Genomic DNA, 141,856 nt, shown 5'->3' with positions numbered 1-141,856 from the left:
TGTGGGCTGGGGGAGTCCAGCCCACTTGCAGCCCCCCAGCCCCCACCTCAGGCACCGCAGTGCACAGGGCTTCCATGTTCTGGACTCCCAGCTGCTTTGGATTCCCAGTGCCTTGGAAGCTCTGCTGTGGATCTCCAGCGCCGCAGAGCCCCGGTGCCACAGGGCCCCAGTGCTGTGGAGCCCCAGTGCAGACAGCTGCTTGGAAACACAGCGGGGTGTTGATTCCTTGGGTTTTGCCTGTCCCTAGCAGTTCCTGCTCCAGTTTCTGCTGGAGTAAAGGCCTCCCTGTGCTTGTGCTCTTTTTTTTTCTGAAAGCTGTGGTTTTAAAGCTAACCAGAAAAGTGTGACTAAGCCTTCACAACTGTATTAGCACTGCACAGGAAACCTGTGGTTAATGTATCTCAATTCTCTCCTCTCTCTTTTTCTTCTGGGTTTACACCATTATCAGTTATCATGCCATCTGCATATGGTACGTGCAGTTTTACATCACCTCTTTTGACAATATCACCCAGTATTGTCCCAGTAACATTTAACACGATGGTTCCTGGTATGGCTGCAGAGATTCAGGACCCTGAAGAGCATGTTAGCCAGTGCTAGCTGCAGCAATGTGTGTGGCTCTTAGGCAAGCTCAAAAACAGCCAAAAAAAAAAAAAAAAAAAAGGCAGCTTTTCAGCCTTTTCAGCCAAGTGTTTTATCAGGCTTGCAAACACCTGCAAATCAGTTGCACTGCAAAGCCTGTTGCCTAACAAAGACAAAGCTTTGTAATACGATACAATTAGACCTGAATAATTTAGGCACTGAAACAAATATTTTGAGACCTACACTGTTTGCTTGCCTGAATGAGAAATTACCCAGGCTTGGACGCATTACAAACCTACAGAGAAACACAACCAGACTCAAATGAGGAAATACTCAGTGTGGTAAAACTTTACCACCTAAATTCTCACAGTCCAACTGCACTGAACATGCACAGGGCTAAGGAGGGAAGGCAGGAGGTTCCCCATTTTCCTCTCCTATAGCAGAGGACATGACGGGGAAGGGATCAGCAGGATTGAGCGGGGTGGTCAAACTCACACAGCAGCATCCATGTTGTTTGTTCCATGAACCCTGGCTTTGCTGCTTGGAAAAGCGAGCTTTTCCAAAAGGAAATAGATACAAGTATCAATAATGTTGTTTCACAGTACCGTAAATGAGTCCTAATGTCCCAAATGTCACCCAGAGGTCATACTGGGAATGAGGTCTTGCTGTGGTCATTTGGACCAACAGGAGAACACAATATTGAATGGGTCATTGGCTTTTCTTCACTCTTTGAGGAATTCCAGTTGAGCTGCTGGGATGCAGTTTGTTTTCCTGAAGGCTGGATGGTGAATCCATTTTTGTATGATTTTCTGAACTACTAGTGAGCACAGGTTTTGGAGCACCTTCCTTCCCTAGCCAGATTTTTAGGGGATAGTACTGCTAAGTATTGCTATCTCCTCTCAAATTAGCAGTGAGCAGCAGTCTTTGTTTTTCAAGGACATGGATTTAACAGTGTGCTTTTCCATATTAACTCCCTTTTTTTCATATTCTGACTCTAAATTGTATGTCGAATGTTATTTGGTTCTATGAATTTACCATGTATTTGTTTCAACCTGGTCCATCAAAAGTCCAGAGAAGTCCATTGTGAGCAGCAGTGCCAGACCCCTCCAAACTTGTCCCTAAAGGATGAAGCTGCAGACTCTTCCTCTCCTCCTTCTCACTGCAAGCAGTAAGATCACTCGAGCAGCACACCTCAGCAAGAAGTAAGGACAAACTATTTACTCTTATGTCTAAATTCGAGGGTAAATTGTTTCTTTCAGTTGTGGTGTGAACTTTCTGTTGTTGGTCTGCCTTTTTGTTTCTTATCTTGGTGAAGTCACAGTCCTAGCAGGGGAAGGTGAGTAAGAGGGAAGCAAACACATAGTGTTTAACCGGAATCAATACAAGGGCAACGTGCTCCTTGGTTCAACTTGGCATGGGGGGTTTGCCTTCAGGAATCTGTAGGGCATGTCCATTAGCAGAATGAAGCTATAAGTCTGTCATCCCTAAAATGATAGGGTTGGAAAAGCCCTCTAAGACCATCTAATCCAACTGCCAAGGCCACCAATGACCATGTCCCCAAGTGCCACATCCACACAGCTTTTAAATCCCTCCAGGGATGGGGACTCCACCACTGCCCTGGACAGCTGTGCCAGGGCTGGACAACCCTTTCTGTGAAGAAATTTTCTCTAAAATCCAAACTAAACCTCTCCTGGCAGAACTTGAGGCCATTTCCTCATGTCTTATCACTTTTTAACTGGGACAAGATGAGACCCCCACCTCACGATTGTCTCCCTCTGCAAACCTCACTTCTCCGAGTGCCCACAGGAACACTGATACTATTCTCAAGAAGCATGTCACACTATTGACTTGCTGGGAGTTTTTCCTAAGAAAGACCCAAACAGGAATCTCAGTGCTTGACTCACAGATCACACCTCTCACAGCCTGTGTCACCAACATCTGCTCTCTCTTTCCAAACACGAGGTTCTACAAGAACGGAAACTCTCTCACTGCCTGTCAGGTACGTTAGTCCTCTTTGGGCTATTTACAGATTGCCAGAGGAGTTTCTTCCTTTTCTGTCTCTTTGTGGTGAATTAGGCAGTTTTACTTTTTTTGTTCATCTAAAATTTTAGAAACAAGTCCTTTTATGCCATTTTAGTTCACTCTGTTTACGCACCACCCCGTGCTTCCCAAGCTTTGTTGCAGTGAAGGCTACAATAGGCACCTGGTTACAAAATTACATGTATTTTTAATGGCTTCTCTATTTTTACTTTGCTTGGTGAAAATTGCTATTGTTTAATGCATCAGGTACTGACAGGAGCAACCTGCAGGAACACATGGCTTGTCCCAGGAATCGGACTGGAACTCTGTAAGAATTACTGCAGGAAAGGGTGAAAGTGAGATATTTATGATAATTTGAACACTGATCCTGGAAAGGATGTAATCAGCATTTCCCTCACTCCTCTCTGTAAGAAAATGCAGTGTTTTTGTTCTCTAGATCTTCAGAATTTTTTTTCTTGCCCATTTTTGAGACTTCTATTGCTTTTTTAGTAAATAAAATCTCCTTCTTCAGAGGTTCATTTTGTAAAAGTACTTCATTTTAACAGCTAATGCCCAGTTATAATTTTCCCCTCTTCATTGCATCTGCCCTGCGGATCACTCACTGGGCTGTTCCATAAAGAAGTGGGGATTCAGTTTTTACCTTTCTTGGTAGGAGGAGGTTACCCCCCTTAAGCCGCAGACATTTTAGTGTGTGTAGCTGGTAATAAAAGATTTCAGAAATTCCTGCCATGTCTGCCTCAGAGGTAATAAACCTCTAAAGGCAGGCAGCAGAAAGGAGCGTGGTGTCTGGTTTGAGTGAGAGGAATGACGGCAACTCGTATTTCTGCTGTTGATGTTTGTCAGTCTCTTAGTAAAAATGAAACTTAATTAAACTGAAACTTTGTAAAGATGAAACAAATATCTTTTGATACTCAGTTGGCTGAGAAATCTTTTGACAGAGCTCAGAGCTGCCTCTCCGTGCAAGAAGTCACAGCTATCTCCCTCCCGAGGAGAAATCACTCGGTGAACGAGGATGTAAGATCTTGCAAAGCGTATGTGACTGCATTAATTTGACAAAGGCGATGAGTGTGCATGGAAGCAGGCACCGAGACGCAGACATGCAGCCGCTAACATTCCCCGTGCATCCTCTCCCTCCTTCTCCTGAACCGCCTGGGGAGAAATGAGAAGCCGGCGCGGGCGGGCAGGTGCAGGGGCCGCTCCATCGGACACGGCGCTCCTCCGCCCCGCCCGGCCCCGCGCCGCCGCTGCTGCCCCCGCCGCTGCCCCGGCGCCGGGGGAGGCTTGGCGAGGTGCACAGCGTGCTTCGGCGGGGCGGGGGGGCTTGTTTGTTTGTTTCCTGCCCCATCCCATTTTTATGATCGCGAAGAGGAAGAAGCCTTCAGGTCAGCCGGAGAACTGCTCGTCCGGCGGCCGGCGGACAAGGGCTCCTTTGATCGGCGGCGGCGAGCGGCGGGCGCGGGCAGCGGGGAGCGCCCCGGGCTCTGATGACCCGGCGATGCGGGCGCCCCGCGGCCCCGCCGCTGCCCGCGGGCGCTGAGCCCCGCCGGCGGCCGCCCACCACAGCCCCGCCAGCCTGAGCCCGAGCCGAGCCCGAGCCGAGCCCGAGCCCGAGCCCGAGCCCGAGCCCGAGCCTGCGCCGCCTCCCCCCGGGACCCGCGGGCGCGGACCCGCCGGCTCGGGGCGCCCCCGCCGCCTCCGCCCGGCGCCGCCCGGGGATGTGCGAGGCGGCCCCGCGGCCGGACCCCTGCGAGCGCCAGCGGGTGAGTGCGGAACGGGGCTGCGGGAGCGGGGCGGGACGGACGGGCGGGCGGACGGGACCCCGCGCGGCTCCCTAAGCCGGGAGCTCCCAGCCGGGAGCGGTGCTCCCTAAGCCGGGACGCTGGGTCTGGGGCCAGCTCACCCTCGGGGGGCCGCGGGCCGGGTTCGGCCGGGGCAAGCACCCCGCGGGCAGCGCCCGGAGCCACCCTCGGCGGGCAGCGGCTGCGGCGGGAGCCGAGCGCCCTCCCCGCCCAGGGCGGCCCGGCCCGGCCCAAGGCGCCTCCCCGGGGGCCGGAGGCGCGCTCGGAGGGCGGCGGGGCTGTGCCGGGCGCCGGGGCTGTGCCGGGCTCCGTGCGGCGGAAGAGGTTCAGCCTCCGAAGGCTGCCCGGCGATGCCCCGTGGCACCGCCCGGCCGGCACGGGACAGGCTGCACGAGTTAGTGAAAAAATAGTAAAGTATTCCCGTGACGTGCTGCATTTTCTGTGAGGCGACGCTGGGAACCAAATAAGCACAAACCGATTTTAACAAACCCATCCCAAAACCAGAAGCCAATGCATTAATTAACTCCTTGTGCCATCTAGACCAGGATCCGTCGAAACATCTTCAGCTCTCTGTGGTGTCTAAGCTTCAGCAGGCAGAGCAGAGGGGATCACATAAGCACCAAGAGAAGCATAAGAAAACCACAATACCGAGGCTTGTATCTGCTGAAATTATTCCTACAGTTTCGCTGTGCTTGCAGTAGCACATAAAGCAGCTTTTACCTGGTGGTCGTTAATGCAGATGGGCTCAACTCTCTAAATAACTAGAAGTAAAAATTACTCAGATGCCTTTAGACACGAGGAGCGCTCCTGCAGGAACAGAAAGATTAGCTCGCTTGGAAAAACTTAGATGTCTGCAAAGAACGTATTTGCACATGAAAGGTACAGTGTTTCCTGCTGCTCTGTGGAGCTGTTTTCAGTGCTCAAAGTCACCACCAGAGTCAGGAGATAAGCATCATTGCTTCAATGAGGCTCCACGTACTCAGAGGATTCTGGAGACTCGGCAGTATTTAGCCCATATAAAGAACATTTTTTTGCTGCTTAAAATGACTGGAAGTGAGAAGGGGATAATGGTTAATTTGCTTTTTTATTACCTATGAAGTTTTAGCTCATAGTTAATGCAGGGCAGATTTCTCATTCCTTTGCACAGTTCAGTGGGATTTCAGTCCTGTGCCTGAGAAACCACTGGCTCATTTCACCAAAAATCCTGTTCTTCAGAGAAAAAAGCAGCTCATGAGGCACGTGAAAGTAGTTCTGATGGTCCTTGTAGGTACAGAAAGACAGAGGCTGGGCCGACCTCAGGATTCCAGCCTCCTGAGCCATGGAAGAGCTGCAATTCTGGCACAGCCAGTCACCTCCTGAATCTTGAAGTCCCGGGAGTAGCGACAGAAGGGCAGATGAGAAACACAAAAATAAAATGTCCTCTTGTTTATGTAGAGGAACAGTGTGAGAATGTTCAGTGAGCCACCGGGACAAGTGTTGGTAAACCCATGGAACACAAAATCTGTCTTTACTTACATCTGTAATACTGGGTTATTTGACATCTTCAGTTTATTGGTAAACATACACTTTAGTGACCTGTTTTTGCAGCAGAGGGTCCGCATTCTAGGGGAGGTGGACATCAGAGGGAGGAAGAGATTATTGGGAACTAAGGAATGTGAATTGGGCAGAAGAGGGAGGTCCAGTGGAAAAGCAAAGACTGGAGATGTGAGAGATTGCAGCAGTTTGAGGAGAGTTTGAGTTGGGATGAACACAAGTCAGCAATACAGCTAAGCCAGTTTAAAATAATGAAGTTCCGAGTCTTAGACTTAACTGGATGCAGAGCCTGAGAAGGGTCCCTCACTGACTTAAGGAAGGGTGACCTTTGTGTGAGGGGTCTGGTGAATGTAGTGTTCCCGTTATTTATCCCAGTGAAATTCTCATGGTCTTTCCCATTAAATGGAAAGGGTGTGCACTGCCTGTGGATGTATAGAGCCCCAGGAAATGCTGTGAGGGATTTTCATTGTGAAATACTGAGAAATACATTGCTGTGTGTGTAGGGACTGGAATCTCGGTTGGTGGAGGAAAGTCTGGCCCTGGATAAGTAGGAGCAGGTGAAGGGAGAGCACAGAGCTGCCACCAGCAGCACTGCAAAGGTGGCCCAGTTACCTCTGAAGAGCAACAGAGGGACAATCTCCAAACGTACTGCATGAGCTGCACGAGTGAGCGTGAGCTCGCTGCCACCGGCATTGCGTGACTCCTGTTTCCCAGTGCTCTAACCTCCAAAGACAGGCCTGCTCGCAGTTCTTTAAAAATTACTGTGAAGACTCCCTGTCTTCAGTGTGAATTTGACAGGCTCCCAGCAGAGCCTGATTTTTTTTTCTATTTTTAGAGCCAGCTGTAAAGCTGTAGTCAAGAACTGCTTACATAATATTTTAGAAGTGACAGCGAAGCACAATGGCATATTTTGACCTTTGGCATTAGATAAGTAATTGGCAGGTTAAGTTAATTTTTATTCAAGCAAAGAGACTTGCTTTTTACTGCTTGTGAACTCCTGTACCTCCACACAAGATTAAACCTCACGGGTACATTTTAAAAATAAGTTTTGGTTTGTTGGCCTTCCTTTTCTGTGTGGTGTGAAGGAAGCTCCTCCAAGTGAAGGAACTCCACTCTTCTGCTCTCCATCCATGACACAAAGTGCATGGTACGTGTGTGTGTGTGTGTGTATGTGCATGCCCAGGCCTGGCAGAGGGCAGGATTCTTCATTTCCTGACTGACAGCCCAGTAGTATTACAAATAATTGGAAAACTCACCTAGAAAACACCTTTGTTACAGTGCAATTGAGGAGCCGGTTTCAAGCTATGACTCAGGGTAAGTGCTCAGTGAATATTCCCTTTTCCATTCCAGACGCTGGGTTATGGGCAAGTCAGAAAGCCAGATGGATATAACTGAAATGAATACTCCAAAACCGAAGAAGAAACTGGGATGGAGTGGCCTGGAAATAGGGCTGGCTGTGGTCGTGGTGCTGCTGGCCATTGTGGCCATCACCATGATTGCCCTGTATGCCACATATGACGGTGAGTACACAGGGACTGACTGCATGCACAAATACACGGGAACAGGGAAGGGGTTTAGGATGTTGGCTGAAACGTGGAGCTGCATCCACACGTCTTGTTGCTGGAAAAACTCAGAAACTGCGTGTTTCCAACTGGGACTGGGTAAACCCATTTGTTCATGCAAAGTTGTGGTAAACACAAACCATCTGCTTGTTCTGACTTCGGAATACTTCTGTTTGTAATTAATGCTTCAGTAAGCAAAAATCCCAACAAATTACAACATTGCTGAAGAAAACCAAACTCCAGGTCTCCTTTGTGTTTTTTCTGTAGATGTATGAAAATCCTATTTTTTCAGGCTGTTGCAGTAAGGACTCTCAGAGAGTGTAGTCATCCTGAGAGGTTTTGTGCTTCAGCAGCCAGAGCAAAATAATTTCATTCAGGGGTAAATATCCTGATAATTTTTGGAAAAGATAATACAGAGAAGCTAAAATTTCCATCTAGGGTGAAACTAGAATGTTTCCTTATATTGGGAATTAAGTGCTTTGTTTGATTTTGAAGTACTTAATAGTTTTGTTTAAGCTTTTTACTGATGTGTAGTTCAATTATGGGATGGGAAAATGCCCCTGCGGGGAAAAAAAGAGTTTTATTTCCAAAGTCTCGAAAGGAAATATTTTCATGTTCCTGAATCCTGTATTTTGTTTAGAAGACTTCAAAATGAATGCCTCAGAATTTTCATATAATTCCGTGAAAGTCCTTTTGTCATTGTAAAGTATTGCTAAATTCAAACTGGCTTTGTAATTCTCTCCAGTCCTTGTGCTATTTTCCTCTAAATTGCTTCTTTGTTATAAAAATAGTATTTTGCCCACTTCCAATTGATAGGACATTTTCCTCTTATGACTACAAAAATTCCACATGATGAGTGACTAGCACTGAATGACCCTAAAGGGTTGAAGATGATGATATTTTGAGAGCCTGATCCTATAAATATTCCCTTACTGAGTGTAAGGTGTCTGTTCCTATTTATCTTAATGTACACTACAATTAAATTGACTGTCAATGAAAATATTTACAGTAGATTTTATTATATTGACATTGAGTAAAGAATTAAGAATATGATTGTATTCTCTTTTAGATGGGGTTTGCAAGACACCAGACTGTATCAAATCAGGTAAGAATGAAAATACATATGTTTTAAATTAATTTATGTGTTTTTAAACAAAATTATTACCATGGAATGCTCCCATCTAACTGCAGACAAGTATGGCACATAGAAGCATGTGCTCTGCTACCCCACGTGATTTTCTTAGCATACTTCTTCTACAAAAGTAAAATCTTGTGCTATGATATTGTCAATCTTGCAGTCATCCTCCATGTCCAAAAGATTCCGAATGTTATAGTCTGACAAGCTACTTCATCCTTCAGTAACAAGTGCATACGAATTCTTGTTTACATCCTGATCTGAACTCTACTGGAAAGCTGCTACAAAGCATCAGGGAAATGCTGAGTCCCACATTCTGTATCCACTCAGAGTAGGTGAAAGGGTTGTTATCCCTGCCTTCCCTTTCCCCTCACCTCTGGTCCTCTTGGCCTTTCTGTTTTCTCTTCCAGAGCAATTAATGCTGCTTCCCTTTTTTGCCTAATTTATTTCTAAATCATGGAATGATAGAATCACAGAAGGGTTTGGCCTGGAAAGGACCTTAAAGCTCATCTCATTTCAACCCCCTGCCATGGGCAGGGACACCGTCCACTATCCCAGGTTACTCCAAGCCCTGTCCAACCTGGCCTTGGACACTTCCAGGGATCCAGAGGCAGCCACAGCTGCTCTGGGCACCCTGTGCCAGGGCCTCCCCGCCCTCCCAGGAACAATTTCTTCCCAATACCCAGTCTAAAGCTACCCTGTTTTAGCTTAGAGACATTAAATATCCCTGTTTATAACACTTCCTCCACCTCAGTCCTAGGCTCAGGAGCAGCCTCTCTTGGCCCTCAGAAGAAAGGAGCATTTACCTGTCTGTGCCAACACAGGTTTCACAGGGGCTCTGTGCTGGCTCTTCTTTCTCCCTTTCTGCCCCTTTCCAGCCTCAGCTGACAGCTCTTCATGCCCTTACAGAGTCCTCTCCAATGCAGGAGGAGATCCCAACTCTGCCAAAGGAGGATCACCTGTTGTGTCTGAACGCCCCCACAACAGGACTCTTTTGGTTATGTTTTTCTGGGAAGCTTCTAAGATGGGACCCCAGCAATCCTTCTCTTGGTGTGACCTTGGGGCAGTTGTTCATTCCTCTTTTGCTTTCTCCAGCCCTGTAGGATAACTGAGTTCAGAAAGGCTGTGGCCCGGCCACAGAGGGTGCCAAGGCACCTAAAAGAGAAGCTCATGCCATGGCCCCTTTCCCAGCACCCCACTGTGACCTGAGCTTCCTGAGCAAACCCCATGCCTGTTGTTCAGCCTTGGTAGCCTCCCATGAGAAGCATCACAAACATCCCAACGGCTCTGGGTTGTCTTTTGTCACAAGGAACACATAACTCTTATGTAGGTTCTCTACATCATGACTGGCCCCTATGGAGCCTAAGAAAGTTCAGCCCTGGGAAGGGGGTGAGGAGTCACAAAGGATTTGACAGTCAACATGCAAGACAAATGTATGTGCTTGCAAGCAAAAGTGTATGGAATTTAAGTGTAGTTGTTAAAGAATCCCAGGTACACAGCATCCCATGGGAGGCTCCCAAAAGGTTCTGATTCGTAGACACCATTTAGACTTGCAGATATACCAGAAACAGTGCAGGAAAGTCAGTATATTGGTTTCCTTACTTCCATGGGACTACTGGTTTCAGGTCTCATTTTAGCAGCTTGGGTCGTTGCCGCACACCTCAGCCCTGCTGGGGTCACCCTGGGAAAGCCCCAGATCCCAGGAACTGCATACTGTCATCAGCATGGGCCAAACATAAGGTTTATTTCAGGTGGCCATCACTGTCTTTGCATTCCACTTCCAAGGTGTTCTTCTCCCACCATGAAAGCTCATGCTGTAGTTTGGAAAATGATCCAATTAGTTCTCTAGTGGATTGTTTTTAATCTCTGATGATGCTCATTTTCAGCTAAGTATACATTGCTAGAAGGAAGTTCAGACAGACTACGTGATGATGAATGAACTCCAAAAGGAAAAGCAGGAAAAGTTCGGAGAAATGAGGCATAATGTAGCAAGAAGTGCCTAAATTAATGAAACAGAAAAATTTTGCTCTTTTATGCTTCTGTTAAAAGCTTTAACAGCATTTAATCACTGGAAAGGGATAAAAGGAAGATGCTGACAGAATTGATTGTTCATTTGAGAGAAGAGCTGCAAATAAATGACCAGAAGAGAAAAAATATAGTAAAATAATGAATAAATAAAGAAGAAAAAATGTAATGAGAAGTCATTGGTTACCCAGGGTAAGATACCAGTAACTGCATGGCAATGTTATCCATGGATTTGTGAGACCCATTGCCGTGTAGCAAAGGAAGATACCATGCAATCTATACATTTGAGCATTTTTTGGATAAGCTGACACACTCTACTAACTTCCCTGAGCTCAGGCAGCATGGCTTGATGGAACAGGGGATTTTGATCTCTGTTTCTTACCTAGGTAAGCACATTGTGTTGCTCCTGAATCCTCCCCAGGTCACTGGTTGTTATGCCAGACTATATTAGTTTATTTGTAAGCTATTAAAGCAACAGCTGACAATCAGGAGTACTACAATAAGATTAATCATTACAAGTAATTGATATGAAGCTCTACATTCTTGTTGGCAGGTAGGAACTGAGTAAACAAGTGACAGTAGGAACAAAGCCAAACACTGGTTTGTCACAGCAACACTGAGCAGTAATGAAAAGTACACCATGTGTTACCTGTATTTGTATAGGTATCAATTCACCTGGATTAGAGATAAAATAACAAAATATTCATATCATAATCATATTTCCTTGATTTTAATCTATCTGTGGTATCAACCAAATAATGAATGGTTATCTTGGGGCTCAGGCGTGCAAATAACATTCTTGAGGAGAGTATTCTGCATGGTCATACTTAATGTATGTACTTCACATACAGGCCTAATGAAAGACCACAGTTCCCACAACTGAGCTCTTTCTGGTAGTATTTAAGCTTCAAGTTCTGATAAAATTTGGATAGCTAATACTGGCTGGCCTGGACCTTGGAGCAGGAAAGTTATGAGAGATGATTATTTCGATGTGACACGAGTAGGCGCAATTATCCAGGTGTTGACTCCAAGCAGAGCAACCCAACTGCACAGTTCAAGCCAGGTTTGATATTAGACTGTTAATGATTTCTCAGATTTAAGCAAGATGTGGATTTCTCCTGGGTGTTTTGTTGTGAGGTTTTCCCCGAAGTGACAAGACAGTGGATAAGGGCCATCTTTTCTTGGTGGGAGAAGATGTTTCTGTCCTACTGTTACTGTTTGGCAGGGCTGTGAATGAGCCAGCTGGGCTGTCCACTCCTGGCTAGGAAAGCCTGTGCTGCTGGACTGACACACGCCAAGGTCATCCAAGGGACAGTGATGCCCTTTAGATATTGCCCCAGCCTGGCAGAGAGATTCAGAGGGATACCCTTACAGCAGAAGATGTTAGAAACAATAACAACTTTCCTCTTTCACAGCAAATAGGTGGAGTTAGGACAGGAATAAACTGCAGCATTCAAAACACTCCTCTAAATTAAACAGTGCAAAAAAGACAGAAACCAGTACCAGAGCTTCCACAATCCCAGAACTCTTGGGGCTGCAGCGAGTGTCACACTTAGTAAAAACATGACTGAATATCCCAATCTCTGGCTGTTGGCATGATCCTGTATCCCTTTAATAGAAGTCACCCTGAAGCCATTGACTTCAGAAGGGAAACCACCAGGTATGAGGCTTTGTATCTATTTCCACAGCAGGTTTTATGCTGCTGAAGCAGTCTGAGGTTGAAAATGCACCTGTCCATGGCTTTTTCCATCTTGCAGGCACTGGAACATTGTAAAACCATCAGATGTTGGCCTAGGATGTAATACTCCTAAGGCAACTGAAAAATGGAGGCAGGCAAGTCAACACAAACACCACAGACTGTCTCTCCACTTCATTTCCACCAGCACTAGAGACATGGAAAATATTGAAAGTACTGGAAAAATAACTATAAATATTTGACTTGCCCATGTGGAGGAATGAACACTTGAAATCACAAGCCTCATAATTTACTAAAAATAATGTCAGGAAAATGGGAAGAATATTCAGTATCCTGGGAAATTCAGAGGTATCCCTAGGTCTTGCCTGACTCCTAAGATCTCTCCTTTCTGTGAGAGACTCTGTTCTGGCATACAGGTGGTAGAAGCAGTCTGAGTGGAAGAGGAGTAGGTATAGGAAAAAGCCCAGAGGGTTTATGGACAGCAGCTGGGAAACTGTCATCAGGGAATTGGATTTCACTGAGAATCCCTGGCACTATCAGTCAGTGACTCGCCAGTCTTGGACAAGCCACTTCCAGAGGGTCAAAGGGATAGCAAGAGTCAGTATCAGTTCTAGAGTAAAATGTGGAGCAGGTCTAAAAATGAGTGTGGCTTCCAGAAGGCATTAATGCAAAAAACTTTCTTGACAAGAACTGAAATGGTCCAAAAAGTCAGTATTTTATTGAAATAGACAGGATTCAGTTGAGTCTAAATCATACTTAATTACCAAAATCACATTACAGTGGATACTTAACTTCTGCTATATCTTGTGCTTTTAATGTCCCTTTTCACCACATTTCAGTACGAAGAAGGGTAAGTGAAGGGTAAATGAAACATCCTACATTTTATTTAGAACTGAGTGACCACTCACAGGGAGCAGGAACATCTGTCAGTTTACCACCAGTAAACAGCCAACTGGAAAGTATGGAAGTTGTGGTCAGCACATAGTAATTCCTTGTTCACCGATGAGAACTTGTTTGGTCTAGAACATTTAAGTAAGCTTGAGCCTATTCTAAACTAAATATATTTATAACTTCCCTCTTCAGAGGAAACAAGTGTATTGCTGTCTTTCTGTAAAGACTCTTTGTGCCATGTGTCCATGCAGCTGCCCGGATCCTGGAGAACATGGACCCCAGTGCCAGGCCCTGCGATGACTTTTACCAGTACGCCTGTGGGGGGTGGCTCAAGAGGAACGTCATCCCTGAGACCAGCTCCCGTTATAGCAACTTTGACATTTTGAGAGATGAACTAGAAGTTGTTTTAAAAGGTCAGTGGAGTTTGGGGACTAAATAAAGTTTCTTCTTTGCCTTACTTGTTATCCTAAGAAGTTGTGGTTTTCTAGCAAAGCTTAAAATACTACTAGATATTTCAGGTTTTTGTGTTTGGTTCAGGACAAATTTGCCCCAGACTGTTTGCTTGGAGAAGGCTCTGGGAGTTGTGCTGGACACTAGAGGAGAGCTGAGCAGACCTGCCCTTGCTGGTATCTGCAGATCAGACCAACTGCAGTCCCCACCCTAAACCTGCACCAGCAACAGCACCAGGCAGGGGAAGGAGAAGGAGAAGGAGAAGGAGAAGGAGAAGGAGGAGGAGGAATAAAGGAGGAGGAGGAGGAGAAGGGGAAGGAGGAGGTCTGTCTGTGTCCACATCAGCTGAAATGCTGGAAGCTGCTCTCTGGCAGCCTTATGTCCTGCATATCTGTGTTCCATCAGAAATCCCAAAGAGCAGGCAAGCCAATTTCCTACCTGTCACATCAAGAGGATCAAATTGGTCACAATCCCTTTTTTCAGGTGAAAATAACAGAGTCCAAGAAGTCAGTCTGTACTCATGTAACACTCTCCAACTCACTCTCTCCAGGCTAAATACCCTTTTTTTTACTTTGCCTATCTCCTGGTTTTGCAAGCTGTGTCTTCACAAAATAGCCTGGTTGCTTAAAACCTGTCCCTGAGAAGTCAGAGCATTTGTCTTTCACCAAGGGTGACCTACAGAGTATCTACTGACTCCTTTACATTCCACATACTAGCACAGACTGAAGCCATTGCAAGGCATTTCGCCTCCAGAGCTTCTCCCCTCAGCTTCTGAAAGGCAAAGCCTCCCTGGAGTTAGCAATGGACATGGAGCACTCCTGAGCCAGCCCTGCTCCTCAGAGCCCTGCCAGGACAGAGCAGGAATGACCATTATTCGCTGTATGTGTTTCAGATGTCCTCGACACCCCCAGCACTAATGACATCCCAGCAGTGCAGAAGGCAAAAACTCTGTACAGGTCCTGCCTAAATGAAAGTAAGTGTCCCCTGAGCCCATTGCATGCAGGATATCTAATAGCAACCACCTCAGTCAGCTACACTTGGATCCTATTCTGTGCATAATTTTTCAGATATCCTTTGTGAAAACTAAAATGTATCTATTTCATAGAGTCCAATAAGAATGTAATCAGTAAAATTGGTATTGTACCTCCTGCTTTACTACCTCGGGTATTTTAGGTAACTCTTCAGTTACTAATTTGCTGCAGATACATAAACTCAAATCCTTTCAGTTAAATGGGAGTTAACTTCTTTTTGTAGAAATTACCAGGAATGAGGTGAAAGCTACCCGGCACATCAGGCTCTGCCACTAGAACAAAGAGCAGTAAAACTGTTTGCAGTGCTTCCTAAATAGTATTTTTATAATTTCTGTAATACTATGAATACTTTTCAAAACTATTATTTCAAGCTATCTGCAGAGAGACAAAAAACCCCATAATACTTCTGTGTCATGCTCTCAAGGATCTGCATATGCTGTTTGTGACTGGAACATTTTTACATTAAATGTTAAAGCACAGTCATACATCAGAGCAAACTGCTGCTGTGGTGATGGGGGAAACAGTTCTCAGCTTCATTGTTCTGAACTCATTATAATATATAACATTTGTGCGGTTTAAAATGTCATGGTAACTCATTTTATTTTTTCCAAAAGCTGCCATTGATAGCAGAGGTGGAAGGCCTTTAATTAGTTTATTGCCAAGTGTGTCTGAGTGGCCTGTAGCAACAACTAACTGGGATGCTTCCTATGGTAAGATAACCTGTGCTTATTTCCTTTTAGTTAAAATATCTAAATTATTTAATTTATTGCTTACCAAAGATAGAGACTGACTATACCTTTCATTTGCTTAGGTACTGCTTGGACAGCTGAGACAGCTATTGCACAGCTCAACTCCAGATATGGAAAAAAGGTCCTTATTAATTTTTTTGTTGGCACAGATGATAAAAATTCCACAGCACATATCATTCACGTAAGTCTGCCTGGGTGCCATGGCCTTGTTGATCATAAAAGTGCAGCAAATAACTGGAAGCACAGACATAAATGTTAACAAGGAGAAACATCAGTGATCTGAATTTGACCCCAGTACTTTGTAGATGAATTTGTGAATTAATATAATTTTCAATTGAAATTCTGGGTTTCACAGCGCCCTGTCTGTTCTCCAAGCTGGCATCTTTGTTCTGTGCACTCATACACTGTTACCGTCAGTGAGATGGGAATGACAGAGACAGAAAGGTCATCTCTGAAACTTGAACATCCAGACAAGGCAGGAGAATGTCTGGTGACTGCTGAGATGCAGCAGTTAGAGGAGCAAAGGGCCAATCTCTCCTGTCAGTGGGTAGACAGATCCATGAGCACTTCACATGTAGGAATTTCAGAGATGCAGGAGCTGCCTGGCTTGTCTCTGAGCTGTTTTGTCATCTGTACTTCACCCATTTTCACACTGGCTACCAGTGGCTTGCAGTGTTCAGCAACAGGGAAAAAAAAGACTGAAAAGAAAAACAAAAAGTCTAAAGAGAATGAAAATAATTAAAGGTGGGCAACAGGATGAAAGAGGAACACCCCTGTAGCCAGCAGATAATTTGGCTAGTGAAGCATCAACACCTGTAGTTACTGAAAGAACAGTACAATGCTCTGCCATTTCCCCTTAAGCACTTCGCAGTTTTTATTTGTATTTACAGATTGATCAGCCTGGGCTGGGCCTGCCTTCTCGGGACTACTATGAGTGCACTGGCGCATACAAAGAGGTGAGGAGGAGCTGACACACCACTGATGACAGTTCTCGTGTTTTAGCCTGTATTTCCAATGCAGCTACTTGACTTCTTAAGACCTTTTGGAGGGAGATAAACATGAAACAATTTAGCTTTGTTATACAGCCTCTGCCAGGCTTCACAGCTGGATCAAGAGCTATTCCCTGACTGTCAGAGCTGTATTAAGACAGAATATAAGAGGTCATGATCAGCCCTGTTCTGTCACTGCAAAAAGGAGGCCACTTCTGAACTGTGATGGACTGGGAAATGTTGCAGATGAACTACTTCTACCAGTAATAGGCTTGGAAAGAAAACCAGAACCATTCAGAACCAAAGAGACACTTTGCTGCATGAAAGATCTGAAAAGATCACCCTCTCCTACATCAACTGCTGAGCACAAACACAGCAGCAAAAGGATGTGATGCCATAGAAATGGCTCAGATACCTGAAACCTCATATGGTCTCTTTTAATTCTTGTTTACTCATTACTTCTATGGGTCTCCTTAACCTGTTAGCACTGACACTGTATCCCTGTTGCTAATCTTGGATGTGCTTTAAGTCCTTGAGAGATGAAGTGTCTGTGCTGAAGTCATGGAGCTGAAACTGCTACTACAGTGACCTTTAATTAACCACATTCCTTCTGTGTAATTAAATGCAGAAGCAATGAGAAAGTGTACAGACCATTTGGGGTTTGTAGGTATTTTGCTGATGAGCCAACAGCTAATAGTGATTACACTTAATTACAGATCACATGCTCATTAAGACAATCATTGCCATCTGAACTATTCAGTTCCATGTGAGATGGCCTTTAGGAGCTGACTCACACAGCACAATCTGCTCCTTCCATGTGTTGTGTTGACTGCAGCACTGAGAGACAGTTCTTGTCCTCTGACCTACCTGGGTATCAGCTGTGCACTGCTGAAAAGTAGAGGAGGAAGTATTCTTGAAAAACAGCTCTATCCCTGGCAGGCAGGTTCCCAGTGTCCTTCCAAGCATGACTGCTCCAAGCGAGAGCTGTTCCCCTTCCATCCTCGCTCTCCGGCAGAGCCTGCTCTTGGCTCTGGTTCCTGCTTTTTTATTCCACTCCAGGAGCTGTGCACAGCGAACACCATCTCTGCCTCCTGCTTGTTCCAGGCCTCTGCCTCCATCAAGACTTCCCACCCCAAAGCTACAAGTGGAATCTGCCAATAAGATAATTTAAAATCTTTTTCTCTTGTAAGATACAGGATGGCTCTGCTCAGACAGGAGTAATTCCGATGTCTTAAGTTTCCACTGAAATTGCTGAGATAATTTATACAGTCCAGTTGAAATTAGCTGACTTATTTCTTTGCTACCTGACTTAAGAGCTGCACTTAGGACAAAAATAAAGTCACTGATTGGTACCTAAAAATCTCTGTTAACTTACTGGTTTGAGGTAATAGCTATATTGAATTTTATGATGGTTTTTACAGGGTTGGTATGCACTGTCTTTTGTGACTTGTAGCTGTCAGTGGCTTCATGGGCTTTTCTCTTTCTGAAATGATCTCTCTTGCTTGCAACTGGCACTGGGAGTTCAGCCCTTTGGGCTGCTGTGAGCCCTGTCCCTGTCACTGCTGAGCCCTGTCCCTGTCCCTTCTGGCAGCTCTGTGCAAGCTGCCCGGTCCCACGGTGCCACAGCCCCAGCTGGGCACAGCCTGGCCCTGCTGGTAGGGAGGGATGCCCAGGATAGGGAATGGCTGCACACATGGAGCATTCATTAAAGAGGTGCACTCCCTGCCTTAGGAGCTGAACGTACCAAAATCCTTCTATTAATAAAGATGATGACATGCACACCTTATTAATCCTAGATTTAATCACTGCTTTGGTAGATTACATTGCATAAACCAGATTTGTTACTTGATAGCTGATCCAGCACTATGTATATTTTTTATTTGCATTGAAAAGGAATATTGAAAAGAGCATTGCTGTTGATAGAAAAATGAGTGTGACTTACGAATGAGGAATTAGAACTACAAATAATAATGGAACTAGAAAAATACTGAGGTTCCATAAAATATAATGACACCTTAAGATATTTGACAGTGTGACATTTCAGAGAATTTGCTGCTGTATTTACATTCTTACCATTAGTGAACTCTTTAATGTTAAATTCATATATATTGTCTATAGTATACCTAACTTTGCATACAGCAACGTGAGTTCTAACTGTTCCAAGAAGCACTGGAGGAGGTTCACAGCTTCTAAGAGTGCTTTTCCCACAAAGCTAATTGCCTCATGTTATGCTCCTGGGAACACGGCTCTTTGGAAGCGGTATTTTTGGAAGCTGTAATTAAAGTGAGCTAGAAAAAACATGGGTGATGGTTTAAATATGGACATACAAATGTCTCATTCTAAATAATGAAAACAGTGCAGTCATTGGGAGTGTTTAGCTTTGAACAGTGCTCCAATCACTCAGTAGTGCTCCGCGAGGGAATGTTCAAAGTTAATTTCTAGTTGTGATCTAACAGTATTTCCGGTAAAATCGAACTGTTTCAATAAGGAATGAAGAACTGTAGTTCATAAAAATGAAGATGAAATCTTGAAGATAATCAAGGTATGCTCTACTTTGAAGAGTTTTGTCTTTAAACTGTTCCTATTTTTTCCTGCAGGCATGTTCTGCCTACATTGATTTCATGATTTCTGTAGCTAAACTAATCCTACAAGAAAGAAACATTTCTGTCAGTGAGAGTGAGATTTCTGAACAAATGGGAAGAGTTATGGACCTGGAGAAAGAGATTGCCAATGTAAGAAAAACATCTTTAAACTGTCCTTTAAATAACTGACTTTTTTCTTAATACCTAAGAGAGCTGACTGTAAACTGAGTTGTTAACTTCCTTGCTGATGCTATTTTGTGGGACCAGAAATGTATGGAGCCTGCTACACCTGAAGGAACAGACAGTAATACAGCTCTGTCCTGGGAGGAGCAAGGGAAAGTATTTGAGCCAACTGTTTTCCAAGCAACAAAATGTTTTGTCCTGATCTGTTCACAGAAGCCCTGCAAGAGCAGAGAGAGACAGACTTGGATTTTGTTTAATGTGGTTTAGAGTGTGAGTTTTGGGAGATGCTTTGGGGCCTCTCCTCCCTTTGTCCTGTTTCCCCGTGGGCTGTTTGGATCCCAGAGCAGCAGATTCCCAGCCCTTGGCCTGCTGTGAACACAAAGTCATGTTTGTGCTGCACAAGCTGCTCCACAATGCTGATTGTTCCAAGGGCATTTTTAACCAAACACTGTTCTCCCTTAAAAGAAAAGGACAAAGGAAAAATAATATAATGAGTTTGACTTTGGAGAAATAGTGGGAGTTTTAACATGCAAGGAGAAAACCAAAGGCATTCATGAGCAAACCATGGCTTATTATTATTAACCATTGCAGCAGGACCTGAAGGTGAGGATGACCATGAAACAGGCTGAATACACACTTTATAGCTTCAGCTATTTTTGAAGTTACGCTCATAGTAAGGTCACATACTTGGGAAAACCATTTGTATAAACTTAAACTATCTGATTTTGATTTTCTTCATTTTCCTGAGAAACACACCTCTGGGCTTGGATCAGAGATGGGCAATTACTATCGAAAAAGGAATTCACTGAAGAAAGGTTTTGAAGAGGAGTATGAAAGGAACCCCCACCTGCAATGTCCTTGCAGCAGTTGCTGCTGGTGGAGTCCAGCTGGTGCTGGGGAAGCTGCCACTGCCTGGGATTTTAACCTTTCATCCAAAACTCAGCATCAGCTTGAATGTGACTGAAGAGAGCTGGCACTGTGCTCTTCGGAATTTGTTAAAAAAAAACACAGAAAAAAACCACTGAATGCACAATAGAATAGGAAAGAGGAAGCGGAAGAGAAGGATAGAGATAAAAGGAGGCTTGGCATAACTGATTTTTCAAAGCACTTTAAAAGGGTAAAATCTGCTATTGTGGATGCAGATGTTTAACTCAGCAGTGCAAACTCCCAGTGCCCAGAGCAGCACAGAGCTGTGTGAGCTGTGGGTTGTGCCTCCCCAGCAGTACAGCAGGTCACAAAGAACAGATAGGGCAGCAGTGCATCCCGATCAGAACCAAAACTCCTGGGAACTGCCTCAATGTACTTAGTAATTTTCTCCTCATTAACTCTGACAGGCAACAACAAAACCTGAAGACAGAAATGATCCACTCCTGCTGTACAATAAAATGACCTTGGCACAACTCCAAAACAACTTCTCACTGGAAATCAATCATAAGGTGAGTGATCAATAACCTGGTATTTTAACCTCTAATTTATCACTGATGGGATTAAACAACGAAGCCTGAAATTTTTTTCTGTTAAAGAAATGACATATTTGCAATTGAACAGGATCCCTGATGTGCACAGTCTTACCTACTCTTCCGATGACACTGGACTGTAAGCACATTCTGTACCCACTGCTTCTCCTAACCTGAAGGCCCATCTTCCCATCTGCCTCAACATAAAGACATAGGAAAGCACAAAGAAAAAAAAAATATCCAGTGGAAGGTGACTCTGCTGATGGTAGGGGGCTGGAACTAGATGATCTTTAAGGTCCCTTCCAAACCAAACCATACTGTGATTCTGTGATCCTATTACTTATCCTCATGGATTCAGGGCCCAGGACAAAAGTCCATCCTGTAGCCACCAACTGGTTCAGGGATGTTGTAGTGGACTACTCAGCCCCACTGTTTATCCAGAGCTGCAGATTCAGAACGAAAGTCCTGTTTGTTCAACATTCCTTCTGTAAATATTGCTCCCAGTGCAAGCAGACAGGAGCCCAGGCTGTCAGGCCCATGGAACAGGACAATTCTCCACATCCCTCCCACTGCAGCTCCCCTGGGATGTGTCAGATCTGCTCTCACCCCGAGCCATGTGCTGTTTGTGCAGGGCAGCCTTTAATTCATGGCACCAGAGTCCAGCTGAAAACCAGCCCAAGCTTTGCTAACACAGCTCTGTCTTCTCAGGAGCATTATGTCATACTAGACATGGGTAGTTTTTATTCTCATGACTTTTATTGAGGTTTCTGAGGCCAGTGAGGTGCAATGAAACACTGTTATTCTTGGCACTTTTTCATAATCACTGCAATTTTATTGACTGTAATTCTCTGACAGTTCCCTCCTGCCTGGTTTAATTGGTTTCATAATTCATCATCTCCCACAGGTGTAGTTGGTTACCACTACAGTCATCCTGTCAGAAAACAACAACTCCTGTCATAGAATGGCATTGCCCTGGTTATTATTAGTTCCTGGGGGGGTGCTGCAGATCAGCACTAATTTAAATTTATTCCAAAATGCTCAAAAGACACTTGATGGGAGTTGATAGCATTGTAATGTCTAAGGATAGAACAGCAACTATTCCCAAGATTAGCCTGAAGTTTGCTGCTTCTCTCTCAGACCTGCAGTGACTGTTCCTGAAAGCTTATCTGCTCTCCTCAGCTACATCCATTTGTCTGATGGAAGACATTACCTCTTCCAACAAACCTTTCCAAAGATACAGGCTGGGAAAAATCACCAACACTTTTCAAAGTAATAGGCAGAACAAAACTTTAAAAATCAACAAAAAATTGTGTTAGTTTGAAATTAAAGCAATTTCTCTACCCTTACTGCCAAATATCCCCTCTGTTAACAACATTTTTAGAGCTGTAAATGATCTCAGACCAGTTATTATTACAATGGCCCCATCTATAAGTAGTGCAAATATTAGGGAAACTACAGGCAGGGCATTTGTGTCATGCAAACATATTTAAATTGTTTATGATTGAACCATTATAATAATGCATATTGATTTTCCAGGTGTTCAATTGGTCAGAATTCATAAATGCTATCATGTCAACTGTCCAAATAAATGTTGACAACACGGAACATGTCATTGTTTACGACCCTGACTACCTTATCAAGCTCAAGTCTATTCTTGTAAAATACTCTTCCAGGTAGGTGTGTTAAGTATTCCTGGTACTTGCATTTTCTTTCCAGAAAACTTAATAAGCCTCAAAACATTACCAGCTTATTATTGTTGTTTTGTTAAATAGAGACCTTCAAAATTACATGACCTGGCGATTTGTGATGGATCTTGTCAACAGCCTCAGCCGGGACTACAAGGACACAAGGAATGCTTTCCGTAAGGTGCAGAAATTCATCTCTCCATAAGTTCTAATGATGGCTTTTGTGAGCCACAAAAGATAGTTTTTTTATGTAGGTGTAGTATATAAATATTTAATGTATTTTGGATTTTGCACACAAAAGCCAGATGTGTTTGCTGAGCCTCTGCTGGAGTGTATCTATAATTTATGGGATTTATGCCTGATACTGAGTGGATTTGAAAGCACTGCTCTGGTACTTGGTCTCTTGTTTTTTCTGAATCTAAGTGAATCCCCATTTTGGTATCAGAACAGTCCCATTTATTTGCAAGGGATTACAGTTCTGACTGACTTGTTACAAACTCTTCATCATCCAAAGGAATTTATTCCAAGGCAAACTTTATGGCCCCAGTCTTGGTTTTCAGTCATTCGATCCTGCTGATAGCTTAGTGCTTTTACGGAAATGCTGAGCAATTTCAGCAATTGGACATGGAAGTTCTTTGTATTTCCACAGCAGAGCTTTTTCCTCTGTAAGAATTTTGCTAATGCTCCTCCCATTACAGAGTGAGTCCACCTAAGTGCCCTAACCAGGAGTATGAATGACCTAGGTGTATTGAAGGTCGAGGAGGCTCCTCTGAATCATACAGCTGCCACTCAGTCGCTGTGCCCACTTGCCCTGCTGTCTGTGTCCCACAGGCCCTTTATGGCACCACCTCCGAGACTGCTGTGTGGCGCCGCTGTGCCAACTACGTCAACGGGAATATGGAGAACGCCGTGGGCCGGCTCTACGTGGAGGAGGCCTTTGCTGGAGACAGCAAACACGTGGTAAAGCCTTCAGCCACTCAGCCTGAGTGCCACCAAAGTGGCCCTTTATCATCACCATGCACTTCTTGACACAGCTTTGATTGCACTTTTTATTACAGTGTAATCAAAGTGGGTTTGATTTGTAAGTTTTATTGAAGTGTTAATAACGGTTATTACAAAGGTTTAAAAATTCAAGTTTTTATTACAGTACAGTGTGAAATGTGAGGCTTGCACGTGCACAGCTGGAGGGAGAGAGGCACCTGCCTGCTCCCGCGGCTCTCTGAGCCAGGTCCATGGGTGGGCTGTGCATGAGCTAATCCTCACATCCCAGGAGCAGCACTCGCTGGCACCAGCAGTCACTGCTGTTCTTTGGGACTGATACTAATTCACATCCTGCTGCCACTGGGCAGGGGCAATTGGTTATTTCTGTTTGCCTTCAGCCACACAGAAAATTCCTGAAAATGGACCTGAAGTGAAGCCTTAGTTGACTGCGATCACCACTGGAATCCTGGTGTGAAACAACCCATTTTTGGGATTGGCATAAACACAGTGATTCCATCAGATGCACAGCGTCCAGTAGGGCGATGTCTGTCAGGTTTTGGTAACCTGAATGACAGAACAGCATTGCCTGCCATCTTACTCTCTGGGTTTGTAACATTCTGATGTCTTTTCCAGGTTGAAGAAATGATTGCAGATATACGTGATGTTTTTATAAAAACCTTAGATGAACTTCCCTGGATGGATGCAGAGACCAAAAAGAGAGCAGAACAAAAAGTAAGTTCTGTCTTAAATATTGGTAATGTGTAGTTCTATAAAAATCAGTATTTCAATTGTTTGTCCCAACAAAAATTAAGCAGTAACTTCTATCACTATATTATAATACAAACACAGTTATAGTTGTGTTTATAAGGCACAGCAGCTTAGGATTCCGTGGGAAGGGGCCTCTGGAGATAGGCACCCAAAATAGGAGGAACTTGTATACAAGATTAAGACCTTTCAGGCAAATCGGTGATTAAGGAGCTAGATAATTAATATCTACAGGAAAATAGTACTGAAAATGAGAAGGAGTGATTTCTGGTGATTTGACCAGCTATTAGAAGCAACAGGATAAAAACCATAAATTAGTGCTTTCAATGAATAAAAAATGTAAACAAAACCTATATATAATTAACATCCTGTGGTTTCTGCAGTAGCTTCCATATTGCCTTTCTTATATAATTTATGATTTAAAAACATGGCTGGATTTGCTTTGGATATCAAATTCCCTTGTCCCTAGGCAACAGCAATTAGAGAGAGGATTGGTTATCCCGATGAGATTGTGACAGATGACAACAAGCTCAACAGTGAGTACCAGGAGGTAAGTTTGCACAATAGGCAGGAGAATTAGAAAACGGTCTTCAGAGAAAAAAATGTGCATTTGCCTTCCTTACCACACCAAACATTGTGTACCTGCACAGAACAGCCCCGTGTGTGCCCCGCTGCAGGGGGAAGGGAGGAGGTGTGACCAGCCAGCCTGGTAGAGCTGAGCCAGCACCGATGTGCCAGGATCTGATGGCATTCCAAGGCCATGTATACATTCTAGAGGGATTATGTGAGGATAAGCACGGAGCCAGTGGTGTTCCGTGCAGCACTGCATGTGGCACAGACTGACCCAACACTGGGTGCAGTGGATGCCCAGGCACGGAGCTGACTCGTGTGTTTCGTCAGAGGTGGAACTGCTCCTTACCAAACTGGCAGCTACTGGTTTGCAACAGGAAGCTCCAGAGGTTAAGGTCAACACCAAAAATTGCTGAACTCCACTCAAAATACGTATAGAAAGAGAGAACGAAGAGCTCTGGAAAAAATACCCAGCTGCTAACATAGATCCAGCTACAATACCAACTCTGTGATGTAGCAGAGCTCTGCAAACCAAGGTCTAATTGTAGATCAAAAAATACTCTTAGAAATGTGTTGCTTAGCTCATCATGCTTAAGACTAGATTTTCCTGATCCATGTGTCTTTTATCCCAAATAAGTAACACCACCACTAACCCCTTTTCCCCCTTTCTTTTTAGTTGAACTATAAAGAAGAAGAATACTTTGAAAACATTATTCAAAATTTAGTATTTACCCAGAAGAAAAGGTTGAAAAAGCTTAGAGAAAAGGTGGACAAAGAGGAGTAAGTATTTATTAATATTTTGTCTAGTCTTTCATCCAGTTTGCACAGGAGAAGGTACCTTCCAATTTCAAATATTCTGTGATTCTCTTATACAGTTTCTAGGCTTATTCTTGCAATCATTAACTTTGCCATTAACAACTGAAATTCTAATGTTTATTCTTCTGCTGTTACCAGGTGGATAAGTGGAGCTGCAGTTGTCAATGCTTTTTACTCAGCAAGTAGGAATCAGATAGGTAAGGTTTACCAATTTACTGATGTGATTCAGATTTAATGTCCAAATTACCCATTTTATATATATGTATGTATGTATGTATGTATGTACTTTTAAAACCAGGAAGTGAGCGATCTTGATATTACAAATCTGAGTATAAAGATTCCTAATGTCAGCCTACCCAAAACCATCCATGGAAATAAAAAACCCCATCCGTTCTGGCTAAAGATTAGAACCAAATGGAGGCCCCAAGGTTTCTCACATTGTGAACCATCCCAGCTCCCTTCACAGTGCTTCAAGGCTCACAAGTGTCACGAAACATTTCACAACATTAATTATGCTTCTCGATATTTCTGTCACATCCATTCCGCAAATAGCATTTAAATTTTAGTTATCCAAATGTCACAGACTGCAGTGTCCTTTCTAGGCCATCAGTGAGGTATTGTGATCCACCTGTAACTCCTGAAAACAAATCTAAAAAAATGGAAAAACCTTGTCCTGCAGGGCTCTGCACAGAAATGAAACATTATTTCTTGATGTGAGCATTTAGCTCTTTACGGAACAGTTAACACAAAAACTTTCAGAAAGCTTTGTTTAAAATAGCTTTGTTCAGTAATTTGTAGGAAAGGAATCATGATGTGGAAGACTGAAACTGGTGACTGGCAGTTAATGTGAGTCATAAATTCTTACCTCATCCTTTAACTATGGCATGCACAGGATAATTAAAGCAGTCTGATCTTTAGAGTGATGTCTGAATTAGCTTAGAACTAGACTTTAAAAAAAACCCTCTAAAGAGCAGTTCTGTGCATGATGTGTAGGGAACTTGGAGCTGTTACTACCTTTAAGTGTGGTCTGACCTGCACTGCTCCATCAGCAGCTCAGACTGTAAGGAAGCCACTCAGCTTCCAAATCCAGCTGAGCTGCTGCTGCCCAGGCAGCCCCACTGTGTGTTCCCTCAGGTAGCAGCTGGCTCTGAGGCTGCACAGCCCCGAGTCCCCATCCCGCTGGCAGCGCTTCCACAGCCAACAGCTCCAGAGATAGCTCCTCTGCTGGGGCCCGGCACACACCGTGGCACTTACACTGCTGTTCCTATCGGTGCTTTCTGGTAACAGCATGGAACATTGGGATATTTCATTCCATAGCAAACTAGCACTGTACTGGGATTGCTGTGACAGCAGCTTGCACAGGCAGCGGAACTGGGTTATTTCTAACCTGTTTATTATTTTCTAGTTCTTGCATGGTTCTTTCTCCTCCTGAAAGAAAGCCCTAGAACCGAACTGGATTTATACTGAAATTCAAGAAGTATCATTCTTCTTTCTTTGGCTGTGTGAGAACTGTCACCCAATTCCTCCTGTCTGTTCAATTGCTGTAGAGTTACATCCACCTCCTTCCCAGGGAGAATTAATACTTTATATTACGGTGGCAGCAGGGGGAAAGGAAAAGGCCTTCACGAGATACTGAAGTGGAACTGAATATTTTATAGTGTTTTATTACTCTTAATTTATAAAAGATCATAACTGCAACATGGTTTCTTTTTAACTGAATTGTTTCTTAGAAGCCTAGAAAAATGAGTAGAGTAGTGGGTAAAAAGAACTGCTTTGTCCCAGTTCTTTTATTGCCAGCTTGGCCTATTTTTATTGATTCTAGTGGGAATTACTTGTATTTTCAGGGGAAGAATAAATTCCTGTCTCTGAGATTGATTTGTGATGGAATGATCAAATAATTTATTCTTCTTGGGGGACACCCTCCCACTTCTCACAATGTTGTGAGGTTTGTTTAATGATGAGACAGAAGTCTGTGAATGCTGAGTGATGTAAATTGGAACAAACTGCTTTTTTCGCAGAGCAACATAGTAACAAAGCAAATGCTGGTCATGGTTTTGGAAGTGTCTGAAGAGGGGAGTGATCCTGCTGCTCTGTTCCTTCTGCCCTGCAGCAGTCCCATGTGTCAGTCACTTAGTGCTGCTGGGAGATCAGGGGGAACAGCATGGTTTTGGCTGAAGCCCATAGAAGTGGTCTGGCCCCACTGCACATGCAGGATAACGAGGCAGGGTATTAACTGTGCTGTGGCTTTTTTTTCAGTCTTCCCTGCGGGCATTTTGCAGCCCCCTTTCTTCAGTGCATCCCAGCCCAAATCTCTGAATTATGGTGGCATAGGAATGGTCATCGGGCACGAGATCACACACGGCTTTGACGACAATGGTGAGGCACTGAGCTTCTAGTGACAAAGCACTCAATGCACAGGGTGTTTTACATGCTTTAGTGCTCAATCCTTCCAGGGAGCACATAAAAGGGAGATGAACTTCTGTATGTAAGATCAAGTCTGGATTTCTGAGGCATTACAGTATTGCTCTCCCAAAAGCACAATCCAAAGCCTTACTTGCTCCCTCCTCACTGCACCAAACCCTGTTTTCCTGTATAAATAATTCTGTTTAACGTACTGTTACAGGCAGGAATTTTAATGAGAATGGAGACCTTGTGGACTGGTGGACTGAAGAATCAGCACGGAATTTCAAGGAGCTGTCCCAGTGCATGGTGTACCAGTATGGGAACTTCTCGTGGGACCTGGCGGGTGGACAGAACGTAGGTCCTGTTTCTGTGGCTCCCCATGCTGGTTTGATGAGACAGCACTGCTTGCAGTGCTACATGAAAGGAACAAGAAGTTATTTCTCTCAATTCTACTGGCTGGTTTTTTACAGCCTGACAATGTATTCCGTCGCACAGGATAGGGAAAAGATAGAACTCCCAGCCCTGAGGTTTTCCCAAAACATGTGTTGAAGTGTTGGGACTCAGAGAGAGGCCAGTAAAAACAGAGAAGAAAATTTTACCATATTTTTCTGCCCTTTTATTCACACGTTAAATTTAAAGGATGATTCTAGATTTTGCAGCTTTGACTATCATAAATCAGTATGTTGGGCTAAAGGTTAAGAATATATTTTTTAAAAAATAAAATTAGAGATTTCCCATTACCGAAGCTTCATCATCTTCAGTGATATTTGACTGACTTAGGAATCTTCAGATTTTAAGGTAATTCTTGCCTTTAGAAAGTGGAAAATGCACAAAGCTTGGTGTAGGTCCCGGATGAGCTCTTTTTTCAGAAACCAATACTTTTCCTTTCTATTTTACAGCTGAGTGGAATCAACACACTAGGAGAAAACATTGCTGATAATGGGGGTGTGAGACAAGCATACAAGGTAAGAAGTATCCATTTTTCTGTTTTAGCTGAAGCTGTCAGAGATTAAGAAAATCAGTTTCAGAGCCTTGGAAGAAGAAACATGTTTCTGTGTTAGGGACAGGACTAGACCAACTGTGCCATCAAGACATGGATTAAAGCTCTTGGCCAGCTGAAGTATTTCTCTCATCCTGTTAATCATGTCAGGCTACATATTACCTGTTCCTAGGGTACTCTTCTTAAACTAACTTTTTTTTTTTTCCTTTGTGAATGAGGAATGTGTGGAATGGAAACATTCACTGGCTCACACTTGGACCATGACCTAACTGAAGTGCTGACACCAGCAGCTGTCTGCTGCTGGCTGTCTTTTTCACCAGCTTTTTTATGGCAGGAAGGAGGAGCAGAATGACTTTCTTCTGACCCATAAACATAAACAAAAACTTTGCTGTTCATCTTGTAAAGGTGTCTTGCGTCCTCTGTGCTGGTATCCCAAGACGTCAGAGACACTGGACTCCCTGCACTATGCCTTCCATGGGAGCTGGATGCTTTTTGGCTTTCCTTTCTTTCTCTTCCTGAAACAGCTGCTGGACTCCGTAGATTGGCCACCGTTGAGACTGACAGTCAGAGAGACACAGGTTCTTTTTGTGAACATGGTCTGGAAGAGAGTAGCGAGTCAGCTTCTCTATCAGCTCTTCTTGTTATTGACAAATCTGATGGCTGCAAGCCTCAACAACACGATCCTCCTTCTCCTTCCCTGAACATATTGTTCTGTGGCAAAATACTCAACACTTGACAATGGACTGCTGGCACTGCTCAACAAAGAGCCCCTGGGATGCATGGGCCAACTCACGCTTCTCCAAGTTCTCACGGGAAATGGATATGTTTGAGGGCAAAGACAATTGTTAATGAGAGTTTAAAGAATGATTTGGAAGCCTAAAAGAGGCATCAGGCTTATTAGATTAGACTGATCTTCAGTTACTGGAACATTTGTGCAAAGTACAAAGCCATGAAAGGGGACATGCTTTCTGAAAGGAATGGGAGTAGCCAAAAAAATTAGGTCAGAAATATTAAAAATTATTATGACATCATATAAATAGTAAAAAAGGTCCAAAAGGAATCTTGAGAGGTCAGTATTCCACCCCTCTCTCCATGCAGGTAGAATCAACCCCTTCTGTATCCTTCCAACCTCCCACAGGAGCATTCCCACTGCCTCCTCGTGGCACTCCCAGTGCCACCATGGCTCTGCTTCCAACAGTGCAAACACAACAATCTGCTCCTTTCTCTCCTGTGACCTTTCACATATTTGAAGACTTACATGCTTCAAGGCCCAGACTTGTCTCCTTTAGACTAAACAAACCCAATTCTTTCGATCTTTCCTCATAGGTCATGTTTGCTAGACCTCTGCTCATTCTTGCTGCTTTCTTCTGGACTCTCTCCAGTTGGTTCATGTCTTTCTTGAAGGGCAGTGCCCAAAACTGGACGGAGTGCTCCAGCTGAGGCCTGGCCAGTGCCAAGTGGAGTAGCAGGATTACTTCATGTATTTCATATAAGCCACTCCTGTTTACACATCCCAGTACAACACTTGCCTGTTTTGCAGTGCTGTGGCACTGTTGGCTCTCGTGCAGCTGTTATCCACTGAAACTTCCAGAGCCTTTTCCATGGACCTGCTATCTGCTTATTCCTCAGCTGCGCTTGGGCAGTACCTTGGCACTGACTTCAGGCAGAGCATTTCTCCAGCATCTGATGATACTGATGATGATACACTAACAGCACATCGTTTGACACGTCTCCATAAGAAACATGAAAGCAGCTGTTCTTACTATGGCAAGGTTTTAAAGTCTTCTGCAATTCACTTAAAAAAAAACAGACCCCCAAAAACCCACAGTGGAAAAAATCTCTTTTTCATAATGCAGCATTAGATAATTGACAGCACAGTACTAAGAAATGGCCCTGTGGTCTTCTGCTTCAAGGTGGCATATGTGGGATGGATGGCCAGGGAGACAACGATTAATTATGTCAAAGAATCCATGTTCCTCCTTGTCATCAATTCATTTTGACTGTCTGGGCTCAAAGTGATAATATTTCTATTCACTTCATTCTACAGGCTTATGAAAACTTTGTGAGAAAACATGGAAAAGAAAAACTTCTTCCTGGTCTCGACATGAACCACAAACAGCTGTTTTTTCTGAACTTCGCACAGGTATCCTTCTTGTCTGAGGGCTTTGAAAACCACTTGACATTACAGTTTAACAGCAAGTCAGAACAGGCTGACTCCCATGGGCCAACTAAGAGCTGGCAGAGCTGAGCAGTGTTCACTGCAAAGCAGTGAAAATAAAGTCTTGTTAGGTGATTTTTATCTTCCATAAAGAAATTAATTCAGCACTCATAAGCCTGGTAGGGTTTCTTGTGCCCAACTGCCTTTGTCTGAGGTCAGTGACATACTTTTTTTAACAAAATACACCTTTTCTTCTCTATGTTGTAATGTGGAATTTATTCTCATGAACTTTAGGTGTCTCATAGTTAAATGACAGCAGATCTCTTCCTGTACAATCTTAGGGCTAATGATGCTTTCCTTCATTACCTGTGCAGGTCTGGTGTGGAACATACAGACCAGAATACGCAGTGAACTCCATCAAGACAGACGTGCACAGCCCAGGCAAATTCAGGTCAGCACAGCCAACAATGTTCAGTGCAGTCCCAAAGTGTAACACCTCTGTAACACGGCTGTTTGTGGTGGAACTGAAAGGACGCTGCCCAAGGGCTGGGCTGCCCTTCCCAGGGGAGGTTTAACATACACACATTGAAAGGCAGAGCACACTGGAGCTGTTTAACAGGAGACAGATGGGCTGGGCTGTCCCTGTCCCTTCCAGCCCAGCACTGCCCTGTGCTGCACCAACAGGCAAAGCCCTTCCCAGGAAGCTCCACAGGCAGAGTAAGGATGTGGGACAGTTGTCTCATCCTTGAGAAGATCCAACTTAATTCAACAGGACACACACACCATCACCTGGCTGTCACTGTGCAACTGTTACAGCAGAGTCCCAGTGCCTGTGTCTGGAATCCAGGCCTCATTCACAAGTCCCCTGGCTCCCACAGTTGCTCCTGGTAAGGTTCTTTTACACCAACAGCACAGATGGAGTTTTGTCCTCCACTGAAGTTGCAGGTAAAATCAGTGAGAGATCACTGACCCTCACTCTTAACAAACCCGTGTGCTGTGGTACAACAGCAGATGTGTATTTTGTGTCTGGTGTGCTCAGCCAGCCTTCCCAAGATTAGCTGGGCTCAATTCAGTAGAGCCATGCAGGAAATGTGCCTGCTCGGAGTGGAAGGCCTTGGGCCAGACTTTTCTTTTCTTTTTATCTGAAGTCAGCGCAGCCTATTCATCAGCAGTGTAACAATGTGCTCTAATAAACCTGTTTGGTCCAATGCCACGAGATCAGTGGTAGTGCAGCCATCACAGCATCTGCTGGCTCTGGAAGGCTGAGTCATCTCCCAGCTCCATGTCCACAATAGCCAAGTTCTCTGCTGATACAATCCACTACAATTATTTCAATATCTTTCTTTCAACAGCCTTTCACCAAATCTTGTTTATCCCACACACTCAAATATTTAGTGAAAGCAGCGACTGTTCCTTGCCTGGTTTCATTGTGGGTGGGTTGTATTATCTGGGATCTCTCCCAGAGGCAGTTTGTGCACCAGATCCTACAATCATTCCTGTCTGGTCTCAGTGCTAATGAGGCTCCAGAGGCTCTTCAGAGCCTTGGTACATCTGATTTGGATGAGGCACAAGGCCTTTGAAGTACACTAGTTCAGCATCTCAGTGTAACAAGCTGTGTTTGTGTGTACCCTGGATAGATTACGTTGTGTTGTGCTGTCTGTACCTCGGTCGGACAGGCTATAAACTTTATATGCAATGATGCAAGTGTTCATGAGAAACCAGACAACATTCTTAGAATGAGAATTCTTAGAGTTCTCATTTACAGGATGAGGCCCCCTAAGAGCTCTAAAATAGAAAGCATGTCATGAGACATACTCACAAAATTAACACCTAATAACATACTGTACAAGGGTCACAAAGGCTCCCAACGTGCCTTTTTCAATTATTATTTGGGGAGTGGGATGAGCCTTTTCAACACCTGCTGCACTGACACTCCTTACAAGTAGGACAGGCAGCTCCTTAAAAAAATTGTTAATTGCAGAGCATCCCATTTTAGCAGTTCTAGTTCAATGGAACAGTGAAGTACAGCTAGATCACCAAAATGCATGACTTTTTTGATAACCCTTTTTCTGTGCCATCTCCTGTTCCACTGCTGGCTCCCAAGACCAGGAAGTCACTTTTGGCCTTGTACAACAATTGAAGTGTTGCAGGTGTCACTGCTGAACTTCACCTCAGCTTCTGTGGGCATATCCTGGTTCTAATGATCAGCATAATTCTCAGAATAACCATGAATTACTCAAAGAAAGAGTTCTTTAAAGAACTGGGCCACAATCAATGTCCCTCAGTATCTGTATTTGACACTGGAGGCTGTTTCCCTGCATAGGTATGTTCCTGAAGGAACAAGTGACTCTTAGCAGATCTACTCACACATGTTCACAATTACACATATAAAATCAGCCTTAGCTGGAATGGCCTCATACTCACTTCCCATGTTCAGTTCAAAGCCATTGTTTGTATGAATCTTTTTGCCAGGAAACTCATTCACTGGAAAATCTGTGCAGAACGCCCAGAGGAGCAGCATGATCTCAGTTAAAACTTGGTTGGTGTAAAAATGTAAATGAACATTCACTGACAAGTTACCACCACAGCCCGTGACCTCAGGGTCTTGTTTTCCCTTCACCAAGAAACTTGTCAGCAAAACGTAGCTGAAAAAATCCTTAGTGACAACTATTGACAAGCAAGAAATCTGTTCTAGGTGAAAGAACTGGCTTGTGAGAGCCAGCCATGAGGAGAAGACAGGTCTTGTATTTTTCGGGTTGCAGTAGGGGCAAGACAAACTGAAGAAGAAAACACAGCCAGCCCTTGAGGTGAAACGAAGCAACAGTCTGAGCTCAGCAACAGGGCGTTCCCCACACTACTGTGAGGTGACAAAAAACAAGTTTCAAAATACGGGTCATGTTGTATGTTTCAAACCAAGGCGAGCAGCAATGACAGCATGTTGCTTTGTTTTAAAGGGTCCTGGGATCACTGCAGAACTCCCCAGAGTTTTCAGAAGCCTTTTCATGCACCACGAGAGACAACATGGATCCTGCTAAGAAGTGCCGCGTTTGGTGATGGACTGCAAACCTCACATCTCAAGGACCTTTCCAGGAAAAGAGACCTTTCCAATTGATTTTGGAAAGGGGAGGAGGGAAGAAAACTGAGGGGAATATGCTAGAGAGATGACTGTAATTTTTGGTAAACATGCAAACCCCAAATCATCACCCATCACAGCACTGAAGAAGGACTAAGGCAGCGCTGAGCTGCTTCTCCTCCCCGGAAACTTGTAGGACTCAACTCACCTGGCAGTGCTCAGCAACACTTCACCTGTAGTTTTAATCCTGCCCCCACAGCCAGTGGCTTTTTAGATTCATTTTAAAATGGCAAAGCATAACACATGATCTCCCCCCGGTTGGTGAATGCAGATTTCTGATCGGGGGAGGAAGGAAATACTCAGTAACACACATTTTAGCCATCATGACATGATAGAGAGATGATGGTTTATCGCCCAGTGTCAGACTTTGTACCCTGTGCTGTTACGGGAAATCTGTTCTACCAAATGTTTTCATTTTTACTTGAAACCATTTATACAAGAGGAGTCCAAAGACATGCTGTACTTAAGTAACTTCTCACTAATTACTCCAGCGTGTATTACCTGAAGTCCCTATTTACAACAGTTTATTTACAGCTTTCCAGCCCAACTGAAATTGTAGGTAATTTATTAATTTCTGTACCTATAATCTGTAAGATTGTGATCAAAGACCCTTTCACAATTTTCTAAGCTTTTCCTTGCTTTCTCTAAAGTTGCTCTTTTTTAAAGTTTCTAGTAATGTATAAATCATAGTTTTTATATTTAAATCTTGAGCTACACTTTTGACTTGAAGTATTGTAACATATTTTATCAGTGGCTGCATAGAACTGGGAAATTGGGGTAAAGCATGGTATCAGGCAATAAGATAAAGCCTACAAAACTGAGTTCTCCAATGGAGGGCACCAACATTGGAGTTTTCAGGCTGACTCTGTCAGTGCTTAGGCTCTGATCCTGCACATAACTTGTACATGTTCTGATTAATGTCAGTCCTCTCATCAGGAAAGCTGCACAGCTGATTGCACGAGTCTGAAGGAGCTTTAGGTAAGAAGGTAAAAGGCTTTAAATCTGCAATGATAGGTATTAAACATCCTCATGCAGATTTCAAAGGAACTTACTGCTTTGTTTATCAAAGCAAAGACATTCCCAAACCAAGTACCAGATACCTCAGATGACTGCTACAATAGGTCTATTTAAAAACCTATGTCCTTTTAGCTTTCTGAGTTTGTCATCTGATCAAGACATTTTGATAATAAACTGAAATTATGAGCCAAATGCAGTGTGTGTTCTTCATAGGAATTATAAAAATACAAACCAAAAATTCTCTGCAAATGAATGTCTGCACTTGCCCCTGAGCCCCGCAGCTCAGGAAACACAGACCACAACAAAAAAATCCTTCACACAACTCCCAGGATTGGCTTTGCGCAGGAACGAGCCTCTCTCAGAGAGGGGAAACCCAGAGCTCCTCTGTTTTCACACAGAAACCAACACTTCCCCCAGCTTTGCACAGAACAAGGACAAAAAAAGCCCGCAGCGCTCTGAGGATACTGGAACGGGGCTGGAGACTGAGGGCGAGCCGCGCCAGGCGGACCCTGCGCAGGTGAGGGAGCGCCCTCCCCTGGGCTGTGCCCTGCGGCCCCGCCCGCCAGCGCCGCCCGGGGCTCCTACCTGAGCCGTGCCCGCCGCGGGCCCGGGCGATCCGGGGCTCCAGGTGCCGTGCCGTGCCGTGCCGTGCCGTGCCGTGCCGTGCCGTGCCGTGCCGGGCCGTGCCGGGCCGGGCCGGGCCGGGCCGGGCCGGGGCCGGGGCTCGCACCGGGGCAGCCGCGCTGGAGCGGGGCCGGGGCGGCTCTGAGGGGCTCCTGAGGGCCCCGGGCAGGTGAGGGAGCGCCCCCCGCGGCAGCGGCGCACGCACGGCCGGGAGTGAGGGGCGCTGGGGGCTGGCGGCCGGAGCCGCTCGGCCTCTGCCCCGGGCCGGGGCCGTCTGTGCGGCAGGAGAGGCACGGCCGGAGCCGCTCGGCCTCTGCCCCGGGCCGGGGCCGTCTGTGCGGCAGGAGAGGCACGGCCGGAGCCGCTCGGCCTCTGCCCCGGGCCGGGGCCGTCTGTGCGGCAGGAGAGGCACGGCCGGAGCCGCTCGGCCTCTGCCCCGGGCCGGGGCCGTCTGTGCGGCAGGAGAGGCACGGCCGGTGCGCAACGCGCCCTGCAGCCTCTGTCCTTGGCGTGGGACTGGGAATGTCCCACAATAAACCCTGCTTCACAGGCAGGTGTTATCCGCACGGCTCCACTCTGCACCATGGACAGGAATGCAGTCATGCTCTGTGTCCACCAACACCCTTAGATGGGATTACAAGCATTGAAAGAATATAAACATGAGCGTGGAAAAGTTTCCAGGATGCCACAGGCAGCATCCCAGGACAGGGGGACAGAGACTCCTCCCCACTCAATTTACTCCAAGAGCTGTTCAGGGGAAACAGGGAAAGCCAGGCAGAGGCCGTGAGGCAAGCCTGGCATTATACTGTAACAATATTGTAGTGGCCTGACATGGTGACAAACCTGAAGCTATCACCTCACTTTAATAGTGTAGCACCAGCATTTTGCAAGAAATCTAAATGTGCATGGTTTTTTTCCCCTCAATCACCAGCATCTCTGTGAGAGAAAAGAACCCAGCTCTGAAACACTCGTTTTATTTTTCAGGAATGAAAAGCCCCAAACCTTTTGCTGCCCCTTTTACCCCTGCATGTAAGGGGAGCTTCACAGCTGCACCACGAGCAGACACCCGAGTGGGTTGTCTGAAGGTGGTTACAAAAGGTCACTCTGCAGAGTGCTCAGTGATCTTCCAACAGCGTGGGGGATTTTCTTGGAATAATCCTCTCTTTATTACCCCATAAAACTGGCAGAAACTTCTCCTTTGTATACAGCAAGTCAGCTCGATGACATTGAAGCCAGCCTAGAAAGTTATTTTGGCTTCCTCTGCCAAATCAGATCTCAAAAGTCAGGTAAAGCTAAACCAGATTGTAGTGTTTATGTTTTAGCTCTGTAACATTTTAATTGGAAACATTCGATTTCCAGCATTGTTAGGCACCCAAAGACCTGTTTGGGCCAGCGGGATCTTTCAGAACTATTTCCCTCTGTGCCTGGTAAATGAACTGAGTTGTAAAAACATGGTCACTGTGGAGTCACTGCGGAGTCACTGCTGGCCCTGTGTCAGTCACAGCTGGATCAGTCTGGGTGGGCTCAGTCTTAGACACCGAGGAATTGGTCGTGAGGGGAGACCCTGAGGTGGAGCTCAGGGTGGGCTCCGAGCTCAGCCAGCCCCTCGCAGGGAGGGGGGTGTTCCCACCTGCGGGGACTCCCTGATGTGCTGCTCAGGTGCTCGGGGACACTGCAGCTGTGCAGGGATCGGCAATCTCCAGGACTTAGCCCCTCTCTTTCAAGGCATCAGATGAGACTGGATCCTCCCTCTGCCCTCAGTTCATTCACAGGTGAAGAAACCTGGTGTTAAGACAATTCCCAAACAGAATGCCACACTTCAGTGCTCCTGCTGACTGCTGGAGTGGCCCAGGAATGTTCATGGCTGCACTATGGTCAAATCTATTTGTGTTTCCATTCCTAAAGCTCAACAGACAGTGCCCACAGATGGAGACGGGATGTCGGACTGATGTGCCTTCCTCACATTCTCAAAATTATACAAATTGTGTGAGCAGGAGTCAAAAAAATAGCTTCCTTCTCTATTTAACCCCATCAGGGATCATTAAGATTTTTTCACATTCCCTTAAGCATACATCTTGCTGGGATCTTCCAGACATGCCTCTCTCAATCAATTCTCTGCTTTAACTGGGGGTTGAATTATTAATGATTTCATCTTCTGAGAACGGCAGTTCTTCAGTATAAAAATTTCATGCTCAAAAACCCAAAGCTGTCTGTGAAAATGCAGCAATCTGATGCTCAGCTGTGATTTAAATGGCAAAGTCACTGGAAGTTCACAAGGCTTATTACTGACTGGGGGAATATAATTATCTCCAATTACAATTAAAGAAAGCAAACCCCCCAGTACAAGACACTCAGGGCCCTCAGTGAGCCTGAGATTGCAGACACACTCAGCTGTACAACCCTCCCAGCCCCGAAGAAGCCTGAGGTTTTCTTTTCGAAGGACATACATGTTTCTGTTTCATAACAATAGATTCCAAGAGATTTTCCCCATAATAAGGCTAAAAATACTTGCCCAGGCCCCATGAGAAATTAACCCTTGCCTGTTTCTAGCAAGCTTGTAGTTCCTTAGCTGATAGCAGCTATTTTAAAAGTTTGCTGTTCAGCAAGCAGGCAGGTATCTGACCTACCACAAGATTCCAAAAACCACCCCCTCAACTGCAAATAATCTGAGAACAGGGAAATTGGTTTGGTGATTCTTCCTAATGCTGTGGATAAAAAGTGTGCACAGCCTTTACATTATTGATATTAAAAATAACTCATTTTATACTTCTTTTAGTCGTTAGAAATCTCAAATAAACTTCCGTGTTCTTCTAATCAACATCATTGTCAGTTCTTCTGACCTGTAAGACACAGAAAATTCAATTTTAAAGGGTGGCAGTGCCAAGCAGGGCAGGGGAGGCTGCTGTGTGCCACTGCCCTCACTTACTGCAGGGCTGCTGTGTGACTCTGCCATCCCTTCCTGCATCAGGAGAAGACAATGTAGACCATGAGGGCACAGCCCACGATCCAGCCGAGCGCCAGCAGCACGGGGACCACCAGGCGGGACAGCGGGGCCTGGGCTGGCACAGAAAAGAGGGTCACGTTACATTGACAGGGAACTTGCTAAATGAATCCCACCCAACCCAGGACTGTCACAGAGCAAAGGGACACCCGGCAGCTCAGGCCACACAGGCTGTTTCCAGCACGGAGTCACCGTGTCCTGGGGCCTTCCAGTGAGAATCCAAAGCCCAGAGGGGACAGGGAGGAGATGAGCACAGGGCTGCCCTTCAGCTCCACAGGAGAACATCCTCACTGGACTTACTGACAGCAGAGCCTGGATCCAAGCCCTGACACCTGCGGCACCTGCCAGGAGCTTCCCTGGGCTGGTGACAGTAAACCAAAAATAGTGATTATTTAACATTGCAGCCACTCCAGATCTGTGTGCCTGGGGCTGCAGTGAGGAGAGGCTGGATGGGCTCCCACATCCCAAAGGGAGGCTGGCAGCGGCTGCACACCAGGGATTCACAGCTCATCTCTCTGCCCACCATAGCCCTCTCCTATCCTGCCTCCACGGTGTTAGGGGGTAGCTCAGGTTGAGGTAATTACCCACTGCAAAGGTGTTCCCTCCTTTCCAGAAGGAAAATATCACAATGCAATGGGGATGTCCCAGGGTGGCTGAGCCACCACCCCTGTTCAGGCCACTCAGTGGAGCCCAGCGCAGGCCATGGTTCTCTATGGAGCACATGGGAAGCAGGACTGGCTTTACATAAATAAATCTCCATGCAACATCAGAATTTTAGAGACCCTTCTATCAGTTTCCAGCAAACAGCAGACTCTTGCCAGAAAGCAGAATAACAACCTTTGAGATCCTATTACTTACCAATATATTACAGCCTCTTACAGCACATCTTTACACAGTTAATGGTTTTTGAAGGGATTAATAAATTATGTAAAACAATTCACAACACCTTGCACAGTTTAGATCAAGCAGGCAGACTCGGAGGGAAGCTTAATAATTTAACGATTGCCACATTGTTCTTCTAAAGCTCAGCAAACCTGTCTGACCATGACACTGCACAGTGTGTCTGCCAGAGGGGGAGAGAGAGCACAGAGAGAGATCTGCATGTGCTGCCATGAAAACATTAAAAACATTAACAACCACACAGCAAACAAATCCTGCCCTGAAACTGGGTGTCCTCTTGCCCCAGGGGAGTCCCTCATGTGTTTCATTTAGAGACAGCTACTGCTTTGACACTGTGTACAGTGAAGCTGCTGGGGATCATTTCCCTGAACTTGCCATTTCTCCAAAGGTCTAATCACAAACACAGGGCTGGGCTCTGCTGGGCTGCACGGAGGGGCTTGTCAGAGCTCTGCTGATGCTGCTGAGGCTACTGACTATGGGGGCTTGTAATGGGAGCTCCAGTTTAAACCAGTATCAGGGTAATTTCTGGGGCTATCAATGAAAACTCAGATAAATAAACAGTGTTCAGCATCCTGTTGCACCTTAGCAAAACTCACTCTCCCTAGATACCAGAGTCAATGGTGAAAAAAAACAGGAGATAAGTCCTTAAAAACTTTGAACGTAGCTAAGAAGACATATTAAAAAGTTCCCTTTACAAGTGTTACCTGAGTAACTGTGCACACAGCACACACCACAGCTACAGCTATAAATTTAAGTGAAATAAATAAAAAATGACAACAGATATAAAATGCATTTTTATGAACTGCCTTTTCTCCTTAGAGAGAGTGAAGTGTGCTTACAATGGAAAGGTCATTATTAAAATTTCATTTTGCTCTGACACTTGAGCTTTGTGGGGTTAAAATCTAAATTATTCTGTGTTCACTTAGCACTACAGTTGGAGCTCAGCTACACACAATATAACCAAAATGCTGTCAAACATAACTCATTTCACACACTGTTCTATTGTATTAGCTAACTTGGAATGACAACTAGAGAAAATAAACAAAACTAGTAGGAGTCAAAAATACAGGAGGAACCCAAGCTGTTAATAGAATTAGCTTTTAAAGTGATTACACTTTCATACTGAAAAGTAAAATATATATCGTGTATCAGACAAGAATACAAGTAGCTGAGTATGTTCACACTGCATTGCTCAGCTCTATTAATTTCAGTATATTATCACATTCACGTCTAATTGTGCCTCTTACCTGGTTCTGCCATTCCCCCTCTGCTAGTTTAATGGCAGGTTAAGGTTTGCCTCTGCAGTTGCTCTGGGAGCCCTGGGATGCTTTAAATAGAGCAATATTTGGAATGTGCTGCAGCTGCCTGGCTCACTGGTGCCAGGGGTTGGCTATAAGCATTCAATTGTCTAAAAAGGCAGGAATTCAGGGGTTCAAGGTTACCTCTGCCTGTTCTTCCAACTGCACCTCTATTTCAGAGAAATCTGACTAAAGATGGGTCAGCTTATAAAAGAGGGAGGGAAACAAGGGTGAAAATTGCTTTATGGTCTCTTTATAGCCGTGGTAAGTTCAGACATTCCTCCTGACCACCCCTGTAATTCCAGTATCACAGGGATCTGGTGTGTTCTGAGTTCCCCAGTCTTCTCTCATCCCGCTCCAATGAAAAGTCCAGCCAAGCCCTGTTCAGGATCCCTGTGCAGGATTCCTGTAGTTGTTAATTCTCTGCTAAGCACCACCAGCTATCTCATACTTGCAGGAGAAGTAGAATCCAAAGGAAGGGCTGCTTTGCAGGGATCCCTCCACAGGGGCAGAGCAGGGGGGCAGGAACATGTCCAACATCACGGCTACAACACACCTGGGAGGGACAGCCCTTCCCCAGACACCACCTAAGGAAGGGGATTTCATTACTGCTTCTCCAAAATGGGAGCAATCTCACAATAAAACTCAGGGCTATGGAACACTTTATTATGCCATGCACAGTTCAGCCTATCATAACATTTTGAGACACGAGAATAAACTCTGAGCTTTACTTTCTTTGTCTGGCTTTGCTATAAAGCAAATCCTTTTGGGATAAGATCCAATATGTTGTAAAAAGAAATATGACTCTGTGTAAAATATTTATTGAAAAAAAAAAATCTCTGATACAGTAACTTTGTTGGCTGCACAGCTGCTCCTGTAAGAATCCTATCTGTTTCGGTTCTGCTAATTATATATATCCATCTGATCTCATGGAAATAATTTCCACCAGGAATCATGTATTCCTGACAAGACCATCTGACCTTCATGGATTGGGATCCTTCCAGGCCCAGTTGCCACAAGCAAGGGCAGCGAGTCATTGTTGCTCACACCAGTTTGGGTAACTGCTCCCCAGTCAGTGCTGTCCTGCACGTCCAAAGCTGGACTTAAAGGAGATAAAAGCTGTAACTGCAGCAAAGAATAGAGTAACAATATAGACATTATTTTAAACAACACATCTTCTGTTGGGAACTGAGGAATGAACTGCAGACATCAATTCCACAATAGAGCTCAGTCCAACAGCCAAAAAAGAGCAGAGGGACAGCTTCAAAATATAAAAACGAGGAGAGGACACAAGGCTTAAGAAAATACTCAGAATGATCCGTGGCAAAACGCATCTACTGCTTTGCTGATGAAGAACAACACACAAGAACAACAATTCCCTCATTTCTATTTGTGTTTCCAATTACGTGATCTTTTTTATGTTTTCCCTCTGTGTTTGTGCTGGGACACTGAGATACTCAACATCCAGAGTTACACTCACACGGGCAGTTGGGCTCAGAAATGAGATTCACTGAGGTGCTCAGACAGATTGGTCTCAGGGCAACCTTTGGGGCAGCCTCTGGGACTTCATTCGCATTAACTGCTTAAAGCTGGGAATCACTTCAAATGCTTGAAATGTCTACAGTGCTTTAAGGGAATTGGGGCCAAAATTAGGGAGGAACAGAGTAAGGCAGCAGGACTGCAAAGCTTTCTGTAAGAGAAGTGATTCTAAGGGGAAAAATCCTTTTAGTGCCTGGTGTTTGGGCAGGAACTGTCAGAACCTCACTGACCTCCCCCCACTTTGCAAGGCAAGTTGGCCATTTTTTATGTTAAAATATCCAATATGTTTAGAGCACATCCCAATCTTCATCACTGCACCAGTACCCAGAGATCAAATACTGGAATGTCACATTTCTGTCTTTGTTACTGTACTTGTAACCTCTGGGAATCTGCACCCACATGCAGGAGGCTGGCAAAGAAACGCTTTGTTTTACAAATTCTATATGATCCCTATAAATAACTGCAGCCTACACTGCTTTACAGGAGATTAGAAGGACAGACCAACTCATCTTCACAAAGGGAATGCTCCAAGTAATAAAGTCTTTATAGCTTTGTAATACTGGTATTAATTTTTAAATCACATTTCTTTCAATTGATCTTTTTCCTTTAAGAAAAAATCCTGATTTACTAGCGAATCAAAAGCCAAGTTTATATGCCTTGAATTATTTTATGACTTTACCATACTCTCTTGTGACCTGCAGACTAACATATGAGAATATCATATTATTGCATTCTCAAAATAGGTTTATGTGTGGAAAATTTGTCTAATGAAATGCATTTTATTAGTCACACCAATCTTAGCATTTGAAAGGTCCCTTACAAATTGCTAGACATTACTTCTACTCGTATTTACATCATGAAAATAAAGGCTGATTTATTTGATAACTATGCAACCAAAGACCTGAAAAAATCCATATATTAAGCTACTAAATAATTAATTCCACATGCTGCTTCCTGGGGTTCCAGGTCTGCACATCATTTCTCCTGGCAGAGAGAAGCATCACTCAGCTGAATGCTGAGATTCCCGCAAAGAACAGCCACAAATACGACGGGGAAAAGCACCACGGTGTAGAGCTCTCCATGAGCTGTGCCATTCCTGGATCAGTCCCCACTGGTGTCTCAGAATAGCATCGATAACGAGGTGGGCTTTGCCTTGTACGGCTCCATCCCTGGCAGCTGAGGGACAGCAAATTCCTCTGGAGCCGGCGCAGGGCACGGCCCCATCTCCCTGACACCGCATTCCCCGGCGGCAGCTCCCGGCACCGCTGGGGCCCCGCAGAGCCGGAGCTGGCTGCGAGGTGAGGAGCAGCACCACGAGCCCAGCGATGGCACAGCCCAGGGCACAGCCCGGCCATGGCAGCAGCTGGACACGGAGCCCAATGTCCGTAACCACAGATTGTCGGACCCAGAGCAGCTCTGCAGCCGTGTCCTTCCCCTGAGCTGAACTGGCACTGAGCCCCCCCAGGAACAGCTCAGCCTCCAAAGCTGCCCAGCTCAGGGTCAGCCACAGGACAGGTTTCAGATTCTTCATATAAAAACTTCACCCATTTCTTCCTGCCCTGTGATTATTATTCTGGAAGGGAACCCAGCCCATCGCACACCAGGGATTTACGATTTGAGAAATGGCAGCTTTCTGGAGGATGTGGGTTATGATTTATACATTACTGCAACCTGTTGCTGTGGCTTTTACTGTCTCCTTGGCATTTTCTTCAGAACTGAAAGGCATTTAATGTGTCACTTGGATTTGCACTGAATCCTAACTCCTTGACCAAGTTAGAACTCCAGGCTTACCATGCTGCATTTTCCATGTGATTTTTCTGCTGTGACAGAACAATGAAGTTAATAATTACTCCATTCTGTTTCTTTGGATGAGAAAAAATAACCTGCAGTGCACTCTGTGTGCAGCAAAGTTTAAGGAAAACTGCCTGGTGCAGGCACAGGGAGGTGTTTTTGGCCAGTCATCACCTCTTGCACTGCTCCATGGTGGTGGCACAAAGCTGGGAGGAGCCCAGGGCACCCCCAGGACACACACAGCCCCCAGACTGCCCTGCAGCAGTTGCAGCCAACTGATCACCACCCCTCACCTGCCACTCGAGGCTCAGCGGGCAGGGAAAGGTTCCTCCAGATGGGGCTGAGCCGGGGAGGCAGCAGAGAAGGAGGCAGGAGCACCCCAGCAAGGGCTTCACCAGTGTGCTCTGGCCGTACCTGGACACAGCAGGTGGGACACAGCGGTGGGAACAGCTGGAGACTGGATTACATTTTTGGCTGCTCCTTTGTTCTAACTTGTGAAAAACAAGAGACTGAACCGCTCAGCTGGGATGCGTGTCCCAGTTGTTGGTCCAGCCCTACATTTCCTGGTTGAAGACAACTGACCAGAGTGAAGATGCTGTGTTCACAACCAACCACTGGCCTGTGTGATTTCAGCTCATGTGCTGGGCAAAGTCAGACACGGGATGAAAACATCTTTATTTGATCTTAGTGTGTCCTCTGAAAGAACACTGGCTTGTACCAGCAAGGAACACTGTGGCAAAACACAAACTGGCTGAAGAAAAAAGGGTATGTTCATTATCATAAATTGTGAAAGACCTTCTAAAATGTTGTGTTTGTCTAAGATCTAGCTAATTTTTTTCTTGATCTGACCATTTCAGTTGACCATAAACACTGGATAAAATGGAGCAAGTTAATTTCAATGTCCTCTTTAGAGCAAAATGAAGGATTTCTTCAGAATCTTTTATTCTACAATTTTGTAGAATCTGGTAATGGTTAATGTTGGAAAAGACCTTTAAGATCACCAAGTCCAACCATCAGCCCAGCACCATCAAGGTGGTGCTACAGCTCAAGTGGGTACAAGCCAGCCCTAAAGTCACCTTCCCCAGCAGAGACACCTGCAGATATCCTGCTCTTACCTGGTCACTTGAGGACTCCCTGTTCTCAAAAACTTGGAAAAGCGAGGTTGGGACAAAATTCAAGAGCTGAAGCAAACTTCAGATAAATCCAAGCCATACCCTGGTGCAGGGACCCCCCAACGTGTCCCAGCAGTTCCTGTGAGTGACAGGCAGCTCCACACCCTCCGGACTCACGGCTGGGAATGCCAGCTGCACCCCTGGGATCCTGGTGCCAGACAGGCACTGTGACCTGGAGGGGCTGCCTCACTCCCACCCCTTTTGCAGACAACCAGCCAGGTCATCTTCTCCTGCCTTTTCCAGGTGATTCTGGCATCAGCTTCTCTGACTCCATACCTCTGTGGAGATGTTCCCTCCTTTTGCAGTCCATCTACCCGAGGGAGAAAATCAGAGGGATCCTTGTCCTTGCTTTTCCTATAGCTTATATATTCCTTTTTAAATGAACCCTCTGTGCTGGAAAAAATACACTTTTAAAATTACCATGGCAAATCACTTAATTCAAAAAAGCTTTGCAAGCCTTGAAGAGCCTTGAAGATATTACCAAGTTTTACCTGACCAGAAATAAAGTTCTCAAAAGCAATAAAAATGGACAATTTCATGCCCAAATTAAAAGAGAATCTTATTTATAAGAACAGAGCAGTTTTAGGAGGAAGATATGACTGAACCACTGAGTCCTTAGAGAAAAGGTGTGTGAAGAACAGCAGCTCCAAACTGGTGCTGCAGTTCCCTCTTGTGACAGTCAGAGCCAATTCCTGTTTGCAGAGAAGCCGGAGGTTCTGCTGCCTCAGTCAGCAGAGCCACTGCAGCTCTATGCACACAAAAAGGTGTGGGCTGGGGATTTTAAACAAACTAAACCTGCTGGTATTGAAACATTCCTCAGGAAAGACGTATTCACTGTTTGGAGGCTTTGGAAAAGGAGTTTCCACACCCTGGGGTGCCTTTGCCCCTGTTCACATTAATCCACAACAGTTACAGAAAATGAAGCACCTGAACCCCCTTCCTCAGCCTGAGGTCCCTCTGGCACTGGCCAAGGATGCTCCAACGTGACAGGCATGGGCACTCTGGCTGCTGTTCAGATCACCTGAGTGACCCAGAGCAATATTTACAGGCACAAACAGAGACTTTGCTGCTTGTTTGACATTAATTCTCATTTCTGTAGGTTCTTCACTGTATTTTGCTCCAAACTTAGCTCCCAGAATTGACTGGTTTTAGCTTTTGGAAACCAGTTCTTGGTTTGGGTTGGAAGGGATCTTAAAGCCCATCTTGTTCCACCCCCTGCCGTGGGTGGAGACCAGGGTGCTCCAAGCCCTGTCCAGCCCTTTAACACTCCAGGGAGTGTCACTGACTCCCAGATCACTGGCCCACAGGCCCAGGAGTGCACGCTGGCTCCTGGCACACTCTGGTTAGCTCAGGCCGTGCCCCCGGCATCACCCCGGGCACTTTGGCGCTCGGGGGCTTTGTCCCTGCCCGTTCTTTGTCCCTGCCCGGCTCAGATGGAATTGCTGGGGTCTCAGCAGGTCACACAGCTCCTCCAGGACCTGAGGAGTGGGAATCTCTCCTGGAACCTCTGCTGCTCCAGGCAGGGCTGACTGCCAGCAGATGGCAATCCCTGCCCGCAGTGCTGGGCAGCCAGGCCAGTGAATGTCTCAGGGTTTGGGGAAAAGTCTTCTGAACGATTAAAAAATGGAAAATAATTAAGCATTTCTAGAATTAATTACATTACATAATGTTTACAATGGAGAAATATCATTTTTTCTTGGATTTCTGGATGTAAACCCCTTCTGTTGGGATACAGATCCTACAGACAGAAAATAGTGAGGCAGCTCTCCCTTTTCCCTCAGCCACCTCAACGATACCTCACAGCCACAGACTCCAGGAAATAATGTAGAATAATCACCACACTGATGAGAGAAGATCAGCACTGGGAAGGGAGCTCCTTCTGCAAGAGCCCTGCCCTGGAAAACGTTTCCATGATCCACATTTCTGTTACTCCACCTCTCAACCCCCTTCCCTTGTTTTTAGGGAGCAAAGAGTAATGCCTGAACTCACCTGTCTTTCCTCAAAAATCAGCGTGTTTTGCAATGCACCTCAAATGACAAAGGAGGTCACAAGCGAAATTTCCCCAAATTGGTGTTATATTTTGAAGGCAAATGAGTTTATAAAATCCTCATTCAAAAGATAAAAGGCCAACAGTCCTTTTTCCAAGCCCTTCCCTCCACACAGAAATTCACCACTTTAATTACTCCACTTTTAAGTCTACAAAAAGGCAGAAATTCTTAGTTCAGTAAAAGGCTTTCCTCAGAGTCAGTTTATTCTTGGTTCATTTAAATTAATCTGAAATAATCTATCTTTAAACCTCATCAAGAGCATGTTATCTTTTGTAAGGGCTTAAGAGCTTTAAGATCATGCTGCCAGTAAAAGGACAGGCAAAAAAGCTTGAAGACTAGGGGAAAAAAGACAGTTTTGAAGATTTTTATAGGGGTATAATCTCCAAAAATAGTCTTTTGATAAGTTATTTTGAAGTCTGAATTTAAAGCAAAAATGGAGGAAAAGCACCCTCCTGGGGGTGTGATAATCTCTGCTGGATCATCTTATCAGCAGATAGCAAGAAATTCATGTTTGCTAAATGTGTGTCAGAATTTTTCATGGATTTTTACCTGGGCATCAGCCTTTGCTACTTCAGCAGGTGAACTGCCATCGAGTTTTCTAGGCTTCAAAAATCACTAAAAATATTGAAGTCAAAATATTGCACATGTTACATGTTACCATCATCATCAACCAGCAGCAATAGTCTAAAATATACAAAAACCCCAAAAGAAGCACAAAAATCACTTCCTTCTCCTCTCCAGAGAAACTGATGCTGCTGATAACTGACACAAATATATTCAGTGAATATTACTATTATCATTATCTGATACATTCCTTCATGCAAATTGAAGATTCTAAAACCCCAAGGCTTATTTTTGTATGAGCAGACGCATGGGAAAGAAATTGAAGCAACAGTTTAATTTCCAAACAGTTTGGGATTTTTCAGACATTCCCTAAGTGACTTTTTTCCCTCAGGAGTTATTTCTGAACAAGCAACATAAAGCTTAAATGCTGTCAAATGCCAAAGGATGTTCTCTTCTAAACAAATGCTAATTAAATTAGTAGCAAAGGTAATTACATTGACCTTAAATTCTGGATGTATTAAGCCACATTCAAATGGAGACAATTAATATTCAGTGTCATGTCTTTCTGTACTGATATATTAACATCTAATTCTTAATGGTGCACAGTTATTAAATTAAGGATCTATAATGTACTGACCATGTCCTTGATCTCTGTTTGTGCAGCTCCTTGAGCAGTTGACTGTGACACTCCCAGTGCCAGGTGCCCCCATCCCACAGGTGACACAGGACAGGCCTGCAGGTCAGTGCAGGATTTGGTGCCATGGCTCTGTCCTTCTAAAATAAGCTCAGGTGAGTTAAAATTGATCCCAGAGAATTTCATTTAAAACAGTGTCCTTCACACAGCTTAAAGGAACCTTTGGGTCATCCCTTCCAGGAGTTATGAACTGTCACAAGGATGCCACCCTTGCCCTTCCAACACCTCCATAGCAGCAGGACTTGGGAAAGGAACCTGGGAAAGAACATCAGGAGCTGGAGGGACAGGACAAGGGGGAATGGCTTCCCACTGCCAGAGGCAGGGTTAGATGCGATATTGGGAAGAAATTGTTTCCTGTTCTCCTTGGAGGAAGAACAAGGGCAGCACAAACCTCCATTCAGATTTAGTCAAATCACAACCTCCAACGCGCCACCACTCATGGCAATGACAGCATTAAAAAACCTACTGAAAATAGAGTAGAACAGTCTTAAAAGGCCATTCTTTGGCCTTTGTCCTGTGCCTGACAACTGTCCCTGGCAGCTAGAGGGGGGGTGGTTTGTGACAGCGGCTCCTCCCAAAGCAGCCCCGTCCCTCATGTGGAAACAATGCCCAGCCTCTTGGCGGGGCTGCATTTCGGGCTGAACCCTTCCCGTGTTCAGGGCACCCGGGGCTCCTGTGGGGACTGATGACTGACAATGTGTCGAGTTCCAGGTTTGTCGATGCACAGCCTATTTTTAGTTGATTTATTTTTAATTTGCCTTCTGTACTACCCTTACTGCTGCAAGATCCCTGGACTGCATTTCCCGTTGCAGTGCTCACCCCTGTCCCACTGCGCCTCACCCGCAGTCACTCCAGGAGCATGAAGTTATGCCTATATTATATATTATGTTACATTTTGGTGTACACGGGAGTCACTAAGATCACAGCTTTGGTCCCTCTGTGCTCTGCCCTGGGCTCTGACACTGGAATGATGACATAAAAAAACCTGCACAACTGAGATATTTCAAAGTATTATCCTCTAGCCTCCCCAAAGTAGTTAATATGCTTTAAAATGTCAATAAATGAATTTTCTCCTACTAAAATTAAAAGTTTTGGATGGTTCTCTCCCGATTGGTCAATAATACTGACAGAAGGAGCTATTTTTGGAGCTCTTCACTGACTTCAATGAACATTACAGGAGAGCCTGGGCCTTAAACCACAATTTCTACTCACTCTGACAAATCATTGATTTCCTCACTCTTCTGGCTGTGAGGAAGAGTTCTCCCCATCCATCCAGGTATATCCACCAATCTCCTCCCAACATTATCTCACCACAGCAATATTCACCCACAGCACAACATTCAGTGCCATTCCTAAAATGACAGCTCCCAGACACAGGGAAGCCTATGATCCCATCATTTAAACAGCCTCATCTTTAAATGCTGCACCTGGAAATGCATTTTTAAATTTAGCATGAGATAACGTTAACAAACTCACAGTATTGCACTTATCCCTTATTTAAATGGCTTAAGATATATCCCTTTCTCCTTGTATAAACCAATTCAAGTTATATAATGTATGTGGATTTACTTTGCCCCAGTTCCAGCTGGCAATATATTGCTAAGCCAAGGCTGTACAATTGCAATTTGGCAGAAAACAGGTCAGGATTTTATTACACATCAAAACTCTCAAACTGTTCTGAATGTTTCAAATTAAAAAGGCAAATAGAAAATAACCCTTGTGTCAGAGTGATCCTATTCCATTACCTTGCTCATAAATTTATATTGGGGATACATTTTATTAGTTCTTTTGCTGCTTTTCCACGTCTGTACGTGCAGTTTGTTGTGACAAATCCTGGGACAAAGCAAGGGTGGGAGTGCACGGATACAGGAGGAGGGGGCACCTGGCCACCCCTGCCCCACCCAGCCACGGGAAGGGCTCCAGCTCAGATCCTACAGGGAAAAGGCAGCTTCAGGTGAAGAAGGAGCAGGAAGACAAAGAATGATGTGGGAAAAACCTTACAGGCAGTGGGCTGAAGGTTTGGTGATCCTGGCAGGACACTGGGCTGTGACCCAGGCCACAGGAGGGACACTGGGCTGTGACCTAGGCAAACGTTTGGCTCCCCGAGCTCATCTCTGAGCAAAGATCTCCCTGCCAGCAACCCGAGGGCCATCGCTGCCCTTTCAGTGCCATGTCCTTGGAACCAAAGCATGTGGAATGTCAGACTGCTCCAGGGCAGCCCTTGCTAACCCAGCAGATCCATGAATTTCCAGCCTTGTCCTTCCCTGGCACATGAGGTCAGTGCTGCCTGTTGAGCCGTGGTCGTGGCTGCTTTGGGCAGATTCACTGTGCCTTGTGCCACCCCACTGCTCAGCCACTTCCTGGCCTGCCCTAATCCTCTCAACATTGTATTTTTAGCATAATTACAGCTGTTCACTAATTTGCTGCTAACAGATCATTCCAAGTTCATTGAAGGAGATACCAGAACTACAAAAAGCCTCTTTGAATCTCCACTGCCAATTTTAACAAATATTAAGGGGCCTCTAATAAGTCATGTTAGTACTGAAATCAAGCTGCATATTGGCTCTTTTGGGAAAAATATCTTCATAACAACATAGACCTGAAACTAATTATAGATCTTAAATGATGGGACTGTCTTCCACCAAACAAGACGTCCCAATATAAGCTCCTACTGTCTCTGAACTCTCCTTTCTCCACCCTTCTACCTGTGTGATATCAGTGTTGTGTGCCTCAATTTCATAAACAGCAGCTGCTCCAGGAAAACAAAACACAGATCATTTCCTTCCTTATTAAATCTCCTTCCCAGCTTGTCTTCTGGATTTTTAAACAGCCTATTACTGAATGATCCCTCTACACATTTTTATATCAATACATCCTGAGCCTGAGACTGCTCCCCTGCCACATCTGCACATTGATTTTTTTAAGGAGAAAAACAGGACCTTTTCCTTTCCTCGATCCATTGCAAAGCTGATCATCTAATCTTAAAGATTAATGCAAGCATATAAACCCTGGAATGCTGTCATTCCTGGCTCAGAGGCAGTGGGATGTGTTATGGGTGGCACCCCAGGGGTGGGTACACAGGGTTTTGGGAAGGAAGGGAGACAGGGCTGGGAGCAGACAGAGGCAGGCACACGAAGCAGCTGGAGGAGCAGCCCCTGGAGAGGGTCTGCAGGGGAAGGGCAGGATGGAGTGGTGAGCATGAACTGCTGGCCACTCACTTTGTCTCCTCTGGTTAACAGAGAGTGCTTTCCTCCAAGGACACAGTGATACCCTGATCCCATCACTCAGTGGTGTTTTTAGGGCAAGGGAGGTATTTTTTAGCCTGAAATGAGGCAGAGCTCCCCAGGGAGAAGAGGAAGTAGGCAGCACCTCTGTCTGTGCAGCTGCACAACCCACACCTGAGGCTGCCCACCCAGCCCACGCCCCGGGCAGCATCCCAACATAATTCCAGGTACTGCCATGGCTCCTTGGCTTCAGAGAAGAGCATTTACAACTCCCCCTGCCATTAAAATGCTTAGAAGAGTAAGGGTGGCTCAAGCCTGTCTAAACAGTTGTCATTTATTAACTTATGTTTTATGGCACCAGCTCTACTGCTGCAAGGAATTAGTCATTTATTTAGTTCTGACATTTCCTCTCCTGTCATTAAATTCAGTCTTCTGTATAATACAGAGAAAATAAAACAATTCCCCCATAGCTACTCAAACTTTATGTGTAACAATTCTCTGAACAAGATGATGATTGTGTGGGGCTGAAATCTCACAGAACTGCAGTGGGACTCAGGATCATTTCCAGATAACTTTAAAAATCCTATTAAAATTCATCTATATTTTTTATTTGTGTCTCCTGACATGTGACAACTCATTGCACACAAATCAATGAATTTTCATTGCCACAAATGCATTTCCCCAGCACATCCTTGCACACAGGGCTTGATCCCTGTTCCCTCCCTGCTGGGTATGGATTGCTGCCACACACAAGGAGCTGTCAACAATCTTGGTACACACAAGGCAGACTTGCATGTTCTTGGGGTTTTGTGACTCAGTAAAACACACTTTGCTGCAGAATCTGCCATTTCCTGCTGGCACAGGGAAAGGTGCTGGGCATTCCCAGTGTGAGGAGTGAGCCAGCTGCTGGACAAGTTAAGATAAGGACGAGGAGCAGGAATTCATGGGCTGTCCTTAAGGGATGGCTTTATTGCTGCTTCACAGAACTATTTGCTCCACATCCAGGAAACACTCTCTCCTCAGTTTGCTTCCCTCCATGGAGGGAAGCCAGGACTGCTGGAGGTTAGAGTGCCTGCTGGGAGCTGGGCAGGGCAGCTCAGCTCCCTCAGGGATGGGCCCTGGACACTGAAATCAGTGACTCCAGAGATCCCAGCTCTTGAGGGCACTCATCAGCCACAGACAGGACTGAAACTCAGCTCCTACTTTGAATTACAGAAATAAAACCCCAAACATTTTTCTCTGTTGCCATATCCCAAGATTAAACACACTGCAATTCAATAAAGCAAATGCTGAGGAAATAAATTCTCCTCTCTGAACACGAGTGTAAGGAACTAAGGATGACAACACAGTTGTTGATCATCTAACAAACTAAGGCAGAACCATGTGCACATTTAGCAAAATAATTAGCTCAAGATGCAGGAATGCTAAACAAAAGTCAGGCTTCACTGCATTGATCCATCAGAGCTCTTGCCTTCAAACTGGACCTGGCACAATGCAGTCCTGTCACAGTGGGAACAATTAATCATGGGAAGTGAGATGATAGAGACTTTTCTATCCCTATCCAACAGTTCACAGATTTAAATATATATGACTAGTGAGATATTTTCCATCATATTTTCCCATCTCCTCAGTTTCTGTCATTTCCAGGTACAGGTCCTCTTGCTTTTGTTTTATAGAGAAGGAAGAGATCTGCTGTACCTGCTGATTTTCTTGGCATATATCCTCCATGTTCAGAGCATATGGCAGAGGGGCTTTTGAGAGTCACCCTTTGTTTTCAAATGCAGATCCACTCAGGTTTATCCCACTGAATTGTAATTTGAAGTGTACTATTCTGCATATGGCACTCTGATTCTTTGTTCTAGTTTCCCGAAAGCAAAAGGATTTGACAAGGGGCCAAAAGAGGAAGAAGTGTGTGAGCGAGTTCCAGCTGCACCTCAAGAGCGCCTGCTTTGCTTTAGGAAGCTCCTGGTCTCCATGGTTACAGAGGAGTTGAAAAATAACGATCCAATGTTACCTGAAATGCTCCCATCCAGCATGAAAAATAACCCTGCTCAGGATGCCCCGTGCTGACAGCCCACTGGAGCACGACCCACATCCTGCACAGCCTGCCCCGGGGGCTGGCTCCAGCCCTCTGCACGGGGTGCTGCTGGACATTCCCTTTGCTCCTGCTGCACATTCCCTTTGCTCCTGCTGGACATTCCCCTTGCTCCTGCTGCACATTCCCCTTGCTCCTGCTGCACATTCCCCTTGCTCCTGCTGCACATTCCCTTTGCTCCTGCTGCACATTCCCCTTGCTCCTGCTGCACATTCCCTTTGCTCCTGCTGCACATTCCCTTTGCTCCTGCTGCACATTCCCTTTGCTCCTACTGCACATTCCCCTTGCTTCTGCTGCACATTCCCTTTGCTCCTGCTGCACATTCCCTTTGCTCCTGCTGCACATTCCCCTTGCTCCTGCTGCACATTCCCTTTGCTCCTGCTGCACATTCCCTTTGCTCCTGCTGCACATTCCCCTTGCTCCTGCTGCACATTCCCCTTGCTCCTGCTGCACATTCCCCTTGCTCCTGCTGCACATTCCCTTTGCTCCTGCTGGACATTCCCCTTGCTCCTGCTGCACATTCCCCTTGCTCCTGCTGCACATTCCCTTTGCTCCTGCTGGACATTCCCCTTGCTCCTGCTGCACATTCCCCTTGCTCCTGCTGCACATTCCCCTTGCTCCTGCTGCACATTCCCTTTGCTTCTGCTGCACATTCCCCTTGCTCCAGCTGCACATTCCCTTTGCTCCTGCTGCACATTCCCCTTGCTCCTGCTGCACATTCCCTTTGCTTCTGCTGCACATTCCCCTTGCTCCAGCTGCACATTCCCTTTGCTTCTGCTGCACATTCCCTTTGCTCCTGCTGCACATTCCCTTTGCTCCTGCTGCACATTCCCCTTGCTCCGGGCGCACCCAGCCAGGAGCTGCCCAGCACCCCAGGCCCAGCCCCAGGGGCCAACCCAGACAAGGCACTCCTCACCCAGGGGCAAAAAGTGCCATGAGCTGGGGCAGCAGTGGGAAAGCTCCAGTCACACCGTGTCAGAGCCAGCCCTGGAGGCTGAGAGCTGCTCCTTAGGCTGAGCACACAGAAGGGAAAGACACGCCTGGAGAGCAAAGCCACCCCGCAGCTCCTCCGATACAGATGGCATTTGTTTCATTTATAAAAGGGCAAAGAACAAAGTCTCTGATTCACATTAAAAAAATCCCAAAGAACCAAATTCCAAAACCCAGACCAAATCCCCAGACATTTCAGAGAGCCCAGTTCTCCCCACGCTGCTCTCCTGGCTGTCCTGGAGCAGCAGGAGCTGTGATGGAGCCAGGGAAGGGAGGGACACCCACGGTGGGAAGGGCTGACCCTGCACACCCGGTTTGACTCAAAGCCCATCTCTACTGCCACGTGTTCAAGCTTCTCTGGCTCCTCCTGCCCACACCCGGGCTGAGGATGAGCAAGGGACGAGTGTCCCCAGGGTGGAGGGGCACTGACCTCACGTGTGCCACCAAGGAGAGCTCAGTCATCTCTGGCTCCTAAAGATGCTGACTGCTTTAGCAGATGATTTCTGTTTTCCTACTATCCCTGCTGATCAACAAGTGTAATGAATCTTGACAACACAATAAATCCACCAGTGAGAAGTGACATTCACCAGTGAAAAGTGACATATGCCAGGGCTGCCATATGGAGAGGCCATGAGGGCAGCCCAGTGACAAAAAAAAACAAAACCATTTTTTGTCTACAGTGCAGAATAGCAAAAAAAAAAAAAAAAAAGGGGAGCCACACATGAGAGATGGAGGAGAAAAATTCCAAACAAATTCTGACCCCAGACAACATATGCCTTCAAGAAGTCTTACAAACCTGACACCCCTAAGCATCTCCAAAGAGGTTTATTAAATACACTGAAGTTTAACCTGTCCCCTGGAAACCAAAGGATCCATTTCAGTCTGGAGGAGCTGAGTGTTACTCAGACACTGACAGGCAAGTACAACTCCCAAAGAGCACGAGGCACCAGCGTGACACCTCAGCTGTGACAAATCTGTTCTGCAGACACTCAGGGTCCCTGCCAGCACTGGCAGCAGAGACACGACAGTGACAGAACCCGAGTGTGCAAGTCCAGAGCTGGATCCACCCTCAAGGTCTGAGTGATTAATTAAACTTTACAGGTGTCTGTCTAGCAGCTATTTAATTATTGTGCCCAGCTCCATACTGGTGTTTGTGTGGCTCAGGGGGCCAAGTTAAACCCAAGAGGTTTCTGTCCAATCCTTCCCCGCTGCCTCTGAGTCCCCCAGGCCCAGGTGTGCCCAGGTGTGCCCAGGTGTGCCAGGCCCAGCGCTCAGCAGAGAGGCTGCAGTTGCTGAATGGATACATGATCTGGAGAGGTTGCCAGCTTTTGCAAACAAAGCTTTGTGTGTAATTCTGGGTAGCTCAGGAGCTGCCTGGATAGAAAAGCCTTTGGCAGAAGGGTCAGATCCATGTCAGATGGGCAGCCCAGGGCTCCCTCAGCCCCTGAGCTTCCCCATCATACTCTGGATTGGTCTTGGCAAGGTCTCCAGCAATCTCTGTTCCTTTTTTCTTCTTTATTTCTTTAGGCTTAAGAAAAAGCTGCTGCCGATGCATTCAGCAAAGCCCTGTCAGCCAGTCTGCCTTCCTGTGGAATATTAGCAAACAAGCACTTATGGTAACACAGCCAAGTTTAACAAGATCTCCACTTATTATCCAGTCATTTTTGGTGGGAGAATATGGCACTGCTGTCAGATCCATCTGTTCAGTGCACAGCCCATGCATAGAAATCACCTCGTCTCACACATGGGGAAAGACTGGGGAGAAATCTGAAGGTAAGAGTGAAAGATGAATTAAAGATCTGTTAATAAATAGTGAGAACTCAATTAAGATAACTGACTGTCTGAGAGTAGCCAGGGTTTGTTCTGGTGTGGAGGGGGTGAAACTTCTGTTTCTCTGGCCCAACACAAATAGGATTTGTTGCAGCCTGCACAGATCAAATGCTATCCACAGCCTGGATCACCACAAAGTGATACAGACAGGAGGCACAAGAGCATTGTTGGGAAAAGCCATGGAAGGAAAGCCTCTAAGAAGGTATCAATTTAAACATTTTTTTTTTCAAAAAACAACAAATTAACCTGATCGCTTGCCACAAAAACCACTGCTGGTGTAGCTGGAGTTACTTCCTTGGAAGAGTGGAAATGGAATGAAGAAACTAACAAATGCTAGAGAAGCTTCAAGGGACAAATATATATCCCTAACAATATCCCATTAATGTTTATCCTTTTACATCTAAGAGGTTGAAGGAAAGGTGGTCAGCAAGAGAACAGCTGCTGGAATGATTCCCTCAACAAAAGAAGGAGGCTGCCATTGGATTCTGCTGGGGGTGAAAACTGTGAGCTCTGAGGGGTTGTGTTCCTGTCCCTCCTGCAGAGGAGATGCCTCAGGAAAAGTAACTGAGAAATCCAAACTGGATATCATATTCCAGTTCTCACCAATCAATCAATAACGGTTTGACTAACTCTGAAACCATTCCAATAAAAAATGAATATAAATCCATTCAGCAACTGCAGCCTCTGGACTGTTGAGCCTGGGAAGGCTTTGGTGGATCAGCACCCCAGGACTGCCATCACTCCCCACAATTCTTTCACTTGATAACAAATGAAAATATATGGGATGCGTATGACTAGCAACTCAGAATTTTGGTCTAATTTAGATTATTATATGCCTCAAACAAAATACATGGAGTTACTCCTTGTTCAAAGCTTCCCATCAGAGCAGCACTGGGACTTGCTGTGTGAATTCCTCCTGCTGAGCTTTCAGCATCTCCATTATGTGCAGCAGGAGGTGCTGCCAAAACCATCCCAGAGAGAGGAACCATTTCCTCCAGCTCTGGACTGAATCCCTCTGCACCATTCCCAGCACAGACCTACAGCAGAGCAGGGCCTGCTGGCCTGATGATGGATGAGCCTGAGTTACTGGCCAAAGAAACACCTCCTTTCAGTCAAAACAAGGGCTTTTCTGCAAGGAAATCAAAGGGACAAGTCCTGGACATGTGTGCATCAGCCCTTTTCCCTCACTCCTGTTGTCAGTCCAGCAGCACTCCTGCTGCAAGGCTGGCTCAGCTCTGTGCCTGGAGCAGGGGCCAGAGGAGCTCCTGAGGATTCATCTTTCCAATTAAAAACTATATTGATTGGTAAATCTTGGTTTCTCTCATGAAAGCACATATTGGCTTCAGGAAATGCTGAAAGATGAAATCCTCTGCAGTCTTCTCTCTCAGCTTGGATGGGGAAGGATGCCACTGCAACCAGGGCCTCATAGTTTCCAAACCAAACTTCCATCTCTGGTGCCTTCGAACAGCTTTAGATGGACCAAGTCTGGACAAGCAGGCAAGAAACAGACCCCACCCCAGCACACGCCTGGGGAAACTCCACCCACTGCACCAGTACACTGGATGCACACTGTCTAAAGCACCCAAATTTAGCACTCAGTTGTGTTCCCTCATCCTGTTGAACTCTGCACTGCAAGAGGATCCTCTCGGATACAGCTGAATTTTCATGTTACTGAAAAAATGTTACCAGCGCTGGAAATAAGAAAGTCAAATTAACATGACTTGCAGCACTCTGCAGCTCTCCATATTCTGTTCTCTGAGCAGTATTCATTTGCAGAACTCCACTGAATTTAAAAGTGTCACTTCAGACAAACACATCTTTAACTGAAATAAGATTTTGACTATAAATGTTTAAGATGTGAAACACTAAATTAAAGAATCTACTTTAAAGAGCTTGTAAGTTAAACAGTGCTTGAAAACTCATCACAAATCAATCATCTACTTCCAGACATCTGTTTCACTTAAAAATGTGCTTCCTTAAGTCTATTACTCCTTAAAATGGGATCACATAAGAACTGTCTGACTGCACTGGCGAGCTGAAGTCTCCCCCAGCTGTACTTTATTCCCCACCCAAGCCACGCCACTGGAACGGGGCTGGAGCGGGGCAGCAGCGCTCGGGGAGCTGCTGCCAGCCCGGGGCCCTGGAGCGCGTCTGACTCGGTGCCCCAGCGCAGCGCTGGTCCTGCCAGACACTGCCAATCCCACACAGGCTGCAGCAAGGTCTGATCCCAGCTCGGCCCTTCTCCAGGAATCGTCTGCTCCTCACGCCACCGCACAGAGCACTGCACCCAGCGACGTGGCTCCTCAAGGAAGGAGGTCACAGCCCTCCCTCACAGCTACAGGGCTGTCCCACACCCAAAGTTTTGGGCTGTCAGACACCAGAGTTCCCACCCCTGGTGTCACTTTGTACATGGCTGCACTCCCTCTGTACTGGGATTAGATCAGAGAACAGTGGAGTTTGGAAGAGACCTCACTGATTTGAATATAAAGGAACTATTTCTGTGTTGTTATGAAATACGACATGGAAGTTCACATTTTTTTTTAAATGCACCCACCAGGAAAAATGGGATTTATCTTTATTTGCAAGTGCCCAGCCAAGCAACCAGTGAAATTCAGACCATTCGGAACCTCAAACTCCCTTTTCACCATCCTTTCCTGTGTTTTCACTGCACACACACACACAGAACCAAAGCAGCAAATCCATGTGGCTCCACCTGCAGAGAGGCTGACGAGCTCCTCAGGCTGGAGCTGGACCCTCCAAACGCTGCTGGGACTGCAGCAGTGCCAGGCCAAAGGCAAGGCTCTGCTGCGGGGGGTTTTCACGTTAGAACCCCAGCTGTTCCTAAGGCAAGGACTAACAAAGCCCTGCAGCAGCTACAGCTGCCCTCCCTCCCCTCCACAGCCCCCCGTACACACAAACACAGCCACGTCCATCTGCCAGGCCAGCCCCGGGAGCAGAGACAAGGGAGGGCCAGGTAACTCAGCTGCACCTGGACTGCAAACACTCCTGCTTTGGTCCATACCTAGACTAAACTCACATGCAAAAGAAGATATTTCCACTTCCATGACTTTCTACACACACAGAATTCCACCTCAACTAGGCCAGCCAGGCACTGCACATTTTAATTTCTTTCTGTCTCAACCAACACAGGACTTCGAAAGATAATCTCTGGTAGAAATTCAATTTATTTCTCCCCCTGCACATCTAAAGCACATCTGTAATCAGTGTAATCACTGTGTCACTGCCTCGTGTCTGACTGAGGGTCCTGCACATGATTTTCCCTGTTGCAAACATGAACAGCATTAAAATCTTATCAAAACAAATCCAAATGAACATCAATCCAAGAACAAAACTGACCCAGCATGCTCCTGGGTGAAAATCTGGCTGTTCTTTCATGAAATGTTTTATTCTTACATAGCTTAATCTTATTTAAGATGCAAATGGGAAACTCAGGATGAAAGTCCTCCTACCAAAGCATCAGCACAGGGGCTCCCGTGCCAGGAGTGAGGAATGTGGAATGGCTCCCTAAAACCTGGAACATTCTGTACCACTGGTTAAAGCAGGGGCAGTTGATATTCCAGTAAACAGCCACATAAATGTAACTGGAGACTCTTTCTGGTTTTGAATTAGAAAATATGTAATTTCTCAAAAGTAATATTCCAAACCCATCTGTTCTCTGCAGATTCTCGAACAGCTTAATTTATGCCTTCTTTCATAAATTAGCAAAGCAATTTAAGCCTGCTAACCCAGGATGTGAGCCACTAGCCTTTCGTAGGCAAAAGTAATTGTTTATTTTGCATTGGTGCAGATTCTGCACTAAAAAAAGTCTTCACTAGATGGATTTTCAACAAGCTGCAGCCTCGTTCAGACAGTTTAATTAATTTTGGGAGAGGACTAAAATTGAATGGCCTTATAGATGTCTGAACTGCAGATTGCTGGTCTGTTCCACCCATATGTCTGAAACCCCTGGCTCTAAACAAGGCTGCTTGGAATCCACACACCAGATGTTCCCATGGTTTAAAGACTGAGTTCTGGAAGTGCTGAATTTCCTAACTCAGTGTCCCTTCAGTTTATGATCCAGGGCACAAAACGGGACAAGGAGGCATCTGCAGTTTTCCCAAAGTGTCCCATTCCCACTGAGTTTCAGAGTTGCTGCACAGAGCATGTCACCTCCAGGCTGGATTTTCTGGGACCCCAAATCGCTGCTGCAGCACCAATTCACAGTGACACAAACACTTCTGACCCAGAGTGCCCCATACCAGCTTGGGGCTGGTATCACCAGTACTCACCAGTAACACCACATCACCCAGGCACAGGAGGACCAGCAGTGTGGCTCAGGTATCCCAGGAAAGCTTCATGGCAGGAACATCCCCGCTGGAGCAGCTAGATTGGCAGCAGGTACATTTGTTTATATTGCTTCCACTCCATGAAAAAAAATGAAGCTTGTTCACTTAAACTAAAAACTGAAGAAACATGATATACTGATATATATGTAAATATATATATGTAAAGATTATAGAAATCTTGAATAGATATAAAATCCATTGGAATTGAGACTATAACCTGGTATAGAATGCAGTAAATCTCCCTTAAAATAATGGGTTTACAGCAAGTGACTTCACTGAAGAGTGACATCTGCCCATCTCCAGTTCACCTTAGCCTCCCAATTAGCACAGAGAAGACTACAAATTAATCAAATAAATGGTGCCTTTAGCTTTCTGTTCCATCTTTTGTCCTTGCCCTACATTTCTACTATTTGCAAGTTCCAGATTCAGAGCAATACGGAGAGTTCTAAGCAAAGGAGAAATTACTGTTTATACCAACTCTGATCTGAAAAAGAAACTGAAATTTTGAGGTTTCAACATCTTTATACACTTATAGACCAGTTCCTAATCCTGTGAAACCTTGAGCACTTATTTAACAGTAGGCCCAGAACAGCCCCCAAAGCTGTGAGGGTCTGACCCCTCCCTGTCCTGGCCCCAGGAGGAATCCTCACCTGCCTGTGCTGCAAGGACAGCACAGACTCAGCTCCTCTGCATCTCATCTTCTTCCTTGCAAGCTCTGAATGATCTCCATTTCTAGCAAATTGAGAGATGGTCAAATGATTATCTTGTAGACACCTGGTGCACTTGCTTTAATACAAAATACTAAATTTAATCCAAATGTATTACATGTGCAAAACGATATATGTGTTAAAACACGTGTTTAAGGACCAAATCCAATTCTAAATACAACCTATTGAAATGTAGGTTCTGCAGACTGAAACCTCCCTGTTTTACCATCACCTTTGCAAACAGACACAAGAATGGTCCTTCCTCAGTGCTCCATGTGCAGGCCCAAACTGCAGAGCCCTGGAGAGCAGCAATCAGTGGGAGTTGGCACAAGCACCCTCTGCCCTCTCACCTGTGCTACATCCCAACAAGGCTGGGAACTCCCTGGATCCTCTGACTCCAGTCCCTCCAGGCTCAGAGGCCCCAGCACTGAGAGCTGAGGAGGTTTGGCACAGCCCAGTGCTACACCACCAAAACCAAACTGGCGCAAACAAAACAGAATTTGAATCTCAGTGAGAGGAGGGGAAAACCGCACAAGCACCAAGTCCAGTGAGACAGTAAAAACCACTGAGGCTGATGTGCCTTTGGCTCCAGCTACTCTACAGAAACCCTGCCCTGCTCCATTAGCCAAATGTCACTGTCCCCATCCGGATTAACTTCTAAAATTAAGAGGAGAGTATAAGAGATTACGTGTTAAAACAGTGCTGCAATAATCTATCCTGACCTCCTGCAAGCATCACACAATTTTCCTAAATTAATTCCAATTAAAGCAAGTTTTTTCACCTCCTGCAATGGAGAGCTTCTCATTTGCTTCCTTACAAGGCACTTTTACTAGGCTTCAGCCACACCTCCCAAACTGCATCCTGGGTATGAGACAGAAATTCAGGTCCAAATCTTAAGGGATTAATCCAGTGTCTGGTTCTGTTCCTCCATGGAAAAATGCTCTTTGTTTAGAAAATCCACTGTTCTCTCCCAAGCGATAACACAGCAACTCTGTGTTAGAGCCTAAGTGGAACAGTCAGACTCAAATGTGGCTCCTGATCCACAAGGGAGACCAGAGCTCAGCTGCCATCTCCAGCCAAGAACCACCATGTGAAATGAAGGATCTTCCCTTCCTGCATCTCCTGCCAAGACAGGTGTGTGCAGTCACTAACTGCTGCTGGATTCAGCACCAATCTATCTGCTGAATAGACCTTTTTCAGAAAACATGTAACCAAGTGCTTAAAAATCTATTTTAATGATGTTTTCAAGAATAATAATACTCTGCATTACAAAAGAAAGAGGTAAAAGGTACGTCTTTGACATATCAGAAAAACTTACAGCAAAGGCAAAGAATATCTTCCAACCAAAATAAAGCTATGTTGTTCCCTACAGGGAAGCTTCAGGTGTCTGAGAATCCTTCACCCACTTCACTTTCAGCCTTCAAAGAAAATGGTAAACAGTCAAAACAGTCACTCTACCATGTCAGCTTTAAATATTCCACTGACTGTCGACAATTTAGCAATAAAATTACAAATATACAGAAAATGGATCTGCTGTATCAAAGCTACTCACACAACCAAAAGCAAAAATACATAACGAAATAAGCAGAAATTAAGTGTTTTCATTCATAAAAGCAGAATTACTCCCACATTCCACTCTGTCCCAAATCAGCATTCAACACAGTAACCAAAAAGGAAGACAACTGTTGTCATATTTTGTAGAGAGGGCAGAAGACAAATCTACACATGACTCACAATTTTGGACTAACCCTAATTCTACAAACCATTTGCTGTAGAATCACAGTTCATACATGAAAGCATGTAAAATTAATAATAACAATTCAGAACAAGTGATGCTAATGAAGGGTTGCTGCCTGTTGGGCAGAACAAGCCCCAGTCCAGCATTCCAGACACCACAGTGCTTTGGAGAATCCTCACAAAAGGCCAAAAGTGATCACCAAAAGTGTTTTTCCAAGCAGGAGGACAAGACACAAGGAAACCAGTATTGCCTTCAGTGCAATGTCAGGCTTTGGAGCACAGCATTACAGACACAGAATGCTACAAATGCACACACGGCCCCGCACTCCCTCAGGTCTGGCCCAAAGTAAGGCAGCCCTACGGCCGGAGGGTGGTTCCTACTTCCCTCAGCTCTGACAGGAAGGGGCACGTTAAATCTCCACTGATTCACGGGCATGAAACTGCATTTAGAAATAACTTAAACCCTCCCTACAGCTCCTCACTAGGCCGGTTCACTGCAGTGCAGCAGCCGGGAGCCCCGCCGCTGTACCTCGGCACAGCCTACAGCCTGAGCAAGAAGTAGACCTCGGGCTGCTCCTGGGCGCCGGGCGGCAGCCGCAGGCCGGGCCCGTGCCCGCAGAGCCCGTGCCCGCAGAGCCCGTCCCCACAGCCGCGCTGCAGGGCGGAGCAGGCGCCCTCCGGCGCTCCCCGGCGCTCGCCGGGGCAGCCGTGCAGGTAGCGGCCGATGCAGGAGCCGGTGGAGTGCCTGTTGGCGGCGTGCGGGGGCCCCGCGGCCTTGTTCCGCAGCACCACCCCGCCGACACCGCTGCCGTCGCAGGGCCTGGGCTTGCCCGCCGCCTCCTGCCGCTCCCGGGCGCGGCTGGCGATGTTCCGCACCCGGCTCTGGCTCCGGGACGACAGCTTCCTCACCAGGGCCCGGGAGCAGTCCTCGTCCATCTGCCTGGAGCACAGGGACTCCCGGCTGTCCTCCTGCTCCAGGGACAGCAGCTTCCGCAGCTGCTCCGTCAGCGCGTCCGTCGAGTGCGGCCTCACGCCCTGCGTGGCAGCCGCTTTCCTGTCCCTCAGGCCTGAGGAGATGAAGCTCCTGCTGATGTACTGATACTTACTCTCAAAGTTGCAGGAAATGTCCTCCGAGGTCAGGTCTCCCAGACTCTTGGACTTGCAGGGGCTGCTCTGCTGGATGGCCGGGTGTGGGGGGAACGGCAGAGCCCCCGGGAGCAGCGGGCAGGCTGAGCTGAGCTGGGGGGCACGCACTGCATCCTTGTGCTTCTCTGAGTGCTGCTGACACAAAAACCCAGCGTTCTCACACGAGGGGAAAGGGAGCTGGCTCCCGGCAGTCCTGAAGTTCTTGGAGCAGTGCCGGGCAGCAGCACAGAGCCCGGCAGTGGTGCTGCTCCCTGAGGTCCTGTCACCACCATGCCCAGGGTCCTGCTTCTGCCTCAGTCTCAGAGGAGAAGCCAGCTGGCTCATGTCCTCCCGTCTGTACTCACAGGCAGTGACCAGGAGGTCCTGGGAGTCCCCATCCACCTCTACGAGACTGCTGCTGTCCGAGTGCTCCCCAGTGACAGCGGGCCCCAGTGCCTCCTCAAAGATGAGGCCGCTGGAACCAAAAGAACTGGCACACTCAGGGGCTCCCCAGCTTGGTCCAGATTTTGTACCACAGTTCCTTTTGGGATTTGCGTTTAGCATAGAGAGGGATGAAGAACAAGGAGAGCCAGGCAAATTATTTTCTAGACTATTTAATCTTTCCTTGCACACTAATTCCCTGTGGCTGTTACATTCAGAAGCTGGAGATGCCTCGTGGATAATTGCGTACGTGGAATACTCTGCATCCTCCAGGCTGGAGAACATGGCTGTATCTGGAGTGGAGAATAAAGGGGATTTGCTGGATTTTGTGGGAGTGAAGTTGTGCCTACAGGGGCTGCTCAGGTCTGCAGCCAACACGTGTGGGAGTGCAGCCCCCCGCCTGTGGGTCTGGCTGCTGCTGCCATGGGGGCTGGAGACAGGGGGAAGGGGAGTTTGGTCATTTGTGCCATCAAACTGCCCAATGAGAGCGGACACAGCGCTGTCCAGCTCGCTCTCAGTCGAGAGAGAGACTTCATCAATGAGGTGAGAAATGTCACTGTCCTGCAGGGCCACTGTGGGGTGACAGTCAGGGTCCTCAGAGCACACAGCAGAAGAAGTATCAGTCAGGGAAAGAGGTGCTGCAGTGCTTTTCCTCATATTGTATTTGTGATCCTCCACCTCTGCTTTCTGAGAAAGAGAAGTCCCCATGAGAGCGATTTTCCCTTCCTTAGACCCTTTTGTGTCATCTTCCTTTTTACTGTCTGCACTGCTTTTGTGGTGTGATTTTTCTGTGGGAAGTTCAGAGTCAGAGTCCTGCATTAGTGGGACAGCTCCATCAGAAAGATTATTCTCCTGATAGTCCATGAGGTGATTTGCTTGAGCTACACCATTTGCAAAAAGCAAATGTTCAGGTTGCTCCTGTGGAGGTGGTACTAAAGAGTCAGCTGTAGAATCCCTCTGGTCATTCTCCTTCTTGAACTGAGATGCTAAATTTAAAGCATTTGCCTTTTGCTCCGAACATGGAAGAACCAGTTCTTTCAAGCTCGTTTCCTTCCCATTTGTATTGTCATCACTGTTGGCTAAATTAAATGAGGAACATATTAGTGGCATACAAGACTCTGCTCTGTCTATCAACAGCTATTTTGTCCTTAGACAGACAAATGGAGAACGCAAAATTAGGTACAGTTGTGACAGAACTTAATCATGGGGTTGTGCAGGTTTAGTACAAATTATCTGAGTGATATGAATAAATGGAAAAATACAACTGCAGGCACTTCATTGAAACTTCCTTGGAATGTCTATTACATCAAGCAGGTGATGTAATATTTGTTGTAAGTAATGTTAATGAGGTACCACATCATAGCTTGCACGTGGCATTACCTTCAGCTGTGTTCCTAGTCACATTTGTACTATAAAGAAGCGTGGCAATAAAGACAGAACAAAACAGCTCTGTTAAAACACACAACACTTGGAAACAAGATGCATGCTTCAAGCTGAGTCAAAAGCATCGAGTAGATGGACTCCAGACTGCTTTACACATGTGGTTACCGCAAAGTGTTACAATACAAGGATTTCATTTGCATCTTCTACCAGCAAGCAGCATTCACAAGGGCAAGGGTTTGAATTCCTCAAAATATACATACTGGATGTTTTCTCCACCAAATCCTCTTGTCTTTCTATGCCAGATCTGAGCTCTGTGACTCACTCCCTTGGAGATTTAATTAAACAGGGACTAAAGAAGTAAACTTGGCATACAGATACTGGTTTTAATGCTTGCTAGAAATCAGGTACTCTTGAAAGAAGCAAGGGGAGCCCCGACCATTCACTGGCAGCGACTGAACCCCTTGGTGGAGTAGGAACTGCTGCTAATGAACATGGCATTAAATGCCCATCTCCAAAATCTGGACAGTTCCCAGGCTTTCCAGTACTCCAAGAGAAGGGTGGAAGAGATGCACATTTCCTTGATTTGCAGATTTATTTTTTTCTATAAAGAATGGAGGAGAAAACAGACAGCACCCTGTCCCCCTGGCATAATTGCGCAGCAGCAGAGACATGTTCAGCCAGAGCATTTTAGGAAGAGAGATCTCTTTGGGACAGCATCTTCCATAGGGTATGAACCAAGCCTTACAGAGGCTCTAAGGGACAGGATCCACCCCTCTCACAGTTAAGAAGGGGCAGGATTCAACCCTGTGACAGCTTTTTAGATCGCCTCCCAGGGCCTGTGCTTTTGGCAAAGGGTTCCTTTGCTGGAAGTGTGTAAGCTTCCTTGTCTGTAGCACCCTTGGGAAGAAACACGCAGGAAACTGTCACAGCTGCTGTGATGAACGGCTGAGCTGTATCATCTTCACATCTAATTCATGTGCCTGGTTTGCAGAGTAGACACCTTTCCAGGTGTCACCTATGTAAGGAGCTGACCAAATATTAAAGAGATGTGATTTAGCCCACTGACTCTTCCTTGAGTTGAATAAAACTACTTGCACAGAGGCTGCAGCACTAATCCTTTTGAACACACTATTTCAACTTGCTACACCAAAAGTAATTTTGGAAGCCTCTTACCAAATGTGTTTTCCTCTGCCTTGGCCTCCTGGGCAGTGTCCTCTGCTGGGCAGGGCAGCTCTACCATGAGGAATCTGTCCACAGGCATGGACGCAGGACGCGCCTGCCAACTCCGGTTCGGCCGCCGGACCACCCCTTCCTTGTCCTTCAGGTCTGTTGGCTCGGAGGTGCTGTCCTTCATCTCAGCAGCTTCCAGGAAGCCCATCTTGCTCTTCTTCCTGCCCTTGGCCGGGGCGCTGGCCGTGCGCCGCAGGATGCGCTCGCCGATGGAGCGTTTCCGCACGTGGTGCCCGCTGGCCTCGGCAGCGCCCGCCTTGGGCGCCTTGGAGAACAGCCCTCGGAGCCCGATCAGCTGCTTGCTCTGCAAGGACAACAGCACCACGGTCTGGGCTGAGCTCACACTCACTCACAGGGAGCACGAGGCACAGAGCTGCTCTCACAGTGCTTATGAGTGATGATGACAAAGTTCAAAATGCAGCAAAGCAAAAATTCACACCAAGCCACTCACATCTACTCTGACCAAGGAGCTCCCAGCACAGGTCTCCACGGATTCATGCATGCCTGGCTTTCTCCTCATTAGGATGGCAGCCTGGCACAGTTACAAGAGGGCTTTGCTCAGTCTCCTAATGGGAGCTGACAAGGCTCTAGGAAGTGTGTGCAGTGACAGGCTGCACATTAACGTGGAGGTTTATATGCATGGCTTTCATCAAAGCAATATTCAGATGTTTCAGAGCCTGCATGGAGAGTGGTGCAAGTCTGGCAGTTGCAGATCATGCGACTGGGAACGACTGGAAAGTCTGTGCCCAGCAAGTGCAAAGTGCATGCTCATGAGCTCTACCTTTGTGGCTCCTAGAAAGTGCATTATTGTGTAACTGGGATTGAGGATTAAAGGGCTCCACTGAAAGGCAAAAAGAAATGCAAATCCGTTTGGCTCATGTTTTCAAGACTGCCGCACAAGCAAATAAAGTAACAGTGCATCAGCTGTAAATAGAACCACTCTACAGCAAAGCATTTCAAACTATTGATTAGTTTAATGTTAAGTGTCCCCCAGATCTCCCTCACGGATGCAAACTCAGCCAATTAGAAACAACAATGCAGCCCATCATTCATTCAGAGCAGCATCAGGTGAACAGACCCAGTGACAGAGACCAAATCCCAGTGGGTGTCCCCTCCTGCTCCTCTTGCCTCCCCTCTAAAGTTACTCTCTACTGGTTTTCTTGAGCATATTTGTTCTTACAAGAGCAGCAGCCAAACGGGCACCTGCAAACCCTCCCCAAGGGATGTGATTTCACAGATGTGCACATATCAATACATGTGATCCCATCCAGTGATCTGATGGGATCAGGGAGGAGAAAGGAAGTGGAGCTGGGAGAAGATCTGGACAAGAGCAAACCTCAGTCCTGGGCCCTTCTCTCTGCTGTTCTCTCCCTGTTCCCCTGAGCTTGCTGTGGGTGCTGCACAGCTTTGTGTTCATGTTTGTCATGACATTCTCTGCATCCTCTCAGAAGGCACAAAGACTGAGGGCTGAATGTCCTCTGCAATCTCAAACCTCACAAAGGTCAGGTTTTTGTGGATTTTTGTGTTTATCTTCATTTCTTAAATCACTGCAAAAGTGCTATTTTACTTTAGCATCCTGCTGAACATGGCCTTAATTTCTTTGTGCTGCTTTTCTCCAAATGGAAACAGCTAAGGGAGGCAGCTGAAAACACAGAAAAAGCACTGTGCTTTCACTTTCACTTTAAAAACATTCTAAAATTAGCAAACTTGCAGAAAACCAAAATTCATGCACTTGAACCTAAAATTAAATTACGTTTATTTAAATTAATTAAATTAGCTGCTAAAAATAGCTTGTCAAATGCCATGTTCTGGTGCAGTTACAGTTCTCAAGATCTACTTCCAAAATAAGACCAGTTTAGCACACTAAAGAAATGTACCTCCTGTACCTAGACAAGGTAATTGTTTGGTGCTAACAGTGAGAACATCTGTAAGTATGTGCACACCAAGAGTGGAGTCATGGTGTGGTGTAACCCCCCCACACACTCTGAGCCTCCTGGGCACTCCAACAAAAATCCTGAGAGGTTCTGGGGTACCTTCAAATCCATTTTTATCAGAAGGAAGATGTAAATTTCCATCTGTACCTACCTTCCCATAGGTCTCATTAATGATTATATGAACAAATAAGGAAGCTTCTGTCAGCCCCTCTAAATACACGTGGCGATAGCCTGGGGAAACAGAAATAGAAATATTTCCACACAAACCACCACCAAGAACCAGCAGTTTGCATTTTATGCCCAGCTAGCAGTGACTGCCTATAAAAGTGATGTATACACAGGAAGCCACCTTGTGCCTTTAGTAAACTTCTCTGGTGTTCTCACAGGTTTTCCAAGCCCTCATTATAAATTGCATCCAAGTTATAAAAAACACCAGCAGTAATTTCCAAAAGCACAGACAACCAAACTCCTTTGAGGAATGGTGCATGAAGCACCCTAAGAGAGCTGAAGAGTTGTCCAAGCTTCACATCAAGTCACAGAGATAAACATTTATAATATCTATCATCTTGTGCTGGTAACATCCTCCTTGGGTTTGAAGGTGGATTTCCATGCCCAGGAGAACAGGGGGACTCACCAGGCACAAGGCTGCTGAAGGCCACAGTTCTCTGCCCCACAAAGTCTCTCCCGATGGGATCGTGGTCCCAAACCAGGAACCGCACCAGGGCGATTTCGGGCATGTGGATGGTGAAGGTGAGGGTCTCCTCCCAAACAGGATTGAACCCTGCCAGGCAAACAGGACACACTTTGGGAAACAAGTCCATGGCGAGTGCTTGCCTTAGTTCCCAAGAGGCACAGGACACAAGCAGCAGCAATGAAAATTCCATCATGTCAGTCACTAAATGTGACACATCTGCCCCTAGCACTGCTTTAAAAACAAAATGGGTCGGCCTGGGAGCCAGCAGGGATACCCAAGGCAAGCTGCTGCTTGGAGGCACTGAGATAGATACAGATACAGACATAGATAGATTTGCAACTTCTGCACAAAGGAGATTTAAGAACAATTCAGTTAAAAGACAATGTGGGGAACAACTCCCACCCTTCACCTCTAACTTTTTTGTCTCCCCACACCAGAAATTCTGTCTGGGAAGCAGCAATAATTTGTTAAAATACAATCATTTGATTTCATCAGATAAGATGCTTTGCAATTTAGAAAACAGTAACAGACACTGAATCATTTATAATAATTTCATATTTTACTCAAAGAAATCACTTAGATTATCTTACCATTGTCATCCACCACCCTGGTCTGATCTTTACAGCAGTCAACAGGTAACCCAATAATCTCCACCTCAACAAAGGGATCTATTATCTGTTTTTCAAAAGCACAGTATTTTAAAAACAAGCCAGTGATACGAATGAAGGTGAATTTAAAAAAAAAAATAATGGAGAGAGTTGATTTAAATTCATATGAGAATTCAAACCCCTTTGATTGACATGAATTTTCAGGCAGCACTATCATGGGAATTGGTTCCATGAAGTCCATGTTGATGTACTGTTTGTATCAAGAGTTATGGACAGCTGTCACTAATTTTCATAAAAGTCACCTTTTAAAATACAAAACAAATCAGTTCTTAAACATCATGAGTAGGATACAGGCTGGGGGAAATGTAGTATTTAGTGACCAAAAGCTTGACAATATCTGAAATGCACTGGTATATTTGAATAAAGAGAAGGTATCACTCCAGGAGCTCCCGTGGAAGTATCTGCTGGGACCAGAGCATCTCACCTCTCCTCTGTCCCCCAGCATTGAGTCAGGAGGCTTGGGGAGCTGCTGCCCACTGATGATCTTCAGAATAAGCTGCTTCTTAGGACTGGCAGGAAGTGGATCAGCAGAGTAGGGGTTGAATGTGCCTAAAAGATGGCAAGAATGAGAGTGTAAGGAAAAAGACATGGACAATAATTATCACCCCCAAGACAAACACAGACAAATTCAGTCAGAAATAAGAAACTATGAGTATGGAGCAGCTGTTCAGTAATTTTAAAATTCTCATTCTCTTTCTTACAACCTTTTCTGAGCTGAGCAGCCCTTGTTTATGTGATTCCAAGACAGAGCTGGACCAAGCCCTGGATGGCCTTGCTCCTGGGCCACTGCAGAGCTTTTTCTACTTTCTTGCAGCTGGTCATCCTAGGACCCTTTTTACTTCTTTTAACACGTTAATAAGACAAAGACCTCAAAATATACATATATACATATGATCACAGTAAGGGACTGCACACTAGTACAAGTCTAAGAGCTATGAGTGCATGGAAATATGGAAGATTCTATATTTGTTTGCATTTTCCTTCCTTGTGCCTTCACTGTGGACACTTTGTGAAAGGCCTGACATTTACAGTGATAACTACACTGGAACCTTACCTTTGCACATCTGCTGAGGTTTGAGGACATAACCACAGTTGCCATTTACCCTGAATTTTGCTTCATTTAACTGCATCACACGTCCCTCAGACTGGTAGTTTAGGGCCACTGAAAGAGAGAAGCCAGGTGGCATTAATGAAGACAGTGTTACTTAGCACACACGCACCAAAAGGGAAGGAAGTCTTTCATGCAACTCCTACCTAACTGGCAGCCCACATTCCAGTAAGGAACAGGGTTGAAGTTGCTGGAGTCGATCCGATAGGCTGAGGGGTAGACCCTGGTCAGCTGCCTCTGGTTGTAAAGCATGAACTGCTCAGCCTTCTGCTGCACAGCCTGGTGGGCTCTGGTCTCACTGAACGACAGCACGTTCCCTGTGGAGCCTGTGCCATGGTACAATGGACACACAGGTGACAAACAATCCCAGGGCACGGGGCCTGAGCCCACACCTCATCACCTGGGGACTAATTGAGGGCAACGTGAGATTTTGTCCAGCGTTACAAGGATAGATTGTCTTGTCTTACACAAATCATGTACCTTGGGTAACTGAAGGGCACCAGCTCCCGCTTCCAGGAGGGTCTGTTGCTCTCCCCTCAAGTTTGCAGATTTGAAAGGAAAGGCAAGCAAGAGCTCCAGCTAAAGAGCCCAAGCTCAAGAACGCCTGCTGGGGCCTTTCCTCCTGCAGACCCCTAGTGATGGCTCTGGGGAACCTACAGCGAAATCCTCTGCTGGCAGTGAGGCCAGGAGAGTCACTGCTGGGGAGGGAGTGCCCCACTGGGCCCTGGCTTTGCCCTCATGCCACAGCAACAGCAGCACTCTGCCCCCTCCTCTCTCACGAGTGACAAGGGACGTGGCAGCCCCGTACCGTCATCCACGATGTCCTGGGCTGCCACGGAGTTGGTGTACACCACCAGGTCAGACAGGGCCCGGCACAGCTTCACCGTCTTCCTGCGGCGGGCCAGCCTGCAGGGTTCAACCAAACAAAACCAGGCACTTGCACTATTGAAGGCATATTTCAATCCACCTTTCTGTTGTTCTCAATCCCCCTTTCTGTTCTTTCAAACAAGGAAGTGAACAATTGTGAGCAGGGAACCACATGTGACAAACCTCTGAGAGTTCTGGGATGACAGCTCTCCTCTACCTCCACAGCCCATCCACACAAAGTTTCATTTAAAACATAATGAATTAGCTGCACCATGGCTGTTCTAGACAAAACCAAGGAGCATTTCAGTGACAGCAGACACATTCTCAGTGGCAGTTTTTTGATTGCTTTTTCTTTCCATTCTCAGATGCAATAAGGTTGCCTGGGCTGTGATACACCTTCTTTAACCTGCACAGTTTGCTCTGAGCACTGTTTGCAGCGGGTGAAATGGGGCCTGGCATCTTTCCATGAGCAGTTACTGTCACTTCTCTGCAGTTTCAGGGTCATTGCTGCTTGCAGCCTGTGACAGGTGACACAGCCAAAACACGGGGCTCACAGCAAACCCACCCCGACAGCTGTGTCACGTGTGAGACACATCATGTGTGACACGCACGACACATGTGACACACGTGACCTGCTCTGGCACAGCCTCACACGCTGATGGCAGAGAGCAGCCTGTGGCTTTACCTGAAGGTTCCCAGCTCACCTGTGGGGCTGCCCTGGCTCCTTCCCAGGAGGGTGCTGCTGGCTGTCCTCGTCGTCCGAGGCACCGTGGGCTTTGCCTGCTGCCTTTGCAGCTCTCTGTGGGGAAAGAGCCAAGCACGGCTGCGTCAGTCAGGGCTCCAGACACCCCCTTCCCGTGGCTGCTGCTGGGCAGGAGGGCAAGCTGGGTTTGCAGCTCCAGGGACAAAACTGACCCCTGGGGCTAGGCCAGCAGAAGTTTCCCTGCTGTGGAGAAGGAAAGCCAGCACAGAGCACCACTCCACCCCACAGCAGGGGCCCAGGCTGCAGCACGAGCAGCTCTGTGTGCTGGCCAACCCAGCCAGGCCTCACAGCGTTATTTCTGCCAAGGGTCTGTCCAGCACAGGCCACTGTGTGCTTTGTGCCTGCCCTGCTCCCTCCCAACACGAGAGGACAATGCTGCTCCCTGGCTCCAGGGCACTGCTCCTGCTGAAATCCCAGTGGTTGTGTCGTATTTAACAAACAGCAACACACAGCAGGGTCTAAATGCACAGAGCACTGCTTCTGCCCATCTGTGCTTCCCCCCAGTTTAGAAAGTTAAACATATTCTTTAGTGAAGGTGTGAACAGAGTCTGGGCAAAATGCTCAAACATCATCTTTCTACTCCCTTTTGAGCCACATACAAATATTCACATGATTCTAAATTACTGCAGTATAAAGAAAATAGCTATGATAAAAAAGATTAAAACCTCAAAAATCCCTTTTTCATAAGCACCTATGATTTAATAGTTTCCAATTTCAGCATTACATCTTTTGTAACACTAAACACAGCTTCAAGTGAGAGTAAGTTAATTCCCTTCTCATCAAGAGGTAATTAATATAACTAGGAGCTCCTTATCCTTTTGCATACAGCTCACTGAGCACAGATTTCTTTCCTCCTCTTGTCACACACAGTATTGAACATAATTTAGTTTGCTGTGTTTAGTGCTGACATGAAGTTGACTGTATTGGAAATCATTTGCATGGTTCACTTTGGAGTCTGAAGGTCTGCACTGAGGATGTTCCATGCAGTTAACTTTCAGGAACTACCAATTTTAGTGTCTTTGTCCCTCCCCTGGTAGTTTTTAAGGAGGTTATTCATTTGGCACAAGAGCTGGCTGAAAATGTCACATATCAACACTGTTGGGTGGATCATTCTATATCTGCAAAATATCCATAGTAACCAGTCTTCCCAGGCATCCCTTCAGCTGGAAAGGCATCAGGGGGCAGTTACGGGATGTCCCTGTTGCCTCAGCCTACAATACAGTCACTGTTTTTAAAAAAATCTGTATACACCCTTATTTTTTTCAGCAGAGGTGAAACGAACTGGCTTTCCAACCTGCTACATCCATTAGGATAACTAGCTGAAGTAATTAAATTATTGACAGACTTTCCAGCCCTTGGCATAACCAGCAGATTCCAGTGGCTGACGTTTGCCTGTGACATCTCACTCCAGCAGCAAGCACAGGGTGCTGTGGGCAGTGCCCACCCTCAGGGACCACAGGCACTTGGAGCTCTCACCACACCCTGAGTGAGTAACCTGCACTGAGCTGAAGGTGCTCAAGGAAACACAGCACTTCAAACTGATGTAAGCTTGGAACGGAAGTGTAAATACAGTCTGATACAGTCTGCTTAGGGAATTTTTGATGGCTCCTAGCTGGCTTCAGGGCAGATGGACTGATGGCTGATTAAATTCTTTGGAATGTCTCTTAATCATAAAAAACTGCTCAGATTATCAATCCCAGAGTTTGCTGCAGCCCTCACCATGGCTAGCATAGACCAAGAACAGCAGGGTCTGGCAGGCTGGGGCAGAGGGGCTGCTGGTGGCACAGGGACTGGGCTGCAGAGCTGCCCCTCTGCTCAGTCACCCACTCTAGGGCGCTCACTGACTCCAGGAGGAAGGAAGCTGGCAGCTGGATCAGCTCAGGCTGAGGCTGTAAATCCAAGGCTCAACAAGGCACTGTGGGAGTGTGGGAATAGGGCAGGCAGATGACAGGAGCACATTTGTCAGGATATAGGAACGGGAGGAAACGTGTGCACTGTCCTTCGTGGGGGCTGCTCCGTGCCCAGCTGTGAAATGAGAGCTCTCAGCTCCTGCCTGGGTCGGTGCAGACATCACTGAAGAGCAGCAGAGCAGGCAGCCCGCCCCAGCAGCTGCACAAACATAACCAGGACATGGAAACCAGGAAGAGATCAGGGAAGAACACATCTGCACAGAGCAGGAGCACAGAGCCAGCACTTGCCCACAGCAGCCCCTGGGAGCAGGGACAGTCCCAGCATGGTACTGCCCAGGGTGGGACACAGCAAAACTGGGCTCTGACTGAAGCAGACACCGTCAGCTGTGTGGGAAACAAGATATGCCAAGACATTTGTCTATGCTGCTCTTCTGCTGCTTCAAGTTTGATCAGAAAATCAGCAATTCCACAGCACAAGTAAAGGTGGTATTTTAGTCATGTGAGATGTTTTTGTTCATCCTTAAAGGTTCTCAATCTTCTGAACAGTATTAAGACACCAAGTGTGATCACACAGGCTCCCTCCTCACTGCCCCCATGCCCACCAAGCTTGTCTGGAGCAGTAAAACACTGCCAGGGTCTCTGGAATGCTGCCAGTCCCAGAACAGCAACCTGAGCTCTCATTTATTCCACTCACCTTGTGTTTACCAAAGTTGCCCATTAATGATCGACCGTGAGACTTTTTTCCTCCTTCTTTTGTGTCCAGGTTCTGTGCAGAGAAAGTGCAATAAAAAGTGTAACTAGATACCTTCAGAAATGTCTTTAAAGAGTCTGCTACAGTCTCTAAAAGACAGAATTTCAACCTCATACAAGTTCTTGTGCGTCAGCCATGTTCACTACCATGAAAGTACAGTTATTGCAAATGAGACAAAGTGAGTTAAAGTCTGATCTGTGCACACAAATTGAAATCCAAAATCTCATTGCAGGACTTTTCTAATTTCTTTGTCTACTTACTTGTTTAGAATCCTCTAACTGTAAAGAAAAATATTAACATTAGCACTCAAGACAACAACAAACCATGTAGAAAAAGCAGTCTAGCAAAACCAGGCAAGAAACAACAAACCAAGACGTCTGAGTGCTCTTGAAAGCAGCCACAAAGGAAAAGGGGAGAGGAAAAAGAATCTCCTAGCAGATAAATGTGGACTTTTCATAGGCAGCCTGCAGGCTGAGTTTCACATTGCCAGCCATGCCCCTAGACATCAGCTGGATAATTCCTGGCAGCATCTCGCTTCTTCTGTCAGGAACACACAGCTCTTCATCTTCTGAAGAGCAAAACAAAACTGAAGAATATTCCCCTAGCATTTCAGCTGGGTGAGTACTTCAGTGCTATGAACTCCAGCTACTCCCTGTTCAGTGCTGAGCTGGAGTCACTCTGGGCTTTCATGACAGTGAGGGCACTGGGGGCCCAGCAAAATCAATAACCTGTGTTCAGAGATTTGCTCAGAGCTCAGGCTGGAAGTCTCTGTAACATGTAGAAAGAATCTTTAGCAGATTTTTATTTCATTTAATAGCAATTCTTTGGGAAAATCAAAGGCAGATCAGTAAAGAAGGAATATAAATGACCAGTAAAAAAATAGGAAAATATCCCAACTGCTCCCTTTCTGGTCCATCAATTACACAGTAACTCCCAGAAAAGAGCTCTGTGACAGCACTACTCAAAGGCAGCTCATGAGCCACACAAGCACTAAAGCAGCATGATGTTTAACCAGTTAGTTTTTTCCCATCTAGTTCAACACTGCTATAAACTAATCTTCCAATTGTTTTAACTTATTATCCCTAGTCATTCAGCTCTGAATTTCTTTGAGACCCTTGGAAAAAACAACCTTCACATGGGTCACAGCAGGGGAAGAGATCTCTAAATGTTCCTTCATAAATTAAAATAAATCAATGAGAAAATTCCAGCACTTTGTATTACCTGACAGATGTTTGAATAATGCACTGGCATTACTGGAGGATCTCAGTATTCTGGTCATGTGGATGACATGTGATGGGCAATCTCAGGTGTCACATCCAACCCCCCGATGGAAATTTGCATTCTTTAACCAAGACTGCCTCAAATGCTCTCCAGGGGCCAGTCCCTTCCCCAATACCAGGGAGCCTGTCAAATGCAATTACCTCAACACAAAATGAAACTGAAATGCTCTCCTCTGACCATATTTACTGATATGAGGAGTCTGCTCTCTGCAATCCCACTTTTCTGACCTTGGAGGCCAAAAGGAACCAGCAAAGTGACTGGGTCATGCTGCAAAGCCAGTCTGAAATAACCCCTCTCCTGGGGCAGATGCTTCATCCTTCACTCTTACAGCCCCTTCCCAGCACAGCAAAACCTTCCCCAGACACCTCAAGCAGCAGCACAGGCCAAGGGAGTTTTCTGTCATCAAGGAAGGCTTCAGGGAAAAGTCTCCCAGGGCCAGTTTTGGAAAAACTGACAGGGAATACATAAACCCCATGGAGTGGGAAGACATGCAAAAAGCAGAGCTACACACACATGACCCTTCTGGCTACACTGGTTCCAGAGCAGGCACATCTCCACAGAAAATTCACTCTGTATTTAATGTCCCTGGAGTTTGCATCCAGTTCCTAAGCTCTTGGCTCTCTCATCTGAAGCACTGTGCAACACATGGCCCTGTCCAATCCTCACAGGGGCTGCGAAGGGAGAGCCCACGTACCTGCTTCAGGTTCACATTGAAACTCTGGTGAGTTGCCTTCAGCAGGGCTCTCACAGTGAAGCTGTCAGGATCCTCTTTGTCCCTGATTTGGGATTCTTTTAGCAGAGATTCCAGTTTTGTTCGTATAAAAGATTCCACCTGGTGCTGAGTTGCACCATTACCCTGAAAGACACCAGGAAACCCAGCTCGAGTAGACGCTCAAGTCCACCCCATTGCACACTGAGGGTCACACATTTCCTTCCTCTGCAAGAAAAGACTTCTTGCCTAATCCTGCCTGATTCTGCTCTTCTACCTGTGGTTTAACTGCCCTTTCCCTTCTCCTTTTCCCCTCAGTCCTCCCAACACAGCTCACAGAGCCCCCCAAGACCCCCCCACAGACCTGGCCATGGGCTCTCTCTGCCTCACAGCTCTCACAAGCCCCACCTTCTCTTCCAGAAGAGCATGAATTCTCAGCTAATGCACTTAGAGACAACCTAAACATTAGATTCCTGCTCCAAACAGTTAAAAAAGGAAGCACTTCCTGTTAATAGTCATCCAGACTATACAGACTCAAACCAGTCTCTTACATAAGGCACTTCAAGTAAAAATGAATCCTATGGAACAGCATGAACCTGACACAGGAATTAAAAACTTAGAAATTAAAAACTCTGCTAACAACTGTAAGTAGGACATGGAGTGTGCATGTAAGAAATGCAGAGCTGTCACACTCTGGGAGCTGACTGTGTGCACATACAAAGCAGGGCTTTAACTTGCAGTCATCCTCAATTTCATCAGCACTGTCCTCTTCTGAAACTTCTCCTTCCTCAGCATCTGCTCCAAGGCTGCAGGGCAACTTCTTACCCTAAAATGAGGAAAAACACACCCCCAGTAAATGTGCATGTGGTCAGTGTTAGTTACTGCACCCAGTCTGATCCTCTTGCTTTACCAACTGCTCCTAAATAAATCACCTACTAAACTTCTGTGATATTGCTTCAGTGCACAGAAATGTTCTCAGCCTACCTGCTTCATCAGTGGGAGACAGGAATGACATTCAAGATGCAGAAGATTGATTTTTAGGCTGCATTTTGAAATTAATAATGCTGCTGCTAATGAGTGGGTCAAATTCACTTCATGTTGGTACCTTTACACTGGCTTAAATCCATGAGTGTTATTAGAATGACTCTTTATATACGCTTACAGGATGAAAATGATGCCATTATTTGAAATTGTTTGGCTAGTGAATCAATACTGCCTTTCAAAGGAAAATGTACAAAAAGAGCAAAAACAACAGCAAAAAGATGAGAAGCTGGCTTACTTCTCAACAAGGTACTGATTCCTAAGTCTGATTTTATCTTTTCCAATAGAGCTGCTTAAATTGAGCAGGAGATGGGAGACAGAGCTTTGTGCAGGGATCCTGTGATGCTCGAGATAGAATTTCTCATTCTGAAAACAGCTCAGCTCCACAGCAGTCTGCACCCACAGGGCTCCAGCAGTGAGAGCTGGAGGATCACACTGAAATTACAACCTCAGATGTGCTGAAAAGCCAGCTCAGAAGCTGAGGTAAGAACCCAGAACACCCAGCCTCTCCCACCTTTCGTGCAGTGCCCTGGGATTTCTCATGTGAGTGACATTACACACAACTCCCTGTGGATCCCTCAAACACCAGCCCCACGTTTGCACAGTTCATTAACCAGCAGCTACCCCAGAAAACCGGCGCAGTGAAATGCAAAATCACGGCTGAGCACTCAAAGGGCTTCTAATTCAGGGTCAGCTCTGTACTGTGCCCTGCAGGGTGTTCAAACTAACATCAGACTGGAACTGTGAATCCCTGTAGCCAGACTGATACCAAGGAGAGAGGGAGAACCAGAGTTTCCTGAGAGTTCACACAAAGTAATTGCCCCCAGGTGTCTGGGTAAATGAGACAATCTAATAGGGCAGAACTCTATTAATCATCCTCTCAGAGGTCTGCCTTGTGCCTCTTTCCTGTTCTATCCATCCTGGCCTTTGAAATTCCTTTCAGAGCAAATCGGTTTGGACTGAGAGGCTCACACAATTAATCCTGCACAGAGCACCTACTCCAGGGCTCCGGGGCCTCCTCCAGCTCCTCCTGAGCTGCTCCTCTCCCACAAACACGGCAGATGGACCATGAACAGAGCTCCACTCCATGAACCACAGCTCAGAGCTGGGTGAGGGGAAAGGCAGGAAATCTTCACTTTTCTGTCACTCCAAAGTACTTTGTCCAAGGAAGGACTGTCAGATAACGTTTAGATACTAAAGGGGTATGGACTGGTCCTCCAAAGAAAATCTACAATAAATATCACAAGCTGACTTTGTTGCATTCTGAACATGCCCAGCAGCAAGTTACCTTCACTAGAATTTTCCCTTTTAAATCCTGAGGGCTGGGAAGCTGTCTGCGATCTCCAGTGCTCACAGATGACAAGTCCAGTTTGTCACCAAATATCTCCTTCAGGTACTGGGCAATCTTCTTTTGCTGTTGAATACTGCAGTGGTTTTCAATGGACAGTATCACTGGAAACCTGGAAACAAACCCCCAGACACTGTCACAGCTGTGTGAGGAGAGACAACACCTGTGGATGGAACAGCTGAGTTCTTCCACAAATTTGCCCCACTGCTTTCTAACCTCTTGGTAGCCCAAGGGTTCTATGACAAGGAACCCCACACCAACCCCACACCAAATGAAGAACCACCTCCTTTAGTTCTGAAAGTAACACCTCATATTTCTCATCAATAACACCAAACTTTTGGGCTTGGTTGTTTTTTTCCCACACATCCACTGTTGGGTGTTTTTTTTTAAATAAAGAGAAGGAAGTATTTTCCTTTTATTCTCTTAGACTACTCAAAATTCTCTACACCCACTCATGATTTGAGACTGCTGGGTGTATGTGTATATATATATATGGTTTAAGTCCACAGTTTTCATAATAAACTGTTATAAAGCACCATGGCAAATCAAACAGATTCAGAACACTATCCCACACCTCAGTATTTCCTCACACTACACATGTGACAGCTTTTCAATTTTCTTGCTGAAATAAAGTATTTTCAGTAGGTAGAGAACATCACAGTATTGATTTTTCAGGAGAACTTCCCTGTGGATGCGAGTGGGAAGTTCTATCGGAAGATATTCAGCAGTGTCAGACTGTCCAAAGCCTTACTGAGTTTAAGAGCACCAAAGGTTCAACTCAGGCAGAGCTCTCTCTCTCAATTGATGGGAAGAACAATAACCACAACATGGGCAATAAACAGGGCAACAGAATCAACCCTAATGTGTTTAAAGGAATATTTGCACTCCCTGGGCTTGATGGTTGTTTCCCATGTGGGATTAACTACGGAAAAACAGGTGTAGCTTCAAAGCTGGCTCCACACTTACTCATTTTTGATGAAGGCGTATTTATTGATGGTTTCTGCCACGTCCCGGAAGAGGATTTTGGAAGTCAGGGTGTAGCCATGGTGCACCACGGGCTCCCCATCCGGGCCATCCCAGCAATCCACTGTCAAGACCAGAAAAGTCAGACATTAAGAGATGTCTCTGATCTCAACCATTCCTGTGCTCCTGCTGCCAGCAGAGCTCACCTGCTCAACCATGCCGGGGCCAACGAGGTTCATCCCACCTCTTGCCACCTCTCACTCCATCTCCTCTGACCTGCCAGCTGAGCTCAGACTAACACGACAGTCAGTCAGAGGAGAATTCTGCATCCTAGAACTGTTTTTTCCCTTGTATTAAATTGAGGTTTTTTTCCTCATATATAAAACTACAAAGTGTAATAGGTCAAATAACCTTTACAGCTATCTTGGGAAAGCAGTTTTTGCTTCTGAAGACAAACTATTTAAAAAGAATTTATCTTTTCCCACTCCCAATTTAACTTGCAGCTTTATAACTGATTGTATGAAGAGTAGCATCAAATCCAGCACATGTAGAATGGACCAGCATAAGAATGCTTTTCCTAAGGAACGCCTGTACCCTGAATTTGCACCAAACTTGTCACTGCTGTTGCCTCTACAGGCAGTTAAACTTCCCAAGGAGAAAGCTGCAGAGCTATTCCCCAGGCTCTGAAGTAGCTGCGATAGCTTTGAGGTCAAGCAAAATAATGCTGCTGAGTGTTCTGCAGAAGGCAATTGCCCAATTTTCTCAGGTTCATTTTCTCTAATTAATTTTTAAATAGAGATTAACAATATTTTTTCTCCAGATGACTTTTTGTAATGCTAGTCATAAAAAATTAATATTGAGTCTAACTTTTTCAAAAGATTTCATTTATTTCTGGAAAAGAAAAATACAAATACTAATCTAAAAATACGAATGTTTTGTTATTATTTAAATCATGCAGAGCTTAAACAAAAATCCAGTGTGATCTCCACGCTCCCCCATGGCAGGGGGCTGGAACTGGATGATCTTTAGAACCCCTTCCAACCCCGACCATTCTGTGATTCTCTGGTGCCTGCGGTGCTTGCCCAAGGTGATCATGTGTAACAGAAAAATTCAGTTTTGAGTGGTCAGAAAGCGCTGCAGTGCCTGAGCCAGCCCAGCATCGTGCTGGGTGTTTGGCCCTGGCCTCGTGCCCGGAGCAGCAGCCCCCGGAGCAGCAGCCCCCGGAGCAGCAGCCCCAGCCCACCTTCGACGCAGCGGCAGCCGGCCTGCAGCACCCGCGCGTACATCTCGGCCCGCGACTGCGACAGCAGCTGGTCCCCGCTCAGGTACGTGTTGTGGGACGAGGCGATGAAGTAGTGGCACAGGGGCTGCTCCATGTCCTGGTGCACCTCGCGGTGCAGGGGGTTGGACACCTCGCACACCGGGCTGCGCATGAAGCTGGTGAAGCCTGGGGGACAGAGGGACACGTCAGCCATGGGCAGGAAACGGGCACGGACACGGCAGGGAGAACACTCCGAGCTCCTGCCAAAGCTGAGGATCAGCGGATACGGGCTCTGGGACAGAGTGGAGGCAAACTGACTCGGAAGCAAATGCCTTGTTCTTAAGAGAGCTCCTTGCTGGCACTCCTGGGCTGTGAACGGCAGTGCCCTGAGTGAGTGTGGGGACACACAAGGCAGCAGCCACCCAAAGGAGCACCGTGGATCAGCAGCCAAGTCACTGACCCAGCCATCTTCGCTTCACAGTCTTCTTCTTTCTGCAAGCTTATTCAAGAAGATGGTACTTGATTTATAACCCTCTAAATGAGAGCAGCACTAAACAGAAAGTTCTAAAAATACCTCTTTTAAGAATGAAACATGTATAATATTTGCAAAGGACAGTGCAAACAATACCAGCCCTGAAAGCACCTCAGAGATAAAAGCAGCAGCAGCAGGTTAAGAGGAGCAGAAATGCTTGCAGAAATATTTTTTAAGTGTCACTGCTTGTTTGTTTTACTTTCCTCATTTCAGCTGGAGTGCAGCACCCTGGGTCACATCAGAAGCTTGTTGAAGGGAGGCCATACCCAGGATTTAAATACCATGTGGAGGAAGATTCCTACTTCCCCCTCTGACACTGAACTGTGCCATAAATCAAATCCCTCCTGATGGGAGAGAATTTTCTAAAAGTCCTTGCAAGGAGTTTCAAAGATAAACCGAGACTCTTCCTGGAGTTTCAATGCTGCCGGATAGTTGTTTATGAAGTCTTATCAGAGGAACAGAGCCACCAGCGTGACCCAGGTACAGCGTAGAGCACAGAAAAGCAGGAGTGGAGTCTAATTATCAAGATTTACATGGCCTTTTAAAGATAATTTAACCAATAGTTACTAAAAACCTATATTATTTTCACTTTCCTACCAATTATTCAGTAACACAGGCAGGAACTGCAGAATTCTCTATCCAATCATCCCAAGCTACTTTTACTGCAGAACATGGAGTAGTAAGAGAAGGAGAAGAAGGTTTAGAGAACAATAACAATCCTCCATTTTGATATTTTTTACTCTTACCTATTTACTACAAAGAGAACCCCAAAACCTCTAAATTTTTCACCCTGTGACAATCTTACACAGTAGTCTATCACCTAATTCACACCACTTTATTCTCTAGTTCTTGTCTGATCGTTCCAAGGTTGGAGGTTAAAACAGCGTTGTTCAGGGGGGTAAGAACCCTTAAAAACAGGCAGAGAAATATTCTCAGCACTCTGGGTTCCTACACCCCTCCCCAAATCACCATGTACATTATGCTGCTCCATGGAAGCTTCCTTCTGGGCAAAGGAACTCACCATGGCATTTAATCTATTTCATCCCAGCTCTGAGTCTGATTTGATACTAAATTGGATTCTGAGTAAACATACAATTTGCAATTGTGAATCAGGTATTAAATTGCATTTGTGAATGTGTGAATCAGGTATTAAAACCCACTGAAAATGCAACTATCCATACTTTATTTCACAGAAGCATAAATGAATGGATTGTGCAGGATCCCAGATCTCCAGAGCAAGGGCAGAATGAACACTTGGCTTTCATTACCTCACTGGGAGCAGGCTATAACATAAACTACATGGCACAGGACAGTTTGTGTTTGCCTTACAAACACAAAGCGAGCAATAAATCCCCACAGCCTCAGGCATCCATCCCCACTCCTGGAGGATGGCTGTGATGGATGGCTGGAGAGCTGCTGCCTCACCCCACCTACTCACATCTCCCCCGGGCTCACAAAAATGCACCCACGCTCCCAACTGTTGATCCAGGGGACTTTGTGTCACAGGCTAACAGCAAAAGCCTCACCAAAACACCATCAAAGCACTTCTACTCCACTGCAGTGCAGCAAGACAAAACTCACTCTGGCATCAAAACTTTTACCTTCAATCCCAAGAACATTTTGCTTCTTGTTTTCTTCTGACACTTCAAACTTCTGTATAATGTCCAGACAATATTCTGGTGTCACATTATTCATCTGCACAAAAACAACAGTGGTGGTACACTTACTTTTAATGCCATGTCACCAGCATGTGAAAATCTGCTTAACTTGGAGGAGACAAATAGGAGTGAGAGATAGCCATCAATTAAAACCTATGACATTTTAGTCACAAGATTAAAATTAGCTGTTTAGCAGCCTTAATAGTTGTACTGGCCAATACTGCTGAAATGAGAACTATCACTTTATATTCTTTAATATAATCTTCTTAGACATGCAAAAAGATTTGGCAGGGTCTGATTTCATTTTCATGCATTTTCCACTCCTATGATTTCATTACTTCCAAGGGAGTCCACTATAATACACAGGCTAGGAGAGAAATAATTAAATTCTGAAATGAAAAACAGCAGCTTTTCTGAAACAAATAGGAATTTTGTCAACAGCTTCAGCTAGCCCACAGCTGAGGTTCTAACTGATTTGTGGGGCACTTACAAGAAGACACTTATATTTCCTTCAGAACTAAAGGAAAGAAGCAGCTTCCATCACCCATCTCATCTTTCCTCACTGCCTTGAGTTGCAGAGAACCAAAGGGAGAATGAGGACTGGGTGGATTTCATTTCTCCACGACCAACACCACAGAAAGACAACACTGGCACTCAGACCTCTGGCACTTGTGCCATCATCCTGTTCACTGTTTGTACGTCCCAGATAAGCCAACCATCCTAAGATGCTGCAGGAATTACACGGGATAATAGAAAAAAGAACAATTCAGTAGAAAAAAATAACTGATTATCCTTGCTCAAGTTGGTGTTTGATTGCAAACACTGCTCAGAGCAGGCCCTGTTCTGGCACGAGCTGGCTCAAAATAACTTTTCAATTATCCCTCATGGCTTCTTGCTGGCCCACTGTGGGGTTCTCACGTGCTCTAGGAATGAAAATGTCTAATCTAGTCCAAAGATGCATCTGCTGGGGAAGTCCACTCATTTGTGCTTTTTTAATTGCAGCTGGAGAGATGATAACTTTGGCTACTCATTTTTCTGTTACAATTTAAAGTACTCCACTAAAAATAATATGGGGTGTTCTCCTAAACAGGGAGTTCTCCTAAAAAAGAAGCCAGTTTAGCAAGCTAACAAAAACCCCAACCCGCTTTTGTTCTGTCCTCAGGCTGCAGAATATTGAACATCGTGCCAAAGGAGTAGCAGATGGAGCAGGACAGACTGTCCACAGATTTCCAAGCATCCAGACAACAGCAAAACCAAAATGCTGTTTGGGTGAGGGCACTGGGGAGCTGCCTCCTGGCTGGGAGCACGATCAGCTTTTGAGGCAATGCTGCCCTGCCCCAGGATGTTGTTGGCACTGGGCACATTCAGGGGGATCTCCCTGATCTCCCAATGCTGGGTTCTGCGAAGGGGCACAGGAGGGCAAGGAGCTTCCAACCTGCCCAGCCAACAGGTTCATCTCCAGGAGCTGCTGGTTTCACTTTTTTTATGGTTTGCTTTTGGAGCAATGCTGAGCAGAGCAGCTCCCCAGACAGCTCTGCCCACTCAGTGTTCTCAGGAGGACACACAGAGCAAAAAGAGGATGCAGAATGTCAGACCTGACTGTCAGCTCGGGGTTTCTGCTCCCTCAGGAGTTCCAGAATGTCCTTGTACACTCCCCTGTCACGTGTTCCTCTTCCTGCTCCAGCTCCCTGAGCACCCTCTCACACCACTATCCTGGGCACTTCAAAAACCATCCAAAGGAGCTCCAACACTTTCTAGAAGCATTTCAAAAAACAGTAAAACCTTCAGAATTCTCTTCTGTTACATCTGTGCTTTGCCCTCCACCCCAAGTTAATATTTTCCATAAGATCCTTTCCCTACCCTGGAATGTGAGTACATGGCCATAGACATGGATGCAGATATTGCCATACCTTCTGTTCCACCTTCAGAAACTGGGCAAGCTCTTCAGCAGTGAGATGATCTTTCTTGTCACTGTAGCTTAAGAGCAGTAGGTAGAGATCTCGACGCAGGGACATCATCTTGTAAAACACAGAGAATTCTTCAAAGTTCAGGGTTCCTTGGTTCTCATCTGTGTCTGCCTCCTAAGAGGTAAAGGCACTCAGGTAAACATGCTCCATACAGGAGAAATCAGGGAATAAAACAGATCAAGACTTGTGTACAGCAACAGAAATCTAATAAATTCTAGTCTGCAAGACTGTTCAGACACAAATTCTAACACGCTAAAATAACTGTAAAATTATATCATCATCTCTTGGGTTTTTGGTGAAAGCAGTTACTAAACTAAAGCCACAGATTCCCTATGAGACTCTAGTCTCCTTCTTTAATTTCAGATTTATTTCCCCCATAAAGAGGGTCACCCTGGACTTTTTTCTGATCTCTTGCCCTCCTGTATGCCCTGCAGTTAACCTGGATTAAAACACAGCAACAGGCATAACAATATCACCCCATGGCTTCCCCAACAACAGCCTGGTGTCTTAAAACATTCAGGACAACATCAGAGTCTTAAACGCACATTAATTTAATCTGCAGCACTCTCAGCCCCAGCAGCACTCTGCAGAGGGGACAACTCTGCAGCAGCACTGAGACTCCACACCAAAATATACACCCGACATCTCCAGTCTTGATTTTCTGTTTCTCCTCAGAGGTAGGAAGAGAAGAAAACAGTACTTATCACACACTAATACAAGCTTTTTCCTGTGAACATCTGCCTAAGAGGATTGCTTTGGATTTTCAAAACAAGGAATATATTCTGGAGAACGCTGGCAGGCACTGTGTGGGTCTCCATGCAAACAAGAACTGCAAACTCCTATCACAGCAAGTCAGCTGAGAGGAAAAGAATTCCCAGCTAAATGGTGTTGAATGGCATTTTTAATCATTATATCTATTACATGCCTTTATGACATCTATAATCTGTGGGAACAAGTATAACCCAAATTCATCTCTGCAACACCGCTCCACCAGATTCCAGACTCCAGGTGTTTGGGAGTAACTCCAGACTCCAAAGATGTATCTCTAATGGGGATTTTATGCCAGACAAACAAAGTACTTTTGACCATAGAAGATTCTTCAACTTTCCCGTGTTTTACAGCAAACCAGCTTTGAGCTGGTACTGGTTTGGAAAAGTGAAGACAACATTTTCTGCTCTCCATTGTGTCCTTGGCTTATCTTTCCTTTCCTACAGTAAACACAAGGACAGGTGGAAAACGAGAACTGTTTTCAGACAACAGAAGTAAAAAATTGTTTCTAAATCAATCAAATTGAAATGGCTAAATATGAGGAAATCGTTAAAGAAAACCTCATTTCTTGCATAAAGCCAGTTTCTATTAAATAATTTTCCCCAAAGGAAATGAAAAAATATTTCAATAGCAACAGAGTAACTTCATTGTCCATCAATGTCAGCATTGAACAATTCAGTTCACAGAGCTGAAGCCAACAATGCAGCTGAACGAGTAACACTGATAACTTGTATTCTGTGTGCTCCTTGTCATTTAAACAATGTCCTGATGCCTCTGTCTAAAAAAAGGTAAGACTTTGAAAAAGCCTGTGAGGTGCTGGAAAGAACAGGGATTTTAGTCCCAAGCTGCAGATCCCGCTCTGGATCTGCCCAGAAATGGACCTTCACTGGCCCAGTCCTCCCCAGGCACCGACCTGGAACATCTGCCGGACCTTCCTGCGGGGCAGGTTCACGTTCAGCTTGTGCATCAGCTGGTGGATCTCCTCGATGTTCAGCAGCCCGTCCCCGTTCTTGTCAGCCTCCTCAAAGGTCTGCTTCACCCAGCTGCCAGCATGTCAAGGACAGGCACCACAGGTGATCTCTTCACAGAGAAGGGAGGCAGGGCAGCTCAGGAAAGAATCCTTTTTGCCCCTGCCCTCACTACAGCTCGGTCAAATGCTTAAAACCAGAACTGGTTTATGGCAATTATTTACAGCTCAGTTCACAACACCAGCCCCTCTGCACTCCCATTTCTGCTACTGATTCCTCCCCTGAGAATGTGCTCTAAAGTTTTCAAATATTGCTGGGCTTACTCTGGGATCTTCTTCCACCTCTCTCTTCATTCTACCTGAGCTTCACTTCCCAACCAGCACCTTTCACCCCCTCCTTGCACAAATATCCCTCAGCACCTCCTGCTAAGTTCTTGCAGTAGCTGGGAGTGGTACAGAGTCATTCTGTGTGCAGTCTCCCAGCTGCCACACTGGATAAAACAAAGAGGACTTGCAGCAATGTTTCACCAGGAGAGAAGATACAGCAGATAGGAGCAGCTCAGAAAAGTCATGGTTAAATATAGCAACCTGAGGACATGTGCAACAGAGCATGCAATACAACCCCAATGGACCTGTGCCTGCTGTGGATCAGAATCAAACAAGGGAGATAAAAATACCTGAAATATGTATATTCTCCAGGAGTATTTACAAGTGACTGCTGGAGATTTCCACGAGGCAGAAGAATAGCCAGGTTACAGTTTTAATTAAGATGGCCTTGGGTTTGGGGTTTTTTTTGTTTAGGGAGAGGAGTGTTCTTTGTGTATAACATTTTAGTCAGCTCTGTTGTTAAAAAAAAGGCACACGAAGAAAATATTCAGTGGACATGAGGTTCACTTTGGCTACTGGTCTACACCAAACATTTAAGAGCTTTAAAGATTTGTGCTCCTGACAAACAATAAAGGCTGGGAAGGACACAGACATCTGACTTACGTGAGAGAAGCAGAGATGGCCAGGAGTTACTGAGATATTGAGATACCTAGAAATAACTGGTTTGCCCCTTCAAAAAGGAATTAATTAACAAAATGCAAGCCTATCGCCTGACTCCCATGCAGTTTGATCCAGTCCCTAAGGCACAGCCCATGTTTTATCACACACATAAGTGTCCATGTCAAACCCATTGCTCAGGTTTCCATTGCATTCAGTGGAAGGGTTTTGGTCACTTAATAGGAGGTGAAAGGACACCCTGTGCTGAAGTGACTAAAGCCAAGGCAGGAATATGAACCAGGATGAAGGCCCAGCTCTCAAAGGATACTGATTGTGCGTTCTCTGGCGCTTGGCGAGCGAGTCCTCATCGCTGATCCCGGCCATGAGGTACTTCAGCCCCGTGATCCAGGTGCGAGCTTCCTCCGGGTTGGATGTGATCAGGTCCAGGGTCTCCAGGTGGTTGCCATGGTAAATGGTGAAGCAGCAGCTGGGGTCGAAGCTCCCCTCGGCGTGGCGGTGGAAGATCTCCGACTGCCGGCCCTCGCTGACTTTGTAAATGGAGTCGATGACAACTGGGGGGAAAGGGAAACAAAAGGACACGCTGGGACAGCCAGCCAGCCTCTTCCTGCTTCTAACAATTCTGAGTTATTCAGGCTCAGAGGCATTAAACTTTATTAATGTTACATCTTCACATCCAAAAGCCCTGTTGGACTGAAGGTTTTCCTTGCCATGGCTGTGCCAAGTGCCGGCTGCCCCAGAGGCTCCGAGTGCTCCCTGGAACATCACGGGGCTGAGGCTACAGAAAGGGAGCAGGAGAGACAGACACCAAGTGTCTCCCATCAGTCCATGAGTCCCTGCATAGCTCTGTAATTCACATTCTAATACTGAACTGATATTAGAAGGAACATGAGGAGTTTACTTTTTGCCTTTTCGCTCTTCCGGGAGGGCCTCCATCGGATGCAGGTCCTGTGCTCGTCCAGGTAGAAGAGACGGACCAGCCCCTTGGTTCCACTCTTCAGCTTCACCATCTGCGTCCCAGACTGCATCACACTCATGCATCTTTCAACTGTGAGGCAGAGCAGAATAAATTCAACTGAGCAGCCACTTCATCCACTAATGACATGACTAACGGGCTTCCAGCATCTGCCAGGCACACAACAGTTCCGACCTGAACCTCGAATGACAGAAAGTGGGCAGTGCTGGGAGACTACTCCTTCTTCACTGCCACCTTCTCCACACAGGAAAATGGAACAGATCATCTGTCAGGACACCCTCATGACAAAGGAGGCAAAGAAAGCTTTAATCTATGTTGAAGAAAAGTATTCTCTGGTTGTTCCACGCTTTTCTTATTTACATTTTTTTATATTACTACACACAGTTCTGTAATTTTAAACCCCAGCACTCCATGTATTTGGACTGGTGAGATGCTCATCCAAACCCCACAGTCCTTTGGGCTCAGTAACCCTGGAGTTTGTCCCTCGTGCTGTGACACTGGCAGAGCTGCCCACAGAATGACACAGACACGCATTCACACCCTCTCCATGCTGCCACTGACCTTTGAGCACACACTGGGATGATTTCCTTTTATCCACCCATCCCATCCGGATGATAAGGCTTTTTTCCCCCTCTGTGTTTTGACTAAAATAAACCCATTTCTTCCATTTCATCTCACATCTTCCCTCCTGCAGCCTTCCAAACACGAGGATCAAGATAACATTTCCTCTTGATCTCAGTATATATCCATGCTCTTAAATTACCTTCTGGTTTTATCCATTCACAGCCTCTCCTCACCTGGTATCACTCCAAATTCGCCTCCCTGGGTGATTTGTTTACACTCTGGCTGGCTCCCAAATAAACTCTCTGGGTCTGTCTTTATTTCTTATCACCCTTCCTCTCTCCAGCACTTCTCTCTGCAGTGCTCCTCAGTGTCACAGCAAAGACTAACCCACACTCCCACTCCTCTCTGCCAGAGCTGGGATTTATTTATTCTCCCAGCTCCCAATAGCTCTGACACACTCACAGGCAGTCAGAGCAGCACCTACACAGTGGGCAAACCAGGGATGAACAGTCCTTGGCACTGGAATAACCTCCCCTGGCTCCCTCACACACGGGGAGCCTGCAAGGCAAACCCCAAATGGAATAAAACACATCAGAAGGAGCCTTTTCCCTGAACTGTCTTTCTTAGAGGAAAGAGGGGACTGAGGTTGAGCTGAACAGAACCAAACTCTTCTGAAAGCATCACGTGAGTGCAATAAATGTGTCCTTTATTGTGTCCATAAATAATGGCACTCCCTGGACCAGCACACGCACTGAATGAAGGTGAGCTTGGAAGGGCTTTAAGGTAAACCACCAATGTGACATAAATCAAGCTAGAAGGAGATGTTACACCATATCCACATGTTGGCTGGGGTAGCAGTAACTTGGATCTATCTGAAGATGCACAAAGAACCAGGAAGACAAACCTTTATTCCACGAGGGATGGAAAACTCAGAACCTGAGAGAAGGAAGAGGAACTGAAGCAAAAACAGTCTCTAAAACTCCCTAGCTACATCCGTACAGGAATGCCTTTTCTTGGCAGACCCAGCCTTTCCCTGTGGAAATGAGTTTAGGTCAGGTTTGCCTTGGGTCCCTACCAAAACAAACACGGCTTGTCCCAGCACAGAAATGAGGTCCTCCCTGTGTCTGTGGATACACAAACGTGCCCTGCTCCATCAGCCTGGCACACACACCACCAGCACCTTTTGATTTCACTAATAAAGAGATCACTTCCAGCACGGCTTTAGCTCACTAAGAGGTTTAGCAACAAGCTACTCAACACAGAAAATCTGTTTCTTTGCACTTAAGGTTAGCAGTTACTGGTGAAAGTCTTACAAAAAGAACTAATTCTCACATAAGTCTCTCTATTAGCATCAGCTCAGTTGGCAGAGAAAAAATCCCAGCCTGGTTTCACTAAGATGAGGACAGCCAGCAAAAGGCAGAAGGGAGAAGACTGCATTTATTCAATATAAGAAAAGCAGAGAATGGGCCACAGTCACGTAACTGCAGCCAACAAAACCGTGGGGGAAAATAAGAAACATAAAAAGCAATCCAGTTCCTTCTTCACCATTTCAACTGCGTAAACATTTCTACATCACATTTGTAATTGTTATCGGTGCAGTCACATTCACGCTTCAGGCAGACTTCAGTTGTAGGGAATAGATTTTAAAACACTTTCTTTCACAGAGTGGAAGAAACCCAGTTCCTGCCCAATAGCTCAACAGCCTCCACTTCCCAAACCCCACCTGCAGTAGGTCCAGTGCCCCAGGAAGCACCATCTTTGCTGCTTGTGCTTTCCCAATTCCAAGGAAATACCGTGGGAATTCAAACATTTAAAGAATAGTAACATGTAAGAGAGTTCATGGCATCATTCCTGCTGTGTAGGTGTTAATAACAAGGACTCCACGTTCAAGAAGGGACTGGGGTAATGGAAATGCCACAGCAATCATGGGCCGACTGGATTTCAGCTCTGCAAACCATTTACAAAACACCCCATCCTCCCCTTCAGGCTATTTATAAAATATAAGCACGCAAATAAAAAAGGTCTTTTTCGAATCTATTCTCAGTATGCTAATGCCAGTCCCTTGCCAGACACCACACATTAGCATCTGAATCAGGGAAGGTATTGTGCAGGGCAGAATAAAGCTCCAGAAGAGCAGTTCAGGAAGGATTTCACTAAGGAATAGGGAAGCTGGTTCCAGAAAAACATCTAATCCTGTAGATAAATCAGGAATACAAAGTAAATGAAGCAGCTTCTCAATGCAGACATAGATTAAAATTTGAGGAAGCAAGACATGTTTCCCATTAAAAGATTTTTTTTTAATACAAGGACTAGCCGTGCATTTTTTGCCCAAAGTCTGAAAATTAATTAGGTTAAACTAGAACATGATGTAGTTTATGTTATAAGATCAAAGAAAATTAATCTGGAAGATTAAATTAAAAATTATGTCTATGCAATGTATAAGGAAGGTGTCCCTGCCCACCGCAGGGGGTTGGAACTGGGTGGTCTTCAAGGTCCCTTCCAACCCAAACCATTCCATGATTCTATGATATTTAAAGCTTTAATTTAAAATTTAAAAACCCTGAATACTACAGTCACTTCTGTTTCCAGAGTTATGCAAACTTGACAGTCTAAAATCATCCCAACAGACAGCCTAGAGTTTAATGGGATTTAATAATGAAAGACCAGTCTACTTTTTTTCCTCCCAAAATAACCCTTTAAAGCAATACAGACCTGAATTCACATAGCACCTTTTAATCCTTAGTTCAGCCATGAGAATCACTCCTAACAGCACAAACCTCTCCTCTGGGGAGGAACTGCTCTGTAGCCAAGGGTAAACCAGATACAAACCCATCTGTGCCAGCTCGACCTTCTCTGGAGTGGCCACGCTGCCCAGCACGTGGTAGACCTCGGAAGCCAGCAGGAGAGCCATGGAGCCCTGGGCAGTGGGATGCTCCTGAGGTGCGGGATGCCGGGCAGATGCTGTTGGTCCTGCTGCCCACGCTGCTCTGGCCGCTGACTGAGCCGGCTGCTGCCGGGCACTCTGAGCCACAGCTCTGGCCGCTCCAGAAGCGCTAATCCCCCAAATCAGCCCGTGCTACCCTCCATCCCCTCGCCTCTAATCCAGCCCTGTGCCCTCGGGTTTAATGACCAGGGAATGGCCCAGCATCAGCCCCACCAGAATCCCTGCAAAACCTCCCGGCGCCGCTCCCGGGCCACGGCCATTCCCTCGATCCCGAGGAGCTGGGAATTCCTCCGATTTGATTCAATTCCCAGCAGTCACAGTGATGAGGACACATCTGCCTGCTCTTGTGCCTCACCACAAAGACTTCAGGTTGTGCAGGACCCTACAGTTGATACCGGAAGGAAATCATTTAGGGAATTAAGACATTACACTGAGCAGCATTTTCAGACAAACAGAAGAGCATTTTGCTACACAGGGCACATCCCAGCAGTGAAGCAAACACCCCCTCCCATAAAACATGTTCTCCAAAGTTAAATAAATATCCTGGCCATTTTTTGCTGCTGTATTTTAGGGTTCAGTTATTCAAGAAAACACTGTTACCTAAGCATTAGCAGCAACTCTATTGCCAAGAGTCTACAGCAAAATCTTGATGGAACGCAGGTTTTGGGTGAACTTATTTCCTTTTTTAGTGAGTTTCAGCAAAATTTCACTGAAAAAACATTCTCTTTTTTCCAGCACTGCATTCAAAGAACCCTTTCTTGCAAAGAGATGTTAACTGTTTGAACACATAAAAGCTCCAGAGGTCCCTGCACACACTTCATTCTGTGGCTCCTCTGCACTAAGGCACATGCAGGGGCAAAGTCTCAGCTAAATAAATCTGATGCTTCTCCTAAGTTTACTCCACAGGGGCATCAGCTCCCCCTGAGCACCATCTCACCCCCATCTCCATCAGCCTCTGAGAGGCAGCACAACAAAGCTGCCAGAGCAGGTACATCAGGCTTTAAGCAATTATTATTATTTTATTAGTTATTCATTCCTCACTTGAGGACAGCCAGTAAAAGCTATTTTTGCAAGGGGCAGAGTGTGTGACGTGCTACATGCAAACAGTTCAGGTGTGCACAGCAAACCCTTAGTAAATTAATAGAATTAGCCTTTAACAAACCAAATACAGCTCAATGTGAATATATTTAATAGTTTTAGGAACAGTGTCCTGTAACTGAGCATTAAGGTTACACCACTCTTATGAGACAGATCATTTTTCTTTAAAATCAAAGATCGAAACAAATTTCTTATTGCTGTCCACAAACAGTTCTTTTGCTTTCCTGTTATACTACTGCATGTTAAGAAATTAATATTTCAAAGTGCAACCAAATGACAAAAGGTCTGGTCTCGTCTTGCTTTTATGGACTTACTGTTACAGCCATCTGACAAAACAAAAAGATTAAAAAAGGTATAAAGAGCATTACCAAACACTGAGAACTATAATTATGAAAGAGGATATAAACTGGGTTTCTAAACGATGGGCATCAACTGCATTAAGCCAACATTAAGCTTGAAGAGATAAAAGGAACCCATAAAATACAGGAGTTACTTTTATAACTGCAGCAGCACCTCTTCTGCCCTGCATGCAGTATTTTGGGGTTTACTACGTATTTTGTGAAGGGTTGTCAAGCCCTGGCACAGCTGCCTAGGGCAGTGGTGGGGTCTCTGTCCCTGGAAATGTTTGAAAACCATGTGGATGTGCCCCTTGAGGAGAAAGTTTAGTGGTGAACACTGTTGTGGTGCTGGGCTGATGGTTGGACTTCATGATCTGAAAGGTCCTTTCCAAACAAGCCTCCACCCCTGCACAGAGACCAGCACATAACTGAACTGTCCCAATCCCCGTAGTGAAGATAGTCTGGATCCAACCAAACCCCAAAGCAAACCCCAGAACCCCACAACGCCCTCAAGCTGCTCTCACCTCCCAGTTCTGCATCATTTACTCATCCTGAGCACTAAGTTTGCCCTTCCAGTAATGCCATTTAAAGCCATTTTCTCCCAAGGTCCACCCCCAGAGAGCACATTTTATCTAAATCCCACAGAACAGCACTAATATCCAGCACACCACTGATGTCATCAGGTTGCTGATTGTTGGGGTGTTACATAACAGCCAAAAAGCCCAGGGGCAGAGAGGGCAGATGCAGGTCTGGGGCAATCCACGGCCCCAGGCAGGGTTGGTTTAAATAGCCACAACTCCTATTTTATACCAGATTTTAATTTGCTTTGCAGCAGCTCCTCCAGCCTCATGGAATTTCACATTAAGCTTCTTACAGTGGATTTAATGGTAATCTCTGGGAAGTCCATGGACATGAGATAGACAATCTCTCACACTTCTGCAAATCTCAAGAAACCCTCGAGGAAGTCACACAGCACCAGCAGAGACACCAGAGGCTGAAAAGGGCATGGGCAATTCATCTCAGCCCTGGAGATGCACAGCATCAAAACAAGGAAACAAACACAAGCTGAGACTACTCGAAACAGCTGTGAATGGTGTCTAAGCAAAGGAAATCCCTAACTCTGGGAAGTAGCTCATGCTTGTAAAGTCACTAAATAATATGCAAACAAAAAAGGGGTGAAGCTTAAGAACAAAACCATACACTACCCAGAACGGAGAAACAACCCTAAGCACAACCAAAACTTATCAGCACGTTTCAGCTTTTTGTAGATCTGGTAACTGTCTGGTGGCATCTTTTTTTCTTTCAAAAATTCCAAAACAAAACCAAAAACTTGGGAGCAGCAGCTCGTAGAAGTCACGTCTGAGTAACACATATTTCACGGAACTGCTCTTTCAGCCTCCCCTATTGACATTGCAGGTCAATGCTTCCAGGATGACCAATAACTCATCTTATTTTCTCATTACAAGTGAAAGGTTTCTGCTCTTCGCCTCCTCAAGCTGATCCTTGACAACCTTTAGTTATTCTTGCCATGGGAGAATCCAGAGTCTCCTCCCAGACTGAAGCCCCCTCCTCTTTTGCTCTTACAGATCAGAAAGGAACCAGAAACATCCAAACAAAAACTTGGCACTACAGTATAATCCCAAAAGAGCCTGAATGATCCTTAATCACAAGCTTTGTTCCCTCACTGAGGCTTCACAGAGCACTGCGCAATGCAGAAATGTCCTGCCAGGACAGCGCCCCTTTTACAGGGGCTGTGCTCCCCTGTTGGAGACCATAAATAATGCAAGTTTTCCACCCCTGCCCAAGGACCCCTCCTTCTGCCAGCTCAGCAAAGTTCCACTTACTATCTTCAAACAATTAGCCCAGGTTTCATCCTTTCTTCAGAAACAACTCCACCAGAGCTGTCCAGAGCTGCCCACCAGTGAGAGCCCTGGTGCCACTGCAACACAGCATCGCTGAGGACTGTGAGTTTTCCATTAGGATGGTGGAATTAGTCCTTTGTCAACACTGAACAGCACAATCATTTAAGCACAGACATGGCAAATTGCCAAAGCACATTGTCACATCAATGGGGTGAACAAGGAACACAGATTTATTAAGCAAACACAGTTAAGTTTGCACATCCTAATCCTCTTTCTTTCTCGAGGATCCCTCAGCAGGGGGGGCACAGCAGTTGATTATGACACTACAGAGCATGTGGAAAAAGCAGGAGGTGGAAGAGAAGGAGGAGGAGAGTTTCCACTGCCCCTGCCAAGGGGAAGATGAGCACACAGGTGTGTAGTGTCACTGTGCCAGATCGGGGTGGCTTTCAGGACAAGCAGCACCCTCCCCCTGTGTGACCATGACATGGAGCACCAGGCACCATCCCGAGGGTCTGTGTCCATGTCCCCGTAGGAAACCCTGGGGGCTCCCCCAGCCAGGCAAGCTCTGCTCGGGAGGGCAATCCCTCCTCGCTGCAGCTGAGTCACCTCTGCAGTGCCAAGACAGGGGTTCCTCCTTTGAGGCCTCACAACTGGCAGAGCAGTCTGAAAGGCATCCCAGGAGCCATGCCTCTGGATGCAGAGGTGGAGAACAGTAAGCCACGAGCTCCTTCTCTGCCAGAATCCCATACTGCCCTCTAAAACAATCAGTAAGTACATAAATAAGGATCATAAAGCTGTGCACCAGACCTTGTTCTCAGCCTGCCTGTGTTGTATGATACAGCAAATACAATTCCCACCACAATATACTGAGCTAGGGCAAGACCCCCTCATTCACCACACCCCCCTTTATATGTCACACCTCCCACTTCACCAATTTAACAAAAGATAGGCAAAAACCACCCCCACCAGAAGACCCTTCCTAAAGCTTGCTCCTGTGCCCACACAGAGACATGCAGAGGATGAACTGTCCCAGCCTCGGTGCAAGCAGTCAATTGTGATGTCTGCACATTTATCAGCAAACAGCCGTGTGTGACAGCAGCCTCGGCCCCTGTCCAGCACCACGACCTTCGGAGGGGAGCGAACGACAGGGCACAGGAACAGCTGGAAGAGGGATCCAGTCCCCAGGGCCTGGAGCCAGGCTGGAGGGAGCACTGCTTCCCTGCAGGCTACCAAACAAAGCCACACCTGGGGCTGGGCTAGAGAGTAGGAAGAAGGGGAAAAAAGCAGAGTAGAATGGAAGGTGAAGTTAATTAACCTTTAAAAGCAATGAATGGAGACTGCAGTGCAACAGATGATATGAACTAATTTATTCACACTCCTCAGAAATAGTCGTTTTCTAAAGAAACACGTTTATCTATTCTATTTTAAATTACCTCGGTGCAAGTCACCGACAGTGAGTCATCTGTGGGCAAACAATGAACTGACAGTCTCAAACACCAAAGTGATCTTATTACTGAAAATGATGCTGTTTTGTGCATCTGAGTTTCAAGCTGATCAATGTTTCTATTGGTAACATGGGAACACCTCTGAGCCCATTCTCTGCTGTGCTGGTATCGATAACCTGCCACAGCACAGGCTCGAGCTCCCTGCCCCACAGCCGGGTTTGCTGGCACTCCCAGGGAAAAGCCAGCTTGGGGCTCCTCACAACTCCCAGTTCAGTCATGCAAGGAGCACACGGAGCAGCACATGCTCCTCCGAGGCACGAGCTTCTGAGGAAAGAGAAAAAGCCAGCACACACACCTCCTGCAGCAAGCTCAGTGCTGGACAGAGCTGGGAAGGTTTCTTCCAGCACATTCTGGTCACCAGCCCCTGGTGTCCCCAAGCTGCTGTGTGCCACCACAGTGCCAGCGCTGACCCCAACACGGACTGGGCCAGCTCAGTCTCCAGCAAAGCACTGAAGGAGTTACCTCAACAGTTCTAATCTATGCCCCAGAGTTTTGGAAAGACAACAGTTCTTCAGCAAACAGCAACAACATTTCCCCCTCACACCACGGCAGTGTTCTGTAGATTTATTGAAAAAAGAGTAGATTTCATTCATAAGCACCAAAAACCACGAACACTAAGTAGTTAAGCAAGCACATAACCTTGTTATTACCTGGCCAGCCACATCCTGTACAGATCTGATCAGATACTGCCCCTGGAGCCATCAGCATCCAGCTCCAGCACCCTCGGAACCCGCAGCACGGCCATGGCAGGGACACTTTGTGGTGTCCCACCTTGACACACCAGTCAGGTGGCACTCAGGGCAACACTGGGCAGCCTCTTCAGGACATGCCAAACCACCTCGAGGCTTTCAACGTGACAAAGCTGCCATGTGCACGTGCTAACTTACTGTGAGTACATTTATTGCCAAGACAGATTTAAGCTGTTATTGGAATGAACCCTGTGGATGACCCAGAGTTCTTCCCAGAAGGAGATGGATGCCTTCCATATCCACTCAGACCAGTCTGCTGTTCCAGGCTAATTCCTTTACATATCAGTATTCCAGAGTCTACATTCAGTGCCTGTTTTACAGGTGCTTGGACAGCTGCAGGCACAGGAGTCCCAAAGCAGCACCAATAAGGGCATTAAACAAGCCACTGCTGTAGTCCCTGGGTGAGGGAACGAGCCCTGACGGAGCTGACGGCTGTTCCTCAGCCCGGCCGTGCCAGCTGCATCCCTGGTGTTCTGAGAAAACCAAGCACCACGACCCACAGCCAAAGGCCCAGCCCCAAGGGAGGTGTGTGCCCCATGTCCCAGTGCTGATCCCACTCCCAGCTCCAGCGTTTCCCACTCGCAGTGGCCACAGCCACCCAGGAAGTTACGGCTGAGCTGCTGGAGCTGCTGCTTCCCGCGGGCGCTCATCGGGGCCGGGTATCCCTTTCTCCAGGGTTATCCCACGGGCACCCTTTGGCACACCAGCCATGCAGGGTGATTGGTGTCCCAGCCAGCCTGGAAAACGGGGCTCACTCACCCTGCCTGCTTCCACCATCCAGTATGGGAACACACTCCTGGTGGTACAGAGCCACTGCGAGGGCTGCGCCCGCGATGGGTCACCTCGGAGCCTGGCCACGACCCCACCTCCGAGCGGCCAAACCTCGGTGCCAGAGACACCCCGGGACACCCACTCACTGCTCTGCAGCCCTCACTGGCCTCCCCACACAGAGATGGCACTGCCACAACCAAGGATGGCCAACTGGAATTTGGCCTTGCTATTACATCTGGGTAAGGAAGGGACTGCAGAATAACCTCTAGCAGAATTCTACCCTCAGCCGAGTTCTCCGGTGTGGAATGTGCTTATCTACACATACACTGCCACAAGATTCAGAACTTGAACCTGATGCTTTCCTTGCAGGCCTGTTCCCAAGCCCTCCAGGAGAGCTGGCTGCTGTGAATTATTAAATGGGGCCATATCCATTACCTCCTCCACCTCGGAAGGCAGATGGAGTAACACCTGCCCTTCTTTAACCATGGCCACCAAAGCTCCATGGAGAGCTCTGGGTACCCAACACCTGTGAGAGTGTTTGGCACTGCAGCTCAGCAGCTCCAGCACAGGCAGCCCTCCCTGCAGGGCATCCACAAATAACTCACTTTTGCCCAAAATAGGCTGTTTCTTGTACAATAGCTCTGTCTATTCCCAGTAACTTTCTCTAGATAAAAAATATCCAGTAAAATCAACCATGACAGATACAAAGAATAAAGAGCATTTTTTTTCCCACCAACACTGCCCTGAAATTTTTTTAGCATCTTATAATGGGCAAGATGATATTTCAAAGTATGATCCATGACTTTTGGTGGCTTTATTTTAGATTAGTTTGTTTGATTTTAAATTACATATAATCTTGTCACAAAAATGTCTTCTGAACTACCTAATTCTGGCAAAAAGCTCTTTGCTAAATGTATTTTCTATGTGTTTTCTTTAAAAGAACATAATCCAACATCCCTAACGATGAGCAAAATACAAAAATTAACTTTAATCTACCATGATTTCTCCTTCTCACTACAGCATTTACTCTCTATCCACTTAGAGGCTTAAGCTAATTGCCACTTTCCATTCAGCACTGACTTAAACTGAACAAAATTGGACATTATAAACTACAAGATACTGAAGAAAGTTATTCAAGATGTCTTCCTTTCTTGTACTATCTCCTGCAATTCTTGAAAAGGCATCTTTCATCCAATGCTTTCAGTCAAATTTTACACATCACTTGCAAATGTGTTATACTATTTATAAGTGCTACTAGAAAAAAAAAATCAACAAGCTCTTCTCCACTGAAAGCCACAGCAAAATTCCCAACAGATGAAAAGGTCAAGAATGTTTTTATTCAAGGCAAACACATTTGTAGTAATTTAAGCTAACACAGAAGTGCAGTTTTTCCTCATCATAAGAGCAGTATCTCAAATACAAGATACATGTTTTCATGGAGAAATGTGCTTTCAAGTCAATATAAACCCACCAGGTTTTCTTGTTAAACATTCAGGAATAGATACACATTTGTTATACCAACAATGTCCACACAAACACTGTATACAACTTACCAATCACAAGGGTTAAGTTACCTGATTTTTCTATAAGCATTTCCAGAAATGTTATGAGCTCGTCCTATGGCAATTCCAAACTCAAACATCCTTACCTTTTTCTGGACTTAAATTTTTATATACTTCCAGGTCTGCCATTAAATTTGTAACTCGTACATTATTGGCAAGCAGAATGGAAATTCTCCCTTCAGGAAAGGCTCCGTTTCATCTTCATGTCTTCAGAGCCAACACATTTGGAAAGCAATCCTTGGAAGTACAGCCGAGCGCTGCTCCTCAGGATGAGCGAGGAAACCTCAGTGAGCCATAGCACAGATGCAGAGGCGAGAGCAGATAACTTCGCTCACGCCCGAGGAGCGCAGGCTGGGAGGGAGCCGGCAGCATCTGCTCGTGCAGCGGCTGCGGAGCGGCGCTGCTCCCGTGTCCCCGCACGGCGCTCCGGGCACGGGAGCGCTCCGGGCACCGCAGGCGCTCCGGGCACCGGGAAGCGCTGCTCGGCCCCGGGAAGCGCAGGGAAATCCCACGGGCAGCAGCGGGGCGGCTGGGCGGGCAGGGATTACCACACTCCAGCTAAGGAGCGGCAGAGCGACGCAGGCTGGATGCAGGAGGGGAAATCCAGCCCCAGTCTAGAGTAACCCCCCGCATCTGCAGCCAGGGGTTCTGCGAGCGGGAGGGGAGAATCCCTATGCCTTTGCCCTGGGTCTGTGCCCAGTGGGATGAGAGACAAGATCCAAGAGGAGCTGACATGTTCTACTTCCTGAGAAATCATTATTGCTTAGCTGTTGCTAACATAACCTTCCCACAGCCCCCACAACAGAGCTCAGCACACGGCAGGGTATCCATGGCCTATGTCCAGCACCCTGGAATGTGAAACAAGGCCCCAGACCCAGGGCAGGATCTCTTGGCTGCTCCCAGCTGTGGTTCTAATGGCACTCTCAGGCTGGGATGGCAGGAGGTGGCACAAGTCCCACTCTGAGAAGTGAACGCGGCCACGGCGTTACCCCAGCTCTGGTTCCCACCTCAGCTCACCACATTCATGGCTGAAATCACCTCGCTGAAGCCTCTAGACAGTTACCAATGTGTGTACATTGAAATGACCTGATGTGCTATAGCTGCAATTCAACAACAAAAAATAAACTGTCACTGCTGTATAGTTTAATTATTGTTATATCAGATTGCACCTGATAATGTGTTAAATGCAAATTACTCACACTCCTACCATTCTATTAATTATAAGACAAGCTATACACAAGCACCTTCAACACCACAGCTGCTCTGTAAGAAACCTTACACAATCACCAAAATATTTTTCATTATTTTGTCTTCAAAATAGACTTCATTTTAAAACCAGACATACCTAAAGGCTACATGCCTTTAGAAATTCAAGCATGTTATATAGAAGAACATGACAGCAGACAAATGAAGACTTTATGTAATTCAGATGACATGTGCCAAATGGTATATCTGTAGGTTTATTCAACTTAAAAAAAATAATAAAATCAATCCCCATGACAACTCCTCAGTGCCAAGCCAGGTTTTGCATCTAATCCCAAACCCTATTGGTTTGCTTGGCTTTTCCTGGCTCCCAGGGGTCACAGGCTCCTGCTGGGAATGCTCTGCAGAGCCACAGCACACACCCTTCTAACAGTCTCAGAGGTAACAGGTGACAAACAAGCTTTCTGAACAAAAAATTCATTTTCCTTTACCTGTAGTTGACTGCCATCGATGATCACCATAAGACAAGATCTTTTCAACCACCACTGCTGTCCCATGGGTATTGCAGAGTCCCAAGCTAAGGTTTGGCAGGAAAGGTAACAGCCTCACCTCCACTCCTGTTTTTCCTACTTAGGTTTTCTGCCCACACCTCACAAGGCTCAGATTACTGGAGAGAGACACAACCCTGCAAGTTCTACTGCAAAACATCCATTTTCCAATAAATGAGAATATGATTTAACTAACAGTTTGGAAATTACAGCATCAGAGGCAGGTTCATTTTCTAGCTCATTGGGTTTTCCTTTATCACTGTCAAAATAGCTGAAAACCAGTACAAAGCTAATTCTGCTAAATAGCAAGAAAAGCTGATTAGAGAACTAACACCTCTTACAGGGAATAGATAATGAAATAAGGAGATAACAACATCTTCATAATCATCATCCAAGTGTAATCCTAGACCTATACTGTGAGACAACCTCCTTGTGAAAAGTCAGTCAGCAATGAATAAAACTTTGTATCAGCTGCATGGAAAACTTATCATTTTTATCAGATTTAAGCTTTTATCAACTCATTTATCATTAATGAAGACATGGTTCTATGGAAAGCTGAGAAACACAAAAATGGAAGAGGAAAAATACTAAGCATTAGAACTCAACCATTGTCTGGAGACAGATCCCACATGAGACTCCTTTCATGAGCAGATCCAAGACAGTTCTTGAACAAAACAGAGAGAGTTTTTTCAGGCATTTTAGGCCCTTCTTTAACCTAAGTGGACTTTAGTACATTAATTCCTTAATGCTCTCCTTGCAAACACATTTTCATTTACATCTGTTTGTCTGAAGGAATGAATTGTGGATATTTCACCACGTAAATCAGAATATGATCCAAAACACAAATTCCTGCACTACTAACTCATTCTGCTTTCCCAGCATCATTATGAAACTCCAGCTGAAGCTACTCTGGAGATAAAAGGCTGAATCCTGCAGCCCACATCTGGCATCTGTAGCTGTGCCCCCAGCCTTGCACGAGGCTTCAGCAGAGCTAATTATAAAGCACTGCCCATCAGCAAACATCAGGCCTGAAGGATTTGTGCAATTTGGCAAAGCTCTAGGACTGCTCCCCCAAAACTCTTGTGCTCCAATAACCAAAATAGACCATTTGACTGCATAAAAAGGACAACAGAAGGCATTTTATGTCCTCACTGCACAAAAGTCCAAGGTCACTGAAGCAAGGAAAGGTTCTCCGTGGTTTCCTCAGCAGGATGTTGGACAGCCAGAGCCACCAGGATGTGCCCAACATGACTTAAGGACCTGTGTCCTGTCAGGCTCAGCCCCCACTCACACCTTCCAGGCAATTCCCTTTCCAAGGTGGAGCAATGGAGCAACACAACCTGCTCCATCTGTGACAGCCTGAATTCCTGCTTCCCTCCAACCTGAGGGTTCACACCAACCACCACAAGTTTTGGAGTTAATTCCCACAGATGGTCACAAGCATGAACGAATTCCAAAATTCTTATGGAAAAAATAAAACTATCACATGCAATGATAAAAACTGCAATTATCTAGATGCAGTTTTGGCTGGGGAAGTACTTGCCTTGCTGACTGGGAGGCACTGGGAGCCACAGGAAGGGCTGCTCCATACACTTTGGGGTTTTTTTTCCCTTTATACTTTTAGCCCCGACCATCTAGTAGCAAAGCAGATGAATGTTTGCTCACAGCCATTCCTACATTGTTATTGCCAGCAAACAAACAAAACATGATGCACATTTACAGCTTAAAGCCCCTTCAAAAATAAAAAAAAGATCTCTTCTTCCACGCCTAGAGGGATGCTGTACTTTGTATTTTGGAACTGCTTGCAAGAGGAAGAAAAAGGAAAGTGGGTTCATCAAATCCTCGAGGCTATTCCAAACACTCTAATTGCTTGTCTTCTCCGTTCTGCAGAAACTGCTAAAACAGCTCACCCGCAGCCCCGTGTCTGGGCTGTTATTCTCTGTGTGCACACACACTGCTGTATCTCGCTGCTGATGCTGATGAAGAAAACTGACATTTTTGCTTCTGGGAAGATAAGACTCCCCAGAGTACAAGGCACAGCAGCAACCTCCACTTCTGTAACCAAAAATTTGAGACATAAACAGATAATAATTTTAATATCCTGCAAATGCAGCCATTAGCAGCTTTTCCTAATAAAATTATAAAATGATGAGAAAGCCTTGGGCAATGTGGATGCACACCAGTTCATTACACACATGAATGTCAGTCATTATTTAAAGACAACCCATCAGAGCCCCATGGAAAGCCCCACAACTGTGTATCAATACTTCTTGTCTAACAACATGCAAGTGTCTCAAAGCATCATTAGAACCTGGTAGAGAGCAGCCTGATCCACGTACAGCAGCATTCTCCTGAATGGAATGGGAGCACTGCTGTTTGTATTTGAAGTTCACTGGACACAGGCATTGAATTGGGACCACAGACAGTGTTCCAAGCCTTATTTCCCATTACTCAATACACTGCTTACTAATCACATTTACAACTTCAGAGCAAGAGCACAAATACAATGCTGTAACAGTTTTTCCAAAACTAGTCAATCTCCCACTCAAAGTACCTCAGTTTTTCCTGTGCCTGTTTTATACACTCGTGGACAACTTTCAACTTGCTCTTGTGCCAACTTGCCCCATCAGTTCAAATAAGCCTTTTCCTCCCTGAGCTTTCTCTTTGCAATGCACTCAGAGCCAGCAGTCACATCCCTTCTCAGTCTTTGATTTCCCAAGCTAAACAAATCTCATCTCCATTTCTGTAGCCCTTCTCTCTGTTCCTGAGCTCCCCCTGCTCAAACACTGCTGCCCAGAACTGCATTTGGCTGGGCCTTGACGCACCACCACCTTCATCTTACTCCTGAACACTCAAAATTCCACCTTCCTTTGCCTGATTACAGAATCAGAGTGCTTTGGGTTGGAGGGACCTTAAAACTCATCTTCTTCCACCCCTGTCATGGGCAGGGACACCCTCCGCTATCCCAGGGTGCTCCAAGCCCCCTCCAGCCTTGAGCACATCCAGGGATGTGACATCCCACACTAATGCATCCCACGGGGCAGGTGCCATCCTCCTGCTGCAGGGGCACTACACTGCAACAGGGCTGCAGGCTCAGTGGGGTGTTTCTGGTGCAAGCTCAGCCTTTTTTCCTTTTCTGGGGGGAGGTTTGGTTTTTTTGGGGGGTTTTGTTGGTGGTTTTTTGGTCAGCTTTTGGTTTTTTTACACAAAAAAATTAAACCACTCCCAATAAACACAGAACTTCAGCGTTTTTATTTATGCAGTCCACGAGTTCTTGCATTTGAACTCCTCAGCGGGAGGTGAACAAATGAAACATCATCTGCTCAGGTGCTTAAAGCAAAGCAGGTGCCACAAGGGTGTGAAACAAACACCAGAGAGGAGCACAGCTGGGCAGCAAAATTCCTCTTGTGCACCTCTGCAGACACTTCCAGTCCTTCTAAAGATACTCCCAGGCTTTTTAAGAACACCAGCCGACCCCGTGGGATACTTTCACCTGGCTTGCACCCGAGGTGCAGCAGTTCCTTCAGCTCACAGGTTCGATTCCAGACAGCCCTGAGGCAACTGAACAGTCCCACTGCTCCCAGTGAAAGGGTGCACTTGGATAATAGGAGCAGCCTGAATTATCAGCACAGCCCTGGAGGAACCCAGCTCCTCTGGAGCATCAGAACACCATGCTAATTCCTGGAACATGCACACATCCTCACACCACGCTGTGGGAACTGTCACCTCTGTCACTGTCCCACAGGGACTTCAGCCCCCTCAGTACACTCAGAGGGAAAGGAACTGTCTCTGCAGTGTCTTGTTTAGGTTAAGGGAGACAAATGGGAAGCCCTGATGGATTCTGTCAGGGAAAAATAGTTAATCTTATCTGGTCATGAATCAAAGATAAAAAAACTAAACCGTGAAATCTTTCTGGTCTAGGATTCCTGCTAATTATGCCTTGAGCTGTAGATGATTATCACTTTGCAGACTCATCTCTCAATAGCTGGTCATGGATTACTGGACTCTGTGCTGATGGATCATTATCCAGCCTTTACACCATCAGCAGGGTAAAGACATGGTGCTGCTCTATGATGAAATACCACCTCAGGTCACAGAGCATGGACCAGACTCTTCTTTCACTATTCTGGAGTAGCAGAGCTGCAAATACAGATCTGTGTAGCTGCTCCAGTTACACACTGGTGCAGGAGAGCAGGGAGCTGCCTGGGGAGAACAGGGATTAACAGGCATTTCACAAAACACTGCCACAAGTGCTCGGGGCACCTGGGTGAACACAGCCCTTCCACAAGGTCAGAGGGAACTCTGAAGGAACATGACCCCACCAAAACCAGTGGGACCACACGAGTGGCCTGATAAATCCCAGGAATGAATCCATTTCATTGGAGAAGCAGAATGGTTGTGCCTGGAGATGACAGCACTTTCCCTCTAACACAAGTCCCAAATGCAGCACACACATGAATTAATGTGACAACACCACTGTCAGACTTACTTACAGAAAGTTATTAACATTCTTCTGGTGTCCCAAATAGAACTAGAAGTGCCCATGGGCAAGGAAAAAAGCAGTACAGGGAAAAATGGGGCTCTCTCTGAATTGGCTTTCATTAGGAAGATTCACAGACTGACAAACGATTAATTCTCCCACTAAGCCATTAACTTCATCGATGGTGACATAACCACAGTGACAAAAATGCAGACACAGTTTGTTTTACAGTGGGCTGCAAACCTCTCCAGTCCTAACAAACACATTGAAATGGAGATGTACGCTCTCTAGGGAAAAAAATTACCTTTGCTTTGAATGAGACGAGTATTTCTATCTTCAATTCATAGCCATTCTGTGCTGCTGTTATTAATAGTGCCATAAATCTGCCCTAAAGTGATGGGTTTTAATTACTGACCTCAAAGGGAATAGAGAATACAAGATGTGGGCCTCTCAGAACAGCATTAGGAAGTCACTCCCTCAGCAGACAGGGGTCCAGCTGTCTGATTAGATGAGACCTGCTGGAGCCCCCGAGCCCGTGTCATCCAAAGCAAAACCAGCACCGATCCCCAGAGCAGCTCTGTCCCCAGCTGTGCTGCAGCTGCTGCTCCTCTGCAGGGTTCGGTGCTTCAGGCAGCACCGCAGCCGAACTTAAGGAGGGGGAGGGCTCCCAGCCAGTCCCCTCCGTCTGCCCGGGAATACCGTGCGCTACGGGAGGGGCGAGCGGCGGCAGCACGGGGTGGGACCCAGGGGTCGGTCGGACCGCGGTGGGTCCGTCACTGACAGCCCCGGGGGGGACCCGGCCCCGGGGGGGCGATCGGGGGGAGCCGGCCCCGGCCGCACCGGGGGCGGCGATCGGGATCGGGGGGAGCCGGCCCCGGCCGCACCGGGGGCGGGGATCGGGGGGAGCCGGCCCCGGCCGCACCGGGGGCGGGGATCGGGATCGGGGGGAGCCGGCCCCGGCCGCACCGGGGGCGGGGATCGGGGGGAGCCGGCCCCGGCCGCACCGGGGGCGGGGATCGGGATCGGGGGGAGCCGGCCCCGGCCGCACCGGGGCGGGGATCGGGGGGAGCCGGCCCCGGCCGCCCCGGGGGCGGGGATCGGGGGGAGCCGGCCCCGGCCGCACCGGGGCGGCGGTCCCGGAGCGCCCCCTGGCGCCCCCGCCGCAGCCCCGCCTGCCCCCGCACTAGCGCGGGTCCCGCACGCCCCGAGCGCCGCCCGGCAGAGCCCCCGCTCGGTGCGGGCACGGCCGAGGCTCGGCCCCCAGCACGGCGGGCTGAGCGGCCCGGGAGCAGCGGCCCCAGGGAGACACAGGCGCGGACAGACAATGTCCGGGCCCGCGGGCCGCAGGAAACACAAACAGCGACAGTGCAGAGTAAGTCTGCAGCTCACCGTGGAACACGCCGTTGTCCGCTAGGAAGTGCCTGCAGTACTGCAGGCAGCTCTTCTTATCCAGACTCCAGTAACTCATCCTGAGGCCGCTTCCCGCTCACCATCAAAGGCTCTGACCCTGCAAGGGAAACGAGAACTGGTCAGTGGGACTTAATTTACAAAAAATGCCCAACTACTGCAAGCACTGTAGTTATTTGAGCCCTTTATGCAAAATGGTTGATTGGCTTCATGCAAAGATGACAACAAATGTCGTTCTTCGCTCTCCAAACATGCCCATCTCCATGGACATCCAGGCAAAGGGCATGGACACATCACCTGGACAGAGCCAGAACTGGACTGCACTGGTGCCACCAGCCAGCAAGTCCCAGGCTGCTGCAGGGAGCCTGGCTGTGCCCGCAATGGGCACCTCTGTCACTGTCACCCCCCCAGCCACTGCAGGCCACTGTGGGGCCTGGAGAGACGATCAATTTAATCCATTCAGTGATGCTGTCCCATATTTAACAAGCTACAGGCACATCCGACAACACCACAAAACTATAAATCCTCCCCAAGAGAAGGTTACCGTAATTAAAAAGGTGACTCAAAGGTAATCACCCCCTGATTTCAAGACCAGAGCAGAGTTATGAGCACTCAGGGTCCCTGTGCCCGTGCCCTTGCCCTTGGCAGACATTGCCCTGTGGCACTTGGGATGAACTCGCCCATGGACAGACAGTTTGAGCCTGAGGAAGAGCAGTTACATAAACCACCCAAAATTAACACTTATGGTTACAAGCAGACACACCAGCATTTCATACTTCTTTGAAGCCATGGAATCCTTAATCTCCTGTCCTGACACCAAATCCTTTCACTGGATCCTCCTTCTCCCTTCGCTATTTTATGAAGTTCAAGTTCTGGTTTCAGCAATCCAGACACCCCTTCCTGTTATAAGCCCACTTTGGTCTCCCATTTTATCTCCCTCCCACCTTCACTCTGGTCAACCCAGCTGCTTGCTCGCCCACACTTGGCACAAACAACTCCAACTGTCTTCATCCAAGCAATTCTAGCAGGATGTAAGGACACTGCCACCCAAATCTCCTCATAAAACTACTGCCAGGGGGCCTTAGTAACAAACCCAAATGAAGCACTACAGCACATGAAGTGCTTGGCCTGCAGCTCTGCTGAGGGACACAGATCCATTTCATTCAAAACAAAAAAGGACAATAAGTAATCTGAAATCCCAGCCAACTGCACTCCTCTGATCCTTAACAACCAATTTAGCTACAATCATTTCCTGGGTGCAGCCACCGCACTCAGCTAATAATGGAACAGAAGAACCTGGAGAACTTTTCCCATTTCCCCATGCAGCAGTGTGGTGAAGGTGAAGGAGATCATCATGAAGAGCCCAGAAATATCTCCTGATTCTGGTCCTCCAGTCTCAGCTCTATTGCAGTCCCTGCCGGGGCTGAGCAGACCTCCTCTCCCACCACTTCAGTCAGGCACCAGGACAAACCCAGGCTGTTCCTGCGAGGCTGGGCAGCCGGCTGAGCTCAGGGAAGGCTCGGTAGCAGTGGCACTGAGGAGGGGCAGCAGCATCCCATGATCTGGGGGCGAAGCACAGGGGACGGGCCTCCCCCTCTCCCCCAGAGAGCTGCAGGGCTCTCAAGCTCCAGTCTGGAAGATGTGGAGGTCTCCTCTGCTGAAGCAGCACCAAGCACGGGGCTGCAGCCAGTAACTCGTGCCTAAGTGTCACTGTTCATGGTTACTTGCAAGCATTAGAGACCCGCAGGCCAGTCCCAGTGTGACACCCGTGCTGTTCCTGCCCCGGGCTAGCCAGGAGGCTGTGGCTGCACATGTGGAATTTGCCTCTCTCTGAGGGGAGCAGGGATGGTCTGGATGCTCTGCTGCAGGTGGGAGCCAAAACCACCTGTTTGTGGTTTGCTCCATCTTACAACTTCCCCAAGCTCCACTGGGGGTGTGTTTTGGGTATGGCCCGTGTATGGTTTACACTAAAGGCATATTTTGCCAAACTTTGGAACCCAAGCAGCAATAGCTACTACTTCTGCCAGGCTTCATCTTCTACATTTCCTGCACTTTTGCCCCAGCCAGCCACGAGCTTTCATTTTAGCCTGCACTAAGGCCACTCTTCCAGCCTTAATTACTGAGACACAAGCTGTTAGTTACTTTTAAAGCACAGGAATAACCTCACAGTCCAGCCTACTGCCAGGCTTTTTGCTTTAGGCTACAAAAGTACAAGAGGCGCCACGTTTTAATTAAGGAAACCATATCAAATATTCGCCACTAAGAATTTGCACACAATAAAAGGAGATCTTATCTCCCGCCCGGCTCCCACACAGAACCCGTACCACAGGGGAGATTTACAGGGAAACGTGGCTGTCAATATATCCCTGCAGTGCCTCTGAAGGAGCCCCTGAGCCCCCTCCCCTCCCTTTCACCGCCGCTGCTGATACAATCCTCCTTTGTTCCTGCACAAAGGGTTTTCCCACACCACGGTGGCCCCTTGGAACAAAGGTTCTCCCGGGCACATCAGGGATGAAGGCAGGCTCCCGAAGGGGCTGCATCAGCTGACACAAACATCCCACAAGAAAACCTTCCTAAGAAACACCAGCAGCTTTTTGGACAGTCTTCAAAGTTATTTGCTGTACAGGGTTCCAGGAGAGCCCAGCCAAGATCATGCCTTACTCTACAGTAAAAAAAAACCCAAACAAAATCCCAACCAACCCCGCACTTGGGCCAAATACCATCGTTTCAAAGGAACACGCACTTAGGAACTTAACACAAATTTGCATCATTTCAATACAGGAGAAAAAGAACATGCTGCCTATGCCACAGACTAAAATGCAGGCTGTACCTGTATCACTTATTTTGTACACGTAGAATAAGCTATTAGAGTAAAAAGTGCCTGTAAGCATATAATTAGGTATAATTAGGACTGTAACAACAAAACTATTTTGGCAAAAATTTACCAAAATCCTGACCAGATATAAATCTGAGTTGAAAATCAGCTTGTGTAGTTACTTGATAAAGCAGCCAATTCAGAGAGAGTTGAAAACACTCCTCACTTTTCCACTCTGCAGGTTTCTCAGCTTGGGGGTATCACTTTCACAATAAGCAAAATTCCTGCAGGTTCAGCCCTGAGCCTGCCACATTCATTCCAAAAGGTAAAACAATCGGTGCTTCACTACGTGAGAGAAGAGATGCTACTCCAACCTGTCAGGAATCCACCTACTTTGTATCTGGATAAAGTAATTAATCTGGAAGTTGAGCAAGGAGTCCATTATGTGGTGTGCAGAAACATAGCAACTTGAGAGAACTGTATCTTCTATTTCAGCTGATTAATTTCCATTAAACCTGTCAGCTGCCTTATTTTAGTGCTTTGAGCACTGTGTTCCATGAGAGACACTTCTTCAAAGAGCTTTGATTAGTTGTACAGAGGTGAACTTCACAAGAGAGTTCTTAATGGAAGGAAACTGATACTGCTCAAATTATTAATGGAAGTAAACTGGTATTGCTTGTTATTAATAGAAGTAAGCTGACATTGCTCAAAGTTTGATGCAAAAGTAAGTTAACTTACATATTCATATGTGCATGCATGAATAAACAGTGCAGATATAGACACAGATGAGATGAACAAATATTGATTCTTTTTGTAATCAGAAAGAGGGTAAACTACTCACAGGGAAAGTTTCATTCTATGCATGTTTTATGAAGTTATTTGATTCTAAAAGTTGTGGAAATGAACGTGTAAGATATTCTGAATGCAGCAGAGGATGCATATGCCCTGCCCAGGCTGGGAGAGATGCTTCTCATGGCAAGAGGCTCAACACCAAGAACAACATCTGACCGCCCCCCATGTCTCACTGTACTCTGCAGTCTCCCCTCTCACACAGAAAAAAGCCGTGCCTGAGTGCGCTGTGCAGAGAAGCAGAGAATTCCCTCATTCCAGGGAATCACAGTGCGTGTTACCAGCAGCTGCAGGCTGAGCCGCACTCAGTGAAACGCTCTCAGCTCGGGCTGCTGGGCTCAGCACGGAACTGTTTCGGAAAGCAGCAGCACAATCCAAATATTTATCTGCAGTGTTTAACCTGGACACTGAGCAGGTCTCAGTGTGAAGAGGGTATAAGCACACGGGCACTTAGCACAGCCAGGAAGGTGTCTGAGCCCTGTGGCCGCTCCCAGAGCGGGCACACTGAGTGAGATCAGAGGCTGAGACTGCTGATGGCTCTCTGCTCGCCTGCCCTCTCCCCTGCTTGTTCCCGGAGCACTTCCACAGACAACAGCAGTGACTCCATCAGATACCATGGATCGTTCCGAATGGCAGGGCAGGTCCTGCAGGACACCGCCACTTCCCTCGGACAAAACCACAGCTCCAGTTTCAGCGCTCGTATCTACCCAGTGAACATATGGGGAAAGTATGATTTATAAAAAACTGATTCCTTTCTTTAGCCCCAAATGGCGTATAAAGTGCATGTCCCTGGTAATTAAAGGAAAGTCCAGAAAACACTGAATATTGAGAGGGCTACTGATTTTGGAAGCTTGTGACAAATTTTAGCATGAAAAATTGTTCAGAAATACTGGGCTCTACAACTGACATAAAGGAAAAGTATAACAAAATAATAATTAAGAAAAAAGGTAAGAAATGAGAAGAGCAATCCAGAGTCACACAAAGGCCACCCCAAGTGTGTGGTGGAAATAATGCTGTGATGGAAATGATGCTGTATTGGCTCCAGCTATGCCCAGAGCCCTCTGATGAGCTTTAGAGATCTCCGTATGGGAGGGAGGACAGACCATCTGGCTGGCACTAAGCAGCAGGAATATAGTCCAGAGAGAAAGGCTGGGCTTTAGTGTGGCAGCTGGGATTGTGGTGGGGGCACGCAGCATCTCTGATGACACCATCTCATGTGGGCAGCTACCTTCCAGTCACTGCAAACAGAAAATAAACACCAAAGGACAAATATTACTTTGAACTTCCCCTGGAGAATCCCGAAGTGGCATTGAGAACCTAAGCAATTCAGCTTCACAACAAACCTTCAGTATTATTAGAAGGAAGGAAGTGCTTTATCTGCAGTTTGAGAATAAGCAAGAGATTCACTTGCTGTCCTCGGGAACAGAGCAAGGGCTGCCCAGAGGGGATCGCTGGGCTTTCTGTACAGTTTCTTAGCTCGATAAAGAAATGTTCCACATCAAGCTCTACATCATTTCCCAAGGTGCCATCATCACTCAGCAGCTTGGCAAACACACTGCAGAGCACACAGACACTTCTCCAGGACATGCTCCCCAGAGCCCAGGGCTCAGCCCTTTGTTACACTGGTATTAGAAATAACAGGTACTGACCAGAGGGAGAGAAGTCATTTGCATTTCTGTTCACGCCACAAGATGCAACTGGGAATCTTTATGCCCTCACCAACTTCCTTTCCCTGGACCATATTAAAATATGCTTCAGGTTTTCTCCTAGTTAATCAGTAGCCACCCACAGGAACTTCCCAGTCCATGTTTTTACTTTCTAACCAAAGTGACAACTCTGGTGGAACAACCCTCAAGCTTTCAGAGACCAGTTCTGCACAACATGGGCTGGGTTTTTTGACAACAGTATCCACAAACCAAAGTAGTTCTTGGATGAAAAGCTTAGCCATAGTTAGACCTAAAAACCAAATCTGATGAGATTATAAAACCCTAATATGACAATATTTCATGGGGCATTTACCCATCTGCAGTCTTGGGCTTCTTATTCCACTAAGCCACTGACAGTCACCCAAATATTGCTAAGCATTTAAGCTGGTCTAAATTCATGCAGATTTAGATTTAATTGTCACACAAGCCAGGCTCCAAGGGTTCCACACATCATCTGTGCAAATCTCCACTTTAATCAGCATCAAATATCAACATTCACTCAAAATAACTTGCATAAACGTTGCTAAAGTTACACATATGGGAGCCAGGCAGAATAGGCAAGGCATGCAAGATGGAAGTTCCATACTGCTGACACAAAAAGACATTTTTTCCAACAAATTGATGTCATTTTGATAACTTACAAAACAAAGTTTTACCTACCTATGGTATAAACTATGTCATTAATGTATGGCTACTTTCCAGAGTTAAAGCATCTTGCATAAAACTTAAAAAATAAAAAGCTTAAAAAATCCCCCCCAAATTACACTCCCTTGCGAACAGCAAATATTTAACCATAACTATTATCAGCATGGAAAAAACATCAACAATACTTGGTAATAGAAAACAAAACCATCCAGTATAGGACCCTTTTCTTATTCCTCTAGGAAGTGGTCTGGAGGAATAAAAGCAGAGATTTTTGCTTGGTTTATTTTTCTGACAGGTGAGTTCCCTACTCAAACGTGCCACGAGGCCAAAACAGCTGTGCTGGCACCACGCTGGCTGCAAAGGTGTCAGAGGGGGCAAGACAGAATGGGAGCAAAGAAACATCCTGTGGATTTCCCTGGGAGCTCTTGGAAACTTTGAGAATTCAGAGCTGTCTAATCAAAGGGAAAAGGTCACAACAGAGTTTGGGATACAGATCCTGCACTTGCATGCTCTTAGATAGATGAATCTTCTTGAAAATGCAGATTTAAAAAAAATTTTACTGGGTTTAATCAGATACTTTGGCTATTCCGCCAGGAGAGCACTAAACACATCTTGCATCGCTCACCAGATGAGGACAGAGGCTCAGCCCAACCCTGACCACATCCAGCTTGGGTCCTGCTAGAGGACAAATTCCCAGGATTTGCTCTTTAGAAGCAAGAGGAACAGGTTGGGCTCCCTGCACAGCACCACACCAGGGTCTGGCAGACAAGTTCCCTGGCACCCATCCCTCCCAGGTGGGCAGGACACCGAGCTGAGCTCCCTGTGCAAAGGACAACTCCACCTGTGCCAGCCCAGCCAGCCTACAGCAACCTCTGCTCCTCCCGGGGCTGTTCATTCCCATGGAGCTTTTGTTCCCAGTCATTTCTCCGCTCCTTCTGGCATCACTGGAAGCCATGAAAAGCATGTGTCAGCACAACTTGCTGCTGAGGAAGGCATTAGAAAGGATTTGAACTGACTCCCCATGGCAACAGACCCTGAAAGGGAATTAGCATTTGCTCCCCATTCCTCGAGAGGCCTAAATGGAATTTGTTGTTCTCCTCTTTAAGGAATTCTTTCCAGGAGGGCAGCATGCTGCTGCCTCTGAGGTTCAGCAGGCACAGCTTCAGCTGGCACCTGCCCTGCACACCTTGTTCAGGGTGACACTCATCCCACCAGACATGGGATGGGTCAGTATGAGTGAAAGTCCATGCACATTTTCCTCGCACAGATTTCCAGTGCTCTGCACACCTTTCTGCTGCCTCTGCCAGCTCTCTGTACACCCATTCACCAATCCAAATCAGATTTGGGTCTGCTGCACAGAGGGTTTCAAACTGCAAGTGAATGCAGAAATCTTTCTGTAAATGAAAATCTAAAATGCAGAGAGACGACTCACCATGTGATGAACTGTGAAGATAAAAATAAGATGCCTGGAAAGGCATGGACATGGATGACCTGCACCTTGTGTACTTGGCCTCTTATCAGTGGGTGTGTGGCTCCCCCAAGGAGTGGGCATTTCACACCACAAGACCCTCTGTGCTGGACATCAATTAACACAGCTGGTAATTGATAAGATTCTTCCTTTTTTTCACCTCTGGGTGGAACAAAGATCAAGCAAAGAAAGAAAAGCTCGTTGAGGCTCAGCATTGTCTGATGTGACCCAAGCCTTCCCAGCTGACACATCCCGTATTCCACCTCAGCCACACGCTGGGTCACACTCAGAGTGCAAAGGAACAGGAAACTCTGTGTCAGCTCAAATACATCACATCTGGAACCGAGCACAGACCGCTCTGCACCACAGCCTGTCTCCACTTGAAGTTTCTTGCAAGCAGCCTTGAGTTACTTCAGGCTGAAGAGACTCACATGGGCACCTCATGCCAAGAACTGTAACACACGCGGCCAAACGCCCTTGGAGCGGTTTTACATCCTTCAGTGGATGACTGAGCCTCCACCGGGGCACGTGGCATCCTCAGCACCCTGTCCCTGGCTGTTTCTAGCCCTGCAACAGGCGCCTGCCCCAAACTCTGCCCACCTCTCCTTGCCCCTCCCCTGCACATCCACTGCCCCCAGGGGAAGCCCTGTAAGCGCCCATCTGCAGATACTTCCTCGCATTGTGGATCCCCCAACCCGCCTTCCCATCCCTCAGATCTGTGCTCCACTTCACTCCCAGCCACCCAAGTACACTAGATAGTCCTTCTGTGTGTCAGATGAGCACCAAAAGGCTCCAAAGTCAGGAAAGCTCAGATCAGAGGGCAAGCTCAGATCTCTGGAGTAACAACACCGCCCTCAGTAACCATAGAGATCGAAACAAGAAAGCCACCTTTGTTACAGAAAACAGTTCCAGTTTCCTAAAGTAAACAAGAAAGGAGGAAAACAAACCCAAATAAGTACACAAGAGCACACAGCTCCCTCCTGGCCGTTAGATCAGTCTGGCACCAGCTGACCCCTGCAGGGCTCCACCAGAAGCACCTTCTGCCTGTGGGCTGGGAAGCAAGCCAGATTTATCCCTGGCACAGGCCAGACCCAGAGGTTCAAACCCATGAATCCACCGCCCAGGGAATCACTGGCTCTAACAGCCTCCCGGTACAACAGCCATGACTGCTCAGAACATGCTCTGCATCCCACTGTGCCACGAGGAAAAGGCCATAAAACTGCTTGTACAGCACCCTCACTTCAACACAGTCAAGTGCATCTGAAGCACTCATCGAAGGAGTTTCTGTAAGACCCTCCAAAGCAATTAGGCATGACCGTCTTACCTCCTCTGAAAACACAGGCAGAAAATGCTGTCCTACTGCAGACAGTGCAGCAGGTCTCCAGCAAACCTGGAGACAGACATTTGCTTTCCCAATTCAGAGAGTTGGATTTTGTTTTTTTAACATTCAGCGTTGTTTAAACTTATAGAAAAACCCAGAGCAAACAAACAAAACAAATCTCTACACCACCACACAACTCCATGTGGCTGTGCCCTGGCTCTGCCATCAACGCTATCAATTTAAATTGAATTGGATCTTGGCTGACACCTTAGAAAAAACTCAGCTTATTCATATTTCATTAAAGGAAAACTATTCCATTTATAGCAAGATTACTTTGTAGAGCCAACAGAAACACACAGCTTAGGTGTTAAAGCCTTTCTCAGAAGTGAGGGGAAGCCAAATATTGAACAGAGGACTAATTTTCATTCTGTATTTTGATGCTCATGAAACTGTTCTACTGCCACGGGTATTTCTTGACAGTGTTTTAAATTACAGATCAGCTCATGCAAAACTGGGAGCTGTTAATAGCGGGTGGCCTCTCCTTTGCTTTTATGGAGTGAAAATTTTATTCTCCTTCTCAAATACCGGTGATTTTGATCAAAGTCATGGCGGGACATCCGCCTCAACGGCTGAAAGGACAGCAGCATTAAATCAATTCCCTAGGCAACCTCCCAAGCCGAGCCCCTATTGTTAAAATAATGAGTTGTGCACCACTTGATCCCAACCCACCAGCTGATCCCCATTTTTATAGACAATGGGTAGCAAAGAACCAGAAAGCACCCGTGAACAGTCGCGCATCTTCAGCTGATAAAACTTAACATTTCTTTCTCTAACAGGCTACGGGCATTTTTAAATGTAGGAAAAAAGCATCCTTCAGAGTTAAAAACAAATTCTGTAAAAGTAGCACTCTCAAACTTATTCCAGGGAGCTGATGCTTAAAGAACCAGGAAGATTTTTAACAGCGTGCATGCACTCTGCTGTCTCTCACCTCCCAAAAAGCCTGGATTTTCTTTCCATATCCCACATTATCTTTAACTCAGGTGCTTCACTGCAGGGTTGAACACTGCCTCTCTTTTCAGTACTGTTACCTGCAATTATTCTTTCACATTTCAGAACAAACACCTCAAGTTTTCTTTCATTTCCTTTAAGTTTTGCAACCTGTGGGCCAGAAGTCCCAAGGACAAGTAAATCAGGAGGGCCCCCTGAAAACAGGCAAACATTGTGTTTTATAACACAGGAGTTAAAGCACACTTTAAACAAAGAGCCTATGACTGGTCCATCAGATAAGGCTTATATCTTTCTCCCTGGAATTTAATAACACTTCTTCTAAAACGCTTTTCAGCCAGCTGAAGTTCCCAGAATTGCACAGAGTAGCTTAATTACAACAAAACGTGCACGGAGTTTAATTTCCACATCATTGCACTTCCTTTTTTTTTTTTTTTTTTTTAATGGTTTATGGAGTAGGCAATTAGAAATAAGGTATTCTTAGGGAGGACTCAATCCAGCAAGAGGTCTGACTCTTCTCAACCCCCACCTTCCCCAGCACCTTCCAGGTGGGGACAGGCGTGCTCCCACCGTGCGGCACTCCTGCCTGCTGTCCTGCGCTCTTCACGGGCGTCGGGATTTTCCGCTAAGCCTCTTTTAACACGGGCTGGGCTCGGCCTGGGGCGAGCCCAGCGGCTGCAGCTCGCTCCGGTTTCACTGCCCGCGGCCCAGGTGCTGCCCTGGCACAGCCGCGGGGCAGAGCCGCCCCGGCACATGGCGAACGCGGGGCCAGCCGCGGGACAACGGCTGCAAGTGCATCCCGGCCATCCTTTCTGTATCCAGCAGGACAAACACGGCCGGAGCAGCGGCTGCGGCAGCACCTCAGGAGAGCCCCGGAGCGGCTCCTTCGCACAGCGAGCGACCGGGGCGAGCGGAGCGTAAACCGGTCTTTGTAAAAGAGGCCGAAAAAAGTTACACCCTGTAAACCCTCACCTCAACTTTCGGCCGCAAACACCGGGAGAAACCAGCATCAACCGCAAGCGAAAGCCCAGCGGAGGCTCGCAGGAACACAGCCCCGTCCTGCCGCAGGAGCGCCCGCGGGGCCGCACACAGGAACGGGGCTCGGAGGTCCCGTCCGCCCTCACCGTGGCCGCCGGCTGGGTCGGGTCGGGCCCGGTCCGGTGCGGTCCCTCGCCGCCACAGCCACCCGCACAGCCCCAACCCGCTCCGGGCGCACAACCTGCTCCCGTTCAAACCCCAGCGCTGCCGCCCGCCCCGCCCGGCCCGGCGCGGCCCGCCCCCGCCACGGACCCTGCCGAAACCCGGAGCGGCCTCCGTGGAGCGGAGCGTCCCGTCCGCCGGCGGAGCGGCTGCGGCGGCCCGAGCCGAGATCCAGCCCCGGTGTTGCCGCGGCCCCGCGCCTCTTCAACCTGCTCCATTGTGTGTGCGCCGCGAGCGGCGGGACAGCGCCGCCCGGGACTGAGCCCCCGCCCGCCCCGCTCCCCTCAGCGCCGCCCGGGACTGAGCCCCCGCCCGCCCCGCTCCCCTCCGCTCCCCTCCGCTCCGCTCCCCTCAGCGCCGCCCGGGACTGAGCCCCCGCCCGCCCCGCTCCCCTCCGCTCCGCTCCCCTCAGCGCCGCCCGGGACTGAGCCCCCGCCCGCCCCGCTCCCCTCAGCGCCGCCCGGGACTGAGCCGCCGCCCGCTCCGCTCCCCTCCGCTCCGCTCCCCTCCGCTCCGCTCCCCTCCGCTCCGCTCCCCTCAGCGCCGCCCGGGACTGAGCCCCCGCCCGCCCCGCTCCGCTCCGCTCCCCTCAGCGCCGGCCGGGACTCCCCGGCCCCGCTGCCCTCAGCGCCGCCCGGCCGGGACTCCCCGGCCCCGCTGCCCTCAGCGCCGCCCGCCCCGGCAGAGTCTCCTCCCGGCGGGACTCACCGAGCACCCCGGGCCGAGCCGTGGGGAGCGGTGCCGGTGGAACCCGCTGGGAACGGAGGGAGAAGCGGAGGAGCGCGGCGGCCCCTCGGGGCGGCCCCTCGCCCGGCGGGTGCCATGGAGACCCCCGGCCCTCCCGTCCCACCCCTGCCGTGGGCAGGGACACCTTGCACTAGCCCAGGCTGCTCCAAGCCCCGTCCAACCTGGCCTTGGACAATCCCAGGGATGGGGCAGCCGCAGCTTCTCTGGGCAACCTGCGCCAGGACTTCACCACCCTCTGCGTAAAACAATTCTTTCTTAAATCCAATCTAAACCGATCTGCCTCCAGCTAAAGCCATTCACCGTTCTAGTGTCACAATAGCCCTGCTCAGAAGTTTGTTCCCAAAGGATGCGAACAACAGCCCCGTGCCCACGCTGCCGGTGGGCTCCGAGGGGCCGGGGATGTTTATTGCCATTTGCCTGACATGCCACACCAGCAATAAAAAGTCTGTGCAGGGTCGGAGGTATTTTTCTTGGGCCATTTGGAGGCCGGGTCTCTCACGCCCTGTGATCTTTTGAAGATGTTGCATCGCTCACAGCATATGCAGTTGCAGGGGCAAAGGCACAAGAGCTGAACAGTTTAGTTCTTGTCCTTACTCCCAGTCAGAGAACTGCCTCCTCTCCTGGAAATCCTCTGCCGGGCATTGCTGCGGGTGAAGGGAGGGATGGAGCTCCCGAGAGGCAGCGTGGGGGTTTTATGTACTGGAACAAATGCTGCTTCTCCCCCAGCCTCCCAGCCGGCTCAGCCGGGTTCTGCAGAGATATTTGTCTCTGCTCCTATTACTGCCTTTCCAATAGCCAGGCCTCCCACAGAGACAGGATCTGCAACCTCTCAAGCCCTGCACAGATGGAAAGCTCAGCTTTGAACTGAATTGGGTTTTTCTGAGGGGGGAGGGTGTGCTGGTGGGTTGGTTGGTTTTGGTTTAAGATAAGCCCTGCATGATAAGGAAAACAGCATTAACAAACAATTACAGGACCTGACCCTGAAGAAATCATTTGTCACTGCAACTCCAAATCCATGTGAAGGAATAACACTCGGTTCACATTCGCCCACACCTCACCTCTGCTTGCTAGAAATATAGCATGTGGCTTCCTGAGACTTTTGTCTCAGCTTTAGAATGGATTTTTGTGATAAATCCTCCTGTGACTCATCAACACAACAGAAGTGCAAAGTCCAGAATTACATTTAATTATTACAGAAAATAAACCATAACTGTTCAATTATGCCCAGCTCAGAAAAGCTCCTCCTACTTCCCAGCCATAGGAACAGGAACACCTATAAAGCCCCAGGAGAAGCGGATTTTTGCTGAGCCTGAACGTGTACTTTGGGGTTCAAACTCAGCTTTGAGTTTTGCTCCGGAGGGTGTCGTGGCCAATCCCGAATCCCTGACTGACTGATGAGTTTCATGTCCAAGAACCACGGTGGTGGCTGGCCCAGCCCTTCGCTGTCTTATGCATAAATCCAGAATCCCACCTTTTTTATTTTTCATTTTCAAACAGGCACAGACACCTGGTTTGCTGCCCCAGAGCTGCTCCCCACACTGCGTTCCAACACACTGCAGGTGTTTCATGGCTTGCTGCTCCCTAGCACCAGCCTCACCCTGGGAGGACCAGGAACAAAAGGAGTAAAGAACCACTAACATCTATTCTTGCCCAAGGAAACTGGGTTTTTTTTAGGATCTCAGGAGTCACAACTTTGCCCTGAAGTCAGCAGAGAAAATGCTGATGTAGCGACTAATTGCCAGACAAGCAGTGCTCAATTATGAAGTTTTCTTTGTACCACACTCTTCTCCTCAGTGTTTCACTGGAAAGCAATCACACAGAAAGAAAGAAAATCTGTAAAACACTTCACTTTAAATACATATTGGGACTGTGGGAGGTTAAACAAGGGCCAAAAGCTCGGTATATAAAACATGCAACAATAAACTTAAGAAATTCAATCTTTATTCTAAGAATATTTACAACATAAATAGTAATACACTCATATACTTCACATGTGTATCAAAAATAAAGCAAGAATTTAAGTTCTTAGGACAGTCTGATCCTCCTTGTCAAATTTCATGGTAATGTTCTATATTCATCTAATTTTAGATACTTACAGAACCATCAGAAAGAAACAACATAGGTTCTTCCTCTTCAAATGAAAGGTGTCTTTGAAAAATTTGGATTCCTGACATTATATTCTTTGATACACCAAGTGGTTTTTTACCCCGAGGAACTTTAGTTATTACAACCTTATCAGCTTTTGAAGATCGGCCGTAACAAATCACCTTTTATATCGCTAACAATGCAACCCGTTATTCAAGATGAATGAGTTTTAAACCACAAATTACACAAAAAAACGTAGCACAAGAACAGAATTCAAACAAAAAGTTTGTCTTTGAACCCATCCCACGAGCTTTGTAAAGGCCTGACATGGGGTTTCTGTCCAGTGTGAGCTCGGCAGCAATGGCACATTACAGAGGTGTGAAGTGGCACTGCACCTCCAACCTGCACTGTCCCTGCTGCCCTGCCTGGGCAGCACAGGTTGGAGGGGTTTAGCAGGTGGGAAACTGGACAGCTAATTTAGGACATCACTGTGGAGAAGTCTGGCATCAGAACATTTTCATTGGTGGCCTGCACGCTGCTACTAAAACTTCAGTCCCATGTGGGTTATGATAGGGGATAGATTCCATATAACCCATGAACTGGGGGTTTATATTCTGTGTAACCCAGTAACTGTGCGGTTTGTGTTCCAGACAGGGACCCTCAACATCCCAGCACTGATTGTGATCACAAACAGACACAAATCCCACAACTTGGGGAACTGCATTCCCCACCTCTTTACCTCTCGGTGGAGCTTCTAACCCAGCTCACAAACTGTTTCAGCCTCAGCAGGAATTTATTGCTGCTTATGCGCTCCTGGATTCTTTCAGAGTAGCTTTGGTCTTTCCATATGCCTTTATTTTTCTTCACAGCCTTTAACTCTGCCCGGAGGAGCCTTTTGTGCAGTTTCCAGTAGAGGCGGGAGTGGTGAGGCAGTCCCTCAATCCGGGCTGCTCTGCCCAGCCCTTGGCTCAAGAGCTCTTCATTCAAGCACACGCTGAGAAGTCCACCCTGTAAAAAAAAATTAAATAAATAACAGATAATTATAACAGATAATAACAGTAAACAGATATTCACCATTGAAATGGGGTTATTTGGGGTCTGGTGTGAACTCCCTCAGAGGTACAAGCTTTACTCATGGCTAAATCTACACTTTGGCAGAAGAAGTTAAAAGTGAAGAGGAATCCAGGTGACTTAAAACCCAACTCCAGTGTGACAGTGGGCAGGCCCTGGCACAGGGTGCCCAGAGCAGCTGGGGCTGCCCCTGGATCCCTGGCAGTGCCCAAGGCCAGGCTGGACATTGGGGCTGGGAGCAGCCTGGGACAGTGGGAGGTGTCCCTACCCATGGGCTGGGACTGGATGGTCTTTTAAGTCCTTTTCAACCCAAACCATGGATTCTATAATGCAAGGCATTTGTGAGGGAACATTGGATAATCCAAACACTAGGCTAATCAGAACTACAGGATGCCTGTTTGGCACTGGCAGAGAAACACATTCCTGCCATGAATCAGTCTGAAAAACTGTTGCTCCTGCAATCAGATTTGCAAATGCAACATTTAAAATTCACACCAAGGAAGATAAATCATAAATAATAACATTTGTTAAATGTACTGAGATAACCATGTGACTACACTCACATTTAAAACCACAGATCAGAGCCAGTTTTTGTGTCTCTCTTTACCTTATGGACTAAAACAAGACACTCCAGGGCTGAGCTGTCCCTTCCCAGGAGCTGGAACCACAGGGGCTGTTTGGGGAGCAGCTCCCGCTGCAGCCAGGCCGTGCTGCCTGGAGCCAGCTCCACCCCAGCCAGGCGGATCAGCAGGAGCCCCTCCGGCTGCCCTGCAAGGGAAAGGGAGAAATCTGGTGCTGGGGGAAAGCTCAGGCTTTGCACAGACTCTCAGCTGTTGGTAATGAATTGATTCCCATGGACTAAAAGAATCCCTTTTAGTTCCTCAAAGCAAACAAGAATTTGGTCTCATCTCTTCTTCAGGAAAAAAAAAATTCAATATTGCCTAATTGAAAATCAATTTTGGTTTATTTTGCATGTAGAGAAAAGGATCTGCTCCCACTCTCAGCCACTATCCTTTATCCAAAGGGGTGGAAGCATCAGCACCTGCTGGTGTTTGCAAAGCCAGTTTGAGAGTCACAGAGGTGAAGGACAGTTTGTTTCTGACAGCAAAAGTGTCCCCAAAAATGGGTGTCTGCAAATAAAAGCACAATCCCAACAGAGGCTTTTTGCCAGGACTGAGATGAGCTGTGCCTGAATGCGCACTTTTGCTGCTGGAAGGTATCACAGTAAGGATTAACACAAACACCGTAGTTACAAACTCTCCTCATGTCTTTTATTCCCCAGTTTCCCACCTGTAAAGCACGGAAAGACCAAAAGGCAGAGCTGGAAATGTGCCTCAGCCCTTCCTCTCAAGCTTGCAGCCACTCTAAGAGCAGCACATTTCATTTCTGCCCTTGCACTTCACACTCTTTTCCTCATTACTCACATTTTCTCTGGATGGCTGTGATGAAAGGAATGCTGATGGGAATGTGCTCAACTTCCAGGCCCTTCTCTGTGATGTGATGTAATTTCCCTCTCAGTTTTACATTCTTTTCTACGAACTCCACAGGTATATCCAAAGGACTTGTGAACTTTGTTGTCTATTGATGGAAGGAAGAGCAAGACAAAATTTTAAGAAAAAATGTAGAACGGTTACAGCCACACTAAATCCAATCTCTTAAAACAGTTTGGGAACTTACACCTCTGTTATCAGACACCATGGGCAAGAAAATATAGATATATATTTAATAGTGATCAGTTGCAGAAGCTGTGCCAGCCTCTCCAGACTTGCCATGTTCCCTGTTTTACAGGACTTGCAACATCAGTGTGGACATAAAAACCAGGCTTAGAGAAAGAACAGAAACTGCCGGTTTTTGAGCAATGCCTATTGAAGTTCACTTGATTCCCCATAAAAAGAGTGTTTTAGAAGCAGCCTGAATGGGGCTGGGATAGGGGTGAAAGGAAGCCAAAGGACAGACACGCTGAAAACAAAGGCAGAGCAGGGAGGGCAGAAACAACCCCACCTTTGATGCGGGAGGAAACGAGGAGACAGACAAAGGCAGGTGAACAGCTTTGAGAAGATCACAAGAAGATTAAATTTGATACTACAGCCTGGGAGGAGCCAAAGGGGATGGTTATGTGATCACACAGGAAAACCAAGCTGAGCAGCAGCAAAGACTTGGGCCGTGCCACAGGAATGGAGCAGCCACAGGTCTGGGGTGAGGGAGGATGGATGGGTGAGACCCCAAAAAATTAGGACCCCCAAAATTTGAGACACTGAAGTCTCACTGTAAGAGGCCTTAGCAGAGTGCTGACCTACTTCTACACAGCTGTGAAACCCGCTGACCACTGACGTACAACTGCTGGGAAAAAACCCACCAAAACACAACTAAAGATGTGTCTCCTGTGTGTTATTTATTTAGCAAATCTCCCCCTCTGCAGTCCATAAGGCCTCCCACTAGGAACACAGGAATTTGGGACCTTGCAGGCAGGAAGCCTGAAGGTTTTCAAGCAAAGAAGTTGTTCAAATCTGAACTCGTTTAAAGCTCTGGAAGCTCCACCAGCCAGGTTAATGCACTCACAGGCCCTTGGGTCAAAAGCAAACAAACAAAAAATAGAGAAAAATAATTCTGGTAACATTCGTAGTTCAGGTTTTCTGGTAGGATTTTAAAGCAAAAGCTCCACACAAATGTTCTCTTGTAGCATTTGGAATTGTGCAGAGGGAAGATGAGGGTAACTGATTTTTCCAAGCAGCTGGAACCCTGTGGAAGCGCGATGGTTCCTGCCAGTGGAGATTCAGCTTTTCCAGGAGTGAGCAGCGTGGTGTTAGTGCAGCGTGACCTGACCATCCCGGGAGTGAGGGAAGATTTGGGTGATGTTTAAAACCATTCAGAAGCAGTTCTCTGCGTGGAAGGGCAGAGAGTACACGAGGAAACTCCTGTTTCAGTTGTGTTTGGACAAGTGAGGGTCCTCGAGCTGCACAGCGGGACAGGGAACGGCCCATTACCCCTCCAAGAGGCTTTAGGAGCAGGCAAACACAAGGAACCCGTGGAGATGCCACAAGACAGTGATATCGAGCCCCTCAAGATCTGAATCAAACTTTGCTGGTGTTTTTCAGTTGTTAATCAGTAGCTGTAGCAGGACCGTTATGATTAAGCAATCGCATTGTGAACCTTGCACGCTTGGCTAATCATTTGTTTTAAGGAAAAGTGAAGACAATGCCAAGATGAATGGGCTGTCTGGGCGGGAGCCACCAGGAGTGGAGGCAGCAGCGCGGAGCCGTCCCTGCGGAAAGGCAATTCCAACAGTGGGACAGCGCGACCACTGACCCACTGACCACCCAGGCCTAGGGCACCCCGGCCTCAGACGGAGGGAAGGGCTGGGCCTGCGGGCTGATTAACATGGAAACCAGAGGTACAACTAACGCAGAGGGGGTTGAGCACGAATTAATAGAAAAGTTATGTAATTTGTAAGCAGTGAACGCTGATGCTTTCTTAAATACATAAATAACGCTAAGTATTGAGGAGTGGGAAGCCTTTCGGGGGAACCACCAGCTCCTGCTTTGAGCAAACCAGAACAAAACACAGGAATGCTTTGGCCGTGCCGGCGGGAACAGCCCGCGGGCGGGACAACCACGGGGCGAGAGGCAGGCCCGGCCCGGCCCCCTCCGCCCGCGGCCCCCGTGCCGGGCTCCCCCCGCATTCCCCGGTTCTGAGCGGCCGTGCCGGGCTCCCCCCGCATTTCCCGGCCCCGAGCGGCCGTGCCGGGCTCCCCCCGCATTTCCCGGCCCCGAGCGGCCGTGCCGGGCTCCCCCCGCATTTCCCGGCCCCGAGCGGCCGTGCCGGGCTCCCCCCGCATTCCCCGGTTCTGAGCGGCCGTGCCGGGCTCCCCCCGCATTCCCCGGTTCTGAGCGGCCGTGCCGGGCTCCCCCCGCATGCCCCGGCCCCGAGCGGCCGTGCCGGGCTCCCCCCGCATGCCCCGGCCCCGCGCGGCCGTGCCGGGCTCCCCCCGCATTCCCCGGTTCTGAGCGGCCGTGCCGGGCTCCCCCCGCATTTCCCGGCCCCGAGCGGCCGTGCCGGGCTCCCCCCGCATTCCCCGGTTCTGAGCGGCCGTGCCGGGCTCCCCCCGCATTCCCCGCCCCCGGGTCCGTGCCGGGCTCCCCCCACGCCCCCGGGTCCGTGCCGGGCTTCCCCCGCATGCCTCGGGCCCAGCCCCGCACTCACCACGCGGAGGCTCCGCGCCAGCAGCAACACCCCGGCCACGGCCGCGCCGGCGATCAGGCCCTGCGGAGGAGAACGGGGCTCAGCGGGGCCCGGCCCGGCCCAGCGCCCCCCCCGGCCCGGTTCCCGCCCGGCCCCGGTTCCCGCCCGGCCCCGGTACCCGCAGCAGCCCCAGGTGCGCGTCCGCCCACTCGGAGAGCCGGGCCAGGGCCAGCGCCGCCCGCTCGGAGCCGCCGCCGCCGCCGCGCTCCGGCATCGCCGCGTCCCGAGCGCCCCCGCGGGCGGCTGCGAACCCCGCCCGGGGCCAGCGCTGCCACGGAGCGACACCGGCCCCGGCCAGCCCCGCCCGGACACCGCCGGGGATCCAGGGGCAGCCCCAGCTGCTCTGGGCACCCCGTGCCAGGGCCTGCCCACCCTCCCAGCCAGGAATTCCTTCCCAATCTCCCATCCATCCCTGCCCTCTGGCACTGGGAAGCCATTCCCTGTGTCCTGTCCCTCCATGCCTTGTCCCCAGTCCCTCTGCAGCTCTCCTGGAGCCCCTTTAGGCCCTGCAAGGGGCTCTGAGGTTTCCCCGGAAGCCTTCCCTTCTCCAGGCTGAACTCTGCATTAAGCTCCTCAAAGCTGTACCATATCTTCTCTGACCCTTCAGATGCTCCGTTCTTCTTGACATTTTAAATTTGTTTGGTTTGTTATTCTTGTTGCTTTGGTTTGGGTTTTTTTTTTGTTTGGTTTTTTAATGTTAAATATGTTTAAGTCTGCAATAATTCTAATGTTAAAAAGAAAAATCACTTTCAAACAGAGCTGGTAGAAAAAAAAGTAGCAAGACCAAAATATTATGGGCTCTCTTCAGCAGCCTGCTAAGGGGCTGGCACAGCAGTAACATTTCCAACTTATAAAACTGCTATTTAAATTAAAAGCACAAATCCATCACTTGTTTCACCAGTTTGAAAAAGGACACAGTTATTTATTTCAGGTAACATATCTATTCCTACTGATTTGGAGTTTATGTGCAATTTTGATGTTGTTAAGATAATCTAATTATTGATAAGCAATCCTCAACCCATCTTTATTAGAGACAAGTTTCATTCATACCTTCAGAAATAGTGAAGCAAAATTGCAAAGTAAAACCCAACTCTGATACACCTGCAAATTTCAATTTTCAGCTTTTGCACTTCAAGTTTTTCCTCACCATCAGAAAAGGTAAAACAGCTCCTCTAGTTACGGTCAAGATGCAATTAAATAAGCGGCCCATGGTTCCAGTGAGGATACAGAACTGAAGTGCCTCACAGAGTTAATGCAATGGAGATGATGGGATGGGGGCTGAAAGGTGCAGCCATAAATCTGATGTATTTCTATGTTGATTCTGCGCTTACGCAGAGGAGAAGCTGGAAGATGTTCAGCTTGGGCAGTAAAACCCATGTGATATCACTTAGCATGACTGGTTTTGCTGTGCTTGAAACAAACTGTGAGGTGTGTCCCCCAAGGGAGAGGGAAGGGACAGAGAACAGGAGGTGGTGTCCAGGGAAGCACGAGGTCACAGCGTCCTCTTCCAGACCCCTCCTTAATCCTGATGCCAAGGAGACCCTTTGTACACCCACCCACCCCCCCAGGCACTCCAGAGATGATATTGGGCCACTTTTCCCCCAAAACACAGAAGATCCCAACCCCATCCCAGCCTAATCCTTCAAATATTGACAAGAAACATGGCAGAGAACCTCGTCCACCTTTCCAAGGGACGTTTAATAGTTTTCCTTTTTAATAGCAATGTTCCACATACACCCAGCGGGGTCCGAGTGCCTCTCCAGCACCTGTGGGTCCCTAAGGCACTCAGGAGGGAGCTCAGTGGGAGAAATCCAACGGGAATGTTTCCACCACATGGCACCAGCAGTGAATTCTGTAGCAGCTCTGCCACAGGACTGCGCCTGTTGGGTTTCTGTGAGGGCGAGGCCTGCACCAGCTCACTGGGAATTTGGCAACTTTGTCACCACCAACTCACTCTTCTCACCCCCAGCTGGGGGAAGTCTCCGTGTTCCCACTGCTTTTGAGAATGAATATTCAAATTTCAGTAATACAGTTTGGAAAACCAGCGGATTGGTTTTCCTCTCTCAACTCATCCTTCCAAAGGCCCACGTGCCCTCCCTTGGAAAGCACCTCCAGTTCCAGCTGCAGGACTCAAGGCTCAGAGGATTGTGCGTTACTCCAGTCCTACCTTACAGCATTTTGCCGTCAAGAAAGTACCTTGAACGTAAATCAAACTGCCTTGAAGCAGCAGAAATAAATTAAACGAATGTAATTTGTTTATAAAAATATTTTCTTATAAATCTTTAAAGCTTATAAAAGCCAGAAAATACATTTAAAAGAATCTCCGGAACATTTCATCCTTTGAAGCGTGGTTACAGTTCAGAAAGTGAGAAGAAGCAAAGCCCACAGACATCTCACACTGATCTTCCCACAAAGAAATCCACAGTACCATGCTTAACCTCAAAGTCAGAATGCCTTAGGCATCCTTCCCCGGGTCAGCTGCCCTGTCAGATCATTTCTGTGTGAAAATAAAAGCTGGCACTCAGCTGGCGATGCTGCTGCCTCAACAGCCACGGCACGAAGAGCTTTTCTAGAGGTGCCCTATGGAATCAGCAGCTCTGGAGTCAGGGATAAGCATGGAGCTCTGAGGTGCTGCTTTAGCCATTCCTTTCTGAACTGACCCTGTGCTCTGGGGAGGGCAGTGGTGCCACACACAGCCCTGCCTCGGCCACACGATCTCCCTGCGTGGCACAGAAACACCGAGATTCCGGGGTGCTAATTATGGGATATGTCTTTGTAATAAAACTAAAACCACCTTGCTGGTCCATCCAACACCTAAGTGCATCAATTGCTCCTCTTGCACTTCCACGAAGACTGTCCTTCGTCCTGCAGCTTTTTGAATTTTGGTCCAAGGAAGAACCACCAGGCAAAGCCCAGGATGACGCAGATGACGGACTCCACGTAGTAACCGTCCAGGGTGGTGACGCAGGAACCCCCAGCTCCTGTGCACAGCTGCAACAGAGCACAGGTTAATGCACTGAGTGCTTCCACACAGCACTCCAGAGCTGCTGGGGTCTCCTTGCTACTGGTCATGACTAAATAGAGTTGTTTACTCTTTGTTGTTTCCCATGCAGTTGGTCAGAGAGGCTTTTGAGCTGATCAGCAGAATGAAAAGTAATAAAGTAACAAACCTGCTCTAAAAGGGCAAACTCCAGAAAACACAAACTGCCCCACTGCCTGTGCTGGCCGGGAGCTGCAACCACTGGTCCTGATCTCATGGAGAAAGATGATTTTTTTTCCTAGCCATCCATGTTGTGGACTCCCCATCCCTGGCAGTGCCCAGAGCCAGGCTGGACAGGGCTTGGAGCAGCCTGGGACAGTGGAAGGTGTCCCTGCCCCTGGCAGGGGGTGGGACTGGATGGGCTTTAAGGTCCTTCCAACCCTTCTATGATTCTGTGTTCTGTGTCCAAGTGATTCACACCCAGGATGGTTCTGAACTGGAAGACAAACCCACAGCATTCAAGGGGTGAGTGTACAGCACGGGATTGTTTCTGCTATTGTTTGGCTCTCAACTCTGCTCTAATCCCAGGATTAATCAATCCTCTGAGCTGAGGCTCTGCCAGCATTTTCATTATTCTGAGACATATCAAGATCAGATTAGGAATAAGAAGGGAGTGGTGTGGTGGAATGTCACCAACTGGGAGGATGTGAGAAAAGGTCAGAGGAGTGAGGTGAAGGAGGAAGGACTCAATTTCACACAGGGAACCTAATCAGTGGCAAGCTAATGAGTGAGAGGCTGAGAAAGCACCTGCTGCAGAAGCAGTTTCCCCTCTGCAGCAGCAAAAACTGCAACTCCAGTTCAGACAAGTCATGCTGGACTCCAGAACACCTTGTTCATTTAGAGAACCTCCACGTCGTAGAGCATCCTGACATTCAGGAGTGAAATACATCTCAGCCATGAGCACAGAAAAAACCCCCAAACATTTCCACTCCTCAGCCATGTCAAATGTCTCATTTGCTGTGAGGAGGTGAATTTGAAATGTTGCTTTCCCAGCAGTTTTGTGTCCTGTTGTTTGATTTGTGTACAGCAAGTTCTTTGTTCTCTTCCACAGCGCTCCCAGAACTGGGCAGACAGCCAGTCCCACCTGATTTCATGGGGGAAGTGGACACCACAGTCAGCAGAGCAGCATCTTGGAGGAGGTATCAAGGCAGGCAGAAAAGAAGCCTCCAGGGAGACAGGAGAAAGAAAAACCTACCACAGAAATGGAGGGGCCTGAGGGACAGAGAGCCTGCCAAGGACAGAGCCCCTGACTGCACAACTCAGAATCATCCCGACAGCCTCCTCACACTGCACGGAATGTGGCACCAGTCTGGTGCTTCTACCCCAGCTCAGCACGGGAAGAAAGGGCCAACTACTCTGCAGCTGCAAACCCTTGGTTATTCAGAGTGTGCAGGTACTAACAGACTGGAGTTTATCAGACAGGAAAATGAGCTCCATCAGTGGGAACTTTTAAGCACAAGCTATACATCGTGAAGGTTTTCAAAGGCAAAAAAAAAAACCGCAAGAAGCAATTTAATTGAGACATTGAGCAGAGACCCCCCCAGGCCCCCAGCCTCACCTCTGCGGCCGCTGCAGTGGCACAGGTGTGGCCCTGGGCCCCGACACACTCCTTCACTGTGAGGGGGTCCACCAGCCACAGGGCCACCGTGGAGGGCCAGTTCCCCCCCAGGTTGGACACGGTGTTGAGCAGGGTCATGTAGGTGCCCCCGATGAGCGGGTCGCTGACCTTGGCGTTGAAGGCCATGATGGCCACGTACATGCTGTACAGGGTGATCTGAGGGACAAACACAGGCCAGAGTGTCCCCACGTGCAGTGACAGCTGAAACCCCCAGCATGAAAACCCCGCTGAGAGATCCCCTGAACTGAGCGGCACTGACTGAAAAATCATCCCAAGAGCAGCAGTTCCTCCTGCAGCCTGTCCCTGTGCTGACACGGGGAGTGGCCTTGCTGCTTGTCTCAAGTCATGCTGCAACAGACCCAGACTCACATGCACTGGCATGACTCAGGTTATCAAACTGAAATACAATCAGCCAGCTAAAATAGCATCTAAATGCAACACTTCTGCATTTAAAATCACCTCTCAAGGTACTGCATACATTTCAGTTCTGATCCAAAGACCATGCTGTATCAGGTGTTTGTTTCCCAAGTCTTTGGATCAGATCCATTATGATGTTCCTCCAACAAACAGGTTTTTTTTCTAGGACCAGGACCACATAACTTTATTTATTTGCACAACCAGCACGTTCATCAGCACGCCTATCAAGCTCAGACACAGTTCTGGGATTTCTCCAGCTCCTCTGTGCTTTTGAGCTTCTGGGTCTGGGGAAAAAGGAATCTGGGGAACTACACCAGATATGAACAACTAAAAGTAGCTCCCCAGATGATGTCCAGTGGAGCACAGGGAATAGGGAGGAGTAACACTGGCAAGAGTATTAGAAGTCAATCTAGCCACACAGCACAGGTCAGGCTTGGAGGGATTCCAGTGTGAGCCAGGACAAGGCAGGTAACAGCATTTCCCCTCCCCACACAGTGAGTGTTACCTGGTGTAGAGCGTAACTCAGCACCACCACAGCGTAGTAGTAGACAGGAAATCCTCCTTCCTGCTTTACTTTAGGAGCCCACCACACCAGAAAAGCGAATTCCAGGCCAAGCAGCAACCTGGAGGGATGACAAAGATGATTCGTTTTTCCAAGTAATTCTTCCCACGTGTTTCCTCAACACAAAGCAACTACTGAACAATCAGAGAGAGTACATTAAAATAGTTTAGATCTGAATAGTTACAACTATTTCCATCTCAGAATTAGACATTAAATATTTGACAAGCAGTGACATTGTTAAGTAGTAGCAGGAGAGCACTGCTCTAATGCTGCTATACATGCATGTCCCAAACACCTCTGATGCCTTAGGTTTTAACTTTTATATTTTTCAAATTCTTTACTGCCTGGTGTGTAACTCTGAAAGTTTCTTGTAGCCTGTTAATTTCTGCTCTCTCATGCTGGGCAGACATAACAAAGCCTCTCTGGTCCTGCTCTCCAAGGACACCCAGACTGTTCTAGGCCCAAAAAGTGTAAACCAAAAGCCTCTAAAGGGGGAGCAAGCTTGGGGAAATTACATCATTAAACTGAAGCTTTAATTGGAGAATTAACCCTGATATGCAGATGAACCAAACCTATAAAAGGGTGAGGAACTTGTGACCTGTTGTCCATCTTGGGGTCCATCCTGGCAATAGCTTCTGGCTCCCCAGGGGTACCTTTGAAGGCCTTTCAAATAAATCCCTCCCTTTATTCCCTTACTCCTGTCTAGTGCCCATTTCTAGGAGGCCTCTTAAGGCATCACCTCATGCTCTGCTTTCACACAGAGACACTGCATGAATCAGACAGTCCAGCTCACTGTGAGAATTCTGACACACTTCTTTGGACCTGGAAGTCAGAAAGTTACACAAGAAACCCTACACATGATCTGAACACACAAATTGAGCACATAGACTACTGTGTTTCACTAACATGAGGCTTCACCTGTAAGGCATTGCTTTGTAGAAGGTGTTCAGGGGCTGGGGGCCCGCTGTGTATTTGCTGATAACCAGAGGCAAGATGATCTGCAAAGGAACCATTGGAACTGCCAGCAGAGCCAGGTGCTCTTTGGGGACTCCCTCCTCCACCAGCTTGAGTCCTGTTACGGCATCTGCTGCTGAAAACCCAACCTGCAATGTCAAGGAGACAAAATAAGCTGAGGAGAACAGGGAGTTTGGCTAGAAATTCAATTATACTCACTATCAAGTAAACTGAGAAATGGGATAGAGGACAAATCACTTCTGCCTCTGATTTGATTTCCAAATTAGTTTCTACATGTTCTACACTTGCACACTTCTTATTGTCATCAGAGCCAAAACTATTCCAAGAACATTGAGTAGCACTAGCCATTCATTCCTGTGCCTGCACTGCTGTTGGCATCCCCAATGTCCAACAGGGAGCCATGGAAACCCAGCTTGGACAGAGCTGGGGATTCTGAGAATAGTGTTGCAGTTAAAAAATAAAACATTTTCTGTCCTTTTAACTGCAGGCTACACAGCCTGTTTAAAAAGTGTACTTTACTTTAATACCATGCTGCCACCAAACTTCTCTTCAGTGCTTGTGTTAAACACAAAAGCTCACACAAAGCTTTTCTGCTGCACAGCCCTGCTCAGCACAATGAGATAAGCCATTTTGTGTAAATTTCATGTGAAAATTCACAACTCTGATGACAGCCAATAGCAACACTAAGTTACATCCCAGCAGCCTTCCAGACTCTGATCAGCATTTAACAATTCTTAATGTATTTACTTACTTTTGAAGTGAGGATCAGAGACAGAAAGTAAAGAACTGCTGGCATCTTGACTATTGAGAATAGCAGCCTGTATGTGTCAGTGATGCCTTTTGTTTCTTCCTTTGCTGGTATTAGCTCCTGGTTTTCCTTTTTCAAAAAGGCAACCAATGTAGTGGTAACTAAGAAGACAGCTCCCCAGAAAAACAAGAAATCTGGAGGGGAAAATAAAATAAAAATTTCATTGTAGCACCCATGATTGACAGTTGTAAAATATAAACCTAGTAATCAAAGTGGAATAAAAACAAGCAGCAAAAGCAAACCACAAGCACAGAGCTACTTACAGTGAGTGACACAGCTCTGCCCTCCTCTGAAAGGAGGTGTTTGCTGGAGCTGAGGCAGAGGAGCAGTAGCAAACCAGGTCACCTCCCTGCTGTTTGCTGGGTTATTACCACAGTGAGCACGTTGGAGGAGAAACAGAAGCAAAAATGAACGTGTTGAAGGATTACACACACAACCACTAATGGCTGATAAAGGAGAAAAAACCACATGTCATAGTTAGAAGACAGGGAAGAACCTCCAGAGGCAGAATTCCTTCCCAGCTCCCCAGCTGCCTTACTGTGCAGTCATGGAACCACTCTGTGCCTCAGCTCTACATACATGTCTATCTAATATCCATCTCCCAGCTGGATTTATGAGTGTGAAGATGGCCTAAGGAAAGTTTTTACAGAGTTGTAAGGAGTCCTCCGTTATGTCTGGTTGAAGTGGAGACTTGGCAGAGTTCAAATGCTCTGTTTTAAGCAGATCAGTGTCTGCGAAACCATGGATGTGAGAGCAGTGAAAAAACACCAAGACAGTACTTTTTGATTTAGTGAATGGGTAATTCAAGATAATCCTATCCTCTGCCTCTATGACAGAGGCAGGAAAGAACTCAGCCACGTGCAGAGGGTGGGACAGAAGCAGCCTTTAATCTTCCTCCTCGGGAGCAACTCCAGCAGCCTCTGGGAGACTTGAAAGGCAGCAGCAAGGGCTGATGAAAGGGCAGGGACAGCGCAAAGGTTCAGTCAATTATCGCCTGCTTCTCATGCACAGGAGGAGAGCAGGCGAGCAGGGAAGAAAATGTGCAAGGACTGCTCGAAGTGTATCCCACCATTCTCAGGGCAACAGAGAAAAGGCTTTTCAAGCCATTTCTGTTACTTTTCCCTTTCCTAAAACAAACATGACCTCATAACCAACACTGTCAGATTGCTCTCTCTCTTAAAGAAAAGGTGCCCCAAACAGCCATTGTCAAGGAAAGATGTATTTTCTGAGAGTCTCACTAATCACAGCTGCTGGTTACAAAGGACATAGAGGAGCAGTCCTCTAATAATAACCCCGAGCATTATCACTGCACTGAGAGACACACAGTGCAAGGATGGGGATAGAAATAGCTCTGAGCATCATCACATGAGTGCTCCTGATCAGGCCAGCCCTGTCATCTGCAGCACAGCACTGCAGGGGCTGCATCAGCAACAAAGCAAAGCAAGGAAAAAAAAAAACCCCACCATGTATATATACAGTAGTCCAGACAAGAAAAATTGGGTTTTGAGGCTGTAGGCAGTTTACACAAAAATAAAGTACATTTCCTTTCAAGTACAGTGAACTTCACCAACAGGCTACAAGCAAAAGAACTTTGAAATTACAGTTTACATAAGGGATTTCAAGCACAAAGTTTCTGGTCCCACCACTACTGCTTCCCCCATCCCTGTTTTGTCTCTGCAGCTACACTGCTGGTAACAAAATAAACCACTGAGATGGGGCAAAACAAGTTTTTGAACTGAGTCAGGGATGGATCAGGCTGGAACACAACCACAAAGAAGGTACCCAGGTGGTACAGGTCCCAAGAGCTGTACCTGCACAGGTACACAGGATCTCCTCCCAGGAGGAGGGGTGCTCCACGGTCCCTGGCACAGATAAATGGGGGTGGCCTTCAAGGGGCACCTTTGTCCTGTGCTCACTCTTTCCCTGTCCTCCCTCATGCTGGAACACGCAAACCAGGTAGGAATCACAAACCCAGCCAGGGAGCTTCCCCTGCTTTTAGAAAAACAAAGGTCACCTGAACAGCAAGTGCTAAATAAACCCCTGGATGTGCCAGGACAATCAGCCCACAGAAGGGTATTTCCCATTTCCTTCTCTGGCACTTCAGCCTGACACAGCCTCACACAGCCTTTGGTTTGGTGAATTTGATGATGGTTTTACATTTGTCCATATTATTTCCTGAAGTTAATGAGAACAATGAATGCTGCTGCTTCTCAGCAACTCAAAGCTGACTTAGGATCACGGAATATCTTGAGTTGGGAGGGACCCACAAAGATCATTCCAACTCCTGGCGCTGGACAAGACAACCCTGGGAGTGTTGTCCACATGCTCCTGGAGCTCTGGCAGCCTCGGGGCAGTGCCCATTCCTTGGGGAGCCTGTGCAGAGCCTCATCACCCTCTGGGGGAAGAACCTTTTCCTGATATCCACCTAAACCTCTCCTGACACAGCTCCAGCTGTTCCCTTGGGGTGCTGCCCCTCTGGATCATGGAGTGTTGACTTGTTCTTTCCCTGGCACTGGGCTCAGCCTATGACAAAAGTGCTCAGAGATCTGAGCTGGCAGAAAACATTCACCTTTTCCAGCAGTGAAGTTTTCTGCTGCTTTACCTGCCCAAACCTGCTCATCACGAGCCCATTACAGCCAGGGCAAGGACCAGCGAGCCCCTGTGCTCCTCGGTGAGCTGGTTACTCCTGCTGCTCTCAGCTGCTCCAGGGAAACACCAAACTGTGCCAGTCACACGACCAGGAAACGGAATTCCTTACAGTTTTACCACCTGAAAAACCATATCCTGCAACTACAGTGTCAGTCATCTGCTGTTCTTACTTCACCCACATCAATACTCCAGGGCAGGTTAAGGAGGTTGCATTGGTGCTGTTTGGGTTTGGGATAGTAATCTTGTAAAATCAGCACTTTTGTAATAGTAACAAATCCATTTATACGAACAGCCCTGAGTGGAAAAAACCCCAACAAACCAAAACCCTGGGCAGTGAGGGAAGTGCAGCCAAGCCAAGCTCTCTGAACACCAGCGCCTGCGAGTTGCATCAGCAGCAAAGACGTCAGGGTGCACTGCAGTGAGAGGGAAGGGACACACCAGCCCAGGAGCTGCACAGCACCAGGGTTAGCCAGGAACCAGCTGGGACACCTGGAGGGCCACTCTGTGCTCCTTGACATAGGCCAGACACGAGGCTGGCAGCAGGGAGCAAAGAGGAGGACCAGTCAGCAGTGGTTGAGAGCTGCAGAAACAAGGCAAGCACAGCAGTCTTGGAAACTGCTGTCCTGATTCACCCCTGAGGAAGGGGCAGCACAGAAAGCAAAACTACCCTTTACACAACAATTCCAGCCTGTTTTAGCATACCTGATCTCTGAGACGGCACAGGCAAGGCAACCAGTGTAGGAGGGGGAGATTGAAACCATGAGGATCTGCTCTTCATTCACTGCCAGGGTCACCCTGAGACTGCAGCCAGAAGCGGTGCCAGGATTTCCTGTCCTCCCTCAAACTTGCAACCAGCCTAGGTGCACTTGAAGCATCTCCTGGGTAATACCCCAACATCAACCACCACATAAAACCTTTCTGAGAAAAAACCCAAACCCCAGCAAACAGAAGCATCCCTACACTAACTAACAGCTAGTTGCGCTTGGATTACCACACTCCATTTAACTCATTGAAGAGAAAAATCAAATCCCCCTGAATTTACTAAAGTAAGGCCTTTCTTCAGAAACTGGCTACATGCTCAACCCTGAATATTTTCACTTCTACTTCTGTGAAAAATATCATATTGGAAGAATCCTTTTTTTTTTTTAATTCCCCTTTTCCCTCCTCCCAGATGGAGACTTTGGCTTGCTTTTTTTAAAGAGTAATCTAGTCCATGGCCATTAAACTAGGAGGAAAAAAAATATTTCCTCCCAAATGCTTAGGTCAGCCAAGATAATGACAAGGCAGGTTTCCCACACACGTAAGCCCAGAAAAATCTGAAGTCCAATGCATGTAGCTCTGCCAGCCTCCAAACAGGCTGTGCTTTCCCACTGGGCAAGGGACAAACAGAAGCTGTTTGGTTCCCAGCGTCAAACCACAGAGGGGTCCAGGCTCAGGGAAGAACCATCCTGAGGAAGCTATCACCACTATTATTAGGAAGAAATCCTTCCCTGGGAGGGTGGGCAGGCCCTGGCACAGGCTGCCCCGGAAGATGTGGCTGCCTCTGGATCCCTGGAAGTGTCCAAGGCCAGGCTGGACATTGGGGCTGGGACAGTGGAAGGTGTCCCTTCCAAACCAATGCATTCCATGGCTCTATCCCGGCACACCCAGGCTGCAGCGCCCCGGCCGTACCTGAGAGGGTGACGATGCCCTGGGGCTGTGGCTCGAACCGCAAGTACTTGTTGCAGAAGGAGGCGGACTCGAGGGCCAGGAACAGCACGTTGCCCAGGAAATAGCCGGCCGTCTGCCCCACGGAGTTGCAGGTGGAGGCGTAGCCCACGTTCTCCCGGGACAGCATGGTGAGCGCCCAGCCGTCCACCGCGATGTCCTGCGTGGCCGCCAGGAACTCGAAGAGGAAGAAGGTGACGGTGAGGGCCGCCACGTCGGGGCCGCGGCCGTGGCCGTCGCCCAGCAGCGCGTCCACCTGCGTGGACATGTAGATCATGAAGAGCCCCAGCACGTACTGCGTGGGCACCAGCCACGACTTGCGGCGGCCGAAGCCCCGCACGTACACGGCGTCCACCAAGGGCGCCCACAGCAGCTTCAGGCTGAAAGGCCAGAACACGAAGCTGAAGAAGGCCTGGTCGGTGTAGCTGGCGCTCTTGCTCTGCAGGATGAGCGGCACGCTGCCCGCCAGCCCCAGCGGGATGCCCTGCAGCACGTACAGCACCAGCAGCAGCAGGATGCTGCCCAGCTCCGCGCGGCACCCCCGCGCCGGCGCCGGCAGCAGCGCCTCGGTGTCCCCGGGCAGCCCGTCGGGAGGCGGCTCGGCCGTCACGTCCAGGCTGTGCTGGCGGGTGCCGGCGCGGCGCTGCCGCCCGCCCTCCTCGGCGGCGATGGCGGGCGCCATGTCCGGGAACGGCCCGGAGCGGCCCCGGCGCGGGCGGGAACGGCCCGGGAACGGCCCGGGAGCGGCCCCGGCGCCGCCGC

At 47.0% G+C, this 141,856-nt stretch overlaps 5 protein-coding genes across 18 annotated transcripts; 1 reads left to right on the top strand and 4 right to left on the bottom strand.

Annotated features, from left to right (window-relative positions):
* Window positions 1-4,310: 4,310 nt before the first annotated feature.
* MME (membrane metalloendopeptidase) lies at window positions 4,311-35,421 on the top strand. The gene is made up of 23 exons (XM_032119960.1): window positions 4,311-4,379; window positions 7,302-7,471; window positions 8,583-8,618; window positions 13,512-13,673; window positions 14,603-14,683; window positions 15,356-15,451; window positions 15,553-15,671; window positions 16,381-16,446; window positions 19,077-19,211; window positions 20,579-20,680; window positions 22,238-22,374; window positions 22,474-22,567; window positions 23,218-23,346; window positions 24,001-24,099; window positions 24,602-24,682; window positions 25,379-25,482; window positions 25,657-25,715; window positions 27,775-27,894; window positions 28,142-28,275; window positions 28,821-28,886; window positions 30,969-31,064; window positions 31,454-31,530; window positions 34,034-35,421. The coding sequence occupies exons 2-23, from the start codon at window positions 7,312-7,314 to the stop codon at window positions 34,131-34,133; spliced, it is 2,253 nt and encodes a 750-aa protein (XP_031975851.1). The 5' UTR covers window positions 4,311-4,379; window positions 7,302-7,311; the 3' UTR covers window positions 34,134-35,421.
* A 1,385-nt stretch (window positions 35,422-36,806) lies between these two features.
* STRIT1 (small transmembrane regulator of ion transport 1) lies at window positions 36,807-41,233 on the bottom strand. Of its 2 annotated transcripts, XR_004242232.1 has the most exons (4): window positions 41,002-41,233; window positions 38,780-38,912; window positions 38,621-38,693; window positions 36,807-37,635 (listed from the first exon to the last, which is right to left on the bottom strand). XR_004242232.1 is itself a non-coding variant. In XM_032120244.1 (3 exons), exons 1-2 carry the CDS (start codon window positions 41,012-41,014, stop codon window positions 38,818-38,820), a joined length of 108 nt encoding a protein of 35 aa, XP_031976135.1. In that variant the 5' UTR covers window positions 41,015-41,232; the 3' UTR covers window positions 36,807-38,693; window positions 38,780-38,817. The 2 variants fall into 2 exon arrangements, 1 of the variants encoding a protein (XP_031976135.1); XM_032120244.1 differs by having other exon boundaries at window positions 36,807-38,693; window positions 41,002-41,232.
* A 22,030-nt stretch (window positions 41,234-63,263) lies between these two features.
* Window positions 63,264-121,179, bottom strand: PLCH1 (phospholipase C eta 1). Of its 11 annotated transcripts, none has more exons than XM_032119921.1 (25): window positions 120,949-121,179; window positions 110,150-110,267; window positions 91,062-91,208; window positions 90,471-90,714; window positions 89,105-89,234; window positions 87,367-87,537; window positions 85,400-85,493; window positions 83,249-83,452; window positions 82,009-82,129; window positions 80,983-81,154; window positions 79,372-79,479; window positions 78,639-78,800; window positions 76,924-76,941; window positions 76,607-76,678; window positions 73,944-74,038; window positions 73,181-73,278; window positions 72,519-72,698; window positions 72,319-72,426; window positions 71,689-71,813; window positions 71,187-71,271; window positions 70,537-70,683; window positions 70,054-70,133; window positions 68,750-68,809; window positions 67,912-68,272; window positions 63,264-66,434 (listed from the first exon to the last, which is right to left on the bottom strand). In XM_032119921.1, the coding sequence occupies exons 2-25, from the start codon at window positions 110,226-110,228 to the stop codon at window positions 64,330-64,332; spliced, it is 5,166 nt and encodes a 1,721-aa protein (XP_031975812.1). In that variant the 5' UTR covers window positions 110,229-110,267; window positions 120,949-121,179; the 3' UTR covers window positions 63,264-64,329. The 11 variants fall into 11 exon arrangements, with proteins under 11 accessions (XP_031975812.1, XP_031975814.1, XP_031975813.1 ...); XM_032119923.1 differs by having other exon boundaries at window positions 121,101-121,167; XM_032119922.1 differs by lacking the exon at window positions 120,949-121,179 and adding an exon at window positions 110,465-110,545.
* A 2,663-nt stretch (window positions 121,180-123,842) lies between these two features.
* Window positions 123,843-129,532, bottom strand: C10H3orf33 (chromosome 10 C3orf33 homolog). Its single transcript, XM_032119987.1, has 5 exons — window positions 129,437-129,532; window positions 129,280-129,339; window positions 126,504-126,657; window positions 125,687-125,847; window positions 123,843-125,016 (listed from the first exon to the last, which is right to left on the bottom strand). Exons 1-5 carry the CDS (start codon window positions 129,530-129,532, stop codon window positions 124,744-124,746), a joined length of 744 nt encoding a protein of 247 aa, XP_031975878.1. The 3' UTR covers window positions 123,843-124,743.
* A 1,463-nt stretch (window positions 129,533-130,995) lies between these two features.
* Window positions 130,996-141,801, bottom strand: SLC33A1 (solute carrier family 33 member 1). 3 transcript variants are annotated; one of them, XM_032119770.1, is made up of 7 exons: window positions 141,059-141,801; window positions 137,002-137,097; window positions 136,682-136,872; window positions 135,874-136,058; window positions 134,899-135,016; window positions 133,917-134,132; window positions 130,996-132,309 (listed from the first exon to the last, which is right to left on the bottom strand). In XM_032119770.1, the coding sequence occupies exons 1-7, from the start codon at window positions 141,774-141,776 to the stop codon at window positions 132,142-132,144; spliced, it is 1,692 nt and encodes a 563-aa protein (XP_031975661.1). In that variant the 5' UTR covers window positions 141,777-141,801; the 3' UTR covers window positions 130,996-132,141. The 3 variants fall into 3 exon arrangements, with proteins under 3 accessions (XP_031975661.1, XP_031975662.1, XP_031975663.1); XM_032119771.1 differs by lacking the exon at window positions 137,002-137,097; XM_032119772.1 differs by lacking the exons at window positions 134,899-135,016; window positions 136,682-136,872; window positions 137,002-137,097.
* Window positions 141,802-141,856: the final 55 nt, after the last annotated feature.

Source organism: Corvus moneduloides, chromosome 10, assembly GCF_009650955.1.
Source record: "Corvus moneduloides isolate bCorMon1 chromosome 10, bCorMon1.pri, whole genome shotgun sequence".
NCBI classification, from domain to species: domain Eukaryota; kingdom Metazoa; phylum Chordata; class Aves; order Passeriformes; family Corvidae; genus Corvus; species Corvus moneduloides.
The sequence above is the reverse complement of the archived record's forward strand: the minus strand, read 5'-3'. Positions and strand labels throughout refer to the sequence as shown.

Coding starts and splice junctions, on each gene's coding strand:
- MME (XM_032119960.1), top strand. CDS start 7,312: ATGGGCAAGTCAGAAAGCCAGATGGATATAACTGAAATGAATACTCCA. Junction 23,347..24,000: donor CTGGAGACAGCAAACACGTG/GTAAAGCCTTCA, acceptor TGTCTTTTCCAG/GTTGAAGAAATGATTGCAGA. Junction 27,895..28,141: donor ACACGGCTTTGACGACAATG/GTGAGGCACTGA, acceptor GTACTGTTACAG/GCAGGAATTTTAATGAGAAT.
- PLCH1 (XM_032119920.1), bottom strand. CDS start 94,611: ATGGCTCTCCTGCTGGCTTCCGAGGTCTACCACGTGCTGGGCAGCGTG. Junction 82,130..83,248: donor CGGCTGCCGCTGCGTCGAAG/GTGGGCTGGGGC, acceptor TGGTCTTGACAG/TGGATTGCTGGGATGGCCCG. Junction 70,134..70,536: donor CTTCAGCAGCCTTGTGCCTG/GTGAGTCCCCCT, acceptor CTGTTTCCCCAG/GCTATCGCCACGTGTATTTA.
- C10H3orf33 (XM_032119987.1), bottom strand. CDS start 129,532: ATGCCGGAGCGCGGCGGCGGCGGCGGCTCCGAGCGGGCGGCGCTGGCC. Junction 125,848..126,503: donor CACAGCCATCCAGAGAAAAT/GTGAGTAATGAG, acceptor TTTCCCTTGCAG/GGCAGCCGGAGGGGCTCCTG. Junction 125,017..125,686: donor GTCTTGTTTTAGTCCATAAG/GTAAAGAGAGAC, acceptor TTTTTTTTACAG/GGTGGACTTCTCAGCGTGTG.
- SLC33A1 (XM_032119770.1), bottom strand. CDS start 141,776: ATGGCGCCCGCCATCGCCGCCGAGGAGGGCGGGCGGCAGCGCCGCGCC. Junction 136,059..136,681: donor CTCTGATCCTCACTTCAAAA/GTAAGTAAATAC, acceptor TTGACATTGCAG/GTTGGGTTTTCAGCAGCAGA. Junction 132,310..133,916: donor CCACTGCAGCGGCCGCAGAG/GTGAGGCTGGGG, acceptor GCTCTGTTGCAG/CTGTGCACAGGAGCTGGGGG.